At 39.4% G+C, this 144,179-nt stretch overlaps 2 protein-coding genes across 2 annotated transcripts; both read left to right on the plus strand.

Moving 5' to 3' along the window:
• Positions 1-7,495: 7,495 nt before the first annotated feature.
• On the plus strand, positions 7,496-32,018 carry arhgdig (Rho GDP dissociation inhibitor (GDI) gamma; the record flags this gene model as incomplete). Its single annotated transcript, XM_079253516.1, has 6 exons — positions 7,496-7,568; positions 17,749-17,922; positions 20,171-20,254; positions 30,576-30,652; positions 31,644-31,707; positions 31,822-32,018. 6 exons carry the CDS (start codon positions 7,496-7,498, stop codon positions 32,016-32,018), a joined length of 669 nt encoding a protein of 222 aa, XP_079109642.1.
• A 21,788-nt stretch (positions 32,019-53,806) lies between these two features.
• On the plus strand, positions 53,807-94,136 carry LOC306765444 (myocardin-related transcription factor A-like). The gene is made up of 19 exons (XM_079252902.1): positions 53,807-54,330; positions 60,527-60,592; positions 69,332-69,369; positions 69,840-69,915; positions 70,015-70,176; positions 76,220-76,386; positions 77,699-77,815; positions 78,972-79,040; positions 79,122-79,306; positions 79,468-79,612; positions 79,969-80,185; positions 80,423-80,544; positions 83,178-84,074; positions 84,166-84,363; positions 84,896-85,006; positions 87,017-87,163; positions 87,243-87,329; positions 90,007-90,049; positions 90,190-94,136. The coding sequence occupies exons 1-19, from the start codon at positions 54,201-54,203 to the stop codon at positions 90,744-90,746; spliced, it is 3,534 nt and encodes a 1,177-aa protein (XP_079109028.1). The 5' UTR covers positions 53,807-54,200; the 3' UTR covers positions 90,747-94,136.
• Positions 94,137-144,179: the final 50,043 nt, after the last annotated feature.

Here is a 144,179-nt window from a genome sequence, read left to right on the forward strand (position 1 = left end):
AATGCTTTAAAATACACACAAAAGAAGGCAGTACACACTCAAAATTTTGAAGGAATGATGAAACTGAAGCTTTGTGAAGCAATGAATCATTTTAACATCTCTGTCATGAAATTGAGCTTTTTAGCCAATCACAGTGCACCATCTGATAGCTGTGTGTGACTGATTTGAGGGTAAGTGTTGACAGGGTTTTCCTGCTTCAGGATGTCATAAGTCTCCTCATCTTTGACTTATTGACAACATATCCATGATCACAAACTATGTTCCGGTTTTCTTCTGTCATCAATGGAAAAGATCAAAGGGAATTGAAAGGTTTGATTTTTGAGACATAAGATTATAGTGTAACTTATATGTAATAAGCTTTTCAACTAAATCCATGTTTTGAAAAAGAAAAAGGAAGAGATGCAACCGGGATGGCGATGCTGAAGGATCATATTGATTCAGTGCATGCAGCACTTCTGATTCATCAATTTGAAGAGTAGATCAGACGGGCCCAAGCACAACATCACTAGTCATCCTGCACCTGCGTCCACTGGATCTACTTGCAGATGAATACCAATATTAAGTCTAGAATAAGAAGAATTTTGGCCACTAAAGGCCACCATCGCATTCACAGTTTCCTATACTCATCTTTACCATAAGATGCCAGTAATTCCTCCACACTGTGCCTCTTAAATTCAATCTAAAACTGTTAAATTATAATGGGCAGAAGCCCCCACCAGCCCCTGGACAAAATGGAAGAAGTGGCCCAGGTAAGCGCAGACTGGCCTTCTCTGCTTAGGCTGCCTTCCCTGTGAAGCGACCCCGGACAAGCAGAATGAATGGATGGTATGTAATGGCTCTTATATGTTCTATTGGTGATATTCTTAAAAGAGCACATAATATCAGAAAGGCCGCTTTAAAGGACGGGCTTACCTGGGCCGAAGCCCAGGGGCCCACAGAGTTTAGGGGCCTATCATTTTGGGGGGGGGGGGATTAATCTAAAAAAAAAAAAAGTAATTGCTATGTAACTGGTAAGTTCTGCTGTTAGTCAGCATCTTATGCACATTTGAGAGTGCAGATTGATCCTCATGAACCTGTTGCCACCATGCCAAATCCTGCCCCTTGTGTGCAAACTCAAAATGCGAAGCCCAGCTCTTTGACATGGTTCATGCCCTGTTCCACACCGCCTTCATCCCATCCCTGCTCCCATCTTGCGCTGCAGATCTCTGTCTTTGAGGGGGTCCAAGAAACAAAAGCTCCTCCTCTGACCCCAGTGCCCAACGAAGAGATCGCTCCTCCTCGACCTCCAGTCCCCAGACAGGTCGATCCCCCATCTTCACTGCTCTTGTCTTCTCTTGGCTGGTTTTGTGGACGCTCTGCCTTGGGTGTCCGTCTATGTTGGTTCATCTGGGGAACCCTGCCTCGCTGGCCCACGCTGTCTCGGCCTCCCGGCTGTCCCACAGAGCCACCCCTGCCCTGTTAGTCTCTGTCTCGGGGTCGTGTCCCCAGAGCAAAGCCTGCTGTCTGTGCGGCCCTGGTCGGGGCGGGGTCAATCCATGAACGGTGTTTTCTCAAATCAGCTCTATCTTGCCAAGTTGACACTTAAAACATGCAGTTTATGATACTTTTCAATGATATGTTCATTTTCATTAGAATGGTCCTCTGGGGGATGACTTAGGTGGGTCTAGTACAGACTTACTGGGCAGAAATGGGACTGAAGGCTTGCCAAAAATAAAAATATGTCTTCGCCAGAACACACATAAACAGCAGAAACTGTCTTAGATCATATTTCAGCATCAAACTGGGTAACACACTTATGATCACTGACATTCTTTATAATTTGGATTTTAAGGACATAATCACTGCTTTCTTTGCAAAAGAGACCAGAAGAAAGCACTCCCTAAAAGGACAGTGCAATGTTTAGTGATAGCATCTGCAGGTTTTCACATGTTGTGGCTGCAGTGTCTGAAAAGTAAAGTTGATAAACTATTTCTGTTTAGGAAGCATAGCTTCATGCTATATTTGATCTGTTGCTGCTGTTATGTATTAATTTATAATTGTATTCAATATTGTTCATTATGCTTATGTTATTAATTTGTCAATACAACTAAATAAAGAAAACCTCAGTATAAACCTGGATATTATTTTCTGTAATGAGACTTGGTACGTTTGGAGGATGAGAAAGGGCCTAACTAAAAATGAGGTGGAGATGAACACTAATGCAAAAACGGGACAGCAAAAATTGTCAATTAAAGACTTATTATGGGTGTGAGGGACCGAGCCGAAAAACCAGAGAAGCACAGGGAATGTTTTTAGAAAAATATAATGTCTACATTTATTTAACAGAAATAACAAAATAAATCTTTCAGTGCAATAACTTTGGGCCCATAAAAGAGGTCAAAGAAACCAAACGTCAACCTAGGTATTAACATAAGGAACTCAAACACTAACTGACCTACCTAACTGACACACAAGGGACACATATATACTGGCTGATCAGGCCATTCTGACACACAAGGGGGGGAGACAATACAATACTATATACCAACTGTAACATAAACTTAACTTATCAGAAAGTGTTACATATAATCAATTAATACAATAAACTAAACAATCTGAAATACCTAAATAATACAAACCAACTGACAAACAATCAATAGAAAAACCTAAACCCCTCCTATACTTCCCTCCTATAAAAAAAAAAGATGGTTCTGCCCAATTAGGCCTCAGCCTGATTTAAGGAGCTCCAGTGCAGCCAGGACTCTTCTTTGGCAGGCTTGGGAACACCAAGGAACTGGCAACTCAAAAGGAAAGTATAGTAACTGAAAGCAAAGCAAATTAATAAATAAACACACAAACACAGCAATTTCATCACATCATGCACATCTCCTACCTGACCATTTGTCTCCTAAATGGAGAGATGTTGCACAAGCTAATCCTTAAGTGAGCTTTTTCACTCTGGTTAAAACATGTCCTCTGTACTGTCAAGTCAGAGGAGTGTACGATTAATCAGGATGAATAGTTAAGTATGTACATGGGTGCATGTGTGGTTATGTTAAGGGTTAAGGTTATGAAGTCAGGTCCTTTTTTCCACGCTGAAAAGGAATAAATTCTCCCACATGCATGAAAGAGCCATTTGAACTGCTTATATGTGTACACCAAGAGCATAACTTGCAATCTGATGTGCGTGCACAAGTGTGTGCTTGAGCTACAAAGCCATTACTACAGCTCATCTTCTCACAGCTTAATGGAATAACATGCCAAATCAGGAGATTATACTTGCATATCTACTGTGATATCAGCTTAGGAATTCAGTTTCAAGTTGATGGCAGTGAGTGATGATTAAATTGACTGTTTATTAAGTTAGCTGCAGGATTGATGAGGTTTTTCCTGTTTGAGGACGAATGGGTATCTGAATGTTGAATGACCCTTACACTGAAATACTCTGACACCATCTGTGTTTGGCATGTTCATGCACACGTTTTATATGGCATTTACCCCACTCGGGACCACTACTGCGGCTGATTTATTTTTCCATAAAGCAACAAGTGTATAATCACTTTACAGCGCCGCTTGCTTTTTAACAGACACGGTGCTGACACTCAGTAATTGGAAGGGCAACGTGTTCACATTAAATCAGTTTTTATTGTTCTTAATGGCTTGTGATATGGGCTTATTTGTCCTATGAAGCTTTTTTTTTTTAAGTGTTTAGTTTATGGAAGCAATCATCTTTAGTAATGCTGCGTGTGGGTTTTTCTGTACTTCTGATACTTTACAATCTAAAATAAAAGGGTAATAGTTATTGTTGTTCTGCAGCTGCTCACAGTGTATTTGGTTGCAAAGTATCCCAGGAATAATTACTTCCATGCAGTAGTTTGGTGATATTTTTAGAAGAAACTAAATAGTGGTACATTGTGATTACTTAGTGAGCATTTACGTATTTTAAAGATGCTTCAAAGGTCCACCACGTGAAAATAAATTCAGATTTATTCTAAGCTGAAAGTCAGACCTTGACATCAATCTCTGGACAAATCTGCTTGTTACCCACTGATGTGAGCCAGATGTTTTGCAGGAGGAAAACACCTGCAGGACTGCAGATAGAAGTTTGCCACCCCTGTATAAGTTATTGTCATGTGTGGGATGGTAAATGTTGATGATGAGCCCACAGATCTGAGGAGATCTCATACACAGGTCCTTATTACCTCCATACTAACTAAATAATCATTATATTGCTGATCTAAGCAATAATAGGATAGTCTATGGATATAGTTGCCAACCTGAACCTTTAAATTACCTGTGTGCAAATATTACAACAGAAAGCAAAATTTCTTGGCCATTATCAAGCCAATATGTTTTCACATTTTAGAATTTTAATTTTAGTGGTTTAACAAAATGAATAAATACTAAATATTTCAGATTCTTTTTTTTTTTTTTTTTTAGAATTTCATGTCAAACTTATTTTTTATAGTCTCCTTGGTATCCACAGGTGGGTGGAAGTATCAGATTGTGTCCAACAGGGTCTTGGACAAATATTTGACCCCAAAGTGATACTGATGGTCTCAGAAGCTGTACTAAATGTTTTACAAAATTAAAGCATTAAGAAAACACTAAAAACTCTTCTATTCAAATAACTAAATGGGGTTTCTTAGAAAAGCTATTGCTAACATAAGAATAGACTTTTAAAAAGCAAAACTGTTTTCGATAACGTAGCTCTAACAAGTTAGCGTTCAGGCTTTAGTTTACAACAAGAGCATGGATATTTGTGGTGGTGATTGTTTCCACAGCAACTGTTTTATTCTGGTGTTGTTGCAGGGTTTATTAAAAAGATTTTTGGTGCATCATTAACTGGTGTCCTTTACTTTATCAGGTGCAGCTTACTGAAGTCTTGGACAACCAAACCACAATTACTCAGAGACTAAGCTAGCAGAGCTTCTTCTAAGATTGTTTAACTGATTGTGTACAGGTGTGTGGCTCAACTTTCTTGCTTGATAATTGTGTGGAAACAGATTAGAGACAAGACAAAATGATATTATATGATATGATATCATATCAAATATTGAATTTTGTTTTAGCTTGAAATCAAAGTTGAATCTCAAGTTGGTGCTTACTGAGGTAATACATGATGCCCATAACAAGATCTGAAATTCTGCAGACTTGTCATTCTCAGCACTTATTTTCTTTCAGGCAAAAATGATGACCAACAATTAGTTTTTAGCAAGTAGTAGTTTGTCATTGTAAGTAGTAAGTAGCAGGGTGTCGATGTAATTTCTAGCATATTAGCTTAAAGCAGCAAATCTTTTGCATTAGTATTAAATGTGTTGTCTTCTTGATTTGTTTTTGTTTGTTTTTGTTTTTATCCCTGTCGAATCTTTCTGTATAGTCGTAAATATGACCGGAGACTTTGATAAAATGTTAAATATTAGCATAATGCAGCTGCTAGCTTAGCAGCTCGCTAAGCCCACAGATTGGAGACAGGCTCATAGACATATATACATATATCTTTGTTTTGTCTATGTTCAGGCTAAAGTTAATCCAGATGATGGCAAACTGCATCAGTATATCATCTGTAACCTTTGCTGTGCTGCAGGTTTCCATAGGTACAACATGTGTAGGTACAAAAAGAAGTTAGTATACTCTGTATACTCGCGTATACCCTGGACTACACCACTGGTTACAGCCAAATGCAAGTACTATTTCTAGAAGCGAAGTTGCCATTTCAGTTTAGAAAACACATAAAATCAATGCACACATGAATGAATGAATTAACAAATGAATGAATGAATGAATGAATGAACAAACGAAAAAATGAATGAAAAAGGAGAGAAAATGAGCCTTCAAAATTCATACTACGCCAGCAAAAGCTTTAAGTGTGGGTCAGTCAGGTATATAAACATATCCTGAGACACCCTACTCTCTCATACTTTCTTTCTTGCTAATATTTATAGAGTCTTTATCCATACAATCTCTCAGTTAAAGCCCAAGCCATACCACTGTTTCTGTCCTTCGAGCTTCAACAGTGACTGTTGAAAAAGAAATATGTGTCATCTTTATATTTTTATTGTAAAAAAATACTACTAAAATTCTAAATCCACAGCACCTGACCATGCCGTGAATCAAATTACCACCAATGGTGCTTTAACAAAGAATGAATGGGGGTATGCATATTGTGACAGTTTACAAGCGTCTCGGCTTGTAAGAGGCAAGGAGCTGTTTCACATAGCATCCTTCATGACAGCTGGACAACCTCCGACTGACATATTAATGAGGCATGTGTCTCAGACTTGCATGAAAAGGAGTAGCCTGAGTCTCTTTGTCAAGTTGGAGAAGCAACCCCCTATTTTATTCTAAAGTGTCTGTAATTGCTCCAGGAGGGACTGAAAAAACTGAGAAAAGTAAAAAAAAAAAAGAAAAAAAAGAAAGTGGAATTAGAATGGGAACAAGAAGAAAATTAAAAAAAAAGGCAAAAAGGGCAGAGAAAGATCATGAGTCATGACTGAAGGGTGCTGCTGAGAGGGTGTGGTCACTAAAAGACAGAGGGAGATAAAGAAAATGAAGACAAAGGGATGGAGAGAAAGGAATATGATTGAGAAACAGAAAGCATGGAGATGACACAGTGATGAAGAAGTGAAGGGGCAGAGTGGACACATCGTGATATTTTACAAAGTGAAGACAAACGACAAGAATGCACAAAAGCACGACAGAGTTCGAGGAGTGCGTGAGGAGGTATGAGGTGTGCAGAAAGAAAGGAAAAGACATGAGAGAGAGAGAGAGGCAACCAGGGAAGCGAGGAGAGAAAGAGGGAGCGAGGAGGGGGGTAAAGGATGAGCTCATTGCAGTCACTGGGCTGATGACACGAGGAGGGGAGGGAGGGATGCAGGAGGGGAGGGGTTCGCTGCTTGTCTGCGAATCAATAGCCAGCGTCTGAGTGCCGCACACACACATGCATGCACACACACACACACACACCTCCAGACAGCTAAACCAGCATCTGCCTTCCACTGTAAGCCTTCAGCATCTCTGCTGCATGCAAGAAACAGCTGACAACATTTCAACCTTTCCATTTTGTTCCTGTTTCCTTCTTTGCCATTGAGCCTTTGAACTCCAATTTGAAAGAGACGAGAGGAAGTAGTGCAGAAAACCAGCTGATTCTCATGTCTGCTGATTCTCCCTCACCCTCCCTCCATCCTCCCTCTCTAGCTCACACATCACATCCACACCCACACCCAAGGATACCCTCCTTGCTTCTTTGCCGCTGATTTCCCTCACTCCAGCCTTTTTCCCCACACCGTTTTTGTCTTCCTCCTTCACCCCTCCAACTATATAGAGATCTTTTTTTCTTCTCTCCTCTGGGCAAGACATCCTGGCCTGACCCCATTTCTATGCGATTAAAGACTTTTGTGGATGCTCTTTTGTTTTTGTAAACCATCTTTGCTCTTCTATTTGTTGGTACCTGTGGAGGTTCTCTGGTTTTTCTCCAGCCAGCCGTCATACAGAGCGCAGCCCACAGTGAGGAACCATGCTGGGATTGGATGTATGTGAGTTTGGGGGTCAGGTGCTGGAGCTGCTGTGGCTGACCATGTGCTACAGAGGTGAGGTGAAAGGAGAGAGCATGTATACATATCTGTGTTTATTTAGAATAACTTTACTAAATTAAGTTATTCCACTTCTGATGAATTAACTTTTATTAATTTAAAAGCATTTTTCCTCTTTCAAAACATGTACATTTTGTGTTTTAGTGCATTAATGTGTGTGTGTGTGTGTGTGTGTGTGTGTGTGCGCGCGCGTGTGTGTGTGTGTGTGTGTGTGTGTGTGTGTGTGTGTGTGTGTGTGTGTGTGTGTGTGTGTGTGTATGCGTGCGACTGTGTGTCCTAAATGTCTCAAACCTGGTGGGTGTGGACAGTTTTACTGCCAAGACAAGCCAAAGGTGATCAAAAACTATTGATCGCATCTCCTGTGTGTGAGAGTGTGTGTGTGTGTGTGCACTGCTATGCCTTGTAGTTACATTCCTGCTCATTCAAAAGGGTGCATGCTCATGAATAGGCATGATGTGTGTGTGTTAAGGAGATGACACAGCATATGCAGAAGTCAATGATGTCATCAAAACCTCTTCTAATATGTAATAGCATTTGTCGCCTTTGTATTTGCAACAGCACAGTATATCCAAGACAGGTGTGTGTTTATGTATGTGTGTGTTTGTGCATACTGCAGTGGTCTTGAAGAGTAATAGATGGTGGAACTGTGCTGGGGTTTCCCCTCACACAGATGTGTGTATAAGAGTGTAACTTTGTTCAATTACATAAAACTACAGCAATAAAAAAGGCAATAGACATGAAAGGTGGAAAAACAGACGAGGGATTCTTGTAGGTGCAGATGTGGTATTTTAGAACCAGGAATAGTATGAATACTAAACATGAATGTCTCTGATTATATAGCACAGAAAAAAGTTTGGTGAAGTCGAATTCTCATGCCCCATTTACACATTTTAATACATTAAATAATTGTGTTCATTTGTTTACAGTTTAATGTTTATGAACTAGAAGACATGAACAATCTGAAATTTCACTGGAAAAATAAAGACAGTTTTTAACCTGTCTATAACAGACTGGTGACCTGTCCAGGATATGTCCTTTTGCCTGATGATTGCTCCAGCTATGCTCCAGCTTCCCCGTGACCCTAATGGACTAAGCAAAAAAAATACATATATATATATATATAAAAAATTTTTTATATATAAAATATATATATATGTTATATATAGGGATGTTTGTTTTTGGCTTTTTTACTAATATCCAATTTATAGATTTTGTCCAACTACAAATATACTGATATTTTGGAGTGAATTGTGCCAAACAGAAAAAAATATCTATAAACTATACATGACATTTTTTATATTTTGTCATTTTGAGTTAGAGGAGACCCAGCTGATGTGTCTGATATATAATATGTGCATGTTGTGTTGAAGTTGTATGATTAAAAAAGTAAAAACCAGTATAATTATTTCCCGATTAATCATTTTAATGTTGAAATCAGCCAATAATATCGGCATGCCGATAATATAGGACATCTCTAATCATAAACAAGGTCTGAGAAAACACATTGAAATTACAGACAATATTATTGTAGAGAATCTACAGAAGGTCCATCTGTGTGCTTATTTAACATTTACAGGTTTAAACAGATATGTTTGCTTCAAATCCTGTCAAACATCATCACTGCCCACATAAATGAGTGTTTTACATTTGCATGGTGAACAGATCTACATCCGGTAGAGGGCAGTGGATTGTTCAGAGTTTACCTACAACAGCAAACATGGTAACTGTGTCCTGTATCCAGGTGAAGTAACATCATAGATAAAATGTACTGAAATACACAGAGATGACAAAAGGAAAATTTTGTATATTCATATTTAATGGTGCGCATAAATGAATTTCTGGATGTTTAAAGAATCCATCTTATCAGGCCATTAAAAAAAAACAACTTCTAACACTTCATTTACCATGATGTTATACAGCATGGTATTTATGGTATTCATCTGTACTGACAAACTAAAGCTTCATATTTCTCACTCTGGAGGCAAGAACTCTTTGTAAGGTGAAAATGAAATTAATAAATTGAATTGAAAGTAATCATTACTGTGGAAACTTTCAGAAATAGGATTTTCCTCTTGTGCCCGGTAATTCCACACTTCCATCTTTGCACTTGGGAGATTTAGAGTGCCTCATCTGTGCTGATATTGGCAAGTATAAGAATGAAGTTGGTGTTTTATTCAGTGGATGTAAAGAATAAAAAAAAAAAAAGAAGGTACAGTTTGACCCATCCAACCTCAGAGACACTTGGGAAGCAGGGATTACTGAAAAATGACAAGAAGAAGATGAAATTTCGATTGGAACGTGGGAGGTAACTAGAGCAGAGGAAAAATGGCAAGATGATGAAAGCAGGAGAAAGAAATGGAACGTCTCCAGAAAGATATGGTAGAAGTGGGTGGACGACAGGAAGGAAAAATCGTAGGAGTGCTGCGAGGATGAAGAAATGGAAAAGAGAGTTTGAGAAAAGGAAGAAATAATGTGAAAATGACAAGACAAGGGAGGAAAAGAAAAGGGAATCTGTTGTTTCAGGGGGATGGGATAAAATCAGAAAGAGCAAAGTAAAAGAAAAAAAGGTCAATGTCCTGCCAGGAGCTGTTACCGACAGCGCAGATAATGTATAAATGTGTGTGTGTGTGTGTGTGTGTGTGTGTGTGTGTGTGTGTCAAGAGAAAGACTGGGTGAGGCCCAAATGGCTGAATGACTTTCATGAGCTGTCAGTCAACAGACAACAACTCGGACAGAGAGCAGCCGTTTTCACAAGGCTAACTAAATCCCTTTCCCACAGTCTGTCTTCATTTTCCCTCTATTTTATCACCCACTTCATTCCCCTTCATCCCCTTTTATTCTTTCATTTCCTGACCAGGAGCGATGCTCGCTGCTGTCTCTTTGTTTCCTTACTACTCTACTGACGTCTGCTTAGTATTCCCTTCCTTCCACTATCTCCCAGTGCCAGATAACAGAGCGTAACCTGAATCCCATCTTACTTCTCTCACTTCCACGGCTCACGCCTCCACACTCACAATGTCAACTTGTCAGATGAGAATATTTGGGAAAGCATCGTGTATCTCCTTCTCACATCATTCCTCCTCCTTATTTGTGTCCCAGCAGAGATAAATGAGCCTGTATGGGTGAGCAGACGCATGCGAGACCTATCCAGTCAGTCAATTAGACTACTTGGTGGCTCATCAAGGCTGACAGAGTGTGTGTGGGCAAAACGTTCACATGCAGGATTTTAATCTTTGTTATATAAATCTGATGCAACAAGTGCAAGTAACATGATTTGCGTGACTCAAACGAACGATTATTAAGAAGAACTGTTGCTGTTTTTCATCTTAAGCTGCTCTGACTGTCATTTAACAAGTAAGATCACAACATTAACACTGCATGTCAACACTGAAAGTGGGAAAACTGGTATGATAAATTGTGAGGAATATTATGCAAATTAAGGCTTCAACTCTCTTGCAGATATTTGTGACACTGTCACCAAACGCAGTCTTTTTATTTATGCTTATTGGAGAAACATTTAATATCTACACGGACGGTAAGATATGACAAACTTTGCTTCATTTCATGAAACTTCAGATGAGGGTAGGCTAGTTTAGCTTCCATTCAAGAGGTCTGAATCAGTCTCTGATCTGACCCAATACTTTCTGCCACTGAGAAACCAAAGTATATTTTAGCTTACCAGAAATGTGTATATCAGAAATGAATAAGAAGCGATGAGAAATAGCTGGTAAAATGTTGAACAGATCTAAATTAAACACAAAAAGCGATGAAATTTGGTTTTGGTCAATTAAACTTCACTTTAATGACACCAGCTGCTGTTATATTATGCATCGTTTAAAAGCTTGTTTAGTCACCTCTACTTTGACAGATATGTTTTAAGAATCAACACAGCTAGATGTGTTGGTAGCACCCCTCCAAAAATGTTCCAACCCACCCCCCCTCCTGCCTTATTCTTCTGTTGGTATGTGTGCTTGTTTTAAGGTTCAGGTGCTGTCAGGTGTGTGTCAGTCACAGATGTATGACTGGGACACGAATAGAAGCTAAGTGACAGGCAGACACATCAGAATGAGGTTCTGGAGCAAGTAGTGATCTCACATCTCCTGACTGGAATCAAGTCAAATGATCTGTGCATGGAGTGTGTGTGAATTACACTAGGTAATATTTCTGTGAGAAATATCTTAAAACAAGAGGTGAAACATTTATTTTGAGTTCTTTATAAAGTGAAAAGCCCTCAAAACTAGTTTATCTTAGTGTCCTTTTAGTATTCTTTCTCATTAAGAGAGAAAAGATATTAAAAAAAAGTTGATTCTTCTTAATTGAAGAATTGCTAATATTATTTATTTATTTTACATTTTTGTATTACATCACAATCAACAAGTCCCCCCCTTTTTTTCTGTTTAACCCTTTGTACCACTTGGTTGCTCACTTACATAAATTCATTTCATGACCTCATATGTCCTTATTGTTTCTGGGATTAAACAGACAAGTAACATCCATCCATCCATTTTCCCAACCGCTTAGTCCAATTAAGTGTCGCTGGGAAGCTGGAGCCTATCCTATGTTGTTGAATATACTGCAGGTGACATATCATCATAGTCTTGTTGTGGCAGGAAAATGCCCCACACACTGCGGTTACGCACAGACATCGTCCTGAAAGGCTATTGTGTTGCTCATTCTTCTTTTCCTGCCCTTTCCTCATTGTAAAACCTGGTAATGGCTTTTCAGGCGGCTAAAAGCTTCCTTTTTATCTTCTGTTGTGTCTTTTTGTGTCAGTGTGCGTGAGTCTTGGTGTCCCAGAGGCCTTGTTATAGTATTAGTGCAGAGCAGTGACAGCAAGCCTCAAAGGACAATAAAAAAAACAGCAAATCAACGCTCTAGGCACACACACTCTCTCTCACACACACACAAGACTTGCACACAGTTGACACACATGGGAAGAAAGAAAAAAGGCTTTCTGAAACAGTAAACAGTTATCTGGGTTAAGAGAAGAAAATGCAGACAGGAAGCAATTATGAAAACAGAAGCAGGAGGACTGAGGGGGCAAAAACAGTTCAGCTTTGTTTGCTGACAATCTGATTTCACATTTCCTTTTTTCATTTCCATCAATATGGCCCATATATGGTGCAGGAATTTGAAGTCAAATGTATTATTTGAGTTATTGTTGTTTCTAAGACAAACGCTCCATACTTCCAGAAAGCTACTATTTATTTAATGATAAGCAGTTCCTCTAATGAATGCATTGGAAACCAGAAATTGATAAAATATCACTGGCAAGCCAAAGGAAATTCAAGGAAGAACTGAAAAAAAAACCCCAAAAACTAAAACATGTTTATTTCTGCTTTTTGTAAGAACACACAGTATGAAACTGTACATGCTGTTTGACATGCTTATCTAGTAATTTTTGGCATCCCTAAAAACAAAAACAAACAAACAAAATGTGGATGTTCCACAGCAGCACTGTTGAAAATTGACAGATTTGAACACTTTGCTGCCCCTTAATGAAGGCTGAACATCTACTTTGCATCCTGTCTCTCCTCTGAGCTCTCTTGAGTTGAGTTACAATCAATAACTTGACTCTTGTATTAAAGTTTGATTTCAGATTCTCTCTTCCTTCCCTTACTTCCTTTTACATCGTCCTCTTGGAGTTTTCTTCACAGAATTGTTGCTGCTGTGTGATGCAGCGGCGTTAAGCAAAACAGAGTTGTCACATGATGCTCTTCGCTGGAATACATAGTTTTCAGAGCTTCTCAGCCTCAGGATTCCCGAAGGGCAACGATGTCGCCAGGAATTTGCATAATTAATATCAGTGTGCCATCAAAACCAATTAGAAGCACAGTTTCAAAGACGCAGTATATGTAAATTTCCGACCTTAAAACTTTGCATTGTGGATTGGTTTGACGGTACAGTAACATGTACGCTGTGCATGCCTCGAGCCACTGCAGCCCAACAGCATCCAGAGGAAACCGCAGGATACAGCTTCTTCTTCCAGGAAACATTTTTAGTGCAGGCATTTTGGATCCCTCTTCTTTGCCTGTGACTTGCATCGCAGTGTGTTTTTCAGATCTCATGTGACCAGTCCTTCCTTGAAGCCGTGCAGACAGATTGCTGTGTTGATTTTCTCTGGATGTGTTGGTTTAACACTAAAAGCCTGCAGGAAAGTACAAAGTTCTACCTCATAGCTTCATATTGGGGGGTGGAGTCTCGCTTTAAACTGTGCTAAAACATTGAAATCTGCTACAGGTTTGTAAAGACATGTTTTTGGGGAGATAAATCTGACACTTGTGTTTACTTATTGATGAGGAACAGAAGACAGATGGTTACATAGATGTTTAGCTGTTAGCTGAGCCAGACGATACAACAAATCCCCTTAATAACAATAAATCCCCACTGTCTGGAGCACATTTTGTTTTTATAGTTAACCAGTGTCTTGACTAGTTAGTTTTTTTCTTTCACTTTTGTCTGTAGCTGTGTGTTTCTGCTAGTTTTCCTTTACTTCCTTTCACTTTGAGTCTGTGCAGACAAGCAAAAGATGGTCGGGAACGTGACAGCTGTAGTGAGGCAGCTTTATGAGCGTTAGAACAAATCAACTAGTTCTGAAAGCAGATTGGACTGAAAGAGTTGGAGGACCGCATGCACTCACACTGATTCACACAATATGGACAGATTTGGCTCTGTTAGATTTCTTTTTAACGCGTAAGAAAACAGAAGGACATTCAGCTTGAACTGCTTAAATGGTGTGTTTTTGTCATTATTGTTTTAAAAATAAGTTTTTCAAAAATGTCAATACTAAACCCTCCAGTGTTTGTAGAGACTATATCTCTGTGGAGCCAACCCTGTCTTTCAACCTGAGTGGTAATTGATTCAGATAGCGTGACAGGTCAGCAGTCTGCAGTTCAAAGAGCAGCTCTCAGATGTCGGGCAGGAAACTGGTTTTGAAGCACTCTTACTGGTTTGAAACCCACACTATGTGAGTAAATGTGTGTGCTTACATGCTGATGCGGGGGAAGACTGCAGAGTTTGATATGTAAATACAGCCCAGTGAATCATTTATGAAGGCATGTACCATCCATATCTGACATACAAGGTGGTTGTGGATGGCACTGCGTGGGTTAACGATTTCTCATGTGTTTTCAGATTAAATCAGTTATTTCCCCAACGAAGCATGTTGAAGTTGGCTTTATACATATTATCTAACAGTATGGAAGTATTTAATGTAACACTCCATGAGGTGATTTAGTATGTTGTCCTGATTTACAGTAATTTGGATAATATTTTCTTAAAGGAGAGGAAATATGCTTATTAATCACATGGATTTAAGGCTGAGAAGTGCAAATCAATTAATCTGGTGAAGGGGTTTGCTTCTTCACAAACTAGGACCTTTGTGTATGAATGAAGAGGATGGCGCAAATCCATCACAAGCCCAGGGGCCACAAGAGTCATGGGGCCCGTATCCCAGAATTATACATAGACTAGAGAGAAGCATGAAAGTTGAATGCAAAACTGGTTTTGATTGACAGAAAAAACAATGGAAGAGATATTCAGATGACCATACAAGACACAATATTAAAAACATAAGGCATAAATGACAACATGAGACAATAAACAGTGAAAAATGACACAGAATTATCACAAAGAGATGAATAAATCTTAAAGAGTGGCACAAAATTACTTAAAATTGTTGAAGATAGAAGCTAAATTGTTGCTACTGTTTGCAAAATGGGCAAAAATCAGAAGCTTACACAATGACACAAAAATAAGAGTCATATACCAGACAAAATTTATTACAAAACTTCAGAAAGGAGACAGTTCAATTTTCACACATTTGGTTACATGATGATGTTCACGCTGTGTCTCTCTGCAGACACATCTATACTTGATGTTTACCAGACAAAAATGCAAAAAAATTCATGCATCAAACAACATCAGCGGGAGAATCTGGTGGAATACAATAAAAATGTCAAATATAATACTTTTCCTCCATGTGAAAAGCTGACGGTACAGATTGATTGTTTTTTTTTTTCTTTTCCAACAGTGAGACTAAAAAATAGTTTAAATTGAAGTCATTTTCCCACAATGAAATTGGCTTTTATAGGGTTAAATTTTCTGAAAATAATTGTTTGTTTTAATAGTTTTCCACAGGTCTAAAGTAATTTTAGTACATTTTTAACAAAGCTGAAAATATGCGAATGTATATTTATTTACATGGTCAAAATGCATCAATAGAGGATAAAAGATGTGTGAAAAAAGCAGCTGGATTAAATAAATATATGACTAAAAAGAAAAGTTCTTGCAAAAAAATCCTCTTAGAAACTTCAACACAACCAAAATGATCTCCGATAAAAATGCTTGATGAAGGTAGTTGGGAAAATGAGTAAGGATGCTTAAAGGTTCCTTCCTATAAGCAGATGTGATTATAATAATCCTGCAGAACTATTTCCATCGTTCTTTTGCTTTCTAACTGCATCCTTACACACAAATGTTACAGTTGTGAGTTTCTAATCTTAAAGGTTATTTATGATGCTAGTTAAGTTTAGATGATGCAACATGAATAGTTTGGACAAAAATGCTTTTACTATTCTACTCTCAGGAAAAGAACTGCTTATGGACACTTATTGCAATTTCTAACCATATAGTGAGAATATTGTGTTTGGACTGAGAAAGATTTAGAAGTTTTATAAGCTTAAACTGCAAAGAGACAAAATGGCAATACATCATGTTGTCCTCTTCTTCCTGGGTGTCCTGGTCCTTTTTTGAGCAGCTACGGAGGATCTGTGTTTGACTTGATAACCATTTAGATAAAACAAGAAACCTGACTGCAGAATATTAAAGCCATCAGAAGCCAATCATGAAGCTGAACTCATACACACATGCATATAGTTTTTTTTTTTTTGTGTTATTTTCAGTCGTACAAAAGAGACAACAGTGGTGTCACTGAATGGAAAGGTACTATTGTTGCCATGGTGATGGGCAAACGTAGCCATTTTTTGGCCTTGACTCAGTGGTTTGCAGCTGCAAGTTGAGGACATGCCTTCACAGAGGAGTTCAGGGGAATACTCTTGCATCTGTTTGTGTTTGTGAACAGCCCATGTCATCCAATTACCTCCACACACAGCTCTGAGGGGATGAACACCGTGCCTTCTCATTATGAGCAGTAAAACAGAACCGGAGGATATTACACAGGGCTGTTACAGCACAGTAACCAGATTGTCCTCAGCATGGTTTCCAAATAACTGGAGTCCAGAGGCATGCACTGCTCATTTGTGTCTGGAATCTTTAATTGACAAACTGCTGCATCATTTTGTCAAAATAGTTATTCTGTCAACTCTGCGTGATAGTTTTTGCAGATGCTGTCAAAATTAATCACTTTCATCAAATCTCTGTAATTCTCACAGTCTATAAGCATTGGGTGTGTGGAGCTGCAGATGAGATGCTGAAATCTTTACTTGCAAACCACATTATCAAATGTCTGCAAGGTTGAAAATGTAATCAAAGTCTCAGATGAAATCAAACCCAGATGGTTGGAGCTAGTCTGCGGTAATTTACATCATATACAGAGATGCTGAACGTTCTTGGCTGTGCTGCCTGACTGTTCAGACACTGAAATATAAAATAAAAAATACACTAACCATGATCCCTGTTGTTGAAAATGTTTTCCTTTTCCTCCTTTGCAGTTTCCAGATTTCTTTAGCGTTCTGATGCAACCATTTGGGAAAGTTTTGCTGCATCACACTGAAATATTACTAATAATTTGCTAAATGCTGTCATTTTTTGTATGGCATTGTTATTATTCAGTCTAAAATGTTTCTTCTTAGTTTATACTAAGCATACAGTAGTTTGGGACCCATCTTGCAGCGTGTTGTCCAGTCCTTTCCAAACCTATTTCCTCTCATAGCTGCCTTCAATCCAGCTACTGAATGAAGCTGTTCAAACAGGCGAAACATTCAATCTAAAGTTGGGAGCCACAGATTGAATACAAAGCTAAAATAATTAACTTGTAAATGCTGAAAACTGTAGTTTTGCTGCTCCAAATATCAAGCAAAATCTAACTAACTTAATTTTACAGGTTTTAATTTGAAATTTTTCTTCATTTCAGCTTGTCTTTAAAACCTTATTAAATACTAGTGAGCATAAGTTCAAATGCACATCTCCAATCTTCTTTTACTCTTCACTGTTAAAGGTCTGCTGGCTGAGAAGAATGATCGGTCTATCAAGGAGGAGGAGGATGAGAGAAACCTCAACTACAATCCCCCGGCTCAGAAGTCTCTGCAGGAGATTCAGGAAATGGACAAAGATGATGAAAGTCTGGTGAAGTACAAGCAAACCCTTCTGGGACCAGAAGGGATCACAACAGGTGTGTGTGTGTGTGTTAGTGTGTTTGCTTGCCTATGGAGGAATTGGTGATTTACACCGGTGCCCAGTATTACTGTAGCTTGAATGATAATATTCATGTATTATAACGACTCGCTGCATAACTCAAACACGCTGCAACAGAGCTGCTGGTCTCAGCATCTTTTATCCAGCAGCCAGGCCATGATAGCAGGGAAATTGCTCTTAGTCCTTCACTGCTGTAACTCAACACCACCTCATCTACAGCTTAGTACGATTGAATTCACTAAGATGGGCTGTAATGGGAAAATGGAAAAGCACAGTAGAAAAGAGAGTTTATTGTCAAACACAAGCTTTAAACCTAAGTTTTCCCTTTGAAGCAATTATTTTTTTCCCACCAAGTTGGTTCCAGTCTGACTAAAAGACAGAGGCTTTTAGCTATTTCTTCCTTTTTCAGAGGGCTCCAACAACAACAATAAATACAAAAAAAAAAGAAAAAAAAGAAAAAGAAAATAGTGCTACGCTGGGAGCAGCTCTTTTTTGGGTGTTTGGGTGCAACCACCAGTTTAAAACCCTCGAATTTCCTGCAATTCAAAGTTCTCCCGCTGCATCTTCAAACAATGTTTACTGCTATAAACATTGTTTAAAAAATTGTCATCTGGCATTTATGTATCTTATTCAAACCAGTCTGTGTGAATGAATTTTGTGCCTCAATTCAATTATATGGAAAATAATTTGAAAACACTGGTTGGCTTTGTTGTGAAGATTCACAAGGACCAATTGTTGATGTTAAATCTGTTTTAAAACACATTTTATAGTTTTATTTTACCATGTCATTGATTTAAAACTTATAATTCCTAGTTATAGTTATCTATTTAAAGCCATTTGATTTTGTTTTGTTTTGTTATTTTATTTGTTTTGTTTTTATTGTTCAATGTTTATGATGTGTTGTTGTCGTCCTTGTAAATGAGGGAAAGCTCAGTGATTAACAAGGTAAAATAAAGGTTAGAAAAAAAAGGAAAACTGGACAGGTGATGTCAGGACATTCATATGCTGGGAAAATTAGGTTGAAGAAGGCAATCTGTCCATGTAAACATGAGCTCTCCCTGCACTGTGGTCCTTCACAAACTTTTCAAAAACACTGAATACAGTGTGGAGGGGGGTCAAACATTTACTGTGTGATTGTTTTCCAAGCTTTTTCATTATAAGTGTTTTCCTATTTCTTTTTCTTCTCATTTATTATTATTACTATCTATTTATACTTGGTTTCTGCTGTTTTTTGGGCATGTAAAATATTTGCTTTGTTCAACCAATTGAATGAATTCACAAACTTTCCAGTAAAAAGCGATGTTAAAAATGATTTTGTTCTGGATTCCTGAATGTGGAAAACCAAGTGACTGCCTGGTTGTAGAGACAGACATAAACTGGCACAGGAACAGCTTTCATCAACAATGGGCATAGGTGTATAATCCAGGTGCCATAAAATAAAGTCCTGCCATGTTTTTGGATCTACCTGTGCATTTACAACAGGTGTTTTCACTAACAGGCTCATTTACCTTGCAGTGGAGCTGAGCTAAATAAATTCAGCTGGTTTACTGCTGGTTGGAACAGCTGTCAGAGAGGAGTTCTACTTTATGGCATCTGGATTGTACACCTCTGACAATGGGCCTTTCAAATTTAGATAAGCACTTTAATGTAAACATTGGTCTAAGCAGCAGCTAGATGGCTGGAGAAGCAGATGCTAACAGCTGCACACTAGCTTGGCAGGCTGCCTGGTGACAAATTTTTATTACTGTGTTGTGGAAAAAGAAGAATGTAGCTGCATTATGATTCAGATACTTCAACATGCAGGTCACTTCTGTTGTTTAGAATACATGTGACTTCATAAATGCGCTACAGGACTTGCACAGTCTCATTGACACGCCCCCTATTGATGATTAATTGGACATCCGTTTTGTATCCCTCCCATAGTGGGAGTGCTCTGGGTCTTAACTTGTCTCTTCTCATGTCCCTTTTTCTCTTTTTCCTCTCTTCCGTTTATAATGTCATCTTGCATTTCTTTGCAGGACTCACAATGGTGCACTTTTAAAACCGGCGGTTGCTATCTGCTAGCTAGCTAAACTGCAAAGTCATGCAGTGTACCGAAAGAAAAACTTTTCTCAGCATCAAGATGATTTGTAATTTTTTTAAAATCAAATATCAAACTGCCAGATGCAAATATTTGAAGAAATGTATGTATATTCTGTAAAAATATGCAATTTTTCTCCCCCTAGACCCGTCAGGTCCTAATGTCAACGTGACCAGACTGACCCTGCTGTGCGAAGGCGCTCCTGAACCAATCAGTATGGACCTTGCAGGTAAAGTCTTTACCAAACCACTAGTGAGGCTGGTTTTAAACCAAACCCTGGTTCGTTTAATGGTACTAAAGTGTGTTGCATATTTAGGACTTCCTTGTTCTGGTGGGAGACTTCAATGCTCATGTGGACAATGACAGTGAGACTTAAAGGGGAGTGATTGGGAGGCATGGTTCCCCCCTCTGAATCCAAATGGCATTTTGTTATTGGACTTCTATGCTCATCATGGATTGTCCATAGCGAACACCATGTTCAAACATAAGAGTGTCCATATGTACACCTGGCATCAGGACTCCCTGGGCCGCAGTTTGATGATGAATTTTGTAATCGCATCATCGGACCTGTGGCCACATGCCTTGGACACTTGAGTGAAGAGGGGGCCCGAGCTGTCAACTGATCACCACCTGGTGGTGAGTTGGCTCAGGTGGTGGGGGAGGAGGCTGATCAGATCTGGCATGCCCAAACGTGTTGTGAGGGTCTGCTAGGAATGTCTGGCAAAGTCTGGCTTCAACACCCACCTTCAGCAGAGCTTCAACCATGTCCCAACTGAAGCGGGGAACATTGAGTCCGAGTGGGCTGTGTTCCATGCCTCTATTGTTGAGACCGGAGCTGTAGCCGTAAGCTCGTTGGTGCCTGTCGTGGCGGTAATCCCAGAACTCGTTGGTTGACACCAGCAGTGAGGGATACCGTCAAGCTGAAGAAGGAGTCCTATCGGGCCTTTTTGGCCTGTGGGACTCTAGAGGCAGCTGATAGGTACCAACGGGCTAAGTGGGAGTTGGCTTTCGTTGTCACCAAGGCAAAAATTTGGGCATGGGAGGAGCTCGGCGAGGCCATGGAGAATGACTTCCAGATGGGTTTCTGGTCCACCATCCGGCGACTCAGGAAGGGGAAGCAGTGCTTTGTCAATACTGTATACAGTTGAGATGGGGAGCTGCTAACCTCAATTCGGGACGTTGTGGGTCGTGGGGGGGGGGGGGGGGGGGAGGGATACTTTGAAGACCACTTCAACACATCTTCTAGTGAGGAAGCAGAGCTGGGGAACTCAGGGGTGGACTCTCCTATCTCTGGGGCTGAAGTCGCTGAGGTGGTTAAAAAGCTCCTTGGTGGCAAGGCCCCGGGGGTGGATGAGATCCACCTGGAGTTCCTTAAGGCTCTGGATGCTGTGGGGCTGTCCTGGCTGACACGCCTCTGCAGCATTGCGTAGACATTGGGGACAGTGGCTCAGGACTGGCAGACTGGGGTGGTGGTCCCCTTTTTTAAGAAGGGGACAAGAGGGTGTGTTTCAATTACAGGGGAATCACACTCTTCAGACTTCCCAATAAAGTCTATTCAGGGGTCCTGGAGAGGAGGGTCCATCGGATAGTCGGATCTCGGATTGAGGAGGAGCAGTGTGGTTTTCGTCCTGGTCGCGGAACAGTGGACCAGCTCTATACCCTCTCTGGGGTCCTGGAGGGGGCATGGGAGTTTGCCCAACCAGTCTACATGTTCTTTGTGGACCTGGAGAAGGCATTCGACCGTGTACCCTGGGGACTCCTGTGGGGGGTACTCCAGGAGTATGGGGTACCGGACCCCCTTGTACAAGCAGTCTGGTCCCTGTACAACAGATGACAGAGCTTGATCTGTATTGCTGGCAGTAAGTTGGATTGGTTTCCAGTGAGGGTGGACTCCACGAAGACTGCCCTTTATCACGATTTTGTTCATAAGTTTCGTGGACAGAATTTCTAGGCGCAGCCGAGTTGTTGAGGGGATCTGGTTTGGTGGCCTCAGGATTGTGTCTTTTCTTTTTGCAAATGACGTGGTCCTGTTGGCTTCATCTGGCCATGATCTCCAGCTGGTATGAGAATCAGCACCTCCAAATCTGAGACCATGGTCCTCAGCTGAACTATGGTGGATTGCCCTCTCCGGGTCGGAAGTGAGGTCCTGCCTCAAGTGAAGGAGTTTAAATATCTCGGGGTCTTGTTCACGATTGAGGGAAGGACAGAGCGTGAGATCAACAGGCAGATTGGTGCAGCGTCTGCAGTAATGCAGACTCTGTCGTGGTGAAGAAGGAGCTGAGCCAGAAGGCAAAGCTCTGGATTTACCAGTCGATCTATGTTCCTCCCCTCACCTATGGTCATGAGCTGTGGGTCGTGACTGAAAGAAGGAGATCCTGCATACATGCGACTGAAATGAGTTTCCTCAGCAGGGTGGCTGGGCTCTCCCTTTGAAATAGGGTGAGAAGCTCGCTCATCTGGGGGAGACCCAGGACACGCTGGAGGGATTATATCTCCCGGCTGGCCTGGGAACACCTTGGGATCCCCCCCGCAGAGTTGGCAAATGTGGCTGGGGAGAGGGAAGTCTGGGCTTCTCTGCTTAGGCTGCTGCCCCTGCGACCCGACCCCGGATAAGCAATAGAAGATGGATGGATGGATAGATATTTAGGATGTGCCTTACAGCAAGGCATCCCCATCCAATATGCAGCATTTTATGTGCAGTGAGGCTGCACTGGGTGTGTCTATGCTTGCAAGAGGAAAGACAGCAACATATTTGCATTGTGGTCTATACTCAGAATTTGACCAGGGTGAATTCATGTATAGATACTATGTCAAGCTATATTTGCTTGAGTGGAAAGGATGTTCTACAATCCATGTGTGGACATTTCTTACCATGATTTTACCATGTGCAGAATAAGCTTTGCATTGTTCCTGTGAGAGGATTTTCCTCAATATAGTCCCAGTTCCACTTAATGCACATTCACAGTCAAAAAGACACCATTACCAGCAGCTAATGGGAAAGGTCATCTGGTTGCTAGGCAATACTGACTTCGTACTGTGCCATTTTCTCTGATACAAACAGAGAGACTGAAAGCATCAATGAGCTTTTAACGTTCACATTTCAGTGTGTAGTCAAAGATCAGCTGAAAGGCACAGAGTGGGGAGAGCAGGTTGTTCAGTCCAGACACACCTACAGCTTAAACCTCTGGTCTCAATCAAAGATGATGGAGAGAGAAAAAGGTGGATTAAAAATAATTTTAGTAATCTTACATCAATTTTAGGCAGACAGATAGACTACATTATATATATATATATACATGTTTATAAATGTATTTGTGTAGATGTTGAATAATTAAATGACAGAAACAATGGAGTGCTAGATATTTGTTTGCAAGATGAGAGAAACACATCCTTTACAAATCCACCGTAAGGCTGCAGTGTAATAATTGAATGTTGTATTGTGTTGCAGTTAGAAAGCCAAGCCTGCTGGACTGGATCTGAAATGGACTTTCCATTGCAGGTTAAATGCATTACAGATCCCATCATACACTGCAGGCTGTGCTGTTATGTTGATGGTCCTGTAAAAGTAGAGCGAAAATGAAGGGGCAGCAAAACAGGGTCAGATACAATGCACCAGTAGAGACGGCTGCTCTGCACTCTAAGCGCCTGAGTGGAGAGAGGATGGAGACACTCAGTCTTACCGCACGCTTGGCTGGTCTTCCACCTGAGATCTTTCACTTTTTTTAAGAGTGTTTGGGTCTGTGTGTTAAAGCGAACCTCTCAGATCATAACTTTCCCTCCTGCGCTCAGAGGCGCTGAACTCTCTGTCACACATCAAACTGCTGTGTGTCTGTCACAACAACAGTGAGGGGAAAAGCTAGCTGCAATACTTGCTCTGTGGTTCAGTTTTAGTTTGTTGTGAATCTGCCAGCAATTATCATACTGGTATTTATTTTATTTTACTTTTATCAATAACCTCTGTTTATATAAGCTTAATGGTGCCTTTGCAGTAATGCTTCTGTTGTCTGTTCAGTGGTTGTTGACTCAGAACAATCAGAAAACCTTCAGCTGCTCCCTCTTGAAGCATCTAGAAAAGATTTCAAGGATTGTCAATGATAATATTTCATTCAAACTAAGCCAGTATTGTGCTTATAACAACAACAACAACAACAACAACAACAACAACAACAACAACAACAACAACAACAACAACAACAACAACAACAACAACCAACAATAATTATAATAATGCATGTGTGGCCACTTTGTTATGGTGTCTGTCTCTTGTAACTACTGTGTCCAATGATAGGCTGATGGAGTACAATGATGATTTTGTAGTCATCTCAGCCTGATGCATATTCTCATTTTCCTGTTAATTTTCGGTTATGAGTAAAAATGTACAAAAATGGCAGAACAACAGTTTCCATAAAGCTAAAGTGGATAGGATGGTATTTGGAGATGGAGATGTAATAATGCTGATGAGAGCAAAAAGGGGAAAGAAATGAAGGAAAGGAAGTAAATGTGAACTTCCTTTGCTATGTTTCTTTTGTTGTTCTCAGGATTGGTTTTGTAATGTGACAATGATGTCAGTGTGTTCAGGCAAAACCGTCATGAGACAAGCAGCGGATGTGGACGTGTTTCAGTCACCAAAAGGTGTCAAAACTTTTCCAAGATAAATCTGGACACTAAATTATTGAATAGGAATGGTAGGCAAGATTACAGTAATATCCAAAATTTGTGTTAGACTGTAGTTCATACTGGTTGTTACTATCAATCAGAATGGTGATTTAAGGCATGTGGTAATCATTCAAGATTAGACTGACCCCTCCAAGTTAATGTACAAGTGATTTGCAAGAGCAAATATTTTGACGGACACAGAGTGGTGTGTAAAATCTGCTTAAAATACCCACAACTGTCAAATGTTAATAAGATGTGTAGAGATACAAAAATACAAAACAAAACAAAACAAAACAAAACAAAACAAAACAAAACAAAACAAAACAAAAAAAAAAAATCATCATTAGTTTATCATTTTCAAAAAAAAAAAAGTCAGGATTGTGTGTATCTGAAGATTGAAATAATTGAACAAATCCAAAACGTGCTGCACAGGCAGGTAAACCAGGACATGTTAAACCGATCAGAGCCAATAAGTAACATTGGTTAGATATCTGGCAAGGAACTGACAAAGGACAAAATTAGAGGTTATATTTATACCAAAAACAAATGTTAGTGATCGGTATCTGAAATGTGGTGTGAGGAATGGACACCAGATTTCAGTGCAACACTGGAAAACAGGAATTAAGCTTTAAAGCACCGACACAGGATGTAAAGCTATCTGAGGAGGAACAAAACACTCCTCATGAAAATTATTAGAACAAGGTCAACACACCGAGAAAACATGAAAAATGAAAAAGAAATGAAGCAAAAAGGAAAGTATAATAGGTAAATCATGTAGAGTTTACCTCTCCCGTTGTTTATCACAATTTTGGGACAATCATGCTTTCAGGTTTGTGTGGTTTTACTGGAGTGAAGAATGGATCCTTTTTCATGGCAGCAAATCCTGGGAGCAAAAGCCACAATATCTTTCAATTCAATTCAATTTATACTTATTTAAAAGGGACAATGCCAGTTTAAGAACGTCATGTACAGTTTACAGATGTAAACAAGCCAGATTATAGCCATAGGCTAATTTCCATCTGTTGTCCCCTAACTGATGGTCCCTAAAATTACAAACTAAAACATTGTAAAAGCTTATTATTCCATTATTAAACAATCATTATTATAAAAGTCATTACATTAGTTAATACACCCAACAGACGTGCCTGAGTACAACCATAACAGAGTGCAGTCAATATAAATAACATTCAAAACAGCAGTGTTTCAGGGTGAAATACAAAATGCACGTATCTTGAGTTTCTGCCGGCCGAGAACGCGTTCAGCTTATTGTCTATTTCATACAAACGGGCTGTAATAGTAATAATCGAAGTGTACAGGTGGATAAGTTATAATAATTATCTGTTACATACTAGTGGACTAAAATAGTATTAGTCGAAGTGTATAAGTAAGTGAGTTTATAATCACCAGTATTCTCTATGTAATAGAAGCTATGTTACTAATAATTACAGCTGATGATATTTATTTATGTATTGCCCTGGCTATTGTGTCTAATAGGCTATACTAATAAGTACTACAAATAATTATGTCATTGTTATGGGTCCTAGCCTATGATTGATTAGATATGTTAATTGTAATTCAACTAGTAATTTTAAAATGTGTACAGGACTGTTTAGATAACAACCAGTCTTTTAGCTCCATTTTAAAATACATATATGTGGGACACTCTCTGATTATGTGTGGTAGGCTGTTCAATTGCTTCCCACCTGTGACAGACAAGACTGTCTGGCCGAAAGTGGTTGGAACTACACAGTCTCCTCTCGCTGCAGCTCTCGTTACCCTGTAGCTGAAGATGAAAAAGGGTCCCCTTAAAACCTTTTCTAGATGTTTCAAGAGGTACAACCTGAAGGTGATATTCCTTAAACAACAACTGAAACACTGTGAAGATATCTATGGATAGACCATGAAAGAGTCGTGGCCGCAATACGGGTCCTGATTCTCACAGAAACAGAGTTAATGGATAAAATCTCTAAAAAGAAACTAAAGATTTTTTTTTTTTTTTACCCACAAAGCTATCACTGCCAACTACCAAGAGTATCTGTACATACACTGTGATATGTATGAATTCTGTGATACTTGTCAAATGTGCTGCATTTGTGTCTTTTTAATATGAATTTCTGACAAATTGCCACCTTTATCCATGTAGTTATGGTTTTAAGGAAATTTTAGTAAATGATGAGAATCTGAACAATAATGCAAACTCCTGCTTGTAGATCTGTGCAATACAGAACTATTTACTGCACATAACACAACACTGTGTAGTACATAATGAGCTTCACCAAGAACTACCTTCACAGAGAGTTTATAAGTCGTTCTGGGGCCCTAAATCCAAGCTGTGACTTAAACTTTTATGTTCCAGGAGTTGTTTTGTTGAGCAGCCTTGCTGCTGCACATTAAGTCATGCATTGTTAACACCATGCAGCCTTGAGACAGTCTCAGCATGCAGGCAGTAGTGTGTGTGACTTTCAAGGTATTTATCTTCATGCAAACACTGGTAAGCTTAGTGTGGCATTGAATTCAAAAGACTTGGATTCTAGTGTGAAGTTAATCTGCCGTTTCAGGTGCAGGAAAAGAAAAACAACCAACTGGGCAGACAGAAAGAGAATTGTCTGCTGGCCGAACACTTGCTGCTTCACTGATTCATACAACATGTTACTGACCAGTGTCATCATTTTAAATAAAACTGCAGTTTAATAATTATTTAAACGTATGTTTGAATTGTAGATAATTTTCAACAAAGCTTATTTGTGGAAGAAAGTGCATTTGGTTGTTGAGGCAGTCCTGTGTGGACAGTTTGTGGTTGTGCTGGCTGAACGGCTCTCATAGTGGCAGTTCAGTCAGTTCCAGTTCAAGATCACCGGATAATACAAAACTATATTTAGTGCACACAGCTCTAGCTTTATCTTTATCTTGTCAAAATCACAGCTCACAAAGTATGTTGGCCATCCAGCCAAATACTATTTTTAATTCAAATCTTGCTGTCTGTCACTACTGTGCCTGCAAACTGTTGGAGAGTTTAATCTGCAATACAATATCAAGCTTTAAACACTGAGCATATTGTAGATTACAGTTATACTTTGACAATAATTTATCAGATGATAGCTTTGTATGATTTCACCTCGTACATGCTCAGGATGCAAGATGGGATCAAGTCAAGATTCTAATGAATTGGCTCCAATAAATGTGTGTGTAAAGTGCTCTGAGATAACACTGTTGAGAAGTAGTAGTGCTATACAAATAAAGCTGAATGGAACTGAATTAATGTATATTTAGCTTTGAAATAAAGCTGATGACTCCCGACCCTGGATTAGAATAAGTATAGCAAATGAATCGCTGAATGAATAAAGCTGATGATGCACACAGTGTGTGTGTGCGCAACCATAATGAATAAAAACCAAGAAAACACATTTTTTTTCGCCATATCTTGTTGAACACGCTAAAAATAAGATAAGATGGATCTTCTACATTCATTGGCCACTTTTTAAAAAAAAATTATTATTAATATTATATGCGCCTATTCCTTCACTTGCTCACACAAACATCAGTCAGCCAATCACATGGTGGCGACTCATTGCATTTAGGCTTGTAGACAACTTCCACACACAACCATCTCTTTGGTTTACAGAGAATTGTCCAAAAAGCTAAAGGAGTTTCCAGTGTGTCTGGACTCTCCCTTTTAGTCAGTGTGTGTGTGAGAAGCTCAGCCATTTGCAAGGGGATCAGAGTAGACCCACTGCTCTTCTGCATCACGAGGATTCAGATGATGTTGCTCAGGCATCTGGTTAGGATGCCTCTTGGACTCCTCCCTGGTGAGGTGTTCTCCCCAGGATGGGGCCCCTGGGAAGACCCGAGATACACTGGAGGGACTGTGTCTCTGCTGGCCTGGAAATGGATCGGATCCACCTGGAGGAGCTGGAAGAAGTAGCTGGGGTAAGGAGAGGAGCTTTCCTGCTTAGGCTGCTTCCCTCTGAGACCTGATAGAAAAGAAGACACATAAATGACTAGTCCAAAAATGATCTAGAGAGCAGCAGCTGATTGGACAAAAATACTTTGTTTATGTCAGAGGACAAAAGGAAGACCAGTTGGAGATGATTAAAAAAGGCAAAAGTAACTGAAACAACCACTGGTCACAACCAAAGATAATATGAAGCAGATGGGATACATCATCAGAAGACCACACTAGCGAGTACCACTCCTGTCAGCTAAAACCAGGAAACCAAGGCTACAATTCACACAGGCGCAGTGAAACTGGACAAGAGTAGACTGGAACAGGTTGCCTTATCTGATCAGTCTCCATTTCAGCTGCAGGTAGAGCCAGAATTTGGTGCGACTGACCGGAAGCATGAATATATTCTGCCTTGTATCAAAGCTTCATGCTGCTGCTGCTTGTGGGTGATGGCATGGGGGATGTTTTTATGGCACACTTTGATACCCTTAGTACCAACATTGCATGGTTGTCTGAGTATTGTTGCTGACTATGTTTATGCCTTTATGACCCCTTATACCTTCATGAAGTTGAAACCATTTCAAACAGACATGACAATAAGTTCGCTGTACGATGGTTTACCACAATCACCAGATCGTAATGCAACAGAGGACCTTTGGGATGTGTCTTGTCACCTTGGATGTGTTATTGACAAATCTGCAGCAACTGTGTGATGCTATCTTGTCAATATGGAGCAAAATCTCTGAGGACTGTTTCCAACACAACGTTTAATCTATTACACCAAGAATTAAGGCAGTTCTTAAAAGTCAAAGAGTCCAACCTGGAAGTCCAGCATGGAAAATAGTAAAAATACTAATTTCTATTTAAATATTTGTTTTTTTTTTTTCTGCCATCTGTGCAATACTTGCAGTTAGCATCACCTGAAAACTGACAGCGTTCAGGTTTTCTCATTTATATGCAAACGTGCATGTGTGTGTGTGTGTGTGTGCGTGTGAGAAGAGCAGGTAGACGTCTCTCCACACTGACCTACTTTCTCCACCACACACTCCCAGAGGAGGCCAACCTCTTTCCTCCTCTCCTAATCTCTCGAGACAAGAGAAAGCTGAGGAGAAGAATCAGAAAGAGGAGGAAGAAGGTAGTTACTGCAGTTCTCAGATGGAGATGACTTGAATTAAAACAGACTGGAAAAGATACGGAGCAGTAAAATAACACCCTGAAACCTCAGCTCCTAAGGAACGTTTTCTTTTATTCTATGCTGCTTTGCACAATGTTTAATTTGGTCCCAAAACCACCGAACCCCGAAGTCTAAATTATGGCGCAATCAAAACACACGCAGGAGGATTTTATATAGTAACAGCCTTGTGTTGTTTGCTGGTTTGTTGTACTTAAAGTTCCCAAAATGTCCCATAAGGGCTCAGTTATATTTCCAGTGGGACACTAAACATCTCTTTCCTTCCAGTGATCTGTGTGTTTCTGGCTCTGTCTCTTCCTCCTCTTATCACACTGCTGCCATCTGTTTTTTTTTTTTTCAGTTCACCCCAATCCTTTATCTCTCCATCATCTCCTCATCTTTTCCTTCCTCTGCCGCTATCTGTCCATTAGGAAGCACTCAGGACTGATGGGCAGCTTTAAATTGACATATAAAATGATTACACAGTGGATGCATTTCTGATCGCTGTGTGCTTTTACAATGGCCTTAGATGAACCCTCACCCCCCCATTCAGTATGAACTTATCCAAACCCCACAGCCTTACTGAGACAGTTAATTGTACGATGGAGACAGTCTGGTTTTATGAGTGATACATGACCCAAAATGAAAAAGTTGCACAGGAGAATGAATGAAAAATGAATCTCCTATTGACATATTATACCTGTTCGTCTGGATTTAACCAAAAATGGGAGATTTGTATGTAATTTACCTCTGTGACTGCTTTGCTATTTCTCTGTGCAGGAGATTTGAGTGCTCTGAAGGAAAAAAGCTTCACCTTACAAGAAGGAGTGAAATACAGACTAAAGATACACTTTAAGGTAAGACAGATAGATTAAGCTTCTGAAAAGGCTGCAGAGATGTATGGTGTGTTATAACCTTTGTGCTGTATATGGATAAAAAAGCTGCTCCATCACATATTCACAGTAAGTGATAAAGAGCTGGAGGGGGAAATACATTGATGAGTAAGCTACTATGGACTATAAATTCAAACCACAATATCAAACAAGACCATTATTGCTTTTATGAACTCTTTCAGAGCTGTTCAGCTTTATGGGCAACAGCTCTATTGTGCCTGAAGGGATTAAATCCAGCAAATAAAAGCTCATCAGCAACTTTTTGGGGACTGATAGTTGTTTATTTTCCTTTGTCGAAATGTTAAAGTTGATTTCTTTCAGTTAGATTGTGTTTTTGCTCTTGAAATTCACAGTGTTGACCATACAGGTGAAACTAAACAGAAATATATCGTCCCCTGAGGATAAAACTTGCTTACTTTGGCACTTTCTTGACTTTTGCCTTTAGCACCGCATGCTGTATGATTTTTTTTTTCTTTTTCCATAAATGTCTGGACAGCAATTGACCTTTTTACATCTGTGCTTGGGGGTGGGTTGGCCCCCTCCACGACAGCCCTGGCTGTGGTGTGGGCCCCAACCTGCCCTGATCTGGGCACTTCATGTGCTGACTCCCCCTCTAGTTGTTCCCCAAGACAGATCCCAAGATATTGTTTTCTCACTTCATCATCAAGCCTGATGTTTATCTTGAGATATGTTTTTATATTTTATGTTTTAGCTAAAGAGACATAAACTCTGACTAACTCTGTTAGTCAGAGTTTATGTCTGACTAACAAATACAAACATTGACTCTGCAGTGCTGTGAGGACACCTACTGGCCGATTTCTGTCACTGCAAAAATAATTTCTTGGGATCAGGATGCTCCAAATTTCCCTAAAACCTTTAGTTCTGTGCATGTTGTTAAATAAAGAAGAGTTTTTTAATAGGCAAGAATTCAACTGATAAAGTCGTGTGTTTGCAGGTGAATAGAGAAATTGTTGCCGGCCTGAAGTACCGTCATGTGACCTACAGAAAAGGAGTAAGAAGTAGGTTCAGTCTCAATAATCTAGTAAAAACCTATTAAAAAAATTATCATGACATGTTATATTAAACTGATGTTTTTTTCTTTCTCTACACGTATATTCTGTATGATCCTTCAGTAAATAAAGTGGTGTGTATGGTGGGAAGTTACGGCCCACGTGCGGAGGAGCAGGAGTTTCTGTGCCCGGCTGAGGAGGTTTCTAAAGGCATGATGTCTCGTGGCCAATATCTGATCAAGTCCTGCTTCACAGATGATGACAAGAACATCTATTTATCCTGGGAATGGAACCTCAACATCAGCAAGGACTGGAATTAACAGAGTTGGCAAGAAATGATTCTACTCTTTTCCCTTTTTTCTCTCCCACTCTTTAAACCCCTCTTGCCCATCCTCTTTGCCACCTTCTGCCTCATCATCTTATGAGAGCAGCCTTGCACAGGTCAAGACAAGAAGCTCTGGTTTCTCTCTTCCTTCTCTATTTCCCTTCCTTTCTTTTCCTGAGAGCGGATATTCTCCAGTTTTCATTTCAGGTCCTTTGCCCCCTCCTGCTTATATTCTGGTTGGAGAATTAAAGCATCAAAGGAAACATTGTCTAAACACAGCAAAACGATGGCATGAAACTGCAGACAGTGCTGCTGTAGCCCGCTGCACTCATTCATTATGATTTATTGCTAAGATGTGCGTCATATACTATATTTCATGCCTTATTAATAGACTCTTCAAATAGGAGATTAAACTTAGGAGTGATGAGAAGGTCCTGGACAAGCCAACATTAGTTTAAAGAGGAGGTCAGACAGATGAATGCTGGTGGTCTAAAGGCAACTCAGCAACAGCCGGAGTAATCCAAAACTGAGCTAAACTATGTCAGAAACTGTGATGCACGTCTGTGCCTTACAGTTTTTTAATTAAGTGACCTGTACCTCCAGAATACCACTAACTCAGATGTAAAATTGTAAATAAATGCACAGTTGAAGCTCAAAGGCAACATAAAGGCCCGTCTCTGTCGTTAAGATTTGGAGAAGGGGTTTTAGTCTTTGTGAATCCGCGTTCCAAACAAACCAACAGCCCTCTGAGCTGATCCTGAAGCTATTAAAGTATTTTACATCTTGGTTTGTTGCATTTCCACTGACTACTTTGGTGTAATTTAAATTTAACAGATTCACTCAAATACTGTGGATATTAAACCTGATGTGACTGAGACAAAAGGTGGAAACAGAACACTGGCAATGTTTAACCAATTAGACACGTCCAGTGACCCAACCCTGGAGTTCAGGATATTCTTCAAGGTACTGACTCCATATATCAGAACCATGGTTATGTCTGGAATCTCACTCCTGGAGCTCCGTATGGGTCCTGTTCCCCATGGCGGGACTGTAAGGGAGGGTTAGGAAAGGACCTTCTCATGGTCAGAATGTGTCTGATGCAGTCCTCCATGCATCGGCTGCAGCTTGTCCAGTGAAGGAACATAAAGAGACTACATCACTGTTGTACCGTCCTCCTTCCACTGGCTCATACTTTGCTGTAAGATTCATTTTTAAAAAAGCTAACTATATAAACAAACTAACAAATTAGGTTGTGTCTAAAACTGGGTATAAAACAAGGAGACCCCAAACCTTTGTACCCCACCACTTCCTATTAGAGCTGGACAAAATAGGTTGTTCTATTGCTATATATTAATAAAGTTTATTTGAACAAATTATCCAGTTTTACAGCTTCCCTCATGTGAGGGGATATTATAGTCCAAAGCTAAATCTGCTGAAACAGACTGATTTGATAGCAGTATTGCACCGCTGGGCTTTTTCCTGAATGACAGAAAAGGAGGTGCATTAATATCGTATGAGCTCAGTTCTCTTGTTATCTTGTTTAGCCAATGTACAGAACATCAATTCCCCCTTTTACAAGGGTCAATAAAGGAGATTCAGTTTTCTTTTCTTTATAACAATTATTTTTTTTGCCAATTATGTCTTTCTGACTAATCTCCTTATTTTAATTTTTGTGCAAAACCTGCTTCTGAATTCCAAGAACGGCTTTTCTAACAGCTCGAAAAATGCAACGAAGCAAAATGTTGTCTTTCAAAAGCATTCATAAACCAGAGAGAACAGGTGCAGAACTTCTTTACATGCAGGTTGAGTTGTGTTAAATAATGTGCTGTGTGCTTTCAAAGCGCCAGTATTCCTTACGTCTTTGTGGTGCTCTTAAAAAGAGCGAAGGACTGTAACTGATCTGTGTATATTGTAGAAAGAGATGCATGTGTGTGCTTTAGGGTTTGATACTGTTCACTCTGAAACAAAGTCAGCTTTTTAAATCTCTCTGTGATACCAGGGAGCGAAGGCGTGAAGGAAGTCCTCCTTTGAAGTGAAAAGTTACAGGAGTGCTGTCTGAGCAGCACACGAAGGGATACGTAGATATCCCTTAAAAAAAAAAAACAATGTCATTACTGTGCTAAGTCTTTGAATATGCTATTGTTAATGTAGCTGAACATGAACACTGAAATACCATTTGAGTGAATTGTTGTGGTCTAAGACTAACTGTATATGTTGGCTAGTTGGGTGTTGCATGGTTTTAAAAAGATTCCTTCCTTCCTTTTATTACATCTTTAATCTCAAATTAAATGTGACGTTAAAGTGAAACAAAATAAAGAAAAGAATGTCAGGCACATTTCCAAATTTTATTGATCGCCATATACCGCAGGCACAACATTTACAGGAGTGATATTAAAGGCACAGAAAGCTGGAACCGCCGTCTGTGTCTGCTGTCTGGAATAAAGACGTGCTGCATCTTCAAATATCGGTGTCAACTCTTGTATCCTGTATGGTTTAATAAAAGCATTTTAAACAACCAGGATGTTGTTGTCTTTGAATCTGTCCCGCATAAATAAACCAAAAGAATCTGAGAAATAATTGAATGAATAATTGAGACCTTTTGTTTTTGGTATGGATCAACAACACAGGTATGTATTAAAAATGTTGTAACAACCTGTAAAATTTCAGTGAAGTAGTGGTTCCCAGAAGACTGTTTTCAAGAACATGACGAAGGTCGCTGGTTTAAGCCTCAGATGGGAGGTTTGATACCTTTCTGTGTGGAGTTTGCTTGTTGTCCCTGTGTACGTGTGGCTCCTCTCCTGGCATCTGGCCTCCTCCCACCCACAAGACATGTGTGTCAGGTTAACTGTGTGGTCATATGATCACACAGTACTTTCCTTGTTTGCTTGTGAAAATGGTCAGATATGAGTATTAGACTGAAAAAGTCCAGAGAAATGCTTTGCAGAACTGATAGAAAACCCTGAGAGCTATTTGCACAGCACCATTTGAAGAACGTAAAGCAACGCAACACAGGCTTATTTATTTGCTTGATGACATCATTACACATTAAAATGTTTATGTTTGTTGAGAAATTGTTCTTTTTTTTTTTATTAAATGTCCTGACGTCCAATCAGATGTAGAATGACATCATAATATACAAGGTCAAATAAACACACTGATGTTGAGAACTGAATGTTTTATAAGTGTTATGAAGAAATAAATCCACATCTTCACTGGCATAACAGCATGTCTGATGTTGTGCTCTTCACAATAAAGCTGATTCCAATAAATCACACACAAACACACAGTATGAGATGAAAGCTTTATCCTGCAGTTAGTCATACTTGAGACAGTAGAATCGGCCTGTTTCCTTACATAACTCTTACATAACTACATTATAAGTCTCACTCATACTGTCGGGGATTTAAATATTTATTACATTTCTGCCAATAACACGTTATACACAAGAATAATAATGATGTATAATGTGAGCGGGCTGTCCCAAATGAATGCTCATACAGAAGTGATGTAACGTTAGCTTGCTTTTAGCTCAATCAGGAGGAATCAACATCATCACAATGGCTGAAACAGACACAGCTGAGATGTTGGGACGATGCCGTCACTTCTAAATCAAACTGTCAAGAAAATACTCATGAACTTGGACTGCAACTGACTGCAAATCTTCACTAACAAGCAAAGCTCAGCAGAATGACAATGCTGCACCTCAGCCAGAATGTACTGGTCCCATATGAACCAATCAGAACCCAGTTTTAATCAGGTAATGACAACATTTTAATACATAGATGGAAAGAATAAATTCTAAATCTGATCGCTTTTCTTGGATTGGAATAAATCTTTCCACTGTAAGCATTTCCACTGTTTATAATTTGGCTTCCATCCCCTGCTCTCCTGGTTTTACTTTATTTATTTATTTTTTTGTCCAGTAGATCACTGTTGGGTTGTTTTCCATCCAGTACCTTAGTCAATCATTCTTCCACCTGTCTAGTTTATTTAGTCTTCCAAAACCCCTGACTGTGCACTGCTTTTCTTCTTTCATCATGAAGTCTCAGTTGCTATATTGCCTCCTTCCTGTCAGCTGTCTCCTGGGAATCTTTACTTCCCTCCTTTATTCACTTACTCATGCTCTGGTGATGGAAGCAGCAACACAGTTACCATTCAAAGCATGCTGACTCTGCTGCTGTTTAAAGACTGCAAAGGTATTTGCCACTGTAAGTGAAAGAGAAGCATGATGCATTCCTCCATCTTGGCAGGATGAATTAATCAGAAATGACTTATTTTCTTTCCTTTGACTTGTTAAAAAATTTAATTGTGCATCTAATGAGCCTGCAAAAGTCACACTGTCCTGCGACGTCTCATTTTCTGTTGCATCACCTGGCAACATCACAGCTGAAACTAATTAGCATAACACCTGTCTGGGGATTAGTTTGGGACACAATGAATGAATGATGAACCGCTGTTTGCATTTCGCTGACCAATCAGAAAAAGCTGGACTGTCAGGAAGCCAAATACGTTACCAGATCATTTTGTTTGACACCCATGTAAAAACTAAGAGGGAATATCTGATCAGGATGTTTTAGCCTCATGCTGTTTGCTTTTCTCTGACATAGTGAGGTTTATTCACCACAAGTTCTGTCCTTCACCAACGCCTGTTTTCAGTTCAGGAAAGCTGCTGTATGTAGGTCTACATTAAAAGCAACAAAGTTAACGGAAAGTCATTAATTACAACAGGAAAACGTACATGATCTGGTTTTCTTCGTCCATGAAAAGCGTTGTGTCTGGCTCATTACTGAGTCATGGCAGTGGTGTTGTTGCTTCTGAGTGCTTGCTCGAGCAGAGCTCGCTGGGCCATGGCAGGGAGATACAGGAAGGAGTAGATGAGCAGCAGCAGCAGCAGTGCCAGCAGCAGAGGGAGGCCCCAGTCCGATGTCATTAAAGGCTCGTCACAGCGAGCCTGCAGAAATGACTTATTATGCATGATGCTGGATGTTTACCAGGCGGCGCTTTATCTTACTTAACAAAGCTGACTCAGAGGACGTTGATGCTTCTTTATTCAGGCTTCTGAAATACAGTCCAGACTGCCGAAATCCACATCCTGAGTAGGAAATATGTCAAAATGAATGAATGAATCACCTTACAAATAGCTAGTGTTGCAGGTTTGAGTTCCTTACCATGCCTTGAAACACTAAGAGATCCAAAGAGGAAAGGGAAAAGATGGAGGTAGATGGTTTAGGAGATGTTGTTCATATCAGCCAGCGTATCAAGGTCTCTGTTCAATGGAAAAAACAAAAGAAGAGGGAAAAAAAAATCTTCATTTTTTTTAAAATCAACTCAAAGTCAATCTTTCTGCAGCATCTGCAAGTTTAGCGTCTCTCCTCTCGATGTTCTCTGTCAGCCAACAGAAACGTTTATGACTTCCACTGTAAGCACGTTGGCATGTGTACCCTTGGTGTGTGTCTGCAAAGCTTAATGCCAGTGCTTTCTCAGGTAAACACACCAATCTGCTTCTAAGCTCTGTGACACGTTACGTAGAAAATAACCAGGAAACTGATAACAATGACACAAAGCCACGTGATTTCAAATCTTGCATTTTCACACACACACACACACACCTCTTTTCAAATGAAGGCAGATTGTGTTATGAAATATGACTTATATAATCAATCTTAATCATCTTAGCTCTAAAGCACTCACACCTGGTTATGATCAGGGATTAGTCACTGGAAGAGTCTGCACGTTATCCACCCGTGATTCAGCACAGGGTGTTCCTGTCAGTCATCACAGCATTCGCTTTAGGTGATATGAGGTTCCAGCGCGAGGTCATAATCATCAGGAGAAAAAAGTAGAAACAAGCTTGACTGTTTTTATGCAAATCATCCAGAATGGTGGTAATTTCCAGGGATTTACTCTCTTGTGGGGCCACTGATGCTTGGAGACCCACTGAGATCTACTGTGGTTTGTTTACGCTTAATGTTGACCACCTCATGTGTTGTGGTTTAACCTCTTTTAATGCTCTCTGGAAAACTTGTATTCTCTTTCAAAATCTGTGTACACTGTTAGTTTTTATCCTTCAGCAAGAGGTATGACAATGAATCATAACTCAACACGCTTTCCCTCTCAATGATGCAGGATTTTAGACATGCAGCATGTCGTTCATATGACAAAAGGAAGATGGAATTAAGTCTGTCTATAATATTGGTAATGATCAAGTTTGTGTTAGGGTTCACAAACCTTAAAGGTGGAGTGTGTAAGATTTTCAGCATTTTCAAAATAAATTAACTAAAAAAATAACTACAATCGTAATTAGATATTTTTTTTTATAAACATGTAGGTTCCAGTCTGTCCATAATTGATGTGTTATTAAAAGGTTTAATTAATGACAAAGACCCTTCTTAAATGTTTGCCTACCAGTAAAAAAAAAAGTTTATCATTTGTCATTAATTAAACTTGTAATTTAATAATGCATCAAATATGGGCAGACTGGAAGCTACATGTTAAAAAAAACTATCTAATTATGATTGTAGTTATTTTATTAGTTAATTTATTTTGAAAATATTGAAAATCTTACATACTCCACCTTTAAAGTGAGAAGATCTGTGTATATTTGGAGAAAAACAAGATTAAGTGTCATATAGAATTAAAGGTAGTATCTTGAATGCCATTTTCAATATGTACATGAATGATAAAGCTGCCAACTATAATTTATTTATCTGAGTTGAAGAATCAGACATGTCTACATGAACTATTCTAAACAAAGTCACATAAATCAGGCCTTTATGGTTGAATTGTTGCAAAGCAGAAGAATAACAAGAGAAAAGCACTGCCTTGGGCCTAGAAATACAAGAAGTGGATGTTTTACACCTCAGGGTGAAGGCAAGGCAGTCAGCATCTCTGGAAACTCCTTTAAGACTCCTGGAGAACGTTTCAAGATGGCTACCTCATTACTGGTTAAGAACATGTTGGACTCTTCCTCATGAAAACACACTCGTATCCTCAAAACATTCAGGCCTGACGTGTCAGACTCTCCAGATGTTCAAGGGTAGCAGCCTCAATCACAAAGAGAGGGAAAATACTACCACTTGGTGGACAGATGACACCACAGCAACTTGTTGTACCATCAGTTTTCACATGGTGTTTTTTTTCAAGTCATGTGTTGTCCTGTTGTTGTCAGGTCACCAGTGCAAAGAAAAGTTCAAACTCAATGGGATTTTAATCTAGTTAATGTGATAAAAAGGTAATAATAATAATGATATAGCCATTATTATTATTATTATTATTAACAACAACAACAGTAATAATAATAATAATAATAATAATAATAATAATAATAATAATAACCAGGAGTAACTATCAACTTCTTATGTTTTAATTAAAAAGAAATTGCTGTAGTTTGAAAAAAATATGTAAATTGCAACAGGTCGCATTAGATTAATCTCACAAGTTTTTTTTTCTTCTCAGAGTGTTGAATTTTAATCAAACTGAATATCTGATATTAATCTGAACATTTTGACCATCAGTTTTTCACTTCTTTGTATTTTCTTTTTCTCATTTGTTGTGGTTAACTGTTAAAAATGGAAACAAACAGATTTAATTTTGATGCTGAAATGTCATGCGGCATCAACATGAATACAAGTTTTTGGATGGAGTCGCCACATAAACAGGATGTTGCTTTACACCCGAGTCACCAGCAGATGGTGCGGACGCAGCAGCCACAAACAGAGACGACTGACAATGAGACTGTGTATCACTTCAACATCAGAGGTGGAACCAACGTCCTGGTTGGATCCTTCTGCCCACATCCTGTCCTCCACTGGAGCAACACCCACTTGAGCAAGATGGGTGTCAATAGCTTGGATAATCCTTTCTCTGCTCAGCGATAATCCTCATGTACCAGTCTTTTTACATTTCAATGTCTGGACATTAACTAAATAACAAAATACTAATAACATAAACCCATCTGTGTCTGACTTTTTCCTCATATTTCATTTTCTCTACATGATAATCTCTAGCAATAATAAAGACTTCCTTTAGGTTGATAAAATGAGTCATTTTTTGGAAGCTACTGTATTTTCGTTGATGAAAACAGTGGTTGATGAAAACAACCACAAGCTAGTGTAGCAGAGTTGTGTAAATTTCTGGCTGCAGAGTTGGAAGCTTCTTTGCAGCATTAGCGTTTTTATTTGGACTCTAACAAGCACAGGAGCCAACACCAACAATCTCACTGAGTTATTCTGGTGCAAAGTTAAGACAAAATGCCCCACGGTGTCTCAGCAAAGTAGAAGAGTTTAGTCTATAACAGGCAGATTCCTGCCTGTGCTCATGTGGTTATGTTGTATTATTAGTGGCTTTATCACACCAGGTGGGGATTTGTTCAGCCTGTTTTTGGCAGGATTACAGTCGGGAATATCTGCTTTGAAGGTGTTGTTAAGACAAACGCAGCTGTAACTAAATTTATATTCATATGCTGTAGATATTTAATATTTGAAATGTCTGAAACCCCCTAAATGTCACATATCAGTGAGGTAAGACGATGTTTCAGCTTTCTTTTAACTGTAATTTAGAAGACTAGAAAACTAAGGTAGTGTACATCCACAAAAATAAATAAATAAATAAATAAATAAAAACAACCCAAAAATGAAAAGGCTCAATTTATTTTATTCAAAGAGATGATTTTACTAAGAAATATGATTTCTGTGTAAACAGGATAACTACAGCTTTGTTACCAGAGACATGTTGCTAGTGGCCATCGGGGTTCTTTGTTAAGCTGGGGGTTGACCAGTTCTGTTGTGGTCCCTCAAAAAGTGGGTATACTCTCAATTTTTTGCCCTTGTTTTAAAAACAAAAAACAAACAAACAAACAATATAAAAAGCCCAGAAAACGCTGCTTAATAAAAAGTGACATGTAAGATTACTCTACTTAGTTCACCCCTAAAATCCATCAGGATATTTGCTCATTATCACAAACTTCTCCTCTTCGGTCTCCGAGAGGAAGATTTATGAAATGACTAAACTAATACTGGCACACAGACAGGCTCATAGACTTATAGACATATATCTTTGATATGTCTATGTTCAGGCTAAAGTTAACTGAACCAGCGCAGCATCTGTAATCTTAGCTGAGCTGCCGGGCGACGTAGGTACATGTGTAGAGATGTTTGTAACAGTAAAAGCAGCATCTCAGGGGGTTTAGAAGTTTAGAAGTGGGTATACTCCATAAACCTGCGTATACCCTGGACTATACCACTGAGGTTGACAGTAAAATATTGTTTGGTCCTACAGCTAATCATTCTGTCTAATAGCTGCAGGTGAGAGCCTGGCTTACACATTTTTGAGGAACTTGGACGTCTGTCATGAATTCAGAAAAACAGAGTTTTAAAAAAAAAAAAAAAGGAAAAAGAAAATAGATATAAAATTAATAAAAAAAAAAACTGAACGCAATACTATTTTGTATTACTAAAATGTAATACTAAAATGATCTATTTATAAACACTCTTTTCTTTCAACTGAATGCAGTAAGATCTGGACACTTTTCTTCATGATCTAATGAACAATAACATCAACTAACAAGCAGCTTGTAAAAAAGTACCATAACTTTCATAAACTCTAACAAATCTTTTAAACTGTGTCTGCAATGAATTATGGGACGGAAATACTTCATTTCTTTCATAAAGGATGGTCCAGTGTTTCCTATGCTGAAAGAAATGCTAAGTTACTGTTCATTTTCTAGGTAAATTTGAGAAATCTAATAGCTCATATCGCTTTTGTTGCTCAGATACTTCAGGACCTTTGTAATGCTGAACCTTCGTTAAAAAAAGCTGTTTGACTGGACAGCATAGAAAGCATATACGATCCCTATGAAACGTGCTGTGATTCAGACAGAAAAGTGGGTATGAAGCCACTTTCACACAGGAAACTAGTTAAACAGGTCGATATGCTCCCTTACATACATAAATGAGAACATCAGCATCAAACATTGTAATACAACGCCCCATCACACTTTGTGCATTTTTTAAGTCGTCATAATTGCTAAATATGTTAATCTACCAGTGAGCAGTGCCGAGTTCAGAGTTAATTTACATGTTTTAACACTGGTTGGAAAATTAGAAAGTTGTTTACGACTGTCTGTACACGACAGAAGAAGTACTGCAACCCAAAGACATAAATACACATAAATGTCTATGGTGTAACCCAGTAGAGCTTTATCTTCTGTGGTGGACCTATCTGTGTGGGTGTGGTGGGCCAGGTGCCCTCAATCTGCTCAGGGAAGCACTGCTCTGTTTTAAGAGCAGAGACAAAATGTTCTGGTGGCTCTCTGTGGCTTGGTGAACTCTGTCAATGTGACTGCACATTCAGTGTAACATACTTTACCTTTACTTACCGTACTCTTTGTTTACACGTAAACACTTTGTGCACATTAATCTCTCTGGGGCTCAGTGATCTCTGTGTCCAGGTGTGCTTGGAGGGGGACCTGCAGGCTTTGCCAACAATATTGGTCTGAATCTGTGGTCTATGGCAGAACTTCGCACATTCTCAGATCCAATCTTGTTTATTGGCTACATGCTTGGCTCATAGTAATAAATGTACCTTTTAAAAACTGCATTTTTTCCCCCACATTTTACTGCTTGGTCAGAAGTAACTGCTGTTGCAGGAGAAGAATAAAACCCACAAAGTTTTTTGATGTTCACCTTAATTACTTCTGTTTTCTTGAGGTGCTTTTACTGTCCGCTTATCGGCGCATCCATCTCCCGTGTTAAACTGGGCCTTAAAATAAATGGGCCTTTTTTCATGGATCAGTGTCAAATCAATGTGACCAGTGATTTCGCGGTTTTTTTTTCTTTTTTTTCCAAACAGAGGTAGGTTTTTCTTAATATTCACATCTGACCAATGTATAATTGGCCAATCAGAGAAGGCCTCTATCAGGCCTGACTGATAGAGCCCAGGTTGTGAGCTTGATGTCAAATCCACCTTGCCGCTTCGCAAGTTTGTTTTCGCATTTTCATAATTTATTCACAAATTTGAATCGCACTTCGTGTGCATAGACAGAAACTTTGATAATTCACCTCTGAATTATTCACTCTGACCGATGTTTATTAGCATTGGTCCCAGTGTGTAAAGCCACGTGAAGCAGCTTCGTCCATGTCTCTATAAATACATACAGTGACATAAAACGTGCTTTCAAATGATCTCTAAGGATGTAAAAGCCATCTAGGTTTATGTCTTCACCCTCTGGTTGATATAATAAAAACGCCTAGGATTTTTTGCAAGACAAAGAATATATAAATTTATAGTTTCATAAATATAAATCTAAGATAATCTGTTAAAATGAACTTAGATTTTACAACTCCCTCACAGCACAGGACAACCTCTCTGTGTAATCTATGTAATCCTAGCTTCTCTTTTTAAGCGTGAGCAGATGAAGAGGTTCTGGATATAGTGATGTGACCAGTTGGTCTTTCTATTTAAACTAGTGACAGAGAGTACAGAAGTTAAAAAACGAAAGGGAGATGTAATGTAAGAAGAGGGATGGGGGTGCGACACCAGCTGAGTCAGTTTGGAGCAGACTGTGTGGGGGTAGGAAGCTAGCAGGTTATACTGTAAAGAAATAAACTCTTAATACTCTGATGATCAAAGTCTATTGTTTGGAAATGTTTTAATGTTTGGAGACAAAATGCAAATATGAAAGTTAATTCATCTCATTCAGCTGTAGAAAAAATGGCCCAGTTATCCAGACTGTGTCATTGTTTTTTTAATTTAGTTTAATTTTTTTATTTTAGATACAGGTTTTAGTTTATATAAAACCTGTATACTAGGAGAATAATAAATCATTTTATGTAAATGAAGTGAGTAGGTTTTTCTGCTGGATAAAGGCAAGAGTAAAATAATACACTGATAAAAGAGCTGGTTTTGTTTCCAAAGATCAGCAGTTAATCAAGAAAATCGTGAATATATTATCTGTCATTTACAGTTAGGTCATATTGCTGAGGGCAGAAACAAGGCAAATATAATCACTGCAATAGTGAATCATGATATGGGGAGGAAGAGGAACAGCATAGATTGCAGATAATTTGACACTTGTTTACAGCTTCATCCTGTCGTAGGAAGATGAAACTAAAGATACAGAGGATACGTCTCATAATTACTTCTTGGCTTTATTGTTTTCACTCATTAACAAGTAAAGCATACCAGGGTTAGTCTTTACTTATTAAAACAAAGTTAAAAAGAAATGGGTCATGCCCTTTGTTACCATAAAATCCAATAAGCAAAATTTCAGAAGTTCAACCCACACAACCAAATATTAAATTTATGGTTTTAATATAACAAATTGTATTGTGTTACTTGATCTTTGTACTGAAGCTTGAGAGTTAAACTCTTGAGCAAAGGTTCTTTGCAGCTCTCTCTGAAATATTGACCAATAAACTCAATACCAGCTTAACTTAGGTTCACATCTGCTGCTTTAAGTAATGACTGTGGACCTCTTTTACCTTGTATCACAACAGGAATACCTTTAAAAAGATTCATGTACAACTTCTGTCCTACACGCTGAATTCAAAATGTCCCCTTGTTAAGTCACCCACTCACAACAGTGTTCCCCATATAGTAGAATCTGGCAGGATTAGATAGATGTTGATGCTTTTCAGACACATGAATAGCCAAATGTCACATAAATACAGACAACATTCACACCACATATTAAAGTGGAACTATTATGTGCATTTCAGGCTAAATTTATTTTTATTTCTGAGACCAGAAGGGCTGGGATTGATCGAGTTATTGTCACAAATCGCTTTATTTACTTCAGACCGACCCTCTCCGTAGGCTGTCAGATCAGCCTGTGGGAATTATCCCCCGGGACTAGCTTTGAGTTGGTGAAAAATAAAACAATTTAGTTATGGTCGTGACAGGTTGGTTATAATTTAGCATGTCACATCTGGCAGCATGACCATGTGGATACATCAAGCAGCAACCTGTGGCGGTTAAAAGTGAAGCCTATGCGGAAGTGCATAAAACTGCAGTTGCCCCTTCATCCGCTAGGGGTTGGCTCCAAAACAGAGCAAATCCCCATAGACTCCCATGTAAAAAAGTCCAACTTCATGGCAGAAATAAACATGTTTACAGCCTGGTTCAAAAATCCATTTTCGGTTTATAGGTCAGGTTTACCTTCATGACAACTGTCGGGGTAGTGAATTTTTTTCTAACTCGCCCGTTTAAAAGTAATTTAATCTCGAAGTTCGGCATATTTAGGGGCGTGTCCTTTTGATTGACAGGTACCCAATCTCCCGCTTCAAGTCAGAAGAACGTAGAGCAACTGCAGTTTTTAGCCGATTAACGACGTTACTTAGCTTTAGCCCACTTACGTCCATTAGTTGGTTAGCTCCTGTTATCTCCAGGTTAGCTCGGTTAGCTCCTAGCTACAGAAAGCTCGGAGTTCGCTCGATGTCCATCATCCACCATGACGCTCAAAGACCCCCTCTCAGCTCCACCTCTTTGCCCATATTTGTATTTTCCGGGTGAGACGACATGCATGCCCTTGCCAAGATGGCGATGGTAGGAACTGCCCACTGAGCTTCAATTCAGCTCTTTAGAAACCTACGGATGACGTCACAAGGATTTCAAAGTAGAAAAAACTCTCTAAAATGACACGTTTTTTGTCGCCATGGAAACCGAACGGAGAGAGTGCTGGAACTCAAACTCAAACTCAAACATGCGTTTAGGTGATAAAAAACAGTGCCGTTCACATGTCTGATGAGGATTCAACACTGTAACACTGTAGAAAGCTCAGAAAACTCGAAATACCATAATAGGATCCCTTTAAGTAACAACCTATGCAATGTGTTCTTTTACTGAAACAGGTTTCCTGCTGAGACTAAATAAACTTAAGATTAAACAATGCTTCTTGCATGTATTTTACTACTTATTTCTCAAGTTTTGCACTCGCCAGTTTCTTTTAGTCAGAAAAGCCCAATATTGAGCTCTGAATGTTAGCATGATGTAGCTGTAGCTAGCATTAGCATGCTTAATTATCTTCTGACTTCAGGCTGCAATGCATAATGCTCTATTTTACTATTGCTATTTAGTGCAAGGAATCTGTTTACAACTTTTTTCTATAGCCTAGTAACATAAATGTTGTGGACTATACAGTTATGAGAAGTTTCAGTCAAATTTTGAACACAACAAGAAAATAGCTGACTCACTGTAGCATCTTAGGAAACAAGTGGACAAGTGGAGTTCAAATGGTGACAGAGAGCCAGACATGTTGCAAGACTGTGATATTTTTTTAAACATGGTTTGGTATGTTAGTGTTTTAAGATTAAATCTCTACTGAGAACTGTCCAATGTGGACAGATAAAATGTTTTATAGACTGAGTGAACATCTCAGCCTCGCGGCAACACTGGCAATAGTGACTACATAAACTGAACATGTAAATGATTTTTTAGAGGACTGTAATGTGACTTCTTTGTCATAAAATTGTTTGAGAATTGAAATTAAAGAGGCCACAAATTAAATATTTGAAGGTTGTGTTTGCACATTGTGGGATGAAACTTTTTAAAAGTTAAGCAGAACTGCAACATAACAGAACTGTCCCAACTGCTGATGCTTTTCAGCAACTGTACTTTGACCGATCCTTGAAGTAATCACATGTTTTCTAGCTGTTTCACCATAAAATAGAGTGATCAGCTTTGAGTTGGTGAAAAATAAAACAATTTAGTTATGGTCGTGACAGGTTGGTTATAATTTAGCATGTCACATCTGGCAGCATGACCATGTGGATACATCAAGCAGCAACCTGTGGCGGTTAAAAGTGAAGCCTATGCGGAAGTGCATAAAACTGCAGTTGCCCCTTCATCCGCTAGGGGTTGGCTCCAAAACAGAGCAAATCCCCATAGACTCCCATGTAAAAAAGTCCAACTTCATGGCAGAAATAAACATGTTTACAGCCTGGTTCAAAAATCCATTTTCGGTTTATAGGTCAGGTTTACCTTCATGACAACTGTCGGGGTAGTGAATTTTTTTCTAACTCGCCCGTTTAAAAGTAATTTAATCTCGAAGTTCGGCATATTTAGGGGCGTGTCCTTTTGATTGACAGGTACCCAATCTCCCGCTTCAAGTCAGAAGAACGTAGAGCAACTGCAGTTTTTAGCCGATTAATGATGTTACTTAGCTTTAGCCCACTTACGTCCATTAGTTGGTTAGCTCCTGTTATCTCCGGGTTAGCTCGGTTAGCTCCTAGCTACAGAAAGCTCGGAGTTCGCTCGATGTCAATCATCCACCATGACGCTCAAAGACCCCCTCTCAGCTCCACCTCTTTGCCCATATTTGTATTTTCCGGGTGAGACGACATGCATGCCCTTGCCAAGATGGCGATGGTAGGAACTGCCCACTGAGCTTCAATTCAGCTCTTTAGAAACCTACGGATGACGTCACGGAGGTTTCGTCCATCTCTTTATATACAGTCTATGGGATACATACAAATGTGCCCACAGTCAAGGCTACTATTAACATTGTGGCCAATCGGCTGCTTCTGAACTTTTTCACTAAATCTATTTGACCTCCATAAATCATCAACTTATTTTTTCTTCTCTTTTGGTCATTTAAAATAAACTGTAGGCCCAAATGTGTGAAAACAATTGCTGTGACATTCAGTCCACGTGTGCTGAAGTAATTATTTGCCAAGTGTTAACTGTTTCTGTTCAACGTCCATCTCATTATAAAGCAATAAAGATAAATATAAACACAAACACAGAAAAAGAAGGGAAACAAAGTCGGTCTCTGCAGAACTAATGTGACCTATCAGATCCAGATGGGAATGTCCCATGCATCATGAGCAAGATGAAAAAAATTGTATTTTGTCTATAGATGTAAATTTATGTTTATGCTTAAGCGTTTTCTCACGTTAAAAGATAAGAATCATGGCTGTAAGACTTTTCAATAACTTTTTTCCCTAGCCGTCAAAGCCAAGTCTTGCACTCGCCATTTTCATCAGTCTAAAACTTGTACCTCAACTTTTCCTTATTTCATTAAGGTGTTTATGCAAAACTGTGGAGAAAGGGTGGGTGTTCCCCGGTCTCAGAAAAGTTGGATAGGCATTCACATGCTTGAATTTCCCTTTGGGGATAAATAAAGTATCTTTGATTGATTTGATTTGATGCCCACGGGTGCAAAGCCCATCCAAGACGATGGGGAGGGAGACTCAGCCACACTATGCAGTTTTACACCCAGTTATGGCCTCTCTGCACTGTGACTGTCTCCACTCCCCAACCCACTGTGCCTTGAAACATGAGATTTGCTGTGAGAAAGCGAGTGGGACTGAGAAAAATTGGATTTAGAAACTCCAGCCAGCAGTTTTTTGCTCTTTAACAGAGGACATGTCTGAAGATGTGTGGCCGTCGTATTATAGGAATTCATTTGCTGAGCTCAAGGAAAAGAGCATGGCAGTATTAACCCTTTAAAAACCAATATGATAAAAATTGAGGTGGGGCTCTTTTTTTTTCTTGGACAGTAAACAAAATTGTAAAAAAAGTTTAACAATTTATTTTTTGGTATTTTTACCATTTCAGTGTCATGTGATATGTCAAAATCATTGTAGTGTAGTCTTCTGCTTTCTGGTATCCATGAGGAGGCAGGAAATCAGTATCACATGATTTACAAGATGGTTTTGAGCATAGTTTCTACCATGACAGTGATGCAAAATGTTACAGAAACCATGTGTGATATGTTTGGCTTTGTAGAGTTAAAACAGACTTCAATAATGTATTGCATCAAAACCTTTTTTCTGGGTTTATAGATTTATCGAGTCCTGCTACTTTGGCTAAAAACCAAACTGGGTTGGTTTATATAAGCTATATTTCTGAAATGCATTACTTTCACTGCTATACTAGATGGCACACAAGACATGCAGTTTAATTGTTTTCAGGGATGAGAACAGTTTCACATTTTTGTGAGTTCTGGAGTAAAATAGTGACTCTACTTTGAGCACTACCTGAATTGAGGAACTCCTTGTTCTATTTGTAATAACAAATTAGAAATAGAGTGAGAAGGAAGTTGGTTTCAGCCAATTATATCCTTTCAGTCATGACCCATAGCTTGTGACCTTGGATTAAATTTATATCCACTTGTATCTCAACAGTTACCCTTTTGCTGAGCTCTCCCTTCATCATGAAAGACCTCATGCAGAAGAATGCCTCCCTAATATGCCAGCTAATCTCCTGCTCTGTTCTACTCTCAGCTGTGAGGAAAAACTGGAAACACTTACAGCAGTAACTTGGCCCTGACCCAAAGGAGGAGAATTCAACATCTTCTGATTATGCTGCTTCACACTCATCAAAAAGTCATAACATGTCCTGCTTGGACCAAAACTCTAAGATCACTTAATAAAAGCAGAATAATTAATGAAAAAATTAACATCTGCCTTGTCTAAAATGAGAAGATATTTTCAAATGTTGGAGAAAGAAGGAATAAGACATAAAACAGTCCACTTTGTACAGCTTTGCTGGCTTTTATGTAGAATTTTTCTTTACTGCTAACATGCAGACATGCATTCAGCCTGTGATAGAACGAAAGAGGTGCAGTTTAGATACAGCTTTTCACAACAGATAGATATATTTCAGAGTTGAACACATTGCATGTGCAGATACGCTCTTAGAAAAATTAGTCAAACACCCACACGAGTGCACAAACACAAGTAGCACAGCAGGATAATCCCAATGTTCTGGTTGGGGCCTTATCTGAAGGAATGGTGGATCAGAGTCTTGATTCGTTTCCCCTCTCTTGTCAGACTAAGGCATTCTTTGCTTGGGGACAAAACTTCTTGCATATTAACTTTCTGTTAGCAGGAGAAACACAACCGTATGCACATTTAACACAGAGTCTTGTCTGTAATCATCTAAAATTTTACAGAAATATAGATGCATCAACTTGTGTAATATATTTACTTTTACCATGTTTTTTGTTCTGAAGCGGCCCTTCTTGGCCCCTTTTTCCCTCGTATAATGCGAACATGACAACCATCAGCTCCTTGTAATACTAACTGACAGATGAGAAGAGAGTACTCAGGTGTTTCTTTTAACTTTTAAAGGTCCCTCTCTCGCCTTTTAATGCCATGTCACATTAGGTGATGTCTCTTGGGACAGAACCTTAATAATAGAGATGAGCGGAACTGTCGGTGCAAAGCAAAAGGTGTTTTACGCTGACAGGCATGGACAGGAGGAGATATTTACACTGGAAGAAACAAAAAGTGGCAGCTTTTATCAGCTATGACCTGAGGTGCTCTTTTTAAAAAAACATAGGAAACTTGAGCATAGATGAAAGCAGTCTCCCAACACCTCAGGTTTTAATGCTCACCAAAACCCCTGTGTCTCGGCTTCTGAAAAAAAAAAAAAAAATTCCGGAGGTTAAACTTTTACTTGTATTCATTTATTAAATTGTGTTAATTTATATTCAAAATCTAAAAATAAGAAACTAAAGTCAATGTGGGAGCACAATATATTGAACTATTCAATATATTGAATAGTAATTTTAGTCATACTTGATATTTTTGAAGAATTTCTTTTTGTGATTTAAGCTCGAGAAATGAAATACTTCCATAATTCTTTTCAAAGGTTTGCAAGAAATATCAATTAATCATTTAGAAAAATAATATAAATAGACTTGTAGTTATAGAGCACTTTTAAGTTACCACTCAAAGCACTTTACACTACCTGTCACACTCACCCATCCACACACACACTCATATTCTGGCCCTTGAGGACTGGAGCTGGACACCCCTGATCTACAGTGTATAATATCATCTGAAGATCCAGAGAACCAGGAGGAACCTCTCTGTACACCATAACAAGGCCAAATGGTTGAACTAGATGTTTGAGATCGTTGGGTTCCCATGGCAGCCCAACATTAAAAACAGCCATGATTCTGTACTGGAAATCACTTCATATGCTCAAATGCTTCTGGAAATTGCTGTCCTAACACAAAACAGTTATAAGATCTGTAAGATATATGGTTATAAGAAAAACCAGTTTTGAACATGATCCAGGAATACTTACCCAAAAGTCACTCAGGGTGCAATGACACTGGCGCTGTGTGGCCTGCTTTTAACTGGTATGCTTCCACAGTGTCTGTTTGGAGCAGTGTCAATGTGCATTTGGATCCTGGTGCTACCCAAAAGAGTGAACTCTGTCCCGCTTTAAAATGAGGGGTCTCAGTTTGCTTGTAAATGAACTCTGTGATGGTGTACTGATGGTGAATAAACAGACCACCGATTTGCAATGTATTGGATGGCTCACTGCCTCCCCTGCTGCTCATACCAGACAGATTCTGGTGAAAACCCATTAGATTTGAATACTAAAGTGAAAACAGGAACCACAAGATTGTTATTACTGTTGTTGCTCCAGTAAGATAAACAAGCTGGTTTCTTTCCTGGCAAATCAATTCTGTTTGGTCTGCTTGAGCAAAAAGCAGCAAACCAAACGAAGGTGTCAAAATGTTAAGATTTCCTTGCCCAACTGAGTTTTTCATATTTCAGTAAGAGTCAAAAGTGGAGAATCAAAAGAAATCCAATCCAACATGTCTATAGTGCATTTGTCTGTGTTATTTGTAATATATTTTGTTTCACAACGCTTCCCGTGTGCTTAGGTCAGAGCTTTGCAATAGCTTTAAACAAGCTTTTCTCTCACAGGTGGAGACAAAAGGACCTGCTGCATATGTTCAGTTTTCCTTATTTAGCTGTAAGAAGTGCACTAGCTGAAGAGTAGAGTAAATAACAAGTAATTCTAAGTTCTAAGTTTACACTGACAGTAGAAGAGGATATGAGCGGAATATGAGGGGAATAGATGTCTGACTCCTGACTAAAGGGACTTGTTAGATTCCAACCTTGACACTGTTTCTTTTGTTTTACATCTCCTGTCTTTCCTGTTGGTTCTATCATGGGAAACTTTTCCACCACTGGCTATACTGACCTGTTGTCATGCAACTGTCACACTTAAGACACACAACCAACCTGAAAGGGATGCTCTGGGGGTGCCCTCCTGTTTCTTCACAGTCGGAGTCGGGTTCTTAACAAGGTTGGTCTTTGACAAGTACAACAAAGAGATGACAGCCTTCCCTCACTTCAGTCTCATATCTGTGTATGATTAGCTGTCAGATCTGTTCTGATTACCAAATTGTGTGGTTGAGACACTTTGCTGTCAAATTTAACACATTTACAGAGATCCTTGGCTGTAACTTCAATCCTTTGGTCCTAATAGACAGATGAGCTCAACATCTAAAACAGATACCATGAGACCTCAAAGGGGCTACTTGCTAATGATGTCATAGGCATGGACCACGTCACCATGATAACTTAAAAATGAAGTCAAAACTGCTAGGCCTAAGCCTACCACCTAGCCACACAGCGTATTAACAGTTGGATCAGGGACGTCAAACTCATTTTGACAGTCAAAGTCTCATCAACTCCATGAATGAATATGGCCAGTTGAGCCACATCTGTAATATCAGCGCTCTCATCAATTGCAACAGAAAATGTCACAAATGACCGCGCTTTGCGCTTCAGTTGGCTGTCCAAATCTGTCAATAATTCAGAAATCCTGTAAGCTACAGTATTCCTTGTCAGCCTAATATTGGCAAAAGCTTGTTGCTTCTCAAGATACACATCTTCTGCAGCCTTCAGCAAGTTTTAACAAACTCCCCTCACAGAATGGCTTTGATGCTAATGCTATTTTGCTAGCAATCAGGTAGCTGGCTTTCACTGCGGCATCACTGGTCTCTTGGCTCCGGGCGAAAATAGACTGCTGTTTCCTCAGACCCACCAACAATTCATATACCTTCTGTCTTCTCAGTTCTCAGTAAGCTGTAGCATTTTTCACTATGCTGTCTCGTAGCAGCAGCAGATATTATATTCCTTAAGCACTGAAAATTGCGAGAGGGTCTTGGTTGCAGACTGGAGAATGAGGCGGGGCTGGATGTTCAACCCCGCCCACTCAACATTTTGATTGGTGACCATTGCTAACCCTAACCCTAACCCCTAACACCCATTAGCCATCTAACCACGCCCATTTGACATCCAACTCCGCCCAATATCCAGCCCCGCCCCATTCTCCAAGCTGCAGCCAGGGGGTATTGCAGCCATCTGCTGTTAGTTCTTCTGTGGCAGTGTAGTGTGTCATGTTGTCTACTCTGACTAAGACAGTGAGCCCCCTAGCGGTACTGCAGATTTATTTAAAAATGTAAAAATGCATTTTTCCTTATTGTAGATTTATCCTACTGGACCCCCTGGCAGGCTGGCAGCCCTGAGTTAGATAGTCTTTTGCAGCACTGTTCCACTAACCTAAACATGGACTGCTAATGTGTGCTCACAGCAACTTCAACCAAACAATCTTCTCAGTCTCACTTGACCCTGAACCTGGTTAACAAGGAAAGTAAACAACGGATCTGTGTAGAGAGACAGCTAAACAAATAACTGAACAAAACAGAAATGTGACGCTGCAGCAGGTGGTCTGTTGTTTTGTGTGTTTGATGGTTTTAGGAAATGACAGCGAGAGAGAGAGGTCCTCACACAGGTGCATATCACTGACGCCCCTCTGAGCTGAGATCAGATGTGCTAAGTGAGAGGAATTTGGTGAAGAGGACGTGTGTGATAGTGTGCCACTGTGTGTATATCATGTGCGCCTGTCCATGTCTGTCACCGGTTGAATGACTGAGTGCAGCAACAGCTGTGACAAGCTGCTTGATCACACACTCACTGACATTTGACACACATGAAGGCACACGCAGGTCTTAGTCAGTCTTGCAGCGACGGGCGAGGCGCTTCTACAGCTGAACACCAACTCTGAGAGTTTAGATTCATATGCTCTAATTGTTGTGGATCATTGAGAGGTTTCTTTTAACAAAAAATGGCTGGAATTTGTTGGAGACAGATGACTTTTAATTATCTTTGATTGGTGGAGCTTGGCAGAACCCTGCCTTTTGCATATTTCTTCACTTTGACGGATATTTCTTTTTTTTTCCCACAGCTGTGGTGTCCCGCAGCTAAACTTCATAAGAGGATTGCAGTGCTCTGTTTTGTGGATGTACAGGCTTGTGACAGCAGAAATCCAGCACCTGAACTCCAAGCTGCTTCTTGATGTCATTATTCATCCGCAGACAATGCACGCTGAGTAGATTTTTTCCTCTGGTTTGATCTCACGCGCCATGCTGAAGCACCTGCGGCGTGTCAACATCAACCCTGCCCCTTTCAGGCCTCAGCCAATCGGCAGCAGCATGGATGGAAGAGCCATTCGGTCTGAATTAGAGCGCCAGGCCTGTCAGAGTCTCAGAAAAGGTGGGATGCCTGTCAGGTGTCATGGTACCTACTGCACATAAAACACATGAGCAATTTAACTACTACATTTGTAATGCAAAAGGTTGTTTTTCTTTTGACTGAATTGCATAGCCAATTGCATTTGTAAATCTACAAAAACATATAGAAATGACAAAAATGGACTTTTATATATATATATATATATATATATATATATATATATATATATATATATATATATATATATATATATATATATATATATATATATATAAACTGCTCTGAATAGGTCTTCCCCAGGTGCCATGCAGGCTTATTTTTTTAAGACGTGAAGTGGATCAAATGCTCTACACATGGCTGGGTTACAGTTGGACCTTATCCAGCCTGAGTGCAGCACACAGTATGAACTCAGCAACCCGTAGTGCAGCTGTAGTGGTGGAGGCCTTGAACCATAGTGGGTTGGAAAGGAAGTTTGGTTTGATCTGAGAAGGGACACATTTCAGCTTACTTTTGGATGTCTGATTTGACCACACTGTGTCAACTACTAAAAATGAGATTTAAAAAGTTTCTTGTCTTAAAAGATTTCAAAAACTGAGACAGACCATCAGCCAAAAGGCTTCCTGTTCCTGTTAGGACTTCCTGTTAGGCCTGACCTGATTGTGGTTAGAAGAAATCATGAGATAAACTATCACAGTACAGTCATTTCAGATTACCTATTATTCTTCATGATACGTCTCTATTTGTCAACTAAATGTGCTGTTTTTACTTGTGTTTTTATAAATAAAAGAAACCAATGCTCAACAAAAAATCTATTTTATGAGGACCTCCTGTAATTATGGGGACCAAATAGCAAGCCCAAGTTTTGTGTTTGTAGAATGTCCCATATATTGCTATAAAACAGGTACAAATACTTTATTCTGCATCTTTTAAGTTGGTACCAAAACTTCCTCCTTCCTTATGGATCTTACCATTATAGTCACTATGGGCACAAGTAGTAATATTATTTATTTTAATTGAAACTCAGTGTTTCCATACTTATCCTCATTATTGTGATCATGTGTTATTTTATTGTTGTTTACCTTGTGAAGTTGTATACAGAATTAGTATAATCAGTGGAACTGATTGAGTCTAGTAGTGTTTTAAAAGTGTAAACATGTTACTGTGCAGTGGTATTAGACATTGTATCGGGATACTGTATGTCATCACTTTCCTGTTGTCACCAGGCACAAATTACTGCTAAGTTCACAAACAAGTGCATTTGTATGTGACTGTGCAGGTTTGGTTACATGACGTGTGCATATGTTTTTGCAATTGTTTGTGTACTGTATGTGCACGTGTTGCCGCTGCAGCTGTAAGCAGTGGTATACAAGTGGTAATTTTTTTGTTTTTGAAAGTTTATTTCTCACATGATCATGCAGAAGCAAACAAGGCTGTACAGTACAATGCACTGCATAGCATGTCGTACTACCATGCTTGAAAAGGAGCAGGAAGAAAAAAAAAACCGTATATTATCTTCCCTTTTTATCAAAAAGTAACACAACAATAAATAGGGCTGTGAAAATATGCATTTGTCCCAATTCGATTCATTGCAGATTTTTTGGGTGCCGATTTGATTTAAATTGCGATTGTCACAATTCTTCGATATTGGTGATTTTTTGTTGATTAAAAACAACAACAAAAAAATGTATAAAAGTTTTTTTTTCTCATAATTTTTCTTGATTTCAAGGAAAAAACAACACAGTAGCCAGACCATCATTCTGCTGCCATAATGTTCAAGAAGACAAGTAAAAAGATAAATAAAAACAATAAAAATGACAAAAATTTTACAATGAATTATCTTTATTTATTTATTTGAACAAAAAAAATGAACAAAAACATTTATTTTAAAACTGTGAAGCAAAAAATCCTGATATTTGATTTTTCGATTTGATTTTCCAACCCCTACCAATAAATGGTTTTTCAGTTTTCTTAATGATACTTAAAAAAAAAAGAGAAAATTAAATAAAAAACAAAAAAACAAAAAACAAAAAAAAAAACTCTTTAATTGGGAATAAAAGTTAAATCCTCTCTAAACTGGTGAAAAATGACCATGTAAACACCTAATACCAAATGAAAAAGTCGATTTGGATTTAAAATGAAGTCCAAAGTAAGTGGCTGGTTTAATTGTATTTTAAATCCAAACTGAGTAATTCCTCTATCACGTACACCTTAACTCTGCTTTAAGTTAATTCAAATCATTCTGCGTATGCTCCTTACCTTGGCCTGTCCTGATGACACACATATTCAGCGCGGTGCTTTGCATCTTGTGTATAGTAGTCTCTCTCTTTTTTCCTTCTCAGCTGCTGAACAAAAGTGGAATAGCTCTGTTGAGCTGGTGTTTCAAAATTTTAACCGAAACAATGGTGAAACTGGTTTCTACAACAAGTTGGAAGCAAATTCTTTTCATCTCTGGTAGACGTATGTACATCGCACCCACTTCTCGTCCAATCAGAATGCTTCCCAACCCGCTAAACTGAAGCAGAATTAAGTAAGGACATGTTTCTATGTAAACCACAACTAATGTTTGTTTTTATGAAGTCAAAGGCACATGAACAGTCTTCAATCGCAGGGCAAACTTAGAAGGCTGTTTGCAGTTTTCAGAGGACAGAAAATGTAGGTTTTTTTTTTTCAATCCACTGATTATACATTTTTTCTGTAGATTTTATGGACGTGACATAAATAAAGAATAAAAGAAGGGCTGATTCATGACAAAGATAAAAGCTCTCTGCTCACTGCTGTCTGACTGAGATTTAAGGGGCATGGAAAATGGAGGAAAATAAGTGAAATAAGTCTAGATTAAGACAGAGTAGGCAGATTTGTTTTGTTTTTTGGAGAATAATTTTGCCTTGTATAGAGGAGGATTATATCTCATAGAGGAAGCTCAGAAGCTCAGAGCCAGATTTAGGTTAAAATGTGGGCACAAAAAAAAAAAGAAAAAAAAAAGAGAAGCCTTCAGTACAGTGTTATAACATCTTGTTGATCATGAAGATGCGCTCTGTTTTAAATAGTTTTGCTATATTAGTAAAGCTGTCTATAAAATGGAATGTTTCTCTTGCTAATAAGACATTTTACATACTCTGGTTTGTCGTGACATATATTGTACTGGTGAGTCTGGTTCATAAACTTTAGCTACATTTTTTAAATAAGACACCAGGAAATCCCTTGTGTTTATAATATTGGATCTGCTTTGACTTCATTTCAAACTTTGAATTACAAGTCTGGCACATCAAACACTTTCTCGCTGCCACCTTTTACCACAGCTTTAATGTTTAGTATCATGTCACCATAGTGGTCACTCTCGACTTTGTAAATACTGAGCAAAAAATTGGGCAACTGATGCAGTGGTTACTAATGACTGTGGCTAAGCTGTAGTTGGAAATAGCCTTTAATATTTGTGTTTTTATCAAGCAAGCTTCTGTCATTGATCTGTGCTAGAATTTTTTGGCATCAATAACTTTTCTAAAACGTCTCACGAAATAAGTGACTATGTCTGCATGCTGCGATCACTATGGGTACTGCTGTTGCTTTCACCCTCCAGGCCTTCTCCAGTTCTTCCTTGAGGCCTTGGTACTTCTCCAGTTTCTAATGCTCCTTTTTCCTGATATTTCCATCATTGGGGATGGATACATCGATCACTACGGCTTTCCTCTGCTGCTTATCCATGATCACTATGTCCGGTTGGTTGGCCACCACCATTTTATCTGTCTGGATCTGGAAGTCCCAGAGGACCTTAGCCCTCTCATTCTCCACCACCTTGGGAGGAGTTTCCCACTAGGACTTAGCGGTCTCCAGTCCATAGTCTGCACGGATGTTCCTGTACACTATGCCAGCTACTTGGTTATGGTGCTCCATGTATTCTTTGCATGCCAGTATCTTGCACCCTGCCGTGAGGTGCTGGATTGTTTCAGGGGCTCCTTTGCATAGTCTGCACTTGGGATCCTGCCTGGTATGGTAGATCATTTTAGCCACTTTGGTAATCTGCCGGTGGTACATCCCATACAAGGGCTTTTCCTCCCATGATGGTTCTTCCATCTCCTGTTCCTCCAGACTCCCTTGTCTGAGACATTCACTGAGTGCTTCATCCCTTGGTGCCCTCTGCCTGATGTATTCGTGGAGCTTGGATGTTTCATAGTGACCTTGATGCTCACTAGTCTCCGACCCCATCTTCGTTCCTGGCCCCAGCTTCCGTGTTTTGACATCTGTGGTCTGAGCTTCCACCTTTGGATATATATTTATATTTTCAATCAAACTATGAATAATCCAAAACTGCCTCATAGATATACAAAACCTAGATATAGTCATAAATGAATACGTTAGGTTTTTTTTTTTTTTGTGCAAATATTACAAAGCCAGAACCCAAAACTCAGCCAACAGTGTAGGTAAAACAGATTTATTGAAAAAATGATGGTGTTGAAGGTGGTCTTGCTAGTCTGGTCATCAGGGGGTCTGGAACACAAAAACAGAGGTGAGCCAAAAACAGGGGTGGAATGATAATGAAGAGGCCAAAACCAATGAATAGGAAGCCCCAGAGTGATCCTCCAGAGTAGGGGAAAAAAATATCTCCACAATCCAAAATCTCAAGGTCCAAAACAGTCCGGGGTCCACACAAAAGACACGAGGTAGAGGAAGAAATCCAAGGGGCAAGCAAGAGGCGAGGTCAGATTCAGGCAGGGTTCAGCAACAGGTGGCCAGTCTCACACCAACAAAGATGAAGCAAAGATAGTGGTTGGGGACAGGCAGGGTCAAAACCAGGTATTCTCTCAGAAACAGACACATGAACTACGCTTGAAGGCTGTGGAAAAAGACAGATGATCTCGCTCCGAGCAGATCTAGGGTAGGTGTTAAACAGAGAGCAGCACAGATGAAGATAATCTGGAATCAAGCAGGGGAAGAATGCAGCTCGTTAAGGGCAGGGCAGAAATCATGACATGTTGCAGTCAAAAATTATAACTACCAATGCCGATGGGACCTTTACTACAAGCCCTTCGAACACTACTTTGCAGTATTTCTATAGTACTATCAAATTATTATCTTATACTAAATAAGTTGTAAATATTGACAAACTGTTTTAATCTGTTTGTGATCTTCTTGCAACCTTTTGTTTTATCTTTGAGCACATGAAGTTCTTTCAGGTGCAGTTCCTGCTAAGGTCACATGATAAGCTCGTTCCTTTTGGTTTACGAACATGACCGCTGATCAAGTGGCCCCACACGGAGTGTGCTGAAAAAAGATGAGCTACATTTTAAATCTAATAGGGGCAATCAGCTTCAGCTGTGAGGGTACAGCTGTAAATTTTGACTTTATGGATTTGTCCTTTCGGATCACTGATCAGACATAATGGTCCAGCAATGAGTTCTTTTAGGGTTGGTTGAGACTTGCAGCACAGGTTAATACTAATAATAATAAATGCACAAAGTAGGAACGGAAGCATATCAGGTTAAAAACAGGCACATGCTGATGTGCAAAATGAGCTGCTACAGTTGTGAGCTAATATTAGAAATGGGGGGGGGGGGGGGACTCTCTAGCAAAATGTTGCCAGAGCTGTGTCGTGTCTAGGTGCCCCATTTCATTGTTCTATGTATCGGTTATGACACAGATTGCACAGATACAATGCAGAAAATCATTTCCTGCTTAGTTTTAATGTAATATTTTCCAGATACGTGTCTCTAAGGAGCTGCGTTACTGCATTCAAAGTTGTTTAGTTGTTCTAATGAGTCTCTGACAGAACAAAAATCACTATTATGTAAATTATACATCTTGGTTTCAGGTTTTTCTGACACTTGTTTAAATGTCACGGGTTTGTGTGCTGCAGTTTAATTAAAGGAAAAGAAGAAAAAAAAACCTTTAAACAGGAAACTGCCAGTATGCACGCTCATGTGGGACTTCCCTTTGTCGTGTGTGACACAACCTTTACTGTTCTTCTCAGAGAGGACCATAAACTTCAGCTGCAGCTTTAGACGGTAAATAAAAACTTCAGAACAGACGTGCGTGTCGCGTGTTTCACCTCTATTTCATTTCAAATGCGTGCCCACTTTATTGAATTTATATCACTGTGTGGTAGAAAAGATGCATAACCAGCCTTGAAAACACTTCTCATTTGTTCAAAATTCAGCAACTTCTCTGTCCTCTTCTTTTTTTTTTGTGCAATTGCTTTTTGTGTGTGTGTGTGTGTGTGTAGTTCTCCAACTGAAGTTGCAGCAGAGAAGAACCAGAGAAGAACTTGTCAGCCAGGGCATCATGCTGCGTAAGTAGATGTCATGGCATAAACATACACTTTATAACATTTATACAAAAGTTAGATGCCTGTAAAGTAGGTTGTTTTCAGCCACGTTAAGTAAGCGTTGACAGAAATTCACTCAATTAAAAGGGAACTGAATGAACAGCTAATTACTTCACACTGAGCTGGACAATGAGATTAGCCTTCACTCGCTGCCAGTGTTGCACAAATTAGTTGAGTTTGAAGCTAATGGATTACACTCACACAATGATACTGAGCTGACTTTCTCTCCAAGGTATATGCAGTAAAAACATAAGCAACCAGGTGTAATCTGTTAGATTACATATAACAGGCTCATATGTCTGAGTTGCTATCATTTAGCATTGTGAGAATCTTCTCAGAGAATTGTCTGAAATGTGGCTTCCTTTTTTACACCTCAGCTGTTTCTGTAGTGTTTGGATTGTGGTTGAGACGTTGCATCTTGACGGACAACAGTTTTAGTCATCAAACCAGTCATCTTGCGACTGACACCTTGAATTTCTTGAACGTGCTTCAACTGACAGAGAGATAAATTTTCCTTTGATCATGAAACTCAAAACGCTTTTGATCATTTCAGTTCTTGTATGAGCCGCTTTGTCTGCGCTTGGTTCTACTCCACAAACCGCACAGCTGCTGTTCTGCACATGCATTAATACAAGTGAATTCTGCAAACAGTTTTGTATTAAGAATATATCTGAATGAGATCTAGTGTTTATTAAAATGCTTATGTTTTGCACTGAGATTAGCTTGCCTATAAGCGCACCACTTTAATTTAACTGTGTTTCCCATTTTGCCCAGACATTTGACAACATCATCTCTTATGTGTTCTTCATGAGAAGCTAGAAATAAAGTAATAGTTTCTGTGAGTCTAACCAGCAAGTTTTTTTTTATGGCTTGCTGTTCATGGGACAATTCGCAGCAGTCTGAAAACTATTCATGGACTTTCTTGTGCATTCACCTCACTGTTATATTCTTGTTATACAAGATTACATTCTGCATCACACACACACAAATTATTTTCCCCTCATTATGGGTTGCAGTTATAACACAATAGCCATTTGTTATCTTGGCTGGCAGACAGTGAATAATAATAAGTGCTCAGCCCTATTTTAGTTTGAGAGCTACTCCAAAATGATATGTACAACAAGCAATTTTCCACTGTTAACAAAGAGGAGACAAATCCTGTGGCTGTTTTTTTTTTTCTTTTCTTTTTATCATCTGGTTATAGCAAATTGAACCACATGAGGGGGTGTGGAAACAGTGTGACTGGGATTGGATTCAGTATGAGCAGACTTAGTGCTGTTGAGATTCTTATCTGTTTCATCTGCTCTGCTTCATTTGTTAAACAAGAACAATATCAAAATGCTTTGTTTGCATGCTTTCTTTAAACTTAAGCCGTATCCTTCCGTGCATAAAGTTGTTTGTCTGGCAGCAGTTAAGAGAACTGGAGTTCAGGGCCTGTAGAAACTGACAAGATGATTTAGGCCCATGTCCACATACACCTGTGTTTTGCAGGAATAGCAGGTCTCTTATCCACAATTAACTAATGAATGTAGCAGTTTACTGTTGCTTCAACCATGGCATTAATGGCTGTTGGGATTCCCCGATCCTGCCGGGTCCCTTGATTGGAATAAGATAAGAAACACAGAATAAAGTTTAACCCACCAACTTTAAAGGTAGAGTATGATTTTCAATATTTTCAAAATAAATTAACTAAAAAAATAACCTACAATCATAATTAGATAGTTTTTTTAAACATGTAGGTTCCAGTCTGTCCATATTTGATGCGTTATTAAATTACAAGTTTAATTAATGACAAAGACCCTTCTTGAATGTTTTCTGACCAGTAAAAAAAAAAAAAAGTACTTTTTTTCCACCAGTAGGGTGAGTATAAGCCCATTTATTGCAGAGCGGCTCTGAGCTACAGCTCACAAGCGATTCCTGCCCTCATTGGGGCTGGCAAGGAGGAGGGGTGAGGGGAGAGTTTTGCTCATTACTGCCAACCTGTGGTCGTTTGTGGAGGTAGCAGTTTTGTGGTTTTGCTCACGATCTGGTGTTTGCCACCTGGTGGTGGAAAGAATCGCCTTGAAATCTTACATACTCTGACTTTAATGAGAAACCAAAGATTACAATGAACAATTCTCTGCAGATATGTGTGGAGAATCAAGCAAAATTACTATTTACTCTTAGCAGAAATCAACCCAATGAGAGTTTAAAGCTATTTTCTTGTTTTTCTCATTTATACCACTCAAAAGACTTCTTTACTTTCCTCCTAGTTATGCTATCTTACCCACACACATTCCTCTGTCATGCGTCACACACACACACACAGACTTCCTCACCAAGTTACTACCAATTTCTTCTTGTTCTGTGAACCTCAGCTACAAGAAAAATGTCACAGTGACCCACACTCTTGACTACTGCTACACTTTTTGTGAGTAAATAGAGAGATATTTCTTTATTTCAGACAAAATAACACAATTTAATCAACAAGTTAAAAAAAAGTAGCAATTATTATAGAGTCTGAAAAGGAGAAGGATGAAGCAAAGCTAATGTATCCCTGCCCCCCTTTACAATTATAATCTTGTCTTCTTTGCAGTTGTTAAAATAATCCTCTTAAATAGTCAGTTATATAAGGAAATAACAGAAAAAACGTCAAACTGTTTAAATGTTTAAACATATTTACATGGTCCAGAAATGACCACAACTTCCTGGTATGTTCTTACTGAATACCCGGCTAACGTAGTTAGCTTTTCATTCCAACAACAACATATAGTTGGAGCTCTTATTGACCTTCAGTTAAGTATTAGTGAGGTTTTAAATAACATGTTGGTATTTGCATTTTGAATCTTTACATTAGAAAAGGTTGATGGAAATACAAAAAAACCTATTTACGTTCTGCATGTGACCTTTTGAAGTGGTTTTGACCTTTCTAAAAAAAAAAAAAGTTAAAATGCACGAAAGCACATGGAAATACCTGCTGGTGATCACTTCTGTTGTACAAATTCACATGACAGATCACACAGAGGTTAAGGTGTGTTTGAGTCTTAAGTATAATTAATTATTTTACTATGAATTATTAGTGAACTAATGTTCATTAATTGATGATCAATTAGGGCTCAAGTTATCACATAAATCAATGTTGAGCTCATCATTAGTTCATGATGAGCAACAGGAATTCATGACAAAGTCTGTTGTATCTCATGTTTCTTCCCCTCATTTCTACTTTATCTCTCAGTTCAGAGCAAAATAAAACACATGTATGTAATAAGAGTCCCTGCAGATATACATGTTTAAGCATTTTATATTTATATGTAAAAGCATATATAAATATATTATATGTATTTTATTATTCAAGTCTAGTTGTTCCCATCGTACTGTAAATGCTGCCTGAGAGAAAACTACAGCTTCATTGCCATTTTACAGTTTAACACTGTGGATTGTAATGCTACTAAATGTTTGACATGTGGACAAACATAGCTGTTGCATCCTTTTTGGTGAAAGTGGGGTTTAGTTGTTTCTATATTTAATAGACATGCGCAAGAATGTGGAGCTATTTGTAGTGGAATGAACAAGTACATTGTCACTTAACGTGTATGCTAAATGAGAATGCATGCTCAAATTGAATTGATTCTTACGAGTTATGAGTTACCATTCAGATAGTGGTTTCCAGATATTTTTTTTGCTGAATGGAATTCCACCCACATCTACGACCTTAATTCCCGATATGCTGTGTAAAATGTAGATAAAAACATAATTCTGTGATCAGCAAATCTTGTTAAGAGAATATAAAGAACATGTCAGATGTTTAATTTTATACATTTTATAATCTGAAGGTTGCAGAAGTAATTGGCTTAAAGCAAAAACAACTAAAAGCACATTTGACAACTTATTAGGTTAACTTGCAACAGTCAGCGATGTGACTGGGTATAACAGGAGCATTTCAGAGAGATAGTCTCTATGGGAGGACATTGACCATTTTGTTAAAAGCTGCCTCTTAAAATAGTGGAAGAAAATCATAAAAATGTTCCTTAAATTAAAATGATGAAAGCTTTGCATATTCCACACTATACAGTGTATAATATCAAAATATGTAGAGAATCAGGAGGAATCTCTGTATGATGGGGACAAGGTTAAAGGTCTAAAATGGATACTCAAGATTTTCGAGCCCTCAGGCCACACTGCGATGAAAGCACACGATACTCAAGTCACCTTCCAGAAATTTACCGACAGTTATCAGAAGAGGAGGTGCTACACAATGTCAAACATGCCCCCTGTCCCCCTGACACGCGTTGCTGCCATCATTTTCAAAATGAACGTTTTCCATAAAATGGCAAAGTGTCTGACATGTCGGGTTTCTGACATTCATTGCATTCAGTTTTTACTAACGTCTTACAGCAGTCCTAACGTTTGTGGGCTTGTACTCTTCCTATTTGGGCAGTAGCATGTGTTTATTCATGCATGTAAAAAAGTGTATTATAAATAACACTAATGTAAAACCACATTGATTAGGAAATAGCTCCAGAAATGTGAACATATAATGACAATGAAAAATGCTGCCATCAGTGGAAAGATTCTTTTTTTTTTTTTTTTTACTTTTGTGGTGTTAGTATTTCCATCTGCTTCCATTTACAACTTTGTTCTCCTGCTCAGGTTTCGTTTTAAGACTAATTTTTATAACACAATCATAAAATCTTTAAAAAGACTTTAAGACATCTGTACTCTCTTCTGATGCTTTAAAGTATGAGAGTTTTTTTTTGTTATAAAGTCAAAAATATCACTTGCAATGGCTAAAATGTAGCTGTTTTAGTGTTTATCATTTATAAACTCCTCTTTATTATACCTGACAGATCAAATTCAACTGTGTGTGTGTGTGTGTGTGTGTGTGTGTGTGTGTGTGTTTGAGAGATTGTGTAAGAATACTTTCAATTGCTAAGTCTATTCTGTGTTAGGGTTATTTGTACCTCCTATAATAAATGGTGTGATGCATCACCTAGTTTGCTATTTTTACCCTGCTCAGAAAACACAAGTCTGGAGCTGAAAAAGTCAGTTTACACTTTGCAACATGTGATAAACTAAATTCAGCCTGAAAGAACGTGTGAAGCTGAAAGAATAGCTTACAGAGGAAACTACTTTCTAAACTGGACTGCAGATGAAATTTTCTTAAAAAAACTATATGTCTGCAAAAGCCAGATTTAGACCTATCATCAGACGTGGAACATCAGATATCTGTCGTTTCTCTGTGTGTTTGTGTAGCTTACAGATATAAAAGCCTGTTTAAAGAGCTGACCTGTAAAGCTGTAAAGGGGAAACCTTTCAGTTAACACTCAGGAGAAAACAAAGCCCTCGTCAGCAGCAGACTGAACATAAAAAGACCATCAATGCCAGAAGAAGTGACGCTGCTCGATGTTCTCAAAGTTTAAAGACCAGCAGTGTTGGTTCGCCACTCATGCACATGATGGGGTCTTTTCTCCCTGACCTCACCCCAGCACTCTCTCTTTTCTCCTTTCATTTGCCCTTTGGTCTGTTGCTCTTTTATTTTTGTAGCTGCCTCTCCCCATTTATCCTCCTTCCATCTGCTCTGCAGCTCTCCATCTTCTTGATATCACTTTCTATGCTTTTCACTTTCATCCCCCTCATCTAAGACCAAACTCTGTGATCATCCATCCATCCCTTTCTCGACCCCACCACTCATTTCTAGTGTCGCTGACTGACAGGTTCATACACCCTCAAGGAGGCCACATAACATCCTTGTGGATGGGTGAGGTCTGAGAAGACTGATGTCTCCAGGGTGTGCAAGTGTGCACCAGCAGTGTGACAGTGCTCAACGACGTGAACTGAGGCTTGAGCAGGTACCGGGAGTCTCACTCATGGTCACTAATCCAGTCATACCACTATGTGTGTGTGTGTGTGTGTGTGTGTACGGTGAAGTCAGATTGCATCATGACAGCAACACATATTTTGTTTGCAAGCTGCAGTGAATTGGATTCGACATTGTATTGAAACTTTGTTATCAGACTGGCAACTTTGTATTTTTGTTCATTACGTACTGGAGCCATCATAGCTAATCATGAAAGTCCCCAATGAACCACTGGAAACCATTTTTTAAAAATGTTTTACTCAATTTTACCCTCTCAATCTACCTTAATAGAGTTTCATTGCTGTCTCCCCTAAAAATCAACTAGCTTGAACTTTGGAAAGCACTTGTGGACTGTTGGCTGTGTTGTATCCTAGGCTGGTCACTTTAATAATATTCCACTTTCATATCTCAGAAAACTCTTGAGCTCTGTCTTATTTTCTTATATGGTCCCTGTTTCCATGTTTCTGCATCCACCAGAGCATTAGACTTGCATGATTTATATTGAGTCTTTCCTGCTTGATGGTTGGTCAGGTCTACGGACCTGCAGCCAACTGCAGCTAACAAGGACTGTTTTGTTGACGATTTCACAGGACAATTATCATGGACTGATTCCATGGCCATGCATTTGAATATGAGTGCTGGTTAAAGTGCAGCCCTTCCTGTAGTAGTGGTTTAGTTTTCCTTGGGGGAAGTTGTAGTTATTAGATGTAACTTAACTTTTGTGAGTACACTTGTACATGCACGCTACAGCAGCGGTTGGAAATAATTAATTAGTCTTGTACGCCCTGATTTACTTGTTGAAATTGTTTAAAAATTGCTTAATAAAAAATGAAAACAGCTTTATTATTTGCACTGTGAAGTCTTATCAGCCTTTCTAGAAACTCTTTTTGAATCTTGGCCTTCAATTGAGTGCAGTCTGAGTGACATTGGGTTTTAAAGGTAGAGTATGTAAGATTTTCAATATTTTCAAAATAAATTAACTAAAAAAATAACTACAATCATAAATAGATAGTTTTTTTTTAAAAAAAACATGTAGGTTCCAGTCTGTCCATATTTGATGTGTTATTAAATTACCAGTTTAATTAATGACAAAGACCCTTCTTAAATGTCTGTCTACCAGTAAAAAAAAAAAAGCGCTTTTTGTCATTTGTTATTAATTAAACTTGTAATTTAATAACAGATCAAATATGGACAAACTGGAACCTACATGTTCAAAAAACTTTCTAATTATGATTGTAGTTATTTTATTATTTAATTTATTTTGAAAATATTAAAAATCTTACATACTCCACCTTTAATAGTTTTATGTTGTGTTGTCAGTGAATCAGTTAAAAATTGATGAATTCAATTCAATTCAATTCAATTCAACTTTATTTATATAGCGTCAAATCACGGCAATGCCATCTCAAGACGCTTTACAGACAGAGGGGAAAACATAATGAAGGCCAATTCATAACAGCCTATATAAGGAAACCAACAGATTGAGTTGAGTCCAACTCAATCTCCCATCCTGAGCAAGCACACTGGCAACAGTGGGAAGGAAAAAACTCCCTTTTAACAGGAAGGAAACCTCCAGCAGAACCCGGCTCAGGACAGGCAGCCATCTGCCTCTGCTGTGTGGGGGGAAGAGGACAGAAAGACAACAGACAACAGGAACTGCTACTCCCGGCCAGGGAGACCTGCTGAGACAGGAGACATACATGTTAATGATGCAACACTGTTATGGGGGGGGGCTTTGTCAGCCTAGTCTTAAAGGTGGGGAGGGTGTCTGCTTCCCTAACACTAACTGGGAGCTTATTCCATAAGAGAGGGGCCTGATAACCAAAGGCTCTGCCTCCTGCTCGGCTCTTTGAGACTCTAGGAACCACAAGTAAGCCTGCAGTCTGCGAACGAAGTACTCTACTTGGTATATAAGGAACTATGAAGTCTTTGATATATAGTGGTGCCTGGTTGTGGAGGGCTTTATATGTAAGGAGAAGGATTTTAAATTCTATTCTAGATTCAACAGGCAGCCAATGAAGAGAGGCTAAAACTGGAGAAATATGATCATGAATCATGAATTCTATCATGAATGTACTGAATTTTAAATGTCATGATATGTTTTAGGAATGATATGAGTAGAGCACAGTGTACTTCAGGGAAGAAGGAAAAGTGTTGCATATTTCCCATTAGTTTGTTAAATATCTGTTGGAGCAGCAGCATCCAAGTCAGAGACTGCAAGACATTGTGCTGGGGATAACAGGAGCTGATTGTCCAGGAAAGCATGCTGCAAAGGCTGCTGCAGGTAGATGATGCTTCCTCATATCCTCTACACAATACAGACACGGAACAAAAGTATTTTCCATGTCAGGCTTTGCCAAGTCCAATGCAAGACAGAAACATACTGGAAATTGTTCCTGCATGGCAGCCAGCACCCTCCGGACAAAAGCACTTATTATTGAATTATTATTCATTAAGATAAAAATAAAAAAGCCCACTACAAATTCTACTAGGGATTAATAAAGTAGTTTTAATTTGAGTTCATTCATGAGGGTTTCTTTCACCTATAACTCTGAGCTTTCAGTGGAATCATGCACTTCCAGGAAGCTGTGGTCATTTCTGAATACTGAACGCTTTCTATAGCTTCCCTTTTCATTTAGTTCTGTCACGGTGCATAAAGCAGATAACTTGTTGACTGTGCGCAGGCTTTTACTCTGGTGATAAGGCAATCCCAACATGCTTTGGCTTTCAAACAGCAGTAATCACAACCAACAACAAACTTAATCTTTACTGAACTGAACAAGAAAAGAGCAGCAGTCCAGAAATATGTTGCTCTCTGTATAAATATTAATACCCTCTCTGTGTTTCTATTCGTTTTATTCTTCCAGCCCTTCCCGAGCAGAGAGGCAGCCTGGAACGAGAACGGGTGAGCGTGTTATCCTCACAGCAGCTATCGAAGCAGTGGAGATATTATTAACACAACTTCTTAATAATCCTGAAATGCAGAAAAAAAGATGCGATGACACCATCTGCACAGAATATGAATAGTGTTACTGGGGCGTGAGGTGCAATGCAAAAGTGCACACTTCATCAGTAATTGCCGCATGAACTACTTCATCTGCAGTGATAAGACGGTACATGAAAAGATTGTTAAGTAGTTCAGCTGAATTAGAAAAAGAAAAAGGAAACACTCTGAGTAATGGTAACTAAAATATACAAAGTAATGGATGAAAGGAAAGTTTCTGAGAGAAAAGATGGAAGTGAGATGAAAATGGTGGCGTTTGCGTCCTCAAACAGGAGTAAACCTGACAAGAAAGTAGGAAGAATCCAGTGTTTTTATGATATACGATTAGACAAACATGAGTGATTGCAACGGCCTCTTCTGTCCATCTCCAGACTGAAGACTATCTCAAGCGGAAGATAAAGAAGCGGGCAGAGAGAACCGAGCTGATCAGGGTGCACATATCTGAGGGTAACTGTCACATACCACCATATCACGCTTCTGCCTTTCCAGCAAATAATTTTCAAGAATCTGTTCATTAGAGAAAAAACCTTCCTGTTCGCTCTCCAGAGACGTCAGCAGAGCCGTCGCCTCAGGCCAAGCAGCTGCAGCTGAAGAGAGCCCGCCTTGCTGATGATTTAAATGAGAAGATTGCCTGCAGGCCGGGACCAATGGAGCTGATTCATAAAAACATCCTACCAGTTGACTCCAGCATGAAGCAGGCCTTCATAAGTAAGAACAGATTCCAAATGATGCTTAATGACTTAAAAGGTGAACAATTTCTTGTTACCTGCTCTTGTTTTTCTTAAGGCTTGGAATATAATCCTTACAGTCAGAGTAAAGCAAGTAATTTCTTTTATTTTTATTCATCACTGAACCAGACACGAATCATTAAAATAATCAGCAAAAGAACATTAGGTCAAAAAAATCATGAGAAAATGAAGACTTTTCTCACCTCTGAAAACCCTGAATGAGCAGACAGAGTGAACTTGGTTTCACTCCAACCGAGAGCCAGATGTGAAATAACACAGTGTAGATGTTAAATATTTTAATAACCTTACAGCTGTTGGTTTAATAATCAGCAGTGTTAAAATGTTATTGTTTTCCACCCTGGTGGCGCTGTGCTATAACCAGGCAGTGCTTTAGTTGGACCTTCAGGACATCTAGAGGGCTTACTTATAAATTTTTCTTGCAGTATGAATGCCTACTTATGTCACTATTCCTCAGAATCACAGTTTAACCCTTTAAAGTTCTAACAAAAAGCTTGCTATTTTTCACATTACCCTTTGGACAATGAGAATATATGTTTTTAAAATAAATGATTTAGATAACAATTAATAGAATAACACTAGTCAATGTCAAAATTTTAAACAGCAATAAGTTAAAAACACTTTTAACAGATTCATTATTGCCACTGATAGTAGGCATCTTAATATTAGAGTTTGTAGACAGGTCTGTCGTGGTGAAGAAGGAGCTGAGCCAGAAGGCGAAGCTTTTGATTTATCAGTCGATCTATGTTCCTACCCTCACCTATGGTCATGAGCTGTGGGTCGTGACTGAAAGAATGAGATCTTGTATACAGGCGGCTGAAATGAGTTTCCTCCGCAGGGTGGCCGGGCTCTCCCTCAGAGATAGGGTGAGAGTTTGGTTATCCAGGAGGGGCTCAGAGTAGAGCAGCTGCTCCTCCACATCGAGAGGAACCAGTTGAGGTGGCTCGGGCATCTGGTCAGGATGCCTCCTGGACGCCTCCCTGGTGAGGTGTTCCACGCACGTCCCTCTGGGAGGAGACCCCGGGGAAGACCCAGCACACGCTGGAGGGATTATATCTCACGGCTGGCTTGGGAACGCCTCGGGATCCCCCCCGCAGAGTTGGCAAATGTGGCTGGGGAGAGGGAAGTCTGGGCTTCCCTACTAAGGCTGCTGTCCCCGCGACCTGACCCTGGATAAGCGGCAGAAGATGGATGGAAGGATGGATGGATGGATGGATGGATGGATGGATGGATGGAGGCAGGGTTGGCTTTAAGTCTCTTTTAATATCTATTCATGATGACTAAATTGAACTACCCCCAAATATACTGTTGGGAAAAATATAAAAATGTGCTTAACTGTCCAACTTTATGGTTTTGTTTGTCTTTTTGCATATTTTACATACATCGTCTCATGCATATGTCACGTATCATACTTATGTTATGTTTCCAAGACTTGGAAGCTCACTTTAACTTAACTTTGTTATACAATGAATGCAATGTCCTCAGTTTTTAAAATTCATGTCTCGTCTTATTGCTTGTATCTGCTTTTGTCTCCTTAAAGGCTCAATTTATTGCCTTAGTAGCTTGTTAAAAGTACCTCCTGTTGCATGTTTGCCTATAGCCATTTTCCACTTTCCGAAGTCAGGAGTCACAGAGACAGAATACAAAGTTAAAGGGCAGACACTTGTTTTGCCTTCGGGTCTTTTGAGACTTACTATGCTCTGTCTCTGTCTGCCTTTTTCAAAAAAAGAAAAAAAAAACCTTTCTGCCTTGTCAAGGTCATTGATATACAAATCAATATTTCATATAGCCTGAATACAAACACGCGTGCAATTACATAATAACACATAAGTTATAATAACTTCTTAAATTTGGCATAAAAGTAGTTTTTTTTCCTCAGGTGTTGCTGTGAGGAAAAGTAAAGAAAAAAACAAAACAACATAATAATAAATCAATAATTGCGTGATTAGTATGTCATATATCTTGTCTGCATGTGGAGGAGGTTGGTGCATTATATCAAAACAAACCCACACCTTGTTTCCTATCAGGAGGTCCCTCAAGGCCCACTTCTCCCGCTATTATCAACACAATGATTCTGCCTTTCAGATGTGATTACTACACACACACACACACACACACACACACACACACACACACACACACACACACACACACACACACACACACACACACAGCGTGAAACAAAGGCTCTCTCACAGTAAATGTGTCCACACACACACAACCGTCATTTGATTCAAACAGGAACCTCTGAGGGTTTAGAAAGGTGAAACTGGAACACAGTAAATCATTTAAACTCTGTCATCCTTGCTTGACAGACGAGAGGTGAAGACGTCTGCTCCATTTCCATCCATCTGACAGCTTTGAATAGCTGAAGTGTTTCATAAAAGACAGCATTTGTCATTAAGAGAATCACATGTTGCTTTAGGAAAGAGCACTCCAAAGTAATTACTATGATCAAACACAGATTTTATGAGCTCCAGCTTCTGAGCTTTTAATACAGAAAAAAGAAGGGGGTGCTCAGTACTGTCTAAACGGATGTTCAGTACTGTTTTTTTTTTAGCCACTTCTATTTTCTGTGTATGTTACTAGTTAACAAGATGTAATAAGTGCAGCAATTTATCAAGATATGCCAACATACATAACAGGAAATACAGACACAAAGCAAACAGTGAGTTTGTCTTATGTGACAACCTTAAAGGGATGCTATTATGGTATTTGGAGTTTTCTGAGCTTTCTACAGTGTTACAGTGTTGAATCCTCATCAGACATGTGAACGGCACTGTTTTTTATCACCTAAACGCATGTTTGAGTTTGAGTTTGAGTTCCAGCACGCTCTCCGTTCGGTTTCCATAGTGACAAAAAACGCGTCGTTTTAGAGTTTTTTCTACTTGGAAATCCTTGTGACGTCCCGGGGGATAAGGTTCGGTGATTGGTTACCTTCTACTGGTTAACAAAGGCATGTACAAATACATCAGGCGGGTGGAAAACGTGGGATAAAGTTATTTCCAACGATGGTTGGTGAGTTTACCAAAGAGAGACATCCTGCTGCATTCGTTGTTGTGGGTTGCTGTTTTCCACTTTGTTTTCAGGGTCTGATTCAGGTTCCAACATGTAGGGCTGTATGCTATGTGTTGACATGCTATTTTGTTTTTTTTTAATTGAGTTCATATCAGTCTAATTCTTCTGTTTATGAGATGTTACACTGACAGCGAAAGCAGTTGCGGTGCGCGCTCCCGATGTAGTGCAGTGGCGGGAGGCGGGGCTTAATGCAGAAGAGTCTCAATCCACACGTTTTGCCCACAGGCTGATCTGACAGCCTACGGAGAGGGTCGGTCTGAAGTAAATAAAGCCATTTGTGACAATAACTCGATCAATCCCAGCCCTTCTGGTCTCAGAAATAAAAATAAATTAGCCTGAAATGCACATAATAGTTCCACTTTAAGATTCAAACTCAGTATTTGGTTTGACCACCTTTATTCTTCAACACATGAACCATCTTAGAAAAAGATTGTTATAATTTTTATTAAGTCGTCTTCAGGAATGGTTCTTCAGGCTTCTTGAATGACTTTCCAAAGCTTTTTCTCTGGATGTTGACTGCTTTTGTTCTGCTATTTGTCAAGATGAGCCCAAACTGCCTCAGAAACCTGGAGGTTCAGCTTCTGGGAAGGATTCATCAGACTGGTTATACCTCAGCCTTTTCTGTCTATTTCCCAACTTGAGAATGATATTTTGCAGCATTATAGCAAAACAAAACAGCGTTAGCACACAAATAAAAAAGAGAAGTAAAGAAAAATAAAAGAAGGGTAGATAAGATAGAAAGCAGCAGCAATAGTTGCTTACTCTAAACAGGAAAAAGCAGCTATTACATCTGTAGAGACGGAAAACAACCTGCAGCACCGTCAAGAAAAACAAAGCTGACAATCATCAAGAGCCCCTATAAAAAGAAAGCTGAAAAAACAAAAATCACAATAACAAAAACATCAGCAACACACAAAAAAACAGTGAATATAACTAGTTATTGGTGATAAAACCCACAGGACAACACAGTGACTGCATCTGCATGCAGGTTAGTTAATAAGGGGACAAAATATTAGGTATGAATATCAGTGAATGTGCAAATGTAGGCCCCTACAAAGATCAGAGGCAAACCAGGGGCCCCAAGGATCTGGGAGATGAGCTGCCTCCTCAGAGCACGGATCCCACCCACTGGCCCACCCAGGCACCAGCTCCCCAGATACGGACAGAGTACAGGGCTGAGGGCCAGAGAGCCACCTAGCTGATGCCCCAATCAGGCAACCAGGGCATAACCACCAATTTGACCTTCTATCTCCAGACATTTAGCTCCCATTACATTCAGTTCTTTAGCTGCATCTAATGGGAACAACTGATGTGTCCTTGCATTGGCTGCCACATGTCTAAAGATACAAAGTAAAAGTATTTTCTTGCTGAGTTGTCTGTTAAAGTGTAGACACAACACTGGTTAATCCCCTGAGCTAGGTACCCTTTTTTTTATGATCAAATTATCCATAAATCAGGATTAAGAGGCTTAAACAGAAAAATCCATTTCTGTAAAAATGGCAAGGTATGAGGACTGGATTGACAATGAGCGAAAAAGCCGGCAATGTCCAACGAAGACTTGGAAAGACCTTGGCGAGACCCTCCGAAAGCCGGGCTTAACACTTATATGTAGTTCGGTATATGTAGAACAAAATATATAAGTCCTGTGTCAGTGCTGGATGAGATCAGTGACAGTGCTACTTGATTGATGTGCAGTTGGAAAAGTGCAGATATTCAATAACATGTGATGTTAGTGGATTATCCATCTCTGTCACTGCTACACAATAAACACAGTTGTATTACTGACACTTTCTGTAGGAGCAGAAGATTTACACCAAGGTGACATGCAAATATATAACTATGCAAATAACTCACACATTTACACACACACACACACACACACACACACACACACACACACACACACACACACACACACACACACACACACACACACACAGCACAGAGCGCTGCAGTAGGTAAGTCATCACATTATTAGATCAGAGAATATTAAATCAGCCCCATGTTGTGTTTTCATCATCACCTGCTGATGGTAAATTAATGGCCAGCAGTGTGTGCTCTGTAGCAGCATTAGTAGCTCCTGTAATTAAATAACACACAGTTGTTATATAAAAAAAAGGGGAACAGAGATGTTTCTTCATCAGTCCAGGAGATTCTAGCAGGCACCAGTACTCCTTAAATCCTGGAGAAACCTCCTGGGTTTGCATAATAATGACCTGATTACATAACATGCCTGGGAGAAAAATTTACAGGGGGATAATGGCTTGAATAAATTGCTGCGCTATAGGATGACTCGACCTTTCTACTGCAGGTTAATATGGAATCATTTGTGCAATGTGTGACAAAGTGCACCCTCACATTAGGTCCTATGATTTGCATTGTGGTTTGGATTAAATTCCTTGATGTAAATTAGTCATCTGGAAAACATTCGGTAGTGAGGATATTTTTAGTGGCAAGCGTAAACTCACAGACCTATTGCATAAAGAGTTAATGTATTCACTGCATGATTCTGGAGAATTTTAGCGTCAAGCCATCTTTTGAGAGACAGAATCTGTCACATAAAAGCAGTGTGAGCGGCTGACGTTATTTGGCTGTATGGAAAATTCATTTTCTGTCTCCTCTAAGGCGAGAAAATGTATTAAAAAAGATGATCCCACCTTGAATCACAATTCTGACCGCACAGTGGACAAGAAACTCCAGGGGGCATTGCTGATAATTTAGCTGAGTTTGAGGATGGTCAAAGTGTGTTAGTACATCAGCAGGGGCAGCAGGTTTTTATATGAACGAAGCACCTAAAGCAATAAAGCCTGTAAGGGTTACATTCTGTAATATAAGGCGGTAGATAAAGAAGCAAGCATTGGCATTTGTTTCACTTTAGTTTGCTATGGATTATTATCTTTCCAACTCTCCCCATTTTCTTCTTTTAGGGGCACAGTTTCCAGATGCCTCAGGGATGTACTCGTCATGCGATGATGACAGTAATGACAGTCTTTCTCCAGGACAGCCGATAAGCCAGGACTATCCTCTGGGTCCTGGAGCCATGCACTCTTCAACAGAGAAGCTGACTGGGAGCAGTATCTCATCTCCAACTCAGGTACAAGCACTTCAGAGTTACACAGCGTTGCTAATGTATTGTAAAGGATGAATACAAGATTTTAGCTTACAGGTTAAAATCAAGCAGCAACCTTCATGGTTAAAAGTGAAGACTATGCGGGAGTTCCAGATATCGCAGTTCACCGCTCATCCACTAGGGGCTCCAAAACACAGCAAATCCATATAGAGTCCAACCCTCACAGTAGAAGTAAAAATGTTTATTGGCTGGTTCAAATAACCAATTTATGTTTATTATATCAAGTTTCATAACAACTGGGACGGGACTTCATTTAAAAAAAATTTTTTTTTTAATAGTTCATCCATTTAGAAATAATTTACTGTCCACATTTGATATTATTGGAGGCATGCCCTTTTGATTGACAGGTACTTGATACCCGGCTGCAAGAACGCAGAGAGTGGCACAACTGCACTTTTTAGCCGGCTAACTGCATGACTTAGATTTACCCTGCATACTTTTGTTGCTGCTTAACTCCTGCTAGCTCTGGGTTAACTCAGTTAGCTCTTACCTACAGGCAAGTTGGAGTTTGATCCAACCTGCCTGTAGGTAAGAGCTAACTGAGTGAATCTGGAGCTAACAGGAGCTAACAGGAGCTAACCAGCTAACGGATGTAAGTAGGCTAAAGTTAAGTCCCGCTGTTAAGCAGCTAAAAACTGCGGTTGTTCTACATTCCTCCTTCTTGAAGCAGGAGATCAGGTACCTGTCAATCAAAAGGACACACCCCTAAATATGCCGAAATTTAAAAATGAAATCATTTCTAAACGGAGGAGTTAGAAATTCCTGTCTCCCCCTCCCCCCCAGGAAACTCCCCCCACAGTTGTCATGAAGGTAAACCTGACCTATTAAAACTAAAATGTTTTTTGTACCAGGTTGTAAACCTGTTTTTTCCTGCTGTGAAGTCGGTCCTTTACCAAAGGAGTCTATGGGGATTTGCTCTGTTTTGGAGCCCCTAGTGGATGAGAGGGGAACAGCAAATTTTTGCACTTTCACATAGGCTTCACTTTTTTCTGCCAGAAGCTCAATCCCTTTTTCACATAGGGTCTATGGAACCATCCAATAAGCTTTACTTTATTTATTTATTTATTTTAAAAAACAAAGCTTTATTGAATCCACAGAGAGTAGATATTGTATATACAATCGCTTCACTTTCAGAAAGTTTTCATGGAGGCTCCATTCATCTTTTAGATACACTGTATGGTCAAAGTGAATGTGAATCTTGAGTCACCTATATATCAATATCTTCGTTTTATGTTATAGTGATCACTAAACATTTGTTTTTCTTTCTCTAAATCAGATCAATCCAGCAGCTCTTCCTTTCCCACCAATCTCTGAACCTATAACTTCACTGAGGCTGACCGGTGGAACTATGGCATCATCCATACACAGGAAGGGGATCAACTCTGAGATTAAAGTAAATAACATCTGCCAACAATTCTTTAAGAAAGACTAGTCTACTTTTCACTTTGATATACAAGTGTTCATTTGTCTGTTCTCTTACCTAAAGCTGATGTAACAGCAGTTGGTCAACATACTGTGCAATCATTGGTAAAAAAAAGACATCTTAAAGACACAAAAAGGGTCCATACATGGTCCTTTACACCAACTGAAAGAATTTCTTTCATGTATGCATCAAAGAAACACATGTATAATGTTATTTTATATACTTAAAGGTCTGCATGTGACATACAGCTTGTATAGCTTCACATTTACAAGATTCTGCACTAAACATTAAACCCTGTTTAACCATGTCTTTGTGTAAACCATATCCTCCAGTGAAATATTAGTTTGAAGAAGTATTTATCTTTCTTTCTACTTAAAATAAATAAATACATGGGATTTAAAAAAAAACAAAACACAGTGATTCTACAATCATTATCACCAACCAGTCATAAAAAAAACAAAACTTAAAAATATAAATAGCAAATAAGATTTTTTTTTTTTTTAAACATAAACTCGACATTAAAATCCAAAATTGTGTTCCCTGGGATTTAGTGAAATTTAAAGACTCCTTTTGTGCATCTTACATTTTTAAAGTTGTTTGTGATATATAAATGAATTAATAAGGACTAAACAGTCGGGGCTTTAAGTTGTTAAACTTTAACAGATATGACTAAAGATATTTAGATGCACTGTAGTCTTCAGGTCCAGTGTTCATCGGGAGAAAAGCTGCATTAAAGGCAAAGCAATTGAAAATCTGACGTTGCAGTTTCTCTTTCAAACATGACATCCACGTAGGGTTGTTCTAGTAACTCTTTTAGGTTCATAATAAATGTAACAAGTTGTGAGTTAGCAGCTAGCTTGTGAACCAACTTTCAAGTAGCATTAGAAGCAAAAGTGAGAGAACTTCTTTTTCTATGAGTTTATCAAGAACAAATTACTGTTAAACACAAATTCAACTTAGTATTTTGCAATGTAATAAACTCATACAACACTTGGCTTTTTGTAAAAGGAAGTGAGCAGCTAGCATGTGAACAGACTTGCGTAGCATAAGAAGCTAAAAGTTAGAGTTAAACATGCTAAATCCTCTGAATGTTGCAGTATAAACTTGTCAACTCGTCTTTTTACAGTCCCAGCCTAAACCAAATTCTGAATGCTTTTCTCAGCGACACAAGAAGACCAAGGACAGCAAACCAAAGGTAGAGTGTTTTATTTGTGTTTTTTCTTTTCATTTGTGTAAAGCGTTATTGCCAATCCTGAAAGTCTTTGCTGCCTTGTAGATAAAAAAACTAAAGTACCATCAGTACATCCCTCCTGACCAGAAGGGTGACAAAGAGCCTGCTTCTTATCTGGATTCATCTTATGCCAAAATCCTCCAGCAGCAGCAACTCTTCCTGCAGCTTCAGATCCTCAGTCAGCAGCAGCAGCACTTCAACCACCACACCAACCTTCCTGCGTCGCTCAAGTTAGTGAGGAGTTTGTCTGAGCTCCTGTACCCTGAAAATAGCCTCTCCTTTCTATCATGTTGTTGGAAGAGTTAGATAAATTTGTTATTTTGATTTTAAAAGTCAGGAACTTGACTGTTGTCAAGGTTTGCTTTTATTTAATTTTCTTTCTTCTCAGCAGAGATCAGATTCCACCCCCATCTTCCCGCTCCACCTCCTCTCCACCTCCACCTGCAGCCGCAGAAGGAGCCACACCATGTGGAGGTTCTACTCCTTTAGGTGGGACCAAAGTAGTTTCAGCACATGGAAATCTGGATGAAATGAAGGTGAGGAGAAAAATGAAGAGGGTCCATGTTGATGGCTGGATATGCAGCTTTTAGTGGCTGAATTACATTATATATACATCATCTCAACCAGTTTAGCCATTTCAGGCTCCAGTCTCACTCTGTGGCACTTTGATGGACGTCATTCCCTCTGAAAAGATGTACTATGAAAGGTTTGCCCCAGAAAAGTCCCCTGCCAATGCAGGGCAGTTAAAGAGAGACAGTGACGGATTATTCTGTCCTCTTGTTTTCTCCTTTGATCCATTTCAGTTTTCTTTTCATATTCATCTTCGTCATTTTTACTTTTCCTCACTCTCTGCACTCCATCTCAATTTGTCTTCGACTCTGTCTTCTGTCAGGTCGCAGAATTAAAGTGTGAATTGAAGCTGCGCAGCTTGCCTGTCTCTGGCACCAAAAATGACCTCATTGAGAGACTGAGGACCTACCAGGAACTGAACCGAGGTAATGATGCCGCCTCCTCTCCAACAGCAAGAGGACCAGGAAGATCCTCAAAAACTACTGAAATGACATCACAAGAGCAGCGTTTTCCACACCAACAGGCGTCTTCTCTCAGTGGTCAGTGAGCTGATGGATTATGATATTTCCCTGCAGTAAAAGGAGGGATAAAATTAAATTTCAGTCATGGCTGTTTTGTACATTATAAATGCCTTATCTATGCTTCAAAATTTTATGAAAAAATTCAAGTATTAAAATAATAAATTAAGGACAGAAATGGTGCAAAACTGTCTGACACCACTTAAACTGAACCTCTCTGTTTAGCTGAAGCAAGCGGTGGTTTTTGTCCCCCTGCAGTGACTTCTAAGCAGCTCAGGAGATGCGGTGGCAACGCCAGCTCCCTCACCCTGCGATCCAGCTCACCGGCTGCCATAAGCCCTAAAGATATCAGCTTTAACAGTGACCCTCTTGGAGAATTGGTCAGACACATTTGTACACACCATTCATCTTACACATATATGTTGTTTTATTTCACATTATAAGACTTTGTTTAATGTCAGTATTAAAATGTCATTAGTGTCAGTCTTTAAAATAAAAATAACACTGTTCTTATCAAGGCAGCCTAAAATTTAGTCTTGTGAACACCTTTATGAAATGTAAAATCATTGTAAGTTCCACTGACATCCAAACAGAGGAGTGAAATGTTGCTAAACTACATGCTTTAACAGCTCTCTTCACAGTGCCGTTGGATCTCACCGCCCAAACTTTACATAAACGGCTATGACTGGTGGAAGTCTAAATGGGAAGCAACCCAACTACATTCTGCTTGATCAAATTAAACATGAGCTCCTCCTTTACTAAATAACTGAGTACTCATATAGATATTAAAGTAACTTATGAGACACTAATGGATTTGGACTCATTTCTTAAATTACCCTTAGAATTAATTCCTACTGTATCTTGGCCACATTACATCTAACAGTTTAGTCGACTATTAAAAGGAGCAGCGTGACAGACTTAGTGCTGTCCAGCAAAGCAAGCAGATGAATATTTCTTTTGTAATCTCACTTAGTAGAAAATGAAGTAGTGTAAACTAAAACAACTACCAACAGATGCACAAAAATGAGAGCATTTGGAAATTGTGTCGAAAGTTTAAGATACAATAAATGCATGTTTAATTCTAAAGTAAACAATTAAATCTGGCTCTGTGATGGACTGGCAACCTGTCCTAGATGTACTCTGCCTCTTGCCTGCTAATTGCTGGGATAGGCTCCAGCTTCCCCACGACCCAACTGGACAAAGCGGTTAAGAAAAGGAATAATTAATGAAATGTTATTCTCATACAGTTGATAAAGTAAATAAAATCTCTCTGTACTGGAACAATGTTTACTTTGAGGGTGATTCTGATCTAAAATTTGGATCGCTCATACAAATAGTTTGTCATTTATTTTCCTTTTTATGACAGGAAAACAATGGACCTACACTTCATAAAAACAACAACAAAAGGAACCCTTTACTTAAAGTTCACCACATAAAAGAAGTTTCTTTTTTTTTTTTTTTTTTTTTTTTTCTTTTTTTCTCTTCTCTTTTTGTTGTTTGAATTGTAGAGTTTGTACTGCTGGACCAGAGAGGACAGACAAAAGACAGAAAGAGAAAGGAGAAGAAACACCTCATAAGAAAAGGGAAAGAGATAAAGGGAGAGAAAAGGGAGAGAAAAAAACAACAACTAAAAAATAACCCAAAAACAAAAAGAAAGAAAACAACCTACAGATGTATACATACACACATACAGGCACACACATACATATACACACACATACACACGCATACATACACATACATATACACACACGTATACACACATAATATATATATATACACATATATATACATATGTACACATATACATATACACATACATACATTTACACACACACCTCTATGCACACACATACACACACATACATACGTACAAACATATACGCACTTGCCAGTATTAACACATATACATACACATACAAGCCAACTTTAGATCATAGTAACTAAACTATGAATCTAAAAAGTTAAATATAAATGAGAAACAAACAGAAATGAGAAAACTAGCTGCTGTTAGTGAATAAAAGAAGTTTCTAACAAGTTTATCATGGTAAATCAATCTCAACTCCATGACATTGCAGTATTTACATGACCCAACTGAGATTTTATTTTGTGCCGAACGGTGTTAAATATGAGCTCCTTTAGACCAGCGCACAAAAAATGGAAGGTTTCTTTTGTAAATTGTAAAAAAAGAAGGAAAGAAAGAAAAGGAAAGAAACAAAAATAAAATGTACTCTATTTGAACAGCTGAATGTCAGCCAGTACCAATGTGAGGCCGACATGACTGACCATCACTGGCAACATCCAACTAGAAAAAGTTTTATAGCCATCGAGTGTTAAAAGAAGCACAGAAAGTGCTTTTCTGTTTCCTGCTATTATCTTTTTTACACACTTAAAAAGACTTTTCATCCATTTCCCCACCAGTCTCTGACATAAGAATATACGGCAGCAACCTCTGCTCTGTAGGTCTGAGAGCATGATGGAGGGATGAGTATCTAATGAGACAAGAATAAAGTTATTGCAGTAACATCAATTCATAATCAGCCCTGAACCACACAGAAAAACCATTCAGCGATGCCGGAACAGGAGCTGAAGTCAGAACTGCAGCCTTGTAGGAAAGGGTTGTGAATTTCTGAGGCAACCAGGAAAATACTGAGCAGATGGATGGAATGGGATAAAAGCACGCTTTCTGCAACACGCAATGAATGATGCAATGTGGTCTGGACAATACTTTGACTGACTTGGTGATGCTGCTGACATTTTTTGAGTCTTAACCTCACATTATTGCAGACCTTGACAGAAAAACTCCCGAGTGCAAACACACTTGCCTTGGATTTCTCATTATGTCGCCATTTGGCATAAATTAATTTTACAGAGCAATCTAAATCTAATTAGTTTCCCTCAAGCCTGCACAATCACCTGCACATGAATGCAATTAAAAATAATCTTAGCTTTATTTATAAAAATCTTAATAAGACCCTTGATTGTGCTAAAGGATTTTTTTTTCCCTCTCTAGATGAGTTCTCGGCTCCCAGAGCTGAGCCTTCAGCCATCCCCAGTGGCTCAACTCCCTGCGAACATAAAGGAGGAGCCCCCGTGCTCCATGCCGGCACCTTGTCAGTTCTCTTTAAAGTCTCCCTCTTTGCACAAGCGCTGCTTGGTCTCTACAGCTGCCCCCCCCACTACAGCTGCAGCCTCTCTAGTGAATATTGACAAAGACAGAATGCTGCAGGAGAAAGATAAGCAGATTGCAGAGCTGACCAGGATGCTGAGGCAGAAGCAGAGGCTGGTGGAGATGCTGGAGATGCAGCTGGAGCACGAGAACAGGGAAGCAACAGCTCCAGAGCCACTGATTCTTCTAGGAGTCAAAGAAGAACCTCAGGATCATCAACCCTCTCTAAAATCTCCCATTTCAAGTGAAATGGACATTGCTATGGTAACAATTAAACAGGAAGCCACCGAGACAGAGATTAGTAGGTACGAGGCATCTGTGCAATCCACCCAAATGCAGCAGGCGGAGGATCAGATGCACCTGCAGAAAACACAAGAACGTATTTGTCTGCAGCAGACGGGTATGCAGCTGGCTCAGCACCAGGCCATACAGAAAGTCCTGCTAAAGCAGCAGCAACACTTGCAGAAACAGCAGCAGACAGTTCAGAGGCCGGGGACACAGCAGACACAGAGACACCTTTGTGAACAGAAGCAAAAGAAAAAGCTGCACCTAAAACAAGATGAGCAGCAGAAGCAGCTCCTGCCATCGCAGCAGCAACATCAGCGACTGAAGCAACAGAAGTCACTTCAGCAGCAGACCAAACAACTGCAACAAATCCAGATCCAGACCAAGATCCATGTGAGGCAGCAGCAAGTCCTACCACAGGAAAAGCAAGACAGGCAGCAGCAGCAGCTCTGGCAGGTGAGTGACTCTTTATTTTTGTGATGCTTGAGTGAAACATAAATTTCACACAAATCCAAAACATCTAAAAGTTTTCATTGTTTCCATCCAGATATGTCAAACCAACCAGGACCAGCAGTCAGGCTCCGCTCCTTCCTCCTCACTGGAACTCCTAAAGAGCAAATCTATCCCGACTCTGGTCAGTGACAGCAACGGAAACCACTTCCTGATTTCACTGACCAATCACGTTACTGGAAACGACAGGCTTGCCGCTTCTCAGGGAAAAGAAACAAATCGCATCGTGCTGCAGGTATATGAATTTAATTTCATTCATGTGGCAGAAAAATGTCTGTAAACCTCACTGACAGTATTTATGCACATGTACATACAGATGAATGTATAGTAGCCTTTAAGTAGGGAAACTAAATCATAAAAACCATCTTGGTTATCTAACTCATATATATGGAAGAGATGATAAAGTTGATGTATTTTCTTAATCCAGGTTATAAACACTGACCTAAGTTCTTAGCCACAGGGAAATATCAAGCTAACTCTGCAACTCACCCAAAGTGAAAGCTGTACTTACAGCCTACAGGCGATTAGTGCAGTTGGGGTTGGACTTTTTGACTACTCTTAGCAGACGCAGCAGCAAGCAGCCGAGGAGCTTTCAGCTTTACAAAAAAAAAAAAAAAAAGCCAAACCATGACGACTGAACGGATTTCTGGTTGCTAATGAACTGCTTAAAAATGAAGCAAAGCTTTCAGGCATTTCTTTATTTTCTGATGTAACTCAAATTCAGTGCTCAGCAGGAATAACTGTTTTACTTTTTAACTTTCCTCTAGCGGCTGCAGTCTACTCCAGCCAAGCTCTCAGGCTGCCACCCCGTTCAGGTTACTGGTAGCAGAACCGAGCAGCAGACGCACCTGGGAGTTTCCAAACAGCTAAGCACAAAGGTGAGGTTTTTACATGACGTGATCTGCAGCCTGTTATGAAGCACAGGTGGTAGCAGTGAAAACACAAAAGGTCTTTTGCAGCTCTTACTGGTTTCTCTTGTGATCATGAATAAGATTTCTCTGCAAAGTAGTAGAAAATTACTGCGGCGCAACTGTGACATGTAAAAAGCCCCATTATACATGAAAAGGCACTGCTTTCAGTCCAGTTACAGAACCTTTGCTGCATTGTGGTGGCAAAAGAAAATGAGGAAACTTCCAATAAAAGAAAAGAAAAAGTTTTAGTTCTGTATGTTTTGATGTATGTGATCTCTCAGCCTTTCCCTGATTCCATCACACGCAGCCACTGGAAAACAGAAATAAAAACCCAAAAGGTATATTTACCTTTTGTAGAGTTACCATGGATGCAGTTTATTCTCTACCCAGAGCATCTTTTCCTGCGTCTCTGTGGTGCAATACCAGAACAACCTGATAATGCTCCACAGAAACGTGAGAACACAAGAGAACTGCTCCGGTGAGTCCAATTGCCGTGAAAATGAATGATGTTTGCTGTTTGACACAATGACAGCAGGTCTTGATAAGTACCTGACACTGTCCTGATGCTGATATTATTACCATGCTAATTACGCCTATGACATCCTCCATTACTATGATTTATGATGCTAACAGATGATGAACAAAGACTCCAGCAACACTTGCTTTGTAAAGGTGTCTGTTGAGGGCAGGTGTGCTGTATCGTGTGGTGTTTGGGGAAAACCTGCCTTAAAATGCTTGGCTTTAGTGGAGCACCGTGTTCTGATGTCAAATATCACATCTATCAGCAGCATTTCATTGTTTCTTTATGCTTTCTACTCAATACCGTGAACTTTACTGGATGATTACGTTTGCTTCACACATGGCAATCCAAGACTTTCAGGGGAAATCTGCTGTCTCTTTGTATCAGTCAGTAGTGGAATAAAGTCTTGAAGCTAGATGAGGCAGTTATCCCACATACTGATGTTAGAAAGCTGTTAAACAGTTGAGTGAACTTAATAAAATTAAGGCAACCTGCATAGTTTTACTGAGAAAACTAGGGTTAGGTTTAGGGTTAGGGTTAGCTAAGGGTTCTGGTGTTGTTTGAACCTAAATTTAAAGGGAAACTCAAAGTAGAAACTCATATTTACCAGTTAGGATTGACGTTCATGTACTCAACTTTATGATTACAGTTCAGTTACTTTGACATGTGAGCTGCCTAACTGACTGCTCTACACCCACCAGACCTCTACATTCAGCATCGCATATAACTTGCGAAATTTTCCTCTCTTCCTCTGTTGTTTCCAATGCTACAAACGGATTTGTTAGTCATCCACCATCTTGTTCCAACATCATGGAAACCCACATTAGAACAGAATGGATTCATACTGGGTTGTGTATTTGGATGCCAGTCCTACACAGTGTTCTTGTGAGGAACACTTTGGTCAAAAAGAAGCATGACTGAGGTTTGGTTGCTGGAGGCAGATTGCACTGTCAATCTGCAAGCACGAGTGACTTAAATTTAAAACTAGCAGTCATGGGTAGTGGAGTTAAGTGGAAATAGAGAAGTGTGTAGCCTTTATGATTAGACTTTGGCCTGTGTGTAGGGATTTCACTGCACATGCTACTAAACATACCAAAGTGCTGAACTAAGAGGAAGATAACTGTGACCTAGATCAGGAGTTTGCAGTCTTAGCAACTCAGTTAAAGAATATCACCATATATATTATTGCTAAATGACACATTTACACATAAAACTGATTTGTGTGTGTACATACTGTATGTATGTACGTATATATATATGTATATGTGTGTGTGTGTGTTTTGCATTGATAGACAAAACATAGCTAAATGACATAGAATGATACAGAATAATAATAAAGCAAGTGATCCTGCATAATATAGAAGCAACATCTAAAACATTTGATAAAGTAAAAGGATTCTGTCTTTAGTGTTTTTATCTCACCATAAACGTCCACTCTCTTTTTTTTTATTTTGAAGATGCACAGCGGGGGTATCCACGAATCTCCACAACAGCCACAGCAGGGAGTTGTTTGTTTGTCAGCACCACCCAGCCTGCAGGCTTTCTTCAAGGACCAGGGGTCCGCTTCTGCAGGGAAAAATACCCCACCGCCTCCCACTCAAACTGTGAGTAGTGTAAGACTCATATGAAGGACCTTTTAAGTTGTCTTTGAAATAAGACTGGAAACTTTTACTCTCCCTGCAGAAGATGTGTCCTGGTCTGGATGTCTTGTTGAGCCCTCTGTCACCACCGGCTTCTGTGAAGACAGCATCCTCACCGCCTGATGACAAAGTAAGATAAGCTGCATCTCAGATGATCTTATTTTACAAGCAAGCTATATAACGAAGGCATTAAGCTCCATCCACCCATCTTCTGCCGCTTATCGGGGGTCGGGTCGCGGGGGCAGCAGCCTAAGCAGGGAAGCCCAGACTTCCCTCTCCCCAGCCACATTTGCCAACTCTGTGGGGGGGATCCCAAGGTGTTCCCAGGCCAGCCGGGAGATATAATCCCTCCAGCGTGTAACTGGGTCCTGGGACGTGCCTGGAACACCTCACCAGGGAGGCGTCCAGGAGGCATCCTGACCAGATGCCCGAGCCACCTCAACTGGTTCCTCTCGATGCGGAGGAGCAGCGGCTCTACTCTGAGCCCCTCCCGGATGACCGAGCTCCTCACCCTATCTCTAAGGGTGAGCCATTGGAGATACCCATTTCAGCCGCCTGTATACGAGATCTCGTTCTTTCGTTCACGACCCACAGCTCATGACCATAGGTGAGGGTAGGAATGTAGATCGACTGGTAAATCGAGAGATTCGCCTTCTGGCTCAGCTCCTTCTTCACCACGACAGACCGGCGCAGAGCCCGCATTACTGCAGACGCCGCACCGATCCGTCTGTCGATCTCATGCTCCATCCTTCCCTCACTCGTGAACAAGACCCCGAGATATTTAAAATCCTCCACTTGAGGCAGGACCTGACTCCCGACCCGGAGAGGGCAATCCACCCTATTCTGGCTGAGGACCATGGTCTCAGATTTGGAGGTGCTGATTCTCATCCCAGCCGCTTCACACTCGGCCGCGAATCGCTCAAGCGAGAGCTGGAGATCATGACCAGATGAAGCCAACAGGACCACGTCATCCGCAAAAAGCAGGAACCCAATCTTGAGGCCACCAAGTCGGATCCCCTCAACACCGGCTGCGCCTAGAAATTCTGTCCATATAAGTTATGAACAGAATCGGTGATAAAGGGCAGCCTTGGCGGAGTCCAACCCTCACCGGAAACGATTCCGACTTACTACCGGCAATGCGGACCAAGCTCTGACACCTGTCGTACAGGGACTGGACAGCCCGTACAAGGGGGTCCGTTACCCCATACTCCCGGAGTACCCCCCACAGGAGCCCCCGGGGGACACTGTCAAATGCCTTCTCCAGGTCCACAAAACACATGTAGACTGGTTGGGCAAACTCCCATGCCCCTCCAGGACCCCAAAGAGGGTATAGAGCTGGTCCACTGTTCCGCGACCAGGACGAAAACCACACTGCTCCTCTTCAATCCAGGATTCGACTATCCGGCGGACCCTCCTCTCCAGGACCCCTGAATAGACCTTACCAGGGAGGCTGAGGAGTGTGATTCCCCTGTAATTGGAACACACCCTCCGGTCCTCCTTCTTAAAAAGGGGGACCACCACCCCAGTCTGCCCGCCGGTACCCATCAGCTGCCTCCAGAGTCCCACAGGCCAAGAAGGCCCGATAGGACTCCTTCTTCAGCTTGACGGCATCCCTCACTGTTGGCGTCCACCAACGAGTCCTGGGTTTACCGCCACGACAGGCACCAACGACCTTACAGCCACAGCTCCGGCCGGCTGCCTCAGCAATAGAGGCATGGAACACAGCCCATTCGGACTCAATGTCCCCCGCCTCACTCGGGACATGGTTGAAGCTCTGCTGAAGGTGGGAGTTGAAGCTCACTCTGACGGGGGACTCAGCCAGACGTTCCCAGCAGACCCTCACAACACGTTTGGGTCTGCCAGATCTGACCGGCCTCCTCCCCCACCACCTGAGCCAAATTAACCACCAGGTGGTGATCAGTTGACAGCTCCGCCCCCCTCTTCACCCGAGTGTCCAAGGCATGTGGCCGCAGGTCCGACGATACGACTACAAAATCCACCGGGGTAAACCCCAACGTGCAGGCACCAAGCTGGGGGCTGATGAGAATGCCCACACCTGCTCGGCGCCTCCCACCATGAGCAACTCCAGAGTGGAAGAAAGTCCAGCCCCTTTCGAGGGTACTGGTTCCAGAGCCCAAGCCATGCGTCGAGGTGAGTCCAACTATATCTAGTCGGAACCGCTCAACCTCGCGCACAAGCTCAGGCTCCTTCCCCACCAGAGAGGTGACGTTCCACGTCCCTAGAGCCAGCTTCTGCAGCTGGGGATCGGACCGCCAGGGTCCCCGCCCCTTGCTGCCGCCCAGCTCACTTTGCACCCGACCCCTACGGCTCCTCCTGCAGACGGGAGGTGGGGCCCATGTAACCCTTTCGGGCTGAGCCCGACCGGGCCCCATGGGCGAAGGCCCGGCCACCAGACGCTGGCTCTCGTACCCCACCTCCAGGCCTGGCTCCAGAGGGGGGTCCCGGTAACCCGTGTCCGGGCAAGGGAACATTCATGCCCAGGTTGGTCGTCATTGTAGAGGTCGATGAGCTGTGCTTGGTCCGGTCCCTCCCCTATACACCTGTTTGCCATGGGTGACCCTACCAGGGGCATAAAGCCCCCGACAACATAGCTGCTAGAATCTTCGGGACGCACAAACCCCTCCACCACGATAAGGTGACGGCTCAGGGAGGGGAGGTATTAAGCTGCTGAATAAATTGAATGTTCGTGTTTTTACAGTTTGTGGTTTTGGTAATTAGGATTCTTATTCATTTAGTGCCCCTGTTGTGTTAAAGTGAAACGTGTTGTTGTGTGTGCCTGTCAACAGGATACAGAAGATGACTTCATTGACATCATCTTACAAGCAGGAGGTAGGCTGCACAAATTCCATTCTAACCATATTTTAAAATTTTTTATTAGCTAATGAATTCATATCTTGGAAATGTGCACCTAAACTAGAACGACAATTTCAAAAGTCGATGTTCTTAAAGTGCTCCTTGTTTTCTGTCAGAAATGCCCACCACCTTCAGATCTGCTGCAGACCCCTCTCTGGACTGCCTCAGTCCAGACTTGTCACCGTCCCCTCCTCCCTCAACGCTACATCTGTTGCTATCTTCCCCATCACCTCCCCACTGCGATTCTCCACAGCTTGCTCCTTCTCGGCAGCCTGAACTGGAGGCTGCGGCTGACACTACGGAAGAGAAACAGCACCTTGGCATCTCTGCAAGTGGACGCCTGGAGGATTTCCTGGAAAGCACCACTGGGAAGCCTCTTCTTGGGGTGGAGCCCGGTGGCCTGTTATCACTAATTGATGACCTCCACAGCCAGCTGCTGTGTACTCCCAGCATCCTGGACAACCCTCTGTCTCCTATGGATACCATTGACATCGTGGGAGAAGGGGGCCAGAGACTGGTCAGTACAGACTGGTCAGACATCACAATGGGGGAAGAAAGGGATGAGCAAGTTCCCACACTGGCCCTGCTGGGCCCCCAAACACCTCCGAGCGTCTTTTCCACTGACTTCCTGGATAGTTCTGACCTGCACATACACTGGGGCTCCTGCCTATAACCACGATTACTCAGAAATGTGGCAACTGCACACTGCAGAATTGGCCTTTTAAGCACTTACAAGGCAGTTCCTGTGTCTGCTAGAACAAAGATTTATGTTTGTAACTGAGACGTTTTTTTAACAGTGTAAAAGTGAATGCAGACTTATTCTGAGCTGCCACTTTGTGTTGAAGCCAGAGACCGTATATGAAAGATGGACGGAGCCTCTGGTGGTTAAAAGTGAAGACAATGCGGAAGTGTATAAAACTGCAGTTCCTCCTTCATCCACTAGGGGCTGGCTGCAAAACAGAGCAATTCCCCATAGACTCCCATGTTAAAAAGGCTAACTTCACGGCAGATATAAACATGTTTACAGCCTGGTTCAAAAATCTGTTTTCAGTTTAATAGGTCAGGTTTACCTTCATGACAACTGTGGGAGGAGTGAAGGTTTTTCTAACCCCCCCTTTAAAAGTAATTTAATGTCAAAATTAGGCCTATTTAGGGGCATGTCCTTTTGATTGACAGGTACCCAATCTCCCGCTTTAAGTCAGAAGAACGTAGAACAACTGCGGTTTTTAGCCGGTTAACAACATGACTTAGCTTTAGCCCGCTTACCTCCGTTAGCTGGTTAGCTCCTGTTATCTCCAGGTTAGCTCGGTTAGCTCTCAGCTACAGAAAGCTCGGAGTTCGCTCGATGTCAATCATCCACCATGATGCTCACAGCCCCCCTCTCAGCTCCACCTCTTTGACCATATATGTATTTTCCGGGGGAGATGACACGAATGACGCTGCCAAGATGGCGACAGAAGGAACCGCCCACCGAGCTTCAATTCAGCTTTTCAGAAACCTATGGGTGACATCACAGAGGCTACGTCCATCTTTTTAAATACAGTCTATGGTTGAAGCTCATCAGTATTTTTCACAATAAATTAAAAGTTTGCATTAAATATTATGTAATGCTTCTTTGAGTGTTTGAGACTAGGGCTACTCAATGTAATGCTAGTTTATCATTAACTGCAGTTTCAACACTGCAGTTTCAAGTGCTGCTGAGCACAGATGTAGGCGTGGATTGCAGCCATTGTTATTCTGGTCCAGCTGGTAGCAGATAAACTAAAACTGTTAATGTTTTGCTGGGAGATGTGAGACATTTTTCCAATTTTCAAAGCTTAGATCTAAGTTTATGTGCTACATACCTCATAAAAATCGAGCTGTGTGATGACATCCTTATATTTTTTACAGTTTTGTTTTTGTGCTTTACACAAGCTTCCTTACAGTCATACAGATAAAAGCATGCAGAAGCTATCAAGACCATTCATTGTGTGATTATAGGTTAAACATTTAAGTGTAAAAAAACCTTTTTGATGAATCCTGAATTGTTTCTTCTTGTGTAAAGTATGCATCTAGATGTACTTGCGACAACATTGCTTTGTGTTTTTGCAAAGCCAGCAGTTTCATTCATAGCCCGTCTGTTGCATCCTCATCATCGACGGTTTGGCCATCCAAGAAACAAAAAAAGTTAAAATCATGTTAAAATGAGTTCAAGTCAAACATTGTTGTCAGCTTCTGGCTTAGCAAATACGACGAGAAGTATAATACAAGAAAACTAAAAATAGCTACAGCTTTTATCATCTAATAAACTTATAAACTATAATTTCATCACAGAAATAGCTGAAGCTAACACGATCACTGCAGGCTGCGTCATGCTTCGCTTCGACTTTTGATCCCTGTCAAAGCTTAAGAACTTCCTCTCATTGACATCCGTACACGAAAGTCTTGGCTCACTTTGTCGTCAGGAGGAGCTTTGAAGGAAACTTGATCAGTTTCACGATGTGGTTGGCCAAAAACAAAACAAATGTATGGTATTTTTCAGCGAGCAGAAACGCATCCACCACACACACACTGGTTTACTAGTTCCAGGCTGACCGCCACTGTGGTGCAGAGCTAAAGAGGCACATGTGACAGATACAAGGATGTGAAATATGTCTCTGTAACACTCAACACAAAGTAGTGTATTTTTGTAAAAATCAACTGAAATACTCAAATAATCCTGCTCGAAAATTGTTCCGATACTATTTTTACTGTCCCGAAAATATTTTAAAGGAACCAAACTTGTGAGGTCCAGTAAATTTGGCACATGATCAACATTAAACAGAGTTTTACATTTGATAAGTTTGTTTTTTTTTTAAAGATGAAAGCGGTCTTATTTCTTTATTGCAGCTTCAGTATCTTATACTGTCCTTAAATGTAAACTTTTAAAGGGGTTTCTCTGTTAGTAAATGTTGCATGAACTGTGTAGCTTTATGTAAATTCTGCTTTTATCTTTAAGTACTTTGTGTTTACATGCATATTGTAAAACCAGCTGAGTGAAGTCATTTTTGGTGCTGAAAATGGCCCCTCTGTGGTTTGACTCAAACGGCCCTGTTCTGCTCTGTGCTGTTTTCTGCATCCTTTATGTGTGTAATTTGGTCTGTTTTCAGAGCTTTATGAGATGTTTATCCAACAGAGCAAACCACCGCCACCATGGGGGTGTTGTTGAGCGGTATATCTGATGTGTGGCCCTCAAAGAACAAAGAAGACGCTGCACTGTTTCTAATGGCCAAACAATCCTCTGCCATCTACTGTGTTGCTTCTTTTATGTCTTGACAACGCCCATGATCAAAATCTTCTGCAACGTCGCTGTTTGCTTTTGTCTAAAAATTGACGTTGGAAGTCAGAAGTGAAATCTGAACTCTTAACTGCCGTCTGGTGGATGCATTTCATAACAACCATGACAATGCAAGGGATGCCTGGAAGCATGAGGGCAGCGACCTTTCAGACAGTTGTACTTACAGTATGTATGTAAAAGTAGGATAAACAGATGTTAAGGGGAATTCCTGCTTTGAGGAAAAGAATCTCAGCAAAAACTTTCATCTGCTCTTTTCTGCCCTGTACTGTATCAGTATGATTAGCAAAGGAAAAACATATTTCCAGTGGTTTTTCTGTTTGAGAGTTCACTGCTGTGCTACAGTATAAAAGGCTGATGCTGAAAAATGCTGTGTAACACCCATAAATACAGGTTTGTGTGCACTATTAATATCCCAGGATGTGACTAAATTAACAGCATGTACAAAAGGACAAACACTATGAACATGATTATGTGTTTATGTGTTATTGATTTTTTGTGTTTTCAGTTTTTCCATTTGTTCTTTTCAACCCGCTTATTTAGTTTTAAACAATTGAAGTCTGATCTATCAATCAATTTCAACCAAAAAGACCTTCGAAGGAATTCTTTCTGCAGAAATACTGTGAGTTACTTCAGGCTACTTTTTGGGAAAATTCATGAAATGTCGCTTTTTGGCTTTTTGTGCACTGTAAATGTTATTTATCTTTTTAGAGGAGTCATTTAATGATCAAATAAATGTAACCTTTTTAACTATGAGTTCATCAGAACATTATTGTTGTGTGGCTGCTATATGCATTTACTGTCTCACCTCCATCATTTAGCAGGAGTTTATTGATCCTTAGTAGTGGTAATGAAAGGAAAATAATGGCATTATAGGATTATGGAAAATGGGACACTTCTTTATGGAATTATTCTTGTTATTTTTCCCGTTTTTCTTTAGTGTTTTTGGTAATAAATCATGCAAATTAGTGAAAATTTACATAAGCAAGAAGGGTCTGCAAAGAGAAATGGTCATTTATCAAAGTGATTTTTTTTGTGGTTGTTCCTCATCCAGGTGAGATGTAATTGACTAAAATCAGTCAGTTGTTGTATGTGTGAAAACTGTTTTTACCATCTTTACAGTTAAGAAAACTGTAAAGAATGAGATGTTTTTATACCATGGATATATGCTTTCCAACCTTTGTAGTGAACAAAGTGGGGATTGTAAAACTTTTGTGCCAAATGATAACTTAGCCAGTTACTTTACTAAGCTAGCTGTTGTAAAACTACTTTACATGGAAAATAAAAACAAAAACAAATAAAGAAAGTGTGTCAAGATTTTGGGTAGTTTGGTCCGAGAGCGTAGCAGTCTTGCAAATTTCGGATGTTTCAACAAACCTGATTAAAAGGATCTCTAGGATCAAACATGTCTGCCGCCCATTCCAGACGATGTCCAAAACGGACACATTTAACTTTGACAGCTGATGAATGCAACTTCAGTAAGCCTTAACAAATCCCTTTGTTCTAAGCTTGGGAGGAAATGTTTAGGTGTCTGAATTAATGGTGATTAAAACAAAACAAAACCATATAAAGAAGACATTTTGTTACAGGAATACATATAAAATGATGTGTCACTGAGCCCATGTACTAACACTAAAACTCTGATCACTGATTCAGAGTTATCACATAATTTAAGTGGTCTTATAGATGGCACAATCTGTTTTCCTTTATCAGTTATCAAATTGGTTTAAACACTCTTAGATTTATCCCCCATACTGTGTTGTCATGATTATCTGTCAATCCAATTTATTAATTCTTTGCAAATACACAAATGGGCAAAGAGGTGGAGCTGAGAGGGCAGCCGTGAGCGTCATGGCTGATGATTGACATTGAGCGAACTCAGAGCTTTCTGTAGCTAAAAGCTAATGAGCTAACCCCGAGATAACGGGAGCTACCCAGCTAACGGAGGTAAGCGGGCTAAAAACCGCGGTTGTTCTACGTTCTTCTTACTTGAAGCCAGAGATCGGGTACCTGTCAATCAAAAGGACACGCCACTAAATTTGCCGAACTTCGAGATTAAATTACTTTAAAACAGGTGAGTTAAAAAAAATTTACTCCCCCCACAGTTGTCATGAAGGTAAACCTGACCTATAAACCGAAAATGGATTTTTGAACCAGGCTGTAAACATGTTTATTTCTGCTGTGAAATTGGCCTTTTTAACATGGGAGTGTATGGGGATTTGCTCTGTTTTGGAGCCAACCCCTAGAGGATGAAGGGGGAACTGCAGTTTTATGCACTTCCACATTGTCTTCACTTTTCACTGCCGGAGATTGCCGCTTGATGCAGACTCAACACACAAATGAAAAATGTGATAGTGTGCAGGTGGAAGGCAGAATGCAGCATTTACATGTTTTGCAGGATTATTTTCACCAACGTTAGTAGCTAACACTGAGACATTATGCACACACGGTGGGCCACACCATGTATACGGAGACTGCATGTTACACACCTACTGTAAATAAAAACAGAGTCATTTAAGAAATCCAAAAATGTAAACATGGCTCTTTTGAATATCACATTGTAGAAGTGCAGGAAGACTAATCAGATCAGAGTGTAACAGTAATCTGATAAATACCAATTATAAGATTTTGATGGTCATGCAAATGAGCTCATGGAATGCACCATTGACACACCATACGACACCAGTAACTGCCATTATGAAACAAATCATCTGTAAAATACAGTTCATATAAGCATCTGTTGTTGGTGCTAGTTGCTAAACCTTTTCAGAAGACACAGAGGAAGCGGTCCAGAAAGATGTTATCGGAGTATTAGAATCTGTAACCATTGTCCATGGTCAAACTATGAACAAGGAAAATGTCAGTATTTTAGAAATGAATTGCAAATAAATTTTTCATGTCATTTTTTTTTTTTTTTTTTTTTTAGATCTGACTTGTCGAGTTTTATGCTCTCTCACTCACAATGTGACAATATTACTGTAGATGTTATCAAGTATCACAGATCTCAAGACGGCGTATCTGAAGGAAGAAAAAGCAAAGAATAAAAACAAAATAAAAACAGTGTCATACAATGGTAAGACGGTACATAAGCTGTGCATTAATGTTACACCAATCTTGTCAATAAAACAACTCCTCTTAAACCATACCGTGGTAATGAGCCTGGTAATTGTGGTCTGTGGGTATGTCTGCGTTTGTTTCTGATCTCACCAAACTTTGAGGTGCTTTACAGTTAAAACTTCTTTTTTTTTTCTGGAGAGATTTATTAAAAAAAACAAGACAGCTGCCTGCTGGTTTAAACACATTCACCCTGAAGACACCGGAGACATCAGCCGAATGATTGCAGAACAAGTGTTGAAAAAAGACAGTTACAAGATAGCAGAACATCAAATTACTGCGCAGTTTCGGTGCAGGGGAGTGACAGCACAAACACACACACACACACACACACACCCACACACACACACACACAAAAAGGCACTTGCCAAAACAGTATGGGTGGGCATGTAAGGGGACTGGATGGGTGGCTGTTAACAGCTCCCTGAAGCAAAGCAAAAGATGCCAAGTTAACATTTGGTCCACTGTGGGCATCCAGCTGAAGCTATTAACATGGACTTCACCATCTAGTTAATGGATTTACTGTCACTTAAGTGCTTAGAAATGTCTACAGCTTCATAAACACATTTTACAAGTAAATGCACTTGAAAAAAAACAGTGTTAAGTTTTCACCGATGCTCATAGACACCTCCTCCTCTGGAAATGTTCCTGAGAGATGTTTTACAAAACTCAGATCCAAACAAAATGTCCCATTTTCTCCACCATACATTCCTTCATCTCGAGTATGTGTGTGTGAGATTAAGACTTCAGAGAGATGCACGCACATACACACACACACACCAGCACGCACACCCTTATATCCAGCGTGCTAATATTGCACGGAGCTTAGAGGGAGTTTTGCCGTCAGACGGCCTGAAGTTATTCTGCAGATGCTTTGATGCTGCTCTGCAGCGGGGGGTCTGCCTAGGATGTGGAAGCAGGTTTAACACATCTGTGCAGAACTGTACACAAAAATGCAGACAAGGACTTATTCTTTCACACAACAAATGCGCAGCTCAGTGGTTACAAAGATCCCACAGCAGAAAGAAGAATAAATGGACAATTAATTCTAAAAAGAGGACAGTTTTCATTATATATATATGATAGTTTCTGCATCATAATGAACGCTTAGTAGTGTTAGCTTGTTCTGGGAGAAACCTTAACCTGCTGGTGGACACCATGTGATGTAATGTGACGTTCCCTGAAAGCCTGAGATCATCTGTCACTGGTCCTTTCAAAGACATCATATGTTTTCATATATAATGAGGAGACGTGGTATTGGTCTTTCCTCTTCAGCACCATGCATAAGCCGCCTTTAAACAATGTAACACTGTGAGATGCTGACTTTGAGTTCGCTTCTGAAAAGCATCAGATTGAGAGGATGGTTCCTCCCAAATGTAGAGAAGCTGCAGTTCTACGTAAGAAGCCCACATCAGGTGTGTTTCAGTGGCGGCTGGTGGTAAAAAAATTAGGGGGGGGGGGGGGGCGCAGTTATGTAAAGGTTTAAACAAAAAGTGGGGAAAAAAAACAGTACAGTAAATAATATAAAAAATCTAAATAAAAAACACAAACACAATCAACCACTCAAACTATATTTACATAGCACTTCTATTTAAAATAGTGCTTCAAAAAAAAAATGTTTTCCTTTCAGTACTATTACTTGAACATAAATTTGGCCCTCCTTTCTTTCAGTCCAGCAAATTTGTCAATAACCTTTTGGTTAAAGTCAGTCATTTCAGTTACTAGCCCCTTTTCCATTGACAGCACTGCTAGAGCATTCAGTCTCTCTTGGGTCATAGTGTTTCGGAGAAAAGTCTTTATTCGTTTTAAAGTTGAAAAGCATCTCTCAGCCTCAGCAGTGGTCATCGGTGTGGTGATGATGATCCTTAAGAGAGTAACTGTTTCTGAGAATACCTCCCCAAGGTTATTTTCCATAAAGAGCTGAAAGAGGTCCACAGCACCACGACAGGCTTTGAACTCATCCTTGCTGTAAATAAGACTAAGCTCTGTCTTAAGCTTGTTTCCATTGAGCATTGGGTAGGCGTTCACAGTGCAGGTCAGTGCATCTTCAGGAAAGGTCTTGTTGTAATGTGCAAACTGGTCACTTTGCAGTAGGGTGGCACTGACAAGGTGGTTTGTGAAGGAGAACCTTTCCCTTGTGTGTCCCAATATTGTATCACAGACCTGCAAAAAGAGAAAAGCATTGAAAAATATTAATTCCAAATTTAAAAGAAAAAAGATGTCATTTTCAAAATCCTTTTATATTGTATTAGTTATTCTTTAGATAAACTTTTTAAACAAAAATACAACATATTATGGTGGGGGTTAAAGAACCATAAAAAAATTTTTTTTATGTCCTGCTGGAATTGCTGGATGCACCCGTTAATATGGACAGAGTCTATAGTTCTTTTCTGAAGCTTGGCATACAGAAGATCCACATGAGGCATGATGTTATGAAAAAGCAAAAGAAAAAACTGAAAATCTTGATACTCCAGCAGCAACCCATAGGCTCCTACCTCTCGAACAGTGTTGGGGTCAAAGTCATTGGAGTCTCTTATACTCTCAAAACAGTGAATAAGATCTTCTCTGTGCTCAAACACAGTATTGATGGCACGACTGTGAAAGTTCCACCTAACAGAGCTGGATGTGGGTAGTCTATGGGCCACAATTTTATCAAGAACACCTGTGCACTTTGGTGATTTTGAAAAGAAGCTGGCAAACCCAGAAAGGTCAGAAAAAAAATCCTTATTTTGGAAATGTGAGAGGTGGCCTGTTTCATTATCAGGTTGAGCTGATGTGCACAGCAGTGGATGTAGTGGGCATTTGGGTAGATATCTTGTATCTTTCTCTGAACACCTGAGGTTGCACCCCTCATCACACTGGCTCCATCATACGCCTGACAGATGAGCTTGCCTTTCTGGTCTTCTGGAAGAATGGCTGCAAGATGCTCTTTGAGTGCAGAAGAAATAGACTCAGCTGTAGCTGACTGCAGAGGGATAAACTCAAAAAATCTTTCCTGCAGGTTGTTTTTGCCATCAATATAGCGCAGCACAAGCACAAGTTGGGCATGTGTGGCAATGTCCATAGTTTCATCTGCCTGGATGGATATAAATAAGCTGCTATGAGCTTCTTGAATTATATGTTCCCTGACAGTAGTCAACATACAGTCCAGAAGTTCATTTTGCACAGTTTTTGAAGTCCCTTTGAAAACAGTTGCGTTATCGAGATGTTCTTTCAACACCCCATCAAGAGAGGCAACGAAATCTACTAATCCACGAAAAATTCCGGGATTTTCAGAGCTCTCACTCTCATCATGGCCTCTCAAAGCTAATTCGAAAGCTCCACAAAATTTTACACAGTCTATTATTCATGACAGAATGTGTCGATTCTTCCTCACCTCTTCATTGTGCCTTCTAATGCCAATCCGGTAGCCTTCATCTAGCTGCTCAGCGATGCTAAGGCCTCCAAAAAAATGTAGCTTCAAGCTGTTGTCAAGATGGATACGGCTGCTCTCGTGCCTCTTGCATTTTTCTGATAAATGTTTGAGATCACGCACGCCCGTTGTTGTCCACAATTTATCCGTGCCGGTCGTTTGAAACAGTAAACAGGGGAAGCAGTAGAACGAGTTACTCACGGAGCATCCACTTAGTCAGCTACGTTTCTCATAGCTACCCCGCGAGAAACCGCGAGTGTAAGCTCGTCCTCTATCACTTGTCTGCTGCTGAATCTGTAAATCGGGCTTGTCCGGCCCAAGCTCCTTTACTCTTTTCTTTTCTTCAAGGCTGCGCCTCGCAAAAGGGTATCTCTGTAAAGAAACAACCGTGTTGTCCGCCGTAGTTTCACTAGAAGACGCCATTCCGTAGTTGTCTGTCATTCACAGTGTAAGGCCAAGTGCGCATGTGTAAATCTACTGATGTGTTTACATGATTGACAACGTCTATTGTCCAATTACATGTGACGAAAAAATACAGTTACGAATATTTATTGGCTACTAATCAAAGTGGGTGTCTCTAGGGCGCAACTCTTGCGCCCCGAAGGGGATCCCTGAGGTAGCCAATGAGAGAGAGACCTGCAGTCACATGCTGGGCAAAAGTTGAAGGACATCTATTTATCTATATTAGACTGGCGTATTTGAAAGGGCGTATTTGAAAGAAAATCCTCTTCAAAATTAATAGCGTACGTTTCTAAAAGGCTTTTATGAGGTAGTACAAAATGCATTTTGTTTGAATATGTGTAATAAATAATTATATGATAAAAATTATCATTTTGAGATATATTTCTGGGGAGGTCGGCGCCCTTGCGCCCTCTATTGGGCAGCCGCCACTGGTGTGTTTGACAATAATGGTTACAGACATGTGGATTGAAGAAGCTTTGGATCCAGTAACTGACCTCCTGATTGGTGGATGACCACTCTAATAACCAATCCACGGCTGCCTCAATTAATTTCCTGTTTCTGCTAATTGGAAATGTAAAATCCGTGACAATTTGACAGCAAAGATTAAAAAGTAAAGCCTCCTCAAAGCTACATAGGTTCATATCTACTGTCATCGTAACACCGCCGGTGGTTTTGTCTTGGAGAAAAGTAAGAAGGTGCACTTTCATGGGGATTTTGCACTTTATTTGTGTGATCTTTGGAAACTAAGAACACATGTTAAGATCAGCTGTCACATACATAAGACCAGCAGATAACAGACTGAATGATGACTTAGTGTTCAGGCATTTAATAGACTCTGAAAATTACACAAGAAAATGAATGTAGACGTCTCCAGGAGTGGCCCAGATCCTTGATGAAGAGACATATATGGGACTTGAGAGCATCCAGAAGGACTTTAAGGTAAGTGGAGGAAGCTGTTTATGTAAAGCTGAACAGTAACACAGCTGTAAAGAAGTTCACAAACTCACCCACTGCAGCAGGTTTTGCATGATGTAGGAGATAGGAAGGCCATTCTCAAATGGAGAATACTTGAAAGAATTATTCATTAAAATCTCTAAATGTCCAAGTTAAAACAACAAACAAACAAGAGATATTTTTAAAATATCAAAATATTCAATCTTTGAATATCTTCAAAGATATTCAAAGATTATCTTCAAGGACAAAACTATGACAACAAAATCCTGACTCAGCAAAATGAATCAGCTTCAGCAAAGTCAATCATTAAAAAGAGTTGAACAATGTTTTGTGTGCAACGATGTGAACTCTATGGTACGCAGTTTTGGCATTTTCTCTTTTCATGACCCATAAAAAGCGAATAAAGGTGAACAATTTTCTTCATTTTATGCTCACAGTTTGGAGCTGCAACATCTGCTCATGAGTCAAGCTGGTGTTGCAGCTTCAAACTGTGTTTATTCAGTGAGACAGGTGGTAAAAATGGCTATTTTATTAACAGTCTTGTGGTAGATGTTGTTAAATGTTGTATGTGGTAGATGTTGTTATATACTCTTAACTATGGTCCATGCTGTGAAGTATTGTCCTGACAAGGAGAAATCCATCTCAAATGAGAGTTTCCGCATCAGAGCAGATGTCACGTTGAAGTCCAGTCTTTCAGAAACCACAAAACACTCCTAAGGCAGCAGAGGATGAGGTGAAATGTCATGGTAACATATACAGCACTTTCAAACATTCGAGTTTTTGTGATGCAAGTTCCAAAGCAGAGGATGAAAACATTTTTTTTTTGTTTGTTCAGACTTCAGTAAATTACACAACAACACTTGACTAAAACACTTTATCACTTCCTGGTTGGGTTTAGGCAATAGCATTTCTTTGTTTGGATCAGAACAATCACGTTTAAACAGGTTAAAAATGATTTAAGACAAATGGAAAATTAGCTAAAAACAAGTTAAACATGCAGAGAAGTCTGATGACTGCTGCGTGTCCCTGTTATTTGTGCCACACCGAGTCTGCTGGAAACCTAACTGACCTGCCAGCCATGTCCCGGGTCAGAGCCTGATAGAAAGCAGAAGCCATTGCCACTCTGCAGAGTGCATGTAGCTGACATGCTGGGGCAGATCATCAGTATTTTTAATAAAATATTGGTTATTGACATGTACATAATTTGTTTAGTTTCTCTGTGTGGCATGTTGACTGGTTTGGTATTGTTATTTGTGGTGACCTACTGCTTGCATAATAAATCCCCTCTCCAAGGTAATAATGTTTATCTAGAAAGGTCAGTTAAATACATTCTTTTTACGATGCAATGTTTAACTCCATAGCTGTCATATTACTGGTTGCCTTGGATACATGTAAACACATCATGTTAAAACAAAACTTTGTGACTTTCTACTGGGTTTAACCAATGACTTCAGTTTGTTATGATGTGAAATGGGTGATGAAGGTTAAAAAAGTCAAGAACACAAAGTCTTTTAATGCATTTTTACCTCTATTGGCATCATTCTTACAACTCACATTGTTTGAGCTCATAACTTTTGAAGGTAGCACATTTTCAAACCTAATTATAGGCTGTAACAAGCTATGTAAACAAACACCTGAGAGGGGACAAATCCAGTACACACACATCACCCAACAGTATATGATTTTACTTGAAGGAAGTCAACACCACTGACCCAGACATGAGTCAAGACTCCACCTGGTGCAATGAATCACCCGTCCTCCCAAACTGTATTCATGATTTGTGCAACGGTCTCAAAGCAAAAAGCTATTAGACCAGCTGTGAAGGTGCTTTTGTTCTAGAGTCTACATTAGATGTGACAGTCCTTTGAAAGTTCAGGTCAGTGCGTACCACACATCCTGACACCTCCAGCTGGACGATAAGACCGGAATTAATTCATGGTTAGCATGCAGGGCTGAGAATATCTGAACACTGAAGCAATGTTCTTTTTTATCCGGGAAAGAAAGACACACATGTGGAGGTAGAAAAATTAATGACAGGAATGAAAGGACATGACGGGGGAGGAGAAGAGATCAGCAGAGCAGAGCGCTGTGGTCTTTGTAAAATCCTCAAGGTCAAAGATGACAGATAATATGCTAAATCCGGATAGCACGAAATAAAACCTGCTGGGATGACATGTTCATACTATCGCATGAAGACGCACACGCACACTGAAGTGGCAGATTTCAGCTCCAGCTGCATGTGTAGTAGGAAATGCTGACACTGGCTGTCAGATACACATGCCAGTGGGTGAAACATGTCACGGACACTCACACACAAGCGAGCCAGAAGACATACAAGCCCGCATGTGCATTTTTATACTTATCGCACAATTATGTAAAACTAAGGCTAGCATGTCAGTGCATGGTTGGCTTTTTCACCTCACAGACAGAAAAGCCTTTGTTAACCATCTGGAGTCTTTCCGTGTCATGTTGTTGCTACGTCGGGGATCTCCTTGATCCTCTGGTTTCATTCACCTAAAGTATTTCTTTCTGTGTTTTTCCTATTCTTAATTGTCAGTAGATGTGAAGGATTGGTAATCTTTCCAAGTTCTTCTGTTACTCCTGCCATTAAAGAAACAGCAACAAACTAAACAAAAGAAACTCTGAACCCAAAGGTCTTGTTAAGGGACAGTTACGCTCTACATTAACATGAAGAAGCCTCTTTGTTAGTCTTCTGAATCCTGTTCTGATTAGTTTTCAGACAGCTTGCAGATGTGTAATGGGAAAAAACCGCTGGTGTGTCGTAATGCTCATGTTTCACAGGTAAAAGCAACAAAGGGGAAGCCACAATATATTTACTGGCTGCACAGACCACAAGTGTATACCTGCTCTTTAATGTCTCATGTTGGCTAATGTATCATGTAAAAAAATGATGATGCTGAGCAATAATCACGAAACCCATGTTGGAACTTAGAGATGAACTTTGAACTCTGCACTGTCCTCTACTGGATCCATGGGATTATGGAGTTCCTACAATCCCAATTTACGTGTGCAATCTGGAACTTTGTGTGTGAAATCATGTAGCTTTTTGTTCACGCTTTTAAAGCATTAGGTCAATTATTGTGTTATCTAGAGGTGACAATTCTATTTTGTTGAAGCAACTGGTTAATTTATACCATTTTATTGTCAAAGTAGCTGCCAGGTGAAGCAACGGGCTGGAAACCCATCAACTTCAACTTTAAAGCTGCTTGTTTTTAATTTATTGGCAAGTTGTTGGATCCTTCCTGGCAGCCATGAGAGTGACCTTGAAGGTTGAGATGGGGTGTATTCAAACAAATTTGATTTACAGATTCATCACCAATGCATACTCTGCCACAGTGAAAAAAAAGACACACTAACATGCTGATTCCATTTGTTTCAAGTTAGCAAGTAAATAAGTCAGTCAGGAAGTGATTTCAGGCTCGGCTGCTCTCTGTTTAAATACCACACAAACGTCAAAGTCATCATTTCTGTGAAGTTTTCACCAAAAAGACCATTTTTTCTGTTGGGTTTAGTTCATTTTCTTCAACATTTTCCCTACAAAACCTGCTGCACGTGTACATATTTTTTTTTTCACATGAAACCAGTCAGTTTTGTATTTATTTGTTAGCAGCACAAAGCAATATGTACCATCCTGTATGTGTGTGTGTGTTTTTTTTAAAAATATCTACCTTTCTCTCTCTCTTTTCCCAGTGTAAATCACTGATAAAATAAACTATCCTGCAGAAAATGCTAATAATATTTCCATTTAACACACTGAAGTAACACAGAAAAGGAAAATGAACTACATACTCACAGGGTGTGAAAGGATGCTTTAAGGGGCAAAGAGAGAAGAGTGTGTATCCATGTTTCTTGTGTGTGTTCAGTCACATTTCAGCTCCACTTTCACCAGAGTTGAGTGTTTGACAGCTGAGAAAATGTGTGAGCAGAGAGGAAGATGTCACAGATGTGAAGAAAGAGAGAGCGGATAACAGAAATAGCTGTGGCTCATTACCGTCACCTCTAGATGTCTGGCTGTGGCACCTTTAATTACTGCTGCAAATGGCACACAATGAAGAAAGAGAGTGTGTATGTGTGTGTCAGTTTTTCTTTGTGTGTGGCAAATATTCATGTTTAAGAGCTGTTTTATTTTCTCCCCCATTTCTCGCTTCGAGTTTCTATGTTTCAGTAATTTTCTCAGTGTGAGCATGTGGATGGTGTGTGGATGGTGTGTGGAGATTATACTCCTCCTGTTAACCACCTTGAAAGAGGCAGCCTAGTGAGAGAAGCTTAAGGAGAAACTAATCCATGCCTTAATGTCACAGCATTTCTGTGAAACTACCATCATTACTCAACTGTTGAGCCTCGTGTGTGTGTGTGTTGGTGTGTGTTTGTTAAAGTAGACCTTAGTTACACACAGACACACACTGACAAACACGCTTATGACAGCAGAGGTTTTTCAGGGGTGTACGGCAAGTGCGACTTCTTGTGTCGTCTTAAGCACGCTAAGCAGCCGATGTAGGTCAGGCGTATTGCAAACAGAGTCTGTGACTGTTTCCTGAGTTATGCTAAAAAAACCAAATGCTACCAGAGGGATTATGCAGAGACGGTGTCAGGCCACCCACTCACCTTAAAACACACACATTTTGCTTACACACACAAACGTGCACGCCATCACACGAACACACGAGGAGCCTTTGAAAGTGGGTCAGCCGAGAGGTTGAGACGGTATTGACCTTTAGCGTGTACAACACGTTACCTGACAGAAGTTACAGGCGTGACGAAGACACACAGAGAGATTAGAAAAACACGGGAACACGAGTTGTTTGTTTTATGGCCATCTTCAACCCTCTGCTTTTTTATGTGAAGTCCTCTGGGAGGACTCTTCATGTCTCTGTGTCCTTGCCATTAATCTCCCAGTCGGTCGCAGTGTGTGCACTGCAGAGGCAGCATCATATGGCGCCTGACAGCTTCCATACTTCCTCCCTATGCTCAACAAAACTGCTGAACACTTGCCAGACACTGAGAGGAGAGACACAAAGACATGCTTGGCATTGGGGGGTCTTCCATCTGCTTACGGTGTACACTTCATCCAGTCTAGGTTTCTAAGTTCACGTGTGAGCTCATAAGTGTGTGTCCATCTGTCTGGTAACTGTAGTTTTCACATTTGACCACACCAGTTACTTTGTGATGAAAAATAATTGATTAATTCAAAAATATAATTAAAAAAAAAGATGACTGGTTACCTGTCCAGGGTGTGCCCTGCCTCTCAGCCAGTGACTGCTGGGATCGGATCCAGCTTCCACGCAACCCTTGATTGAAATAAGCGGAAGAAAATGTGGGGTATATCTTCCATTCCTTAAGTGTCAAAACCTCAACCTTGTGGTCCATTTCATGCAAAAATGTATCTTTTAAAATTGCATCTCCTTTTTTAAGTTGAATGTCTCAATTGTGGTTCGTGTACTACATTTGTGTTGTAGTTGCAGCCATTTTCATCTATGCCATTCAGGAGGGAGAACACACATCCACTTCTTAGGGAAGCTAAGATCATTCAATGTTTGCATCTTTATTAAGTCTGTTGTGGAAAATTCAACCAGCTTTGCAGCCATCTGGTGGGGCAGTAGAATCACAGCCAGAGACTGAAGAAACGGATTGAGAAGTCTGGTTCTGTGTTCAGGTTAACTCTAGAGCTGCTGCAGCTAATGGACGATACAGATGACAATGGATGATTCTACTCATCCTCAACACAAAACAGTGAAGAAACAACAGGCCTGTTCAGTGTGAGGCTTCATCATGTCCAATGCAAGACAGAAAGGTACTGGAGATAATTTCTTCCAGCAGCCATCACCTTCAGGAACAAGACAATATCTTTTTCTAATCTTTTTTTTTTTTTTTTTTTTTTATAACAAAACGGAAATCCAACACCAATTCATTTAATTTTAAGCTGTTAAAGGGGCGCTATTTTTATTATTTTTATTTTATTATTTGGAGTTTTCTGAGCTTTCTACAGTGTTACAGTGTTGAATCCTCATGTGAACGACACAGTTTTTTTTATCACCTAAACGCATGTTTGAATTTGAGTTTGAGTACCAGCACTCTCTCCGTTTGGTTTCCATGGCGACGAAAAACGTGTTGTTTTAGAGAGTTTTTTCTACTTGGAAATCCTTGTGACGTCCCGGGGGATAAGGTTAGGTGATTGGTTACTTTCTACTGGTTAACAAGGGCATGTACAAATACATCAGGCGGGTGGAAAACGTGGGATAAAGTTATTTCCAACGATGGCTGGTGAGTTTACCAAAGAGAGACATCCTGCTGCATTCGTTGCTGTGGGTTGCTGTTTTCCCACTTCGTTTTCAGGGTCTGATTCAGGTTCCAACATGTAGGGCTGTATGCTATGTGTTGACATTGTATTTTGTTTTTTTTTATTGAGTTTAGATTTGCCTAATCCTTCTGTTTATGAGATGTTACAATGACGGCGAAAGCAGTTGCGGTGCGCGCTCCCGATGTAGTGCAGTGGCGGGAGGCGGGGCTTAATGCGGAAGAGTCTCAATCCAGTCGTTTTGCCCACAGGCTGATCTGACAGCCTACGGAGAGGGTCGGTCTGAAGTAAATAAAGCGATTTGTGACAATAACTTGATCAATCCCAGCCCTTCTGGTCTCAGAAATAAAAATAAATTATCCTGAAAATCACATAATAGTTCCACTTTAAAGAAAATATTTGATGGGAATGAAAACAAGAAGTTCTAAAAATCCTTTATTTTGTCCATTTTTTTGAAAAGCTCAACTGAACCCTCAGACCCAGCAGCAAATTAGCAAAGAGGCAAAACTGCCAAATGATAAGATTCTGGTTTACACACTGTACCCACGCTGTCTGAAAATCCTCTGCTGTGATCAATGAGTCAGTTGCTTTTCCTTCCCCTCTCTTGGTAAAGCATATTAGGAGGCATTTGTGATTCTCCTGAAGACTAAAGATCAAGGCAGGGAGCTTATCCTCCTCCTGTTCAGCAAATGTACATGTCCCATGACAAGATTGAAGGTGGAGTTCAAAACTTATTTTTCTCCTTCTTATCTTTTTCTTACTCCTGCAGGCAAAAGTTTTAAGTCCTTCCCACTGTTCCTTTTGCTTTGATGGCTGCTTTTTGCCTGGTTCTTACAAACAAACCATGCCAGATTGTTGAAATATTGTTGCTTCACAGTTGCATACTATGAAAAATATTAGACAGATACTACATATATCTAGATCTAACCTTTTCAGTATGTAGCGGTGGTGCAATGCAGGCTTTAGCTGTTGTCACTGTGTAATTGAAGCACCTGTATGCATGTAACATATGCAATTTGTGCATATTTGCAAGTGTGTTTGGGTACCTATTCGTTGTATTTAATCCTCCTCTGATTAGAAAAGAGAACAAAAGGTTAATTGAAAACAGACACAGGTCAACCTTTTAGAGTGCAGACTTGCCTCTAAGCCATATTGTGCAATAAGTACATGAAAATGTGCCTTGATGAAATCAGACTTGTTTTGTTTACACCTAAAGTAGTAACAGTTTTAGGAACTTATCCATTACTGATGAGACATACAATGCTGTTCATGCAATTCTTTGTGGCATGTGCAAAGAGAACAGACTGTACTCACTTTCTTCCACCTGAATGATGCTCCAAGATCTCTACTGAATACATTTGTGTCTCAATTGCTATTATTCTTTTTCATTTTTTACTCCCTATTTAATCCAGTTTCCTCATTAAAACTAAAATAAATTGACTTCCTTTAAACATTCAGCAGTAAGCAGTTTTACCATTTAATCGCAGAGCTTCGGAATCACACATCCAGCAATTATTCTTTGGCTTCAATAATATTTCTTTAAATATAACCAGATTGTAAGGAAAAACAGCATCCCATAAGTAATCCGTAATGCTCCTTTTCAATTCAGATTTAAACAATACAGTTGCAAATAACCACCTGTGTCAGTCGGGGAATCTGATATTGACCTATGAAAAGTCCTAATTGCAGCTTATTGCAAAATAATTTGCAATATCAGCCAATTACCACATATATTGAGCTGAAACAAAATTTTAATTAGTTAGATTGTCATTGTGCATATCTATATTGTCAATTGTCTATATCATTAATTATTGATGTTGCAGGAAATTCTACTGTGGAAATCTATGCTTTCATTTGTACACTTTGAGGACAGTAGATGGAGAGTTTGTGGTCTTGTACTGCTTGTACCTGAAGTATCCACAGCAGCAAAGAGAAAGTGGAAGGTAATATACAGATTCATTCATTCATGGATTTTCTTAACTTCTTAGTCTAATTCAGGGTTGCTGGAAGCTGAAGCCTATCCCAGCAATCATTGGGCGAAAGGCAGGGTACACCCTGGACAGGTCGCCAGTCCATCCCAGGCATTTACTAATTCACCATCAAATTCATTTCTCCATCACCCTCCTTCTTTCTGCCTTTTTCTACATTTACATCTTGCCTTCACACCCACACCACACTGTGATAGATACAAGGTTTGCAGTTTCATTCACTGATGATTATTTCAGTGCAGCTTTTGTGTCCTTTTTAAAACACAAGAGGGAAACAGTGCAAGCAACTGAGAAGTCTGTTACAGGTACAGCACCGTATGGCAAGATTTCATGCATAAGGTCTGATAGTGGTACTGAATACGCTGGATAACACTATTAGGCACTTCTCAGCAAAAATGGCACAAGACATAAGACCTAAGTTCCATTTTTGCCACAGCAAAACAGTACTGCTGAGAGAAACTGGTGAAGGCTTTTTGACAAGGCGAGATGCTTGCTGACAGAAAGCAGTTTGGTATAAACACTATGGCCCAATGGACTGTAGATAGCAGCTGTGGTGAGAAACTGATTTTTTTTTAAACAAATGTACCCCTTACCTGGTGTTGACAGGGAGAATGCCCAGCCTCTCAAAGATGCAAAAGTCAGGATGCTATGCTTACAAGACAAAAGAAAACTCAAGATGTGAGAAAGGGAGTTTTGTTGGGTATAACAACAAAGTCCAACTTACATAGACAACTTCCTAGAGAGTAGGAAAGTTAGAACAGATGTAACGAAAGTCATAAACAGATGTAACGCCTATGATAGCACTGACGTGAGGAACAGGGTCAGTGAGGCTGAAAAGAAGACAGATGTGAGTCCAGGTTTCAAACAACAGGTCACAGAGGTCAAACCCTTCTGACCTGTTTTCTATCTCTGACCACCTGTGAGACAGAGAATGAGCCCAACTGGTTTCCTTTCAGTCAGAAAGAAACCCAGTTAAGGGAATATGTTTCTGACATGTGGCCCTGCAATGGCCTGGTGAGCTGTCCAGGGTGTGTCTTTACCCCATAGACTGCTGGGATAGACTCCAGCTTCCCCATGACCCTTCATCAGATTAAGCTGTTAATGTTGAATAAAAACACACTTATGAACACTATTTTGGGCTTTTGGAGACAGGAAGTGACATAGTAACAGCATCATTATTCTTTTAAAGGATAATAATGAATAAACGCCATCTACAGGTGAGATGCTGTTACTGCACTTCTTGCGACTGAGCGCTCTTTTCAGCACAAAGCCATCGCTCTGATCCTATGTCACTTCCTGTCTTGCAGTTTTTGATGCAGTAGTAAAATTCAATTAGAAACTACTCCAAAAGCCCAGAACAGTGTATTTATAACAGTGTTTATTTTTATTCAACATTGGTTCCTACAATATTTTTCTATATATTGGTTTCAAGGAGGTCAGTGTACAGTGGAAAAGATGCACTGTAGTATTTCTCCGATGTGTAGGAGCAGCGCTGCATACACAATGACTTTTGGAGAAAATATAAATGAATTCATAAACACATCTAATTCATGCAAGTGAAATCATTAAGAATTTTTTTTTACTGTGAAATCACCAACTCTGAACAAATTCCTCTGCAGCATTTGCAGTGTCCTGTAGCTACCATCCGATGCTCCACATTGTAACACACCTTTAATTCACTGCAGTCACCACAGTTGCCCACTTCATATGTTTCCCCATTACACAGTGAATAATACTATTGGAACCAAGTGAGTAAGAATGCCCAAACCAAAGTGAAAAGTGTTGCAGGACACCCACTTTTCGTTCAATGCTTTTTCCGATGCCCAAGGGAGTCAGTGGATTTCTGAAAGAGCTGTAAATAAGAAATTAACAAGAAGTTACTGTTTTGTTTCATGAAGACATCACTTGCTAATGTGAATCAAAATGGAAAAAAAGACAGAAAGGAAATCTGGCAGTCAGTGTTTGTGGATGTTGGCATGAAAAGCTTTCAGGTTTGTGGGATACGACAAGGACAGGCATCAAAGAGACGGCAATGTCACTGGAGTACATGACTGAAAGCTGCAATTTGCATTAGAATTCTGTAAGAGCTGAGAACAATGGTCTATCTTGCACACATAATATCATGATAAAAATATCACAATGTTTTGTTATATTCTGCTATAAGAAAACCTGTGAGCGCTTTCCCATGTAGCTGAACAAGGCATCATACGGATCTGGAAAGCCCAGCTGGGGGTCTTCAGGAAGCATCCTGTGTTGCTTTTTGAATATAAACTACTGCAAAGGAAACAAAATGTGGACCTGCCTCAGTAGTCTTTAGTACCAGGAAGGAAAAATCAGAGCATTATTTAAGTTGTACGTTATGAGATTGGAGGACATTTTAGCCAGAATTGCTTTTATATGAAAAGTAACGATGAACACTACATTTTAAAAAATGTCATCAGTTCTGAGAAGTTTAGGATAGTAAGACTGTTGCTTGTTTTTGACACTATGAAGAGCAGTAGAGGTTAATTGGAACATATATTGGTCTCTGAATCTTTGTTGTATTTCATTTTAATATCTGCTTTGAGCTATGAGTGATTCCTGTGTGCAGTCATTATCATCTTTAGTTTGGTCATTATTCATATTCAATATTCATTATTCCATTATTTTCCTGTGCTAAGTTTAAGCTAGTTGAGGCTTTTTATTTTTATTTTTGTGGATGCATCTTGCTATACGTAAAAAACACACACACACAACAGAACCTTTTATAAAAGCAGATCCTTCAGAAAAATATTTTTTCTTTTAATTTTTCTGAAACAATCATTAAATCTTTCTACACTACTATTTTAGTATTTCATCTATATCGTTCAATTATGATTTTCATGATTGAATTCTTTGTTTTGCTATTTAAAATCCTTATCTTTGCAAATACTTTTGTTTTCACAGCAGCCTTTTCCAGAAGTGTGAGGTGGGTAGGTAGGTAGGACTTTTTATGAAAAAAAAAAAAAAAAAAAAAAAAAAAATCCAATGTTTTCCATGATTATTCCATCACTTTGTGGATAGTTTAAGAAGCTCAAATTGTTCTTGGTCCAAAGATTCAGTATAATCTTTAAAAAGGTATGTGAACATAAATGTCTAGACAGAAAAAGAATGCTGTTCTCGTAATAATCAATCTGTAAGAGCTGAAATGAAAAAAAAATCTGAAAAATGGCTTTAGAAGAGTAAACCCTGGAGGTACTGTCTGCTGCGGTAGCTTCAGTTTTAAGAAGGTCAAATGAGCAGTTCTTGAACAAATGTTGATTAACCCTTTAACCAGTGGTGCCCACCCTTGGGCCATTTTTACACATTTTTAAATATTTAATGTTGTAAAATTTGCTAGACGCTTCATGCATCTGCTTTCTTCATACTAAATCTAATGTTTTGTGGGTTTTGTAATTCCTCAAATTTTGCAAGATCCAAATCATCTTTTTGTTTTTACAGTCATTTGCCAGACACTTTTTCCCAAAGCAAATTAAATGTAACTGTAACTGTAACTACAACTGTGTACTGTTTAAGTTTCATTAATGGAAATGAATGCATATTACTATTTTTTATTTTGTGCTGTGAAAGTGATATGCTGTTATTGATAAGGGATTTTTGGACCAGATAACTCAACTTCTTCCAAAACCCTTTTCAAACTTAAGAAGCTTGTTTTGTTTTTTGTAACATATTTGTTCTTTTTAAAACAATATTTGTTCTTTTTAAAAGCCTTTTTAAAATTTTTTTGTGTTTTTTTTAGTTTGAAATAAATTCCAATAACTTCTTGTTGATCTTTTAACATTTGTGCCATCTGTTTTTATAGACCAAACAGTAAATATGTCAGGAGCAGGTCATCTGTATCAGTTCTAAACTAGCAAATGAAGAGATGGGCTTAATCCAAATGTGTATTTATATGTAGTTCAGGCTCTGAATTCAGATGTTTTTAATCAAAATTACCGTCCGTGTGCTCGTTTATGGTTGAATTTAAAGCATGTTGCAATTTGTAGGCTGCTGCTCATCACGTTCGAAGCAAAACTTGTCAAGATTTTGTGCATTCAGATCCACATTTTAAAATGGATTTCTTTAAAAAAAAAAGGAACAGGGAAACCAAAACCAAAGAACTGATCATGGTTCTCTGACAGTCCACCATTTAAAAGGTGTGCATTTGATTTCCGAGACCATCAGAGTATGAAATCTCCGTGTACAATACGTTAAACTAGTGGTGGGAAACCTTGCCCCCTCTGCAAGTGTCAGACAGTTCCTTGCTCCAGCACTCCTGTTTCAAATTAATGAGCGAATGTGCAGAAATATAGGCTGCTGGATCCATTTGATTTAAATCTTATGCACACAAGGTACACGATAAAGAAAGGTGTAAAATTCCAGAAGTGTGGACCAGTGACATTGTCACTTGGTGGACTCAACAGACCAACTTGCTCATTTGTGTGATTTGAACTGGGATTTGCTCCTGTCATTGTTACCTTCACTAATTCCACAAAAAGAGTTCAGAAATCTCAGAATCCTCCATCCCCTCATAGTTTGTTGTAATTTCAGCCTTGGCTAATTTAAAAAACAAAACAAAACAGAGATAATTACCTTTTTGCAGTGAAGTGCCAGTCTTGCATTTGTCTTGACAATTTCATGAGGATAAAATAAGAGAATAAAATTGATTTAGTGTAAAACACAGTGCTAGAGGATCCCCAAAGGGAAGCAATTACAAGGTGTAACTTAAGTACAGGAAAGGAACATCCTTTACCATCCAATGTACTGACATTTACTTTCCTAAAATAATAAAAGTAAATGGTTTTAATCCGTCTATTCCAACAATAAAATGTTCATTAGCGACTCTGCCATCAGGCTGTTTTACTGCGGCAGTATTCATCTCTTCATATGAGGCAAATGGAGTCATTGGAAAACCCCTCCACAGTGCTGTCTCTGTCGTTTGCCAGCATGGACTAAATTGATTTCCAATACATGTGTCAGCAGGGAGGGAGATTTGTGCCACGCAGCTTGCTATTGAACTTGGAACCACAGTTTGTGGCCTATACCACAGATACAGCACCTGCAATACAGCAAAGTGGGCGTGTTACTGGCAGCGATGCTGCAAATTAGCACACCGAAAAGGTTTGAGTACTGTGAAGGAGAGTAGGATCACCTGTCACCATTTGCTGCATGTTTCACAGGTTTGTGGAGCAAATTTTTAAGCAAAATAAATGAATAAGCTCAGAATCCTCTTTCCAGTTTCCACCTTAGACTGCCATCACCTGCCACTGGTTGTAGTTAAACATTTTTGTTTCTTCCATGATTCTGTTTGAAGTGACAGTTTTGCCTGAAATGAATGTCTCCCATTCATTTCCTTTTCCCTCTGCGGTTTTGTCTGCTTGTTATCCCCATATCCCCACAGCGAAAAAAACATGCCTCCAAAAACTGCTGCTGTCGTTTTGTAAATGAAGCTGTTTTCTGCTCACGGAGTGAGAGATGAAACTGGAAGACGGTCTCCTTCCAGACAAGCAAATGTATTATTAACAGTTTTCAATGGAGAAAAATATTCTTTTCCCTTTTTATTTTACCTCCTTCAAAGGAAACCGTTTGATCCATTTATTTTACGTGTTTTCTTGTAAAACGGTCTCATTGAAACCAGATGTGAAATGATTCCCATAATAATTACTCAGAAGTAAAATATGAACTGAAGGCTCAGTTGTGTTTGAGATGTAATTATTTTAAGTGTATTTTGGTTGTACTTCTGAGTATCCTACATTTTCTCCTGCAGCACGTTGTGCTTTTTAATAAGTTTATAAAACAGCCTCATGTCTCATTTAGCTCCTCTCCATAACTCCCGCAAGACAGTTTTATTAATTTAAATGTAGAAAAATTGTTTAATCCTTAAAAAAAAATTAAATGTTCAAACCCTTGATACATGTATTATTGAAAGAGCAATGGCACATTTTTTCACATAAAACATTTTACAACAGAAATGCACAAATGTGTTTTTCTTTCTCTCTAATATTATTTAAATTTAATTTTTCAGTCTATTTCTTTAATAAATTCCATAGAAATACACACATTATATGTACACTATTGTGTATATATATATATATATATATATGTATATATATATATATATATATATATATATATATATATATATATATATATATATATATATATATATATATATATATACAATGGAAATGTTCTAAAAAATGTACATGAACATAGTAGTTATTCTTCAGTGAGTGGCAGTGTGTCGGGTGACTCTCCTAATGTCCACTAAAGTGGCAAAATTGCAAATATACCATCTTCATATATCATCTTCATAGGACACAATGTATCAAATGGTTAATTGATACCTTCCTGCAAGAGAGGACAACAACTTTTAGCACTTAGGAATAAAAAAAATAAATAAAATCTTGTAGAACAAACTAAACAACTAGAGAAGCTCAGGATAAAAGGAGATGAGATTATAATAAACCAATAAAGACTAATGAGTCTTTTACTCTCTTTTGATATGATCTATATACTCATATTTGATCCTCTTTTTGTGTTACAAATTATTGATAATCAAAATAATATTTTTTTATTGTGTTCAATTAGATTTCTAAAATCCTGAAAGGAAACCAAATGATCGTACATCTGCATTGCCGACCATATCACGAGCATACTGACCTTGTCAAACTGGATGTTGTGTGATAAAAATAAATAAAAATTAAGCAGTTTGCTGACAGATATTACTGCTTATATGAAGCTGTTAATAGAGTCTGATAAACAGGCTAGCAGAAATACACCGACATCTAGCACTCTCCTGAGAGAAATATGTGGACATGGATAAAAAAGGCAGGCGTGTAAAAGTTAAAAGGGACTCCTACCAGGAAAAAAAAGAGTTGAAGTTTAAAAAAAAATAGATGTAAAATTATTTGATGCAGTGTCTTTTAGTCTCAGACTAAAAAAAGCCAACATGCGTATCACATCGCAGCTGCTGAGACTAACATAAACATGTTTTATATAAAACAAACTTAGTCTTTTTCAAGCCGTTGTGAAGCCTCAAAACATCCCCAGCATCGCAGTGCAGCTGGTGGCAGCCATGCCAGTGTGGATTAGCAGATTCAAGGCTCTGAAGACACATCGGTTTTAATACACATCCTGCAGAAGCAATCTCGCAACAGAGTTATTAAGGAATTTCAAACTTCAGTCGGTGTTAAAGGAATGTTGAAGCACACACTCTTTGGATAGGATTGAAGCTGCTTGCAGCCACCGTGAAGAAACACTTTGTGTCTGGTCATAATGAAGATGTTATTTTTTATCTTTGTGAGGAAAAACGTGTTCCCAATTTGAAACTCTTTCTGTTTTTATCTGGACTCACCACTGCTGGATTTCCTAGTGGTTTTTGTGAATGTGTGTGTGGCTGCGAGCGCTGAGTTACCCAAGTCTGCCATAACATTTTATTCTTCACCACTCGGCTTCAGTGTGCCGTGTAGCGCGAAATGCATATTCAATGTTAACTAGAATTTGGGTTATAATGATAATGTAGGGACAGCTTCTGGTTGAACATGATGCTGTTTGCACCCAGTCACAACAGAACGAAGCACCTTCCCTCCTCTAACACTGTAGCAACCGTATCACTCCACCTGCTCTCCACTGTAGCTGTGGCAGAATATAGTCCGAAGAGATGTGCAACTTCTGTCACTCATAACAAAAATGAATTTCATCTTACGATACTAATGTTTTATGATTAGTAACAGGAATGGTGTTGTAAGTATGGGAGAAGTCATACACTAGATTACCCATTACTGTAAAAATAATTTAGTAAAACTGCTTATTTTCATCACTGCTATCAGTCTCATGTTTACAGTTTCTTTCATCTTTATAAACATTCATTTTGGAAATGAGAATGCCAGTGCGGTTTAATTTAAGGAACTTAAAGGGGAGATTTAATGCACTTTATACCTAATCTAAAGCAGTTCTCTGATGTATCAATTGAAGTTTAGAGCCCTGCTTTGGTCAACACGGTCCAACACGGTTTGAGTGCAGCAGCTTCTCTCCCCACCTCTGATAGCACTGCTCAGGTGACGCTTCGTTCCAGACAGCTCAGTTTTTCTCTGATTCTGGGAGTTTATGTGAAGAAGCCTCTTCCATCTGATTGGACACAGCTCCTACTGCTTCCTGTCTGACATAAGAAAGGCGGGGTGAGCAAACCCCACACAGACATGGGCAGCGTTGAATACTGGCAGAGGGAGGAGCCTAATAGTTTATGACATTATAAAAATGGAGATTTAAAAACAATCTGTTCAGGCGCTTAATTAGTTAGTCCTGGGGTTGTTTTTTTTTATAGGAGTTTTTTAGTCTGTTTGGGACTTAAAATGCCACACAAGACAAATCCTAGCACTTAGAAAGGTTATTTTTGCCTGCAATATCCCTTTTAATTCACATACCAATAATCAACAATAAATAAATAAACAGCAAATAATTACAGCTTGCAAAACAGATCGTTAAACAATTATTTCTGTAGTATTTCATCCAATCTACAGTGTGTTTCATCATTTGTTACATCAGGTTTGCTTAAAATGCATCAAAAGTGTTTCAGGGTTGAATTTCAGGTCAGTCTGGCACCGTGTTTGCTGCATACTGTAATACTGCAGGTGAACATGTGGTTTAGCATTGCTGTGCCATTTCTGTGAAATAAACATGGTTAAAAATAAAAAATGAAACCCTTGTGGATAGAATCAGCACTTTAATCACTCCATTTTGTTGATATCTTATTAAGCTCCTCAAAGGTTGTGCGTGATATTATTGTGACTTATTTGAAAAATAAAGAATAAGTGTTGATGAACATTTGCTATTTCATGGTGTAATTCATAGAGGTGTTGAGTTAAAATGTTTTAAAGGAATGGAATAATTTGTTTGACGATTTATCAGTAAAAAGAATCTGTTCCAGAGTTTGGGACAGATTGATGCTCTCAGATTCTTGCATGAGAACATCAGTACCTACAATACATTTGGGTCGAGAGTGCTCTTTTTCAATTTTTTTTTTTTTTTTTTTGTTTTGCAAAGAAATGAACAGAAACAAAGTAAAGTGGAGTTTTGAAGATTTTCTCTGTAACTTTTGCATTCAGTGTTCACTAAAGCTGACATGAGTCTTGTCTCATCCTTTTTTTTTTTTGTTTTGATACAGCCCATTCGAGCTGCAATAACAATATTAATGTTTGATACAACTTTAATATCTGAAAATATTGTTCCATTATGGCAACCCTTTGAAAGGTATTCCTGCTCCTGATCCCCAAAGAAAAGCTACAATATGAGGAGTCACTTTATTTAAATGCAGTGTGTTGGGAACATCCATTTCTCTGATTAAAGGTTTTGATGTAATCATGAAAGTGACTTAAGAAGCTCATCTGTTTTATTTGTAGTTATGATCAACAATTATATTATAGATTGCTGCTTACAATTATTATTTTTTTTTGCATTTGCTTTTGTTCTGTAAAGCTAAACTTTCAACCAGAACAGGTGGAAATCATGACGGTTTGGATTTCAGGAGCAACAAAGAGAGTTTACTTCATCAGCACATTTGTATGCATCACTTCTTACCACAGATGAGAGTGTCCTACTTATTACTATTCATAACTGGCTGCCCGTAATTTTTTGCTTGTCTTTTGATGTGCAGGAAGCACCCGAGCTAATGTTTAATAATACAACACACGCGCCGCATTGCGCCGACACAAAGCCAAGTGCAAGTGACATGCAGCTGAATCAATGCACATCGGCATGCCTGTCTGTGCACAGACACAAGCATTTTTCTTGCATATGTCGATGTGGCATGGAGTGGGATAAAATGCTGACACAGTGTTTGGTGGGGAGAGGCACGGTAATCATGCGACGGGGCCGATTGTGGAGCAACAATAAAACATGCATTAAAGCTATTAGTGTCACTGTGACCCCATCGGCTCCCATGACAAGCTGAGCTTGCACTGATCACAACTTCACAACAGAATAAAAAGGAGCAGAACAATAGAGGACAAAAGGAGGACAAGACCATGTAAAGATGGAATTGCCTTTTATTGCTTTGGTCCAACATGGCTTTAGTGTATTTTTACAAAGGTGAAGCTGCAACTGATGAAAAACTAAATCTGCTGTGACAATGATAATGCAGCCTGTTTAATAACAATGCAAAGACTAATATGTAACATGGGAGTAATTATTTGAAGGAATAAATGTACAGAGAACTATGATGTGAATCAGTGGCTCTCCTTAATAATACATCAGTTAAGCTCATTGCTCTGTTAAATTCTTCTCAGCAGAGTTAGTGAGTAGCTACAGAGCATGCTCATACATGTAGTCGGATTTATGCTTCAAAATCTGGAAGGGGTTACAATGATGCAGTTTCACCAGAGATTATCATTTTGAGGGTGTGAAGTGACGCACAATTCCACACTGCTCCACATTTCCTCAGTTCCTCCTTTCTGATCTGTAGTACCTAATAAGCCTTGGATCCTGCTACGTTGGACTCAGATCACACACACATTCTTTTCTGGCAGTTTTACCCTCAAATACTTATATTTCCCTTGTTTGCAGTCAGCCAATGGAAAGCTGCCGCACCAACTGAAGCTACAGTGGGACGGAAGACGTCTCTGATTGGTCAGCTGATATTTATACAATGGTGTAAAAGAGATGCTCAGTCTTAGCCATGAAGGGGGAATTGTTGGGACGTTTTAATGCAATGTTAACTAGCAGATGAAAGAACAGGTCAGTCAACAAAATGTTTAGGTGCATTTTGGAAAGTTTTTGTGTGGCAGCCTTTTGAGTAGACTTTGCGATGCTGTAGGACAATGAAATGTTGCAAAAGAAGAAGAAACAATTCACATATAGCATGAATCCTTTACAAAGTGATGATTTGCTGATGCTGTAGTCGCAGCTTATCAGCAAAATTGAAATAAATACTTTTAAAAATGTCTTTTAAAATGTATATACATACATACATAACTACTATCATATTATGTATAAGATTGTTCTTATCATTACTATGCAATCTTCTGCTGGAAATATGTGAGTTATGACATTAATTGCGATGATATGGTACTTCCTGACTGTGGTGGTGGGGATGAAACTTGCCCAGCTCGAGCTCAAGGTAAGCAACACAAAGAGCCTGAGGTGTGTCACTAGTCTTAAGCCCTTGGTGTTATAGTACATTCCCTACATATGACAACAGGAAACCTATTAGACAACAGATTAACAACACGAAGGACCCAAAGGATCTGCTGTTATGTTCCAGTGCCAGCTACCAAACAATTCCCCCAAAACTTCCATGCCCATGGTCTGATGTGTCTGTGCAGTTTCAGCATCACAAATTGGACCAACGAAAAATGTCCAAATGGTTTGAATCCTCTGCCTGATTACTGTGTAACTGAGCTGATAAGTCAGAGATTAATCCTCTTATGAACATATAGGTTTGACCCAAATTTCAAAGCAATCAAGAATCATCAAAGTCTTTGGATGCAGACCAGCTTCCCCCTGGAGTATTGCCTCAAGCAAGGCTAAAACGATGGGAGATTGCAAGGACAACCAGTGAGAGTAAGTCAGAATTGTGTAATCTGTTAGAGAGGTAAGACAATGTTAGATAGAGGAAGGCTGAAGTGAGAAAGAAGGGCGAGGTAAAATGCAGACGTTCTATATTTAGCAGAGGAGCTATTGTTTCCTAGATGGGGGTTGGGGAAGTGAATGTTTTGCCAAACTGAGCTTTCTCTGTAAACCCATCCAAGTTTTTATAAATCCAATGTATACACAATCACATCTAGTATACCAGTATTCTGTTCTTTATGTGTGTGAGCTCTGCTGTTACGATCTTATGCACAAGAGAACTTCCGCTGGCTGTGTCTCATAGTTGCAAGTCATCACATTAATGTGGTGATTATTCAGGCGTTGACCTTATCAGTGTGTGATTTATTGCCAACTCAGTACAGTATTATCATCCCCTCCAATCTCACTGATTTGGTAGCCCGAAGTCTCTGTATCTCATCGGAATCGTTTAATCAGGATACTGAGACTCCATATAAACAATATTACAGAAGAATATTGGCTGTAACATCATAGACGATGAAATGTTTTGGACCAACCAATCCAAGAAGGAAGAATATAGGATTTATTTAGTTAAACAACTAAAGGATATCTCCTCATAATACTTCATAAAGATGCAATTACTAAATAAAAACCTCTATCTTTAGAGTGTACAGGAAGTGTTTTATTCTGGCAGCTCAGATGTTGTGAGTTCACAATGACATGAGTTTAAATGAAACGACAAAGCACCGTTTTACCAGTTTTGCAGCAAAGCCACCAGGGAGTTAGCACAACAGGCCAGCAGGTTTCAGGCACTCAGAGAAGGCTTTAGACTTTATCCCACTTGCACTTCCATGAGAGCTGCTTTGGGAGCACGGGATACTTACTGGAAATCTGATCCCTACAAGCAGAGTTAGGGTTTGGTAGACATTGCTGAGAGTAAGTTGGACTCAAAACTTTAAGATGTTGGATTCTACCAGGACTGCCCTGTTATTGGAGATTCTATTTATAATCCTAACAGACTGAATTTCAAGGTGTAGACAACGAGTAGAGGGTTACAGCATTTCATTATGCTCTAGACTCTATTCTTTTTCAGTTTACATTGTCTAAATGTAAACAGTTTAAAACGTCTTGTGTAACACAATATTGGAAACAAAGGCAACAGCTACTTCTGCCACTGTTACAAAGACAAAATGGACCAAATCCAAATGGCTTCAGTCCAAAATCCCCGTTTTCTTTAATCTGAGCCAGATTGCAGAGGGGCTGTAATGCTCGAGCTCCCCTTTGCATGTTAAAAAGCTGTTGCTATTTTTATCTTTGCTTGAATGATGAAATATTTAGTATTTAACCATATTACTTGTTAAAATAAGATGATTTTCTTGTCAAACACAGTATGATGAAAAGTAGTCATAATGCTATTACTCCAGGGTTCAACAGCGACTCTGGGTTTTAGTTTAGCTGCATCTATTTTCCTACTGGCATGCTTATGTGCTATTGAGCCAAATGTAGAAGTTGTTTGGATCTTACAGCAACATTGCATTTGGAGAGATAATATTGATCAAGGGCTGCTTTCAGTGGCTGGGTGGGTCCTGTGTGTGCATGACCGCACATGACTTCACATTGATGGTCAGCTGCATCATGATGCAATGCCAGGAGATGACAGTCTTCAGTGTAATGGTGCCACAGGGCTTTTTCCTTGTCATTGTTTTGTCTTATAGATAGTCTTACAGAGACAGGCTGATGTCAGCGGGAAATTCAAGCTTTTTTTTTTTCTGTTATTATGCTTCTGCTTTGATTTGTCCATTTAGATTTAGATTTTTAAACCCTCACGAGTGCAGTCAGACAGCTACTATGGCAAATGTATGACAGAAAGCGCAACTCTTGAGCTTTTACAAGCAGACTACCGTCCAGAAAGAAAAAATTAAACAACACAATATTTGTTTTCTTTTCTTTCAAATGTCACATATTTACCAGACAGGAACTAAAAGTTAAGACCAAGCAGCTTTAGGCCTTCAGGCAGAAAATGCATTGTTAGTCTTCAGACATCCCTCATCGTGTAAACTTCCTACTCTGAGACTGTTTGTAGTCTCAGGCTGAGATAAATATGTATAGAAGAGATATGTAGAGAGATATTATATGATATGTCTATATGTAGAGAAGCTATATGTCATTATTTTGGGGATTCAGTTGTCCAACAGTTCAACATTTAGACAACATTCATGTTCACTTTAGGAACAACAGACAAATTCTTCAGAATTATTAATACTAGTAGAATTCCCATCACACTTAGCTATACTGTTAACAAAAGGGTTTCTTATTTCTGCCCCAACATGTTAGCATGCATTGTATTAATCTGTTTTCATTAGTTGGTTAGGCAAATATATAAATATCAGCTTCTGAACAGTTCAAGAAAAAAATTTGAATGAGACACATTTCCATTTACTGAAAACAAACAAAAAAAAAAAAAAACCTTTACATGAAAAAAAGACAAACAAATGAAACAAAAGAAAAACATTTGCCAGCAATAAAAAAAGATGTTTTCAAGAACTATTTAAAGCAGCATAATTGAACTTTGGCAGACTTCATAGTTTGGTGCCCCCGAGGTTGTGAGATGTAACACCACTGCTGCAAAGTCCAGTCTGCCACCATGGACACAAAGACACCTGTATCGGTTGTTTTTATAAAGAGACTGGCAGAGAAACCACCAAAAGCTACTAAAATGTTGAGCAACAAGGACAAAACTACAGTTACCATATTTTTGTTGACAATGAAATTCACAAAGAAAAAGATTAAACAAGTTAAAGCTATTTCTTTTGAGTGTGTGTGTGTGTATGTGTGTGTGTGTGTGTGTGTGTGTGATGTAGGCTGCTTTTTATTTGTTTATTTATTTATTTTTAGGATTAAAATATGTGATGCATGTGAATGTGATGCAACTGTTTAAAGTTAATAGCTTTATAAGTTCAACCAAAATGCAAATTAGTCTGGGAATAAAAACACAAGTCTACCCAATACTGGGATAAAAAAAAAACAAACAAACAAACAAACAAAAAAAAAAAACCCCAAAACCCCACAAAACCTTTTTTTTCCCCAGACAAAAAAAAAATTTAAGCTAATCTGGTGAGCTAGTTCAAAGAGACATGCTGCAATTTTTACATTTGCATGCTACATATTTGATTTCTCTCTCTTTTTTTTTTTTTTTATATGATCACACCAGCTGCTGAGAGATGAAATATAACATTTGATTGAAATGTTCTTCAAAAGTCAATTTCATGCATACAGGTTTCTGCCCAGTAACAACTACATCTAGCTGCTAGGTCCAGGCTAAACATTCTCTAGCTTAGCAGCATGGCTAACAGCTAGCCTCTAGAAATGGTAACAGCCAAAGTGCAGACAAAATAACTGTAAAACTGTGAGCATAAAATCTCCTGGCATGTGGTTTTAAACTCCTCCAGCATGTGAAAAACAAGCATAATGTTGACTGTTGTCTTGTATTTTGCTTCTAAGTGCAGTTTCTTTGCCACACTATTGATTGCAAATCATTTATAGTCTATATTTGTTCAGTCCTGCATTCCTGGATGTTGCTGGCTGAGGTATCATAGCAGGAAACACATCATATGTATCATGATATTGAAGCTGTAAAATGGTAAACAGTTGCTCAATGGTTTTCCTTCACTCTGCTACATCACACACATTTACTGAATAAGTCAATCATTTCAACACATTCATCATAGTTACTTTATTTTTTTAGACTGTAAAATTATTCCTATTTTCCATTTCTGCTGTTATATTCTGGAATCTTGAAATTTGGTTTTATTCTGTTCTTTTTCTTTTCTTTCTTTTTAGGTGGCAGAGGCGGTCCTGGCTAGTTTTGCGCCCTGGGTGAACCACCCATCACGCATGCCTGCTCACAACCTCTGCAGTGGCGAGTTGATCCCCCTCCCGTCTCCCCCCTGCCTTTTCTTCTGACACACACACAACCTGTATAGGCCTACATGACTCCCAGCAGCAAGTTAACATGATAGTAGTGCGTCCAGCGCTTATTAACTTGGCGTGCAAATGCGCGGTATTAGTCTGAAGAACTGCTGAATTTTTTTTTCTTTTTTTGGTTGCGCCCTGGGCGGTCGCCCACATTGGCCATAGCAAAGACCGTCCCTGTTAGGTGGTGTTTAGATTTATCCCAGTCTTTTAGTCATTGATTTACATCTTTTAACTTAGTTTTTTTTGTGTATGTTTACTGTCAAATGACAAACTAAGTCAGTGCTCAAATTTTTATTTTTGTTTACTTCATTATTGTCAGGGACCAAACGGTAAAGCCATGAGGACACAGATGTAATTTAAAAAAACCTGGGCTTTTATTGTTACAAAATAAATGCAAAAGTCCAAAGACATGAATAAACTAACCAATCTTTAAAAAGGGGTTAACTAAACATAACGACAGTTAAACAGTTCAACTCAACTAAAGAAAAACTGACCCCCCCCCCACAAAATCACATAAGGGTAACTTATATAGCACTTCGGCCAAACCAAATTACACAGAGAGGAAAAAACAAAATGACTAACAATAACCAAACAAAGCTCCAAGACCTAGCTAAGCTAAACCCCCCCCCCCCCCCCCCCCCCCCCGTGACCCGGCAGCACATGGTAGAACCTTATGAGCTGGCATTGAGATTTAAGACTCCTCAGCCCTTTGCCACGCCTTTCATCTTCCAGGTAAGGAAACAATGTGGGGCTTAAGCCCTCACACACACCCCCTCTTCAGGACTCTCGCTAGTAGAGCGAGAGAGATAGTCAGCAGTAACATTTTCCTTTCCTGGTATGTGCTTAATTCTGAAGCAGAAGGGTTGCAATGCCAGGTATCAGTGGGTGATCCTGCCATTTGTATCCTTCATTTTCTCCATCCATTGAAGTGCCCTGTGGTCTGTTTCCAAGCTAAATTCCCTTCCCAGGAGGTAATACCGGAAAGAGTCCAGGGCCCATTTAATGGCTAGTGCCTCTTTTTCCACAGTCGAATACCGAACTTCCCTCGGAAACAGCTTTCGGCTGATGTAGGCTATTGGGTGCCTCTCTCCTGGTGGACCCTGCAAAAGTACTGCTCCCGGACCCCTATGGGAAGCATCAGTCTGCAGAACAAAGAGTTCATTAAAGTCAGGACTATACAACACAGGCTCCTTACTCAGCGACTGGCGGATGTCATTGAAAGTTGCCATAGATTCCTCTGTCCACTGAATCTGGTTGGGACACCTTGAACCCACCAGATCTGTGAGCAAAGCAGCCCTGGTGGAGAACTGCAGTATAAAACGATGGTAAAAGCCTGCCATTCCTAAAAAGGATCTCAGTTGTTTCTTCATTTGAAGCAGAGCACAAGACTCAATGGCTTGAACCTTACTGACCTGAGGTTTGACCACCCCATGTCCGATAACATGTCCCAAGTACTCAGTTTCAGCAGCACCAAAGATGCATTTGGATGAATTCACTGTTAGCCCAGCAGTCTGGAGATGATCCAGAACAGCCTGCAGATGTGCCAGGTGCTCCTCCTAGGTGTCACTGTAAATGACAATGTCATCCAGATAAGCAGCAGCAAATCCAGAGACGTCACACAATACTTGGTCCATTAGCCTCTGGAAAGTTGCTGGAGCCCCATGCAGCCCAAATGGCATCACTGTGAACTGAAACACTCTAAAATGGGCTCAGTCAAATAAGAGACTAAATTTGTCAGAGGACAGTGAAAAGCAATGTTAAAGAGAACAAAATAAACAGAACTAAGAACTAAACTGCACTGCTTAAGGTAAGATTGAATCCATTCATTCATTCTACATACCCGCTGAATCCAATGGAGGGTCACAGTGGAGATTGGGCCTCTCCCGTCAGCAACCAAGCAAGAGACAGTGTTCACTGTTAACAGCTAGCCAGCGTGTGAAAAAAAAAAACTAACAAAAAAACTAACAAAAAACGGGGGGGGGGTTTGATTTAATTATTTTAAAATGCAGTTGTTAAAATTAATTCAAATTTTGTTTTTCATTAATTGATTTGTTACTTAAACTCACTGCTGGGTTTTCCTCTATTTGCTGTTCCTACACTGGAGAGTAACACACTGGTCATTCTGAACATGTGTCAATATGACAGTTTCATGGTGATTTTTCTCAAATTAAACATTGAGCTTGTCCTTTGGTGTGGAAAAAACATCCTTGTGTAAAAACATTAATTAGCAAAGCTAACAAGTTTGAAAAATGTGTAACAAGGCTTCCAATATAATGAGAACCACTGAAGGGTCTAAAAGTGCGATGAAGACAAAACGGAGGCAAAAACAATCAACAGAGACAAAGAAGAACATAAAGTGATTTCTTGAAGGGGGATTACTTATTTGGAAATTAATAGGATAATATTTGGGTTGAGACAAACTGCAGAGTCTGCTGGGACCTCTCCAGTTGCTCCAAGTGGCATTGTCTCTAAACTGCCTTTGGTACACTAATTAATTCACCCAGCTGTTGATTAATTTCCACCCCTAATTAAACTGAAAGGCACCTTCTTTTCACCCAGTGTTCCCTGTCCCTCAGCTCCTGTCTTCTGTACAGTTTCTCCATCTTTGTGTTTTAGCCTCGCTGGATTTAAAAATCTCCTCCAGCAGGCGCTTTCCCTGCGGTATCTTCACAGCTCACAGCTGATGCCATTACAGCTTTATGTGCCCACAGCATTAAATAAAACATCTTGCTATTTATACCTTTAAATGATTTCACCAACAGGGGAATATTGTTACCACATTGTCAGATATAATTACACTCTTACAGAGTCGCATTTTCTCCCCTCACACTAGCATCCGTGTATGAGGCATTTATGGAATTACACAGCACTGCTTGTAGAGAATACTCTCCATTGTAAAATGATTCCAAACGTATCTAGATACATGAGGTAATGTTTCCATTGAGTTTCTATTGATTTGATGCAATCTGATACAGTTTTTAACATTTATTTTACATGAATTTGTTTTCATTTGGGAATGAGATGAAGTCTCAGTATCAGAGGTTGGTCTCCTTTAGACCAGCGGTTCTCAACCTTTTTGCAACACAGTACCCCTTGTAAAATATTTTTTACCCCCTAACCAGTGCGAAGTACTTTTGGTTCAGAAAAAACACAAAATACAGCATTTTATCATTTGTGTTTGGCCTTTTAAACTTTAATTGTGTTTTGCACATCTCAACTATACGCTTCAACCATTGTTCTTTGTTGTCAAGGCGACAGAAGGGTTCAATTCACATCGGCATCTTGAATTTTGGGAGGAATGAAATACTGTAAATCTAAAATGTAAATTCAGTTTATGAATGTACACTTACATTTATTGGAATATATGATATTACATTTAGATTATTTTGTTTTAAGGATGTTTTAAAGAAAACATGAAATTTAAAAAAAATTTCACGTACCCCCTTGGAATTCCTTGAAGTACCCCCAGAGGTACACGTATACCCCCATTTGAGAAACAGTGATTTAGACGATGCAACAGCCAGACGTCTCCTCCTCATACTGGTCACCAGCTCAGTCACACTATTTTGGGACAGCATCCAATTTTTCTACCAGCATTTGCTGCAAATTAGCAAGTGCGGTTGTAATGACCACTTTGAAATGGACAGCCGAACCAAACTGGTACTACAAGTGTTCAATGGAGCTGAGTTCAGGACTCAGGAAGACATTCTGTCCTCTCCGTCTCCACTCTGTGGGGGTGAGCGTTGTCTAGGAGGATAGAGCTCTGTCCCAGACTTTAGCAATCTGGACTTGCCGCTGGTTGCAGAATGTTGATATGTGTGCATTGAGATGACTGCCTCCACCCAAAGCCATTAACCTATAGGTGCAGCACTAAACACTGTGTTAATGAGCTCAGATGCTGCTAATCAGGTGCCGATCAGGCATCTGGTTGTCAGCACCTACAGAAACTCAGAACAAAATCGAAATGAGACTCAACTCTGCTGCCCAACCCTTCAAATGTATTTTTCTTACAAATGCGGCTAATTTTAATGGTAAATAAACAGACTTTACAATGGTAGATTTATTACCAACTTTGTTATAATAAAAAAAAAAAATCCACTAAATTTTTGAGCTTAGATCGTGTATGACAGCAGGTCATGCAGGATCTAATCTATAAACCACACTGGAAAACCACGAATAACAATAAATTAGTCTGTTTATGATCAAATACCTTTGACTTCATCACATTGCCAACTTGTGGTTGAAAAAACACTAATAATGATGGTTTTATTTTGTGTTTTTGTTGCTTGTGTTTGCTGGATTTGCAGTGAAAGATTCCTCCAGCAGGAGAAGTTCAGGCCTGTTGTGCTGCTGCTGAATTTCATCAGGTTTCTATTGACTTTTGGCCAAAACTTTTGTTAGATTCTACTTTCTAATAAAACATGATTGTATTAACAGACATTATTGTGCGTTATCAACTGTGTCAGACCTGGTTATCAGACATGCTTTATGTTTACTTAAAATGCAAGTATTTTTCGCTTCTATATCCCGGTGGGACATCCATTACAGGGCAGGCTGACTGTTATGCTGTGTGCAGACTCCACATGGTGTATGTTGTTATAGAAATGCAACATAAAATCTTCATTATTTAATCTTTTTTGTAGATTTTAATCTTTCATGTTAAAATTGGGTTCTTATTATACATTTAGTCTTTTCACTGTTGTGCATATTTATCCTCTTTTCAAACACAGGTGTTATATGAGAAAATGAACTCAGAGAAACTGTCGGGAATGCTCTCATGTTTCACCAGTTCATCATAATAAACATTCTTCTGCATTTAATGTGAACTTGCATGTTTAGTTACTGATTAGTGACAGAGGTAAAAGCTGACTCAGAAACATGGGTGATATTTGCTTCATCAGCTATATTAAATTCTGGTCCTCAAGGGCCACCATCCTGTCTCTTGTTCAGACTATAATATTCTACTTAACTACTAGTTATAATGTTCTTCACAAGTTTATTAAAACCTTTGGCGTCAGGTGTGTTGAAGCAGGGAAACATCTAAAACCTGCAGGATGGTGGCCCTCGTGGACCAAAATTGATCATGACTTTAATGAACTCAGTAAGCGTTTGAGTCTGTGTGATTATAATGTGCAATAAGAAATAATATAGAATTATGTAGTGTACCATGACCATTCAGAGTTCATGTTATGCAAAATGAGTCATATCACACATTTTGTATTTGCAAAGTAATCCACTTATTGATATGTAGAAAGCAGCTGTAGAGCTTTCAGAACAGCACGCGCTCAGAGTAGCCTGGAGTTATCTTAATCCTCAGATAGTAGCTGGCTCAGAGATTACATGCACACACATATCAACCCATGGCTGACTTTCATCTCAGGTCAAACGAAATATATAGCTGCATAGTGTTTACCAGCAGTAGGGTGTTAATGTTTGAGATCAAAGGTAGTTGCAGTCCAACCCATAAGCAATGGATGCTTTTGGGTTTCTTTCTGTGGCACTTTCACACTTGCAGGTGATTAGATCATTGTTTTTTTTTTCACTTAGCAACTGAAGCACCATGTAAATGTGACTTTAATTAACTAATTCCATCTAATTATGTTTTTCAGAAGGATTTACATGCAAATCAGTAATTTGCCACGATCATATGATGCATTATTAGGTTAATCAGCAAATGTCTTTTAATTTAGAGACAGCCTGACTGACAGAGACCATTTATTTAAACCAGTGGTATCTAAAGTCAGTCCTCATGGGCCACTCTCCGGAAGGTTTTGTGTGTTTCCTGATGCAACACACCTAAATCAAACTGATATGTCAACATGCTTGGGCACAATTTAACAACAAGCTGTTGATGAGAGTTATTAAATTTGAATCCAGTGTGTTGGATCAGGGAGACATATACTTGTCATTTAGATATGCTTTTCACATCTTTGGGGTTCTGATCGGATGGCAGTACTTGTATTTACGTATGTGCCAGTATCAATGCATTCAGATGCAAGCGCTCTTTTTGAACAATAATGTCAAGATATAATTTTTTTTGTATGTAATCCGCTGTCAGAGACATTGCCAAGTTATGGCTTTAAGATAGAGTAATCAGTTATGTAAATAGCTGCACGTGAACAAAAAACAAGATGATGAATAAGAATTAAATTAAAGCAATACTTAAGGAATAAAAACTAAAATATTAATTGCTGGGATAGACTCCAGCTTCCCTATGAATCTAAATTGGACTAAGCAACACAGAAAACAGATAAATGAATGAATGAAGTGAACAATTAGACATTGTATGGTGCACATTGCTACATTAACTAAATGTAGCTAACAGCTACATTTAGCTAACAGTACCTGCCATGTGCTGTTAGCTAGCTCTAATACAGGAGTCTTTGTGTATTTCTTGGATGATTTAATGTGCTTAAACTACAATTGTGTCTGCCAAATCCTACATTTTCTGGTTTGAGAGTGTTTAATTGTTAAAGCAGGGGGAAAAAAATATAAAAGCAGGGAAAACTTTTTTTAATTGAGAAGTTTTTGTACCACCTGCTGAAGATTTTTGCTGCTCTGGAAAGAATAAGCAAATGTTGGCTCTGCTGAATATCAAATCTCAGAAACATACAGCATTTTCAGTGCTTTTGTGGTGCAATTTTTACTTTGACTTTTATAATCACCAACATACATAGTCACCATACAACCTATAACTTTTCATACTGGTGTATTAATACAGCATCTATAAAGCAGCAGAAGAGAAAACAAAGATGGGCAGAGCCAAGCAGAACAGTTGTCGACATACTGAATAACTGATTAAATTTCTATATAACTTTTCAAGGTACTTTACATTGAATCTATTTTTCATTTACACTTGCTGATGGTAATTCATTCATTCATAAATACACAGAAAACTTAACAAAATACAGATGTAATGGATGTACTGAATGAACCCAGATGAACTAATGAACAGGAAACAAGGCTAGGCAGAAATTAAGGACAACTACAAAATATAACAGGAAACCAGAACAAAAAAACTCCACACTGACAATTTTAGCTGCATGAGAAATAGTGGACAGCATTGTTTCCAGTTCTCTCAAATAGGGGTCAGTGATCGAGTGTTTCAGTATTTGTTCAAAGTGCATCCTGGGTTGACATGTGACAAAAGCAAGGTTCAGCCTCAATGAACCTAGAGTTCATCGTATAAGTTCATTCTCTTTTGTAAACTAACTATTTGCTGGCTGAAAGCATGTGCTTGTTTATCCACATCTGCCAAATCCACATCCTTGTCATACTGTCAGGAGCGATCACTATGATCTGAAAGGTCTGTTTTCTTCAGATCAGAGCACTGAGATGGATCGCTTTTCAGTCCCATAAACACAGCTAAACACCCACACACCCACACACCCACAGCATTGGTTCATTTGCATCAATGAACAAAGTTTTCACCGTTCCAGATTCTCCCCCAGTGCTCATTAGTTTTGAAGGTGCAGCTATGCAGACAAGGCATTTAATGTCATTAATGTCAATGGCCCGATGGTTGCCACTCTACTACAGATGTACTACCAAAATAGTCAGTGAGTACTAACTTCTCAGAGCTTTTGTTAAAAGCACAAAAAATTATATTCTCTAATTAATGCATTTTCCTCGAGAGTTTTTTTTCATTATTCATGTACATTAGCTTAAACTGTTTTAAAAAAGGAAAAACATGACAAAAACGCCAGTACAAGAACACAGTTAACCAACCATTTTGCTGCAACATCACTGCCACAGATCTTAATAACCAAAGAATCCTGCAGAGGATCAGTGTTCTGTTTTGCTGTGCTTTAACTTGCTTTGTTCTTTTATTGAGGACCTTTAACAGTTGATGTAAAAGAATAAAACAGACAATATGATGCAGGTGGAGGCAACAAAACAGCCCTAACAGGATTACTTGAAGCCTTTACTTATAACAAAACAACTATGAGAAAAGAAGATCTTTAAAAAATACCAGACAATATAAACCTAAATTGTAAAAACAAGCTTTGAAAAAAAACTTGTATAAATACAAGAATATGAATCCATCAAGTTCTCTCAGGCACTTCCGTTGTTGCATTACCAAAATGGTGGTGTGGTATACAATTCAAAGTCTCACTCATTAGTAGAGACACGAAAGACTGTGTGTTTCTGTATTTGCCAGACTGTGTCTCCGTGTCAAGCGTCATTACTGACATTACAATGACCTTACACTGTAAGGTCCATTAATGATGTTATGGCTCAAGGGTTAACTGGAGGCAGTGAGAGACCATTTGTGCAGGAGTGTGTGAGACACAAGTAGTGCTGCATCTGCTTGAGTGTTAATGAGCTCACTAGATGCCTGCCCTGCTATTCTCAGGGAATGAAAGGCAGTGAAATCAGACACATACGCTGTGGAATAATTCAGTGCATTTCAGCACTTTCACCTATTGTACATAGATATATATGAGGTGGAGGTGTTGCTGTACGTCATATGAAGCACCTCAAGTACCGACATTAGCACCAGTAGGTGGTGTTGAGACGAAGCCTGACACAAAGCCGAAGCAGGGTAGTTCATAAAAATGTTTGAAGTTTAGAAAACTTTGTTTTTTTTTTTAAATCAGTGATTAATATCTTTAGTTAGCACAACAACCGACATAGCTGGTGGAATATTTGTACATTTAAATGTAGCGACTACATCCAGTCCAATTTAAACCCTTTTGTATTTGATCCAGTTGTTTTTGTCTTAACTATAATTATTTTTAAAAAAAACTTCAAACCTGAGCGACTCAGTTCAGCTTTTTTACTTGCTGCAGTCCTGCAAGTTTGTGATGTTTTATTTTCAGCCTACAACACAAACTTTGAATTGAGCATAGTGAGTTGGAGCCAACAATCATATGAAGTTCTGCAGGATGACTCATTTGTTGGATTCAGGTGTGTAGGAGCAGGGATGCATGAAAACCAGGACAGCAGCCCTTGTTCGACTGAATTGAATCGCCTTGACTTAAAACATACTTTAAAATGTGTGAAACATAAAAAAGACAATAACTAGAAATATTAAGGCTTTCAGCATTGCCGATCTCTACTAGCCAGGATTCTGATTTAGGAGTATTTTAACAAATGTGTTAAAATATGGAAACAAATTTTCTTGACTATTTAGCTCTTTCTTATGACAATAACCTCATCCTTATGTGCATGTACGCAGGCAGATTGTACCTCCTTTTGACACTCTCAGGTTTGATAGATCACATTGAATGAATAAACACTGCTCAAAAAATAAAGGGAACACTAAAGTAACACATTGTAGATCTGAATGAATTAAATATTTTTATTAAATACTTTGTTCTTTCCATAGTTGAATGTGCAGACAACAAAATCACACAAAAATTATTAATGACAATAAAATGTATCAACTAATGGAGGTCTGGATTTGGAGTTATACTCCAAATGAAAGTGGAAAACACACTACAGGCTGATCCAACTTTTATGTAATGTCCTTTAAACAAGTCAAAATGAGGCTCAGTAGTGTGTGTGGCTTCCTCGTGCCTGTATGACCTCCCTACAATGCCTGGGCATGCTCCTGATGAGGCGGAGGATGTTCTCCTGAGGGATCTCCTCCCAGACCTGGACTAAAGCATCCGCCAACTCCTGGACAGTCTGTGATGCAACTTGGCGTTGGTGGATGGAGCGAGACATGATGTCCCAGATGTGCTCTATCAGATTCAGGTCTGGTGAACGGGCGGGCCAGTCCATAACATCAATGCCTTTGTGTTGCAGGAACTGCTGACACACTCTAGCCACATGAGGTCTAACATTGTCTTGCATTAGGAGGAACCCAGGGCCAACCACACCAGCATATGGTTTCACAAGGGGTCTGAGGATCTTATCTCGGTACCTATTGTCAGGATACCTCACACACCATTACTGACCTAACGCCAAACTGGTCATGCTGGAGGATGTTGCAGGCAGCAGAACGTTCTCCACGGCGTCTCCAGACTCTGTCATGTTTGTCACATGTACTCAGTGTGAACCTGCTTTCATCTGTGAAGAGCACAGGGCACCAGTGGCCAATTTGCCAATCTTGGTGTTCTCTGGCAAATGCCAAACATCCTGCACGGTGTTGGGCTGTAAGCACAACCCCCATCTGTGGACGTCAGGTCCTCATGGAGTCTGTTTGTGACTGTTGGAGCAGACACATGCACATTTGTGGCCTGCTGGCGCTCATTTTGCAGGGCAGTGCTCCTCCTGTTCCTCCTTGCACAAAGAAGGAGGTAGCGGTCCTGCTGCTGGGTTGTTGCCCCCCCACGGCCTCCTCCACGTCTCCTGATGTACTGGCTTGTCTCCTGGTAGCGCCTCCATGCTCTGGACACTACGCTGACAGACACAGCAAACCTTCTTGCCACAGCTCACACTGATGTGCCATCCTGGATGAGCTGCACTACCTGAGCCACTTGTGTGGGTTGTAGACTCCATCTCATGCTACCACTAGAGTGAAAGCACCGCCAGCATTCAAAAGTGACCAAAACATCAACCAGAAAGCATCGGAACTGAGAAGTGGTCTGTGGTCACCACCTGCAGAACCACTCCTTTATTGGGTGTGTCTTGCCAATTGCCTATAATTTCCACTTGTTGTCTTTTCCATTTGCACAACAGCATGTGGAATTGATTGTAAATCAGTGTTGCTTCCCTAAGTGGACAGTTTGATTTCACACAAGTGTGGTTGACTTGGAGTTACACTCTGTTGTTTAAGTGTACCCTTTATTTTCTTGAGCAGTGTATTTACATAGTCTCCTCCCAACACACACAAATTAGCGTGTTAAATATTTATTGTGGCAGACGTACTAACTGGATGCCAAGGTGCTTTTTTGCGCCTTTGAAAGATGCAACCCTCAGCCTGAGCAGTTAGTTAATCAGTTTGGACTTTTTTTTTGCATGTACAGTGAGTTTGCACATGTTTGGATTGAAATGTTTTGCCTTGAACAACTAATTACACACTTCTAGTGACTATATCAGTACTCTTATTGAAAAATGAATATTGAACTTCTCTGAATAAATATTTAAATGGATACAAAAAATTATTTTAGCCTCATTTTTCAATGTTTTAATGCTCAGCTCAACCATCAAACATATTCATATTCACTACTGTTACATAAAAAATGGGGGAAAAAAGCTTCAGTAACTCCCACGTTGCTTCCACTTTCTCTTTGAAGGAGTAGAATATATGCGACGATACTGCTGTCTCAGCATCAGCATTTAGATTAGATCAGAAAAAATTCTCTCAGCCAGTAAATGCCCTGTATGTATGTCACACATGCGATACCAGGGTTTCTCTGGTATCTCTCCATATTTTACCAGAACGTACCGATGCTCTTTGGCTCTTTATGACATCTAGGTAATGGACTGTGCAGGTCAGATGCTGCTTCTCAGAGTGTGATAAGATGACAAATATAGAGGTGGATAAACAGCTTGAGGGAGAAGCAACACTGTGAGATGCACAGTGATGTCATCAGCAGCATTAGACCAAATATGAGTCATCCGCAAGTTTATGAGCCTGTGCGATGAAAACATCAGCCCTAAACTAGGCTAATCCACTGAAATCCAGCGACTCAAATTGAATGCACATATGCACAAGCGCAGCCAAACCAAAGTAGTTTCTGTGCAGATCATTTAAAAAGAGCAAGAGATTAATCATGGAGGACTTCATCTCCTTGTATGTGTGGGTAATAGATCTGACCGCACACTGCATAGCTTATCAAACATTTTCATTTTAGGGCTCAACGTCCTGACCTTTGTTTGTGCGTGCACACGCATCCTTGAGCTGCAGCGAAGGTCTGCTGGATTTTGCAAATCCGCTTTGTGTCACAAAAATTTAGCAGAAAGAGGGAGCAAAGGAGTAGCAGAGAGCGAGTTAGCGTCTGCTTCAACAAGGTTTCCTTTTCTCCTCCACTTGGTCCCCATTTCTCTCTGCCTGAAATATCCTGGCTTCATGGACAGAATACTTACTGTTGTCTGCAGACCCAGAGGGCTCCTGGGTCTGGCAGCTTAGTATTACAGAGAAGTAAACACAAATGCCTGCAGAGATTTACTCAATGTATCAACGAAAGCAACAGACCAAATCTAAATGAAGGGTCAATGTTATAGAAGATATAAACGTATGTAGGTTGCATTTTAACTTTGGTAGGGACGTAAAAGCTATGCCTGTGAAATTAGTTTGTTTTTTAAATAATCGTTATGCACTTGATTTTGAAAGAAGAGAAAATAAATGTGAACATTTTAATCTCATTGCATTTGCATAAAATTTGTGATTTCAGAGGAAATGGTCATTTTTTTGTATTATTGTTTTTATTTTAATTGCAAACATGATGAAATTATTTGAACTTTTTTGCAAGGATCAGCACTAAAACTAAAATAAATGCAATTTTAAAAGAGAAAACGTCTAGAAGTTGTGATAAGTACTTCAGTGTAAGATTTTGGTTAAATTTCAAATAATTATGTAGCCCAAGTCACAAAAGAGCTCTACAGGTCACTACCCTGCTATCCTGTTTACGTCATCTCCTCCTTTCTCATCTCCACAATCTCTGACTCAACAGAAGCTAAAAAATGGCATTTATTTGTTGACTTTTGTAAGTTGACTCACTTAAGATAAATAATGATGTCCGCCTTTCTTTTCTTTGTTCCTAAAGTGAAGTCACAAGCTTCTCTGATGCTTTCAGGGACAATCATTAGCAAGAAACTAAAGAACGAAGTCCAATCCTATCAGCTGGCTGAGGTAAATGGCAGGACTGATAGATAGATTTGTTCCAGCTAAAGTACTGGGAGGATAGCTCTTTTTTTTATTTTTTTTAAAGTAAAATGACAGGATCAAGTCAGGACTTGGAAGGGACACGTTCTCATTGTCCCTTCCTAATTCCACACCCATGATGCCAAGTGTAAGAGCGCGCTATCTCATGACTCTTTCAACTTGCTGTCAAGGTGACTGTCCTTGTCTGTGTGACTGGGGGTCCTTCACTGCAATCCTGGGTGGTTCTGGTGTCGGTGCCCTCTGTGGCCATGGGTGATCTGGCTTCTACTGGGAACAGATCCCCAAGAATCCTCTTGCAGCAGCGTCAAGCCAGATGTTTTCATTCCACTGGTTCTTGTATACCTACAGTCAGCTAATAGACAGTAAAGAGGGCTGTTCATGTTTGTGCAGAATGGAGTTGGGGGTGTGTGAGGGGAGTGTATATGCTCCTATTATTGAGTGCATGTGCTTGATTGTATGTGAGAGAAACTAGAATGAGTTGCGTGTTTCAGAGAACAACATACAAATAATAACAATTTGCACTGCTTACAGCACATGGCAACACCTGCATCCAACTGGACTTGCAGCAGTCGGACTAGCACGTATCTATCAGGGCTGTGACGATATGCTTTTGTCCCGATTCGATTCAATTCCGATTTTTTGGGTGCCAATTCAATTTAAATTGCGATTCTCAAAATTCTTTGATTTTGCTGATTTTCGTAATTAAAAACAAAAACAAAAAAAAAACTTATAAAACTTTTTTTTTTTGCTCGGAATTTTTCTTGATTTCAGTACAACACAGTAGCCAGACCATCATTCTGCTGCTCCAATGCCCATGAAGACAAGTAAAAAGATCACTAAACTTATAAAAATATATAGTGGATTAATTTAATTTATTTGGAAAAATCTATTTTTTAAAATTGTGGAACAAAAAAATCCAGATTTTCAATTTTTCAAAAAAGTCCAGATTTTCCCACCCCCTTTTATCTATGATGTTCTCTGTTGTTTAATTTCTTGCTTGTGTTGCTCTCACTCTCAGAAGTAAGTCTCTTTGGACAAAAGCATCTGCTAAATGACTGTGCAAGAGAAAAGAATAAATGAGCAAGCCAGAAAAAGGAAGCGAGGCAGAAGCTCGGAAGACAGAAGAGTAGTGGCGCAGGTGAGGTACACAAACATCTCAGACAGAGACGGGGACCCACATTTAAATGCAAATTCGTTGGTAAAAAGTGAAAAGGGATTTTAGAAGCATTTCAGTGATACTGGAGACTGAAAATGAAAATGAAAATGAAAAACACCAGAGCAGTGTTTGATTGCAATCTTCACGGACAGTTTAGTTGGAGATAAAAAGAAAAAAAAGCCTTTCATGAAGATGTGGAATAAAAATAGCTTACAAAAACTGAAACCAGTTAGAGGTGATAAACTGGTGTAAAACTGAAGGCTCCTAGTGGTGATGAATGAAGAGCCATTTGGGAGCTTTAAAAGCCAGCTCTTCTAAGCGAGCTGAGAGGAGAAAAAGTCAAATCTTTGAAAAGAGCTGGACCTCACATCACCTCTCATCAGCCTTTTAAGTGTCGATCACAATCACTCCATCTTTTCTTCAGAAATTTCCCTCTCTATCGTTGACTTTTATCTTTCACACCCTCAACTTTTCTTCGCTCACCTTTGAGTGACCTGGCTATCTTTCTCTCACACACAGACTCTCAGCTTCCCTGCTCACTCCGTCCCGCTTTCTGAGGCTCGAGTGAAGACAGATCTCATCTCTGGCTGGGTGATTGAGTTACTGCGGCTGTCCCAGTTGACACATGTCAATGCACACATGCACAAGCACCCAGTGGATGGCTCTGTGGGGGGGCTAAGACAGGATGAAACAGAGACAGACAGTTAATAATGACATAGACCTCCTGCAGAGACGCAGCAGGATGATTCTCTGTTGATGACTGCTGGCATACGGAACTTCCTGCTTCCTGACTAATGCTAACTGCACAACTACTGTATGACTATTGGTGCACAGGTTCAAAGACTATCTGTCCTTCCATTCATGCATTTTCTGCTACTTATTTACAACTGATAGAAGAGATATGATGCAGAGATCTACAACAGGGGCGTCTGCAGGGTGTAAATATCTCTCTGCTCTACACACATGGAATGATCCAGCTGCCTACAACATTCTGCACAATGACTCATTGACTCGAGTGTCAAGTATTCAAGTAAAGTATTTTATAATCACCACTTTATCACCACTGCAAAGTGTGTGTCTATTTATTTGTTTCCCATGTGATGAAGAATGTATTGCAAAATGTGTTTTTTAGGTGTTAAAATAAAAAAAAACAACTGTATTATTCGTGCAAATGGGACTTTTTTTATGCACATTTGATGAACTACAGAAATGTGACAAAGATGAATAAAGACGTATTGTTTCCAACAACCAGAACCTGCCAACATGTAGAAAACTGAGCAGAAGGATTAAACAAAAATATAAAGAAATCTTTCAGTTTAGCTCTTGCTGAATAATTATTCTTTTAATCCAATAACTTATTAATGTAAGTTAGTCTCACAGACTTTGATAGTGGTTTCAGTTCAAATCATGTCCCATTTCTTTATTTTGCTTAAACTTGGACTTCTGTGTTCCCCAAAAGAAAACATTCCCCTTCTTTTGGCTTGTATATCATTGTAACTACCACCTGCTACTTAATGTATATTTAATGATTTGATTTTGGTGAAAAACTTGAATGGAAAGGCTTGGTGACTAAACATTGTGCTGCATTTGCTGCAGCTGATGTTTCAAACATTTCAATTAGCCTGTGGAACAGTCAAAAAACATCCTGCACAACAACATTTCGAAAAACGTCATATGAAATACATGTGAAATGGCCATAAGACAAAAGCACAGCAAGTTGCAGAATTATATAAACCCTGTATTGGTAAAATTGCTCTAAGGCGTAAGAAATAATGAAACTGAGGAAGGTTTTCTTTATTTGGAACATTATTAGCTTTTGTTTTTCTTTGTCGGAAACAAGTTCGCACCTTTTAGACCTTCATTGCATGTTATGTGTGGTAGTCTGTTTACTCATTTTTATGCAGAACTCTGCAGCACTTTGCTGAATAACAAAGTTGTTTAAAACAGAAAATCAAAAGGAAAACTTAAAAGCTTGCAGTAAATAAATTGATGAGTAGTCAGCAAACTTACCAATTCATAAGCCTGTAGGTACTGCTAGAGGGAACATTTCTTCACAGCTTATTAAAAGATAAAATAAGTTTGAGCTTTTTTTTATTCAGCAAGTATTACTTACCATAAAAATATCAGTGAGACACAGAAAATCGGATGAGATATTTTATTGTTTGACTTTTTATTGTAGTTGAATACTTTAAAATCCCAATTTTCTATTACCACTTCATACAAGTTCCACAGACCTTTTATACATTTTAATGAAAAAACAAACAAACAAACAAACCAAAAAAAAGAAGACTGTTTTAGATAATTGGCTAACTGTTCGTTCTTGTATAACTCAATCAGACCAAAGTCATCTACGACACCTGAGCTCCTGTTACACTCCTAGCCCCGCTCATTACAAACAATTAGTTTATTAAAACACAAAATTTAACCCATGATTTAATTATGTTTTTAAATGAGAAAATTATAATAAACAGACAAAGTCACACGATAGCACACAGACTTCCTTCCTGTTTAACAGAAGAAAAATTGTTGCACCCACTTCTGTGGAACACAGCGGGAAGCAGCCATGCTACGCCATGCAACTGCGGTAAAGCAAGTTACATCCTCCACAAGAAGCAAGAACTGAGTTCTTGTTCTCGAGGCTGCAAGAACAAGAAAAAAATGTCTTTTTCATCAGGTCCATACATACTCCATAAGAAGCACGTCTGCAGCGGGGCGGGGTCACTGTAGGGGGCGATGTCTGCTTTTATGTGCGAACCCGGTTGTTACTCCGCCATATCATGTTTTTACCGGCGTCTTTTTGCTCTAGATAACTTAAAAGCTTACGGATGGATTTTTGTAAAAATTTCAAGAGTTGTTGGAAATGTGAAAATGAAGAGCTGATTAAATTTTGGTAGTGATCCGGATCACCATTTAGATCCAGAAATTTTTTAAAAAGGATTCTTTAACATTGTGCTTGGCGGAGGTTTCTGCACTTAGAGTGCTTTTCTAGTTTCATATTTAACGAGCAACTTCGTCCGCGGCAGGGCGGGTCGTGCACGCGGCTGGATCCGAGTGTTTTAATGCCACATGTAAAAATGTTCGTACTTTCTCACCACGTCGATCAGCTGTTTTATCAAAACAATCCGTTTTACCTGCAACAGCAAAAACAGCAACTCTGCTTCATGCTTTCTCCGTGTTAACCACGCCCACCTCAAATGTCCGACCAATCACACGATACTTCTCGGAACCCAGCAACAAAAAAGTTCTGCCAGTCCGGTGTGTCGAGAACTGTCTTCAAACGCGTCTGCCAGAAGAAAATGACGTCATTTTCTTCTCGGAGCCTTGAGAACAAGAAAAAAGTTCTCGCTTCTCGTGGAGGATGGAACAAGCTTAAGACAGTGAATGGATGCATCCATAAACAGTAAGCTACCGAGCGCGCATCTCCAGTTGCTCATCCGACTCTGAGTGAGATGCATGATGGCATCGTTCTGTGCTTATGTAGTCTTAACAATGAGGAGAGAACACTAAAATGAGAAAAAGACCAATAAAGTTGACTTTGAATCCCAAATGTCTCCTCATACATCGCCTGTAAAAACTCAGTAACAATCCTCTTAGCATCTGGTGATTATACTGAATTTCCATGAGCATTATGCTCAGTTTGAAAAGCAGCATGGATGAAATGACACCACCTCATAGACACCAATTAACTCAGTTAAACACAGAGATGAGCTCTGAGTGACGCATTCCCTTTCATTCTCCCACATGCTAAACTTTAGCTCCGCTCCGAGGCTGAACTAAACAATCATTTGTACTGATTAGAAGCACTGCGAGCCCCTCAAACTCAGACTTCATTATTTTACACTTGTGGGCTTTATGCCTGCTGAGTGGTCACTAAAAAAGACAGCTTGTTTGAGGGCAAATTATTAGGGCTATAATTCATCCAGATTTGATGAGTGTAGACTTGTACTGGCAAAAGACTAGCCTTACAAAACCAATGTGACAAGTCAATTGCTTCATTTTTTTGGTTTTAGATTGTCTTAATTTTGGTGACACTGCCAACCAAACCAAACCCTCAGCATTTACATGTTTAAAATAGAATCAGTCAGATAAATATGACTTAAACCGTCCTCGTGTGGTTTAGTTTTTAATCCCAATAATGCATTAAAACCTCTAACAAAATGCTGGGATGGATGTTACTGAACGCAGCGCTGAGATCCAACAGGACAACTGTTACCTGAGGGCACAAGGAGATCATTTGTAACTTTCACCAGTGCTGAACCCCGACTGAAGCTCTTCAAACAGTTTTATCTCTTTGCAAATGGGCACGTAGTTGAGTTGAAAGTATCCTTCTCAAGAATTTCAACAAAAGAGAGATTGGATATTGGTCCTGGATCAAATGTATTTTGTTTTTTAGACACGATTTGCTTACAGCTGCCTTGAAAGCCTGCAGAAGATTTTGTCTGAATAAAGACATATTGATTTGATCCCATGCAGTTGGATTAATTAAAGGAAAAACTTCCTTGAGCAGTCTGGTTCAAATGGGGGTCAAAGACACAAGAGAGCTAACTGGAAACAGTCCAGACAGAAATCAGGTTCAAGAGACGCCTCTAAAGCTGCTGTACTTGATGAGACATCGTCACTACTGGGAAGAATGTCATAGAGTCTCTTCATATAAGTTATTTTCTTTGTGGAGAAACTCGTGGCCCCTTTGGGCCCTGTGCCTGTTTTTCAGGCACCTGCTTGGAACATTGCCAAAAGCAAAATGAGCACATCTATGCAGCTAAAACGTCCATCTGAATACTTTTGGAATTGATAGTAAGGAATTAAGGGATGAGTTTTGTTAAGTTGTGTAAATATAAGTATACGTTAGTGGTGTAGAATAAGTAAAAATGGTACAAATGACAAAACAACAACAACAAAAGTATTAATTAATGATGTAGCTGTATATTTAAGACTTTTTCACATCATAGGTCCTTATGTAAGCATTATCTCTGCAAAAGCCGCCTCTGATAAAAATGAAGCAAACAAAATGTTTTTTACAGTTTTCTTATAATCTGTTTTCCACATCCTTCAGCTGGCGGACTTTTAGCAGGCTAAAGGGTTACATGTCTAAACGGA

Source organism: Telmatherina bonti (genome assembly GCF_933228915.1).
Source record: "Telmatherina bonti genome assembly, chromosome: 14".
Classification (NCBI taxonomy): Eukaryota; Metazoa; Chordata; class Actinopteri; order Atheriniformes; family Telmatherinidae; genus Telmatherina; species Telmatherina bonti.

Bases quoted from the DNA above. Each gene is read 5' to 3' on its own strand.
- LOC306765444 (XM_079252902.1), top strand. From the start codon at position 54,201: ATGCTGAAGCACCTGCGGCGTGTCAACATCAACCCTGCCCCTTTCAGG. The intron at 77,816-78,971 runs GTAAATAACATC...GTCTTTTTACAG, and splicing joins GGATCAACTCTGAGATTAAA to TCCCAGCCTAAACCAAATTC. The intron at 87,330-90,006 runs GTAAGATAAGCT...GCCTGTCAACAG, and splicing joins CCTCACCGCCTGATGACAAA to GATACAGAAGATGACTTCAT.